The sequence below is a fragment of the Monodon monoceros genome, unplaced genomic scaffold (genome assembly GCF_005190385.1).
Source record: "Monodon monoceros isolate NGI ecotype Baffin Bay Population unplaced genomic scaffold, NGI_Narwhal_1 Super_Scaffold_6, whole genome shotgun sequence".
NCBI lineage: Eukaryota > Metazoa > Chordata > Mammalia > Artiodactyla > Monodontidae > Monodon > Monodon monoceros.
The window spans coordinates 75774527-75895963 of record NW_021703783.1 but is presented as its reverse complement, the minus strand read 5'-3'; the positions used below and the strand labels follow the sequence as shown (position 1 = coordinate 75895963).

General features: G+C 41.5%; 4 protein-coding genes across 4 annotated transcripts; 2 read left to right on the top strand and 2 right to left on the bottom strand.

The window, feature by feature from the left end:
• Nucleotides 1–2057: 2057 nt before the first annotated feature.
• Nucleotides 2058–26019, top strand: HAL (histidine ammonia-lyase). The gene is made up of 20 exons (XM_029205128.1): nt 2058–2365; nt 3261–3321; nt 3428–3455; nt 3797–3871; nt 3964–4036; nt 4129–4195; nt 4489–4526; nt 5365–5490; nt 7902–8041; nt 9952–9999; nt 10652–10799; nt 11564–11659; nt 11757–11815; nt 12687–12767; nt 15187–15252; nt 15329–15494; nt 17990–18124; nt 21861–21969; nt 22068–22137; nt 24345–26019. The coding sequence occupies exons 1-20, from the start codon at nt 2119–2121 to the stop codon at nt 24483–24485; spliced, it is 1974 nt and encodes a 657-aa protein (XP_029060961.1). The 5' UTR covers nt 2058–2118; the 3' UTR covers nt 24486–26019.
• A 4851-nt stretch (nt 26020–30870) lies between these two features.
• AMDHD1 (amidohydrolase domain containing 1) lies at nt 30871–48224 on the bottom strand. The gene is made up of 9 exons (XM_029205393.1): nt 47853–48224; nt 45997–46103; nt 44551–44615; nt 42294–42571; nt 40018–40243; nt 38910–39034; nt 33391–33484; nt 32624–32784; nt 30871–31298 (listed from the first exon to the last, which is right to left on the bottom strand). The coding sequence occupies exons 1-9, from the start codon at nt 47987–47989 to the stop codon at nt 31211–31213; spliced, it is 1281 nt and encodes a 426-aa protein (XP_029061226.1). The 5' UTR covers nt 47990–48224; the 3' UTR covers nt 30871–31210.
• On the top strand, nt 48188–89055 carry CCDC38 (coiled-coil domain containing 38). Its single transcript, XM_029206727.1, has 13 exons — nt 48188–48300; nt 55285–55450; nt 56919–56983; nt 59328–59491; nt 59603–59683; nt 70859–71016; nt 73149–73206; nt 76328–76397; nt 77932–78083; nt 79354–79489; nt 84052–84257; nt 86374–86467; nt 88561–89055. Exons 1-13 carry the CDS (start codon nt 48256–48258, stop codon nt 88672–88674), a joined length of 1509 nt encoding a protein of 502 aa, XP_029062560.1. The 5' UTR covers nt 48188–48255; the 3' UTR covers nt 88675–89055.
• Nucleotides 89056–89430: 375 nt separating this feature from the next.
• Nucleotides 89431–97868, bottom strand: SNRPF (small nuclear ribonucleoprotein polypeptide F). Its single transcript, XM_029205395.1, has 4 exons — nt 97712–97868; nt 95663–95788; nt 90486–90550; nt 89431–89877 (listed from the first exon to the last, which is right to left on the bottom strand). The coding sequence occupies exons 1-4, from the start codon at nt 97712–97714 to the stop codon at nt 89811–89813; spliced, it is 261 nt and encodes an 86-aa protein (XP_029061228.1). The 5' UTR covers nt 97715–97868; the 3' UTR covers nt 89431–89810.
• Between the last annotated feature and the right edge of the window lie 23569 nt (nt 97869–121437).

Below are 121437 nucleotides of genomic sequence, written 5' to 3'. Positions count from 1 at the left end.
CACAGGGGATAGCGGGACTTCTTACTAATCTTTATGCATCTGCATTCATCACCAGAGAGTAAGCACCATGAAGGTGGAAGATGTATCTTATTTGTTTCATTCCCGGCACCTAGCATAGTGCTTGGGACGTAACAGGCATTCAAGAATTATGTGTTGGATGAGGTAATGGAGGAGGACAGAAAGTTAAGGTGCTTCACATCTAAGGGCCTCAGTTTTCGGAGATGTAGTTGGTAAGGGCTTCCTCTGAGAATTAGAGGAGGTAGCTATTGAGAAGGTCCTTGAGGAGGGGTATGACTGTTTGGGGAACTCTCTAAGGGGGAGGGGCATTAGGAGGCAGGGCCACCATCTACCCATCACAAGACTTTCTGTAGCAGAGCCTGCCTCTCCGGGTGAACACGGAAGTTTGTTGTGATAACCCCGGGGGTGGGGGATGGGTGGCGGTTTATTCAGAGTGTAGGAATAGGGTTAGGGTTATAAAGGAATTTCAAAGTGCTGAAGAAAGTGGTCCAGGTGAGTAACTAGGGGACCAGCTTCCAAGGAAAGTAAGGGAGAAAGCCAGTGGCAAGTGCAGAGAAGAAGGCACTGACCGGAAGCCAGGTTCAAGGTTGGAGATGACTGATGTAAGAGGAGAACGGGAAGGCGAGGAGGCTGTGGTCAGAAGGTGGGGTACCGGAATTTAAGATTTCTTATGTGGATGAAATTCAGGTGATGACGAATTCCAGAGTACGGTCAGGGTGTAGGTGGCTGAAGTGCAAGTTTTAATGAAGCTCAAGGAGGGGCAGCTCTTTCTTTGTACACTTCCCCGGGAGGGTTTCAGAGAAGGATGTTCTGGGTGTGGGTGTTTTCTGTGATATCACAACTGTGTCTCTATTCCCAACAGAAGTCTGTTTTAGTGGAAACAGACTTTTCAGGATTTTTCCACTGGAATAATCCAATCTCTAGACACTGGCTTACTGCCAAAATGCTGCCTAGTTAAAACAGTGCCAACACTTCCTTGATTCCCTTTTCATGCTTTTCAGAGTTCCTTAATACTACTATAATGAATCGGGTGCAGGGAGCAGTAATCTGTGTTGAAGAAGCTTACTTGGATTAGGGATATCCATTCGGGATACCATGATGAAAGAACATTTATAAAGCAATATAGGTATATATTAAAGTGCAAACAACAGTCATCACAAACACTTCCATAGCATTTCCATTGCACCAGGTGCTGCTCTAAGGGCTTTACATATACGAACTCACTTAATCCTCCCAAAAGCCCTTTGAAATAGGTACTATTATCATCCCCATTTTGTAGGTGAAGAAACAGAGGCCCAGAGAAGTCAAGTAACTTGCCCAAATGTCACACAGCTGGGAAATGGCAGGACCAGGATCTGATCCCAGGTAGACACTGCAAACACTGCGGTGAGGAAATTAGCCCCTTTGCCTTTTGATGAGGAAACAGAGGCTAATCAATAACTTACTGCTCCAGGCTAATAAGCAGTGGAGCTGGAGTCCAAGCGTGGTGGCTGTCACCAAAATGGTGACCTTTAGTTGTGAAAATGATCTCTGGCCTTGCCCTCTCCCTTTGTGGAGGGACAGCTTCAGAAAACCTTCATAGTGGTAAGGGCGGAGTTGCTCAACACGTATTTGGGAATAAACAAATGCATGAAGATTGCCACACTCCCTGGTGTCACAGTTGGTCAGTGAAGAGCATTTTACAGAGTAATTCCAGATAAAGACAGGAACATGGTGTTTATAAGCTGCCCTTAATGGAGGAGAACGCAGACAGAAACCAGGGGAGGGAGGAATCAGGGCCCCTGCGGAGACAGGGCCAGCAGCAGGGTCGGCAAGCTCTAGGACCCAAGGGCGGGAGAACCCAGGCCTTGCCAGCAGCAGACCTGGATGGCAGGTGGAAAGGCAGCCTGCATCCCGCTCTCCTGCCCCTCGCTCAGCTGCAAAAAAATCAAAGGGACACCGTGGGGCGCTCAATAAATATTTGTCCAATGCGTGAATGAGTAAAGGCAAGGGAGGGGGCGTGTTTTGAAAGCCCATCCCACTTCTCCCTATCAACCACACCTCGGTAGTCATTCCCGGATAAAACTCTCCCCTCCCGGTGACTGTCGCCAGCGGACAACCATGCCCAGGTATACGGTGCACGTGCGCGGAGAGTGGCTGGCGGTGCCCTGCCAGGATGCGCAGCTCACGGTGGGCTGGCTGGGCCGGGAGGCCGTGCGGAGGTACATCAAGAACAAGCCAGACAATGGTGGCTTCGCCTCGGTGGACAATGTGAGCTTCCTCGTGCGCCGCTGCAAGGGCCTGGGCCTGCTGGACCACGAGGACCCGCTGGAGGTGGCCCTGGAGGACAACGAGTTCGTGGAAGTGGGTGAGTGGCCGGAGGGAAAGGGTGCGAATCACTCGGCCGGGAGGGACGGTCCCTTGTCTTCCCCAATTGCGGGTGGGGGGGGGGGGGCGGGGGGGGGGAAGCGGGGACGGGGACGGGATTCTCGCACACCCCTGCGAGGAAGGCAGGAGTCTTATCCACCTTTTACAACGAGGCAGCCGACTCGGAAAGGAGGAGACTTCTTACTAGTAGCAAAGACTAGATTTGAACTCAAGACTGCAGGGCTGAAGCCTTTTGCAGTTACCGAATCATTTTGAAAATCCCTTTGCCCTTCAAAAGAACCTCACCAGACTGGAGACCAGTAGCATAGATTTAAAACAAAATTAAATCTATTTTGTTTAATGAAACTATCAAACAAAAGTTCGATAGCTTCCATGGTGGCGCAGTGGTTGAGAGTCCGCCTACCGATGCAGGGGACACGGCTTCGTGCCCCGGTCCGGGAGGATCCCACATGCCGCGGAGCGGCTGGGCCCGTGAGCCATGGCTGCTGGGCCTGCGCGTCCGGAGCCTGTGCTCCGCAACGGGAGAGGCCACAACAGTGAGAGGCCCGCATACCGCAAAACAAAAACAGAAAAAACCCCATAGATTTAAATATTAAATATATTTTAAATATTAAAACAATAGATTTAAAACAAAATAAAGCCGGTGATGGGGATGGAGGTGGGGCTGGATCTTGAACTTTCATGCATGCCTGGCGCCTACATCTCTGCCTTTTGCTCTCCTTTGTAAATTTTAAAGCATGAGAAGTCGTTTTAAAGCAGCCATTTCTGTAGAATTCCGAAGGCAGTTGAAGAGCCCTTTGCTTGGTTTACCAGTAACGCCAAAAGTGGCTCTCCACTGTGATCCCTAAGGGGTCTCTCTTGCATCCTTGTTTCAGTTATAGAAGGGGATGCCATGTCTTCCGACTTCATTCCATCGCAACCAGAAGGAGTTTACCTGTATCCTTTCCTGCAGGCTTGTTGGTCTGCTCTGGGGGCTACTGTTACCAATGATGGGGCTGGGGCTTTTCCACACTACCCAGCATTTTCCTTTACCTGGCTACAGATACAGCAAATACCGGGAACCCGAAAAGGTAAGTTTCAAACCACTTCCTTTTTTTAAAGAAAATTAAGTCCCCCCACCCCTCATTTAAGGAGGGGGAGGGCTAGCAAAATTTATGACCAAGCACCATCAGTGAGGACAGGGCTTTATCCAGCTCTGCGTAATAGGGAAAGGCATTATGCTTTTCCACTTCTAATTTTCCTTCCTCAACCTCCTCTTCAGCAAGCTGTCTTTGTAACTAGCACATGAGTGTTTGATAGCAGTGATAAAATCTCTGACGGGTCAGAGCTTAATTCTGCTTCAGGATTCCCTACTCTTTTGTTTGAGCGACTAAGCTGTTTGCACTCATGGAGATTCCCTTCTTTTGTGCAGTACATTGCCTTAGATGGGGACAGCCTGACCACAGAGGATCTGGTCAACTTGGGCAAGGGACACTACAAAATCAAGGTATGCTGGAGGGAGGGGAAGGACATCCTCTGACCTTTTCCGCGGCACGTGTAAATCTTTGACGTGTTCAGCTCTGACCAATGTTTTCCTAGCTCACCCCCACTGCTGAAAAGAAGGTGCAAAACTCCAGGGAAGTCATAGAAAGCATCGTGAAAGAAAAAACTGGTATCCTTTTCTCTTTGTATTATGCAGTTCTTTTTATAGGCTTAAAAGATGCCACCTGTGTCTAACTGTATAACGTCTGGTTTTTATTCTAGTTGTTTACGGCATTACTACAGGTTTTGGGAAATTTGCCAGAACTGTAATTCCTGTCAGTAAACTAGAGTAAGTTTGATTCCTCCCCACCAAACACACACACAGTCACATGCCACTTATTCTCATTTTGGAGATTTCGTTCAACAACAGAAATAATTAACATTTGCCCCAATTTACAGATAAGGAGGGTGAGGCTCGGATTAACTCACACATGAGTTGATATAGAAAACACAGACTTGCTGGTTTCTTCCAGTGCCCCATCATGCCTATTCTGTCCCTCCAAAGACTTAACTATGTTCCCAGCTGAGGGAACATTTTCACGGTGAGGTATCTAAGAGGGTTTTTTTCTCTTTCTCTTCCAGGGAGCTCCAGGTCAACCTAGTACGTTCACATTCTTCAGGTAACTCACTCCAAACATTCAGTGCCTCCTAGGTCTTGTTTGATTTGAATGAAGTGCAGTCGGTCCTCGGTATCTCCGGGTTCTGCATTCCCAGGTTCAAGCAGCCTGGGATGTTGGCTGAACCCACAGATGAGGAACCCGGAGATCCTGAGGGCCGACTGTACTACATCACTTTATATAAGGGACTTGAACATCCGGGGATTTTGGTATCTGCAGGGGGGTTGGGTTGGGGGCCCTGGAACCAATACCCGGACGACCACGTAGCACAGTGTCAGGCATCCTTTAACAGCGTCCAGAAGCTAGCGGATTCCAAGGAGTAGGTGCCAATTCTGCTGCCGGGGTGGGGCAGAGAGGGGGGAAGCAGAAAGCATCACACAAGACCACCTTTCAACTGAATCTCAGAAAAAGGAATGGGCCAGGTGAAAGGATGGGGTTGGCATGGGAGCGTGAATACCGTCGTGCCAAGAGAGTGATGCAGTCAGGGGACGAAATTAAGGCTGGAACTGAGGGAGGAGTTGTTCGGGACGAGGTGAGACGGGAAAGTCTGTCAAGAATCCCATCAGACTGCAAGAGAGCTTGTGCTGTGGAGTCCAGACGCTATTCTAAGGGTATTGAGGAGGGCGGGGCGTTCACTGACGCTTCCAAGAAGGGCAAGTGAGAAGGCAAAACTGGATTCTCATATCTGTCTGGAAGATGAGACTTGAAGAAGCAAGAGAATCAGGAGAGAAAGTAGTGCAAGTATCTGAGCCAAGACGTGGCGAGAAATTTGAGATGGAGACGGCTGGGAGAAGGAAAAAATTTTGTTTTTCTTGGAGAAAACATCAATTCTGTTTTGTAGGTGTTGGGAAGCCACTAATCCCTGAGAGATGTCGGATGCTCTTGGCTTTAAGGATCAATGTCTTAGCCAAAGGATACAGTGGCATTTCCCTGGAGACTCTCAAACAAGTTATCGAAGTATTTAATGGTAATGCAACAGATACCCAACTGACCCTCCGATGAGGCTGTGTGTGTACCACAGGTAGACTTGATTGATGGGGTGGTGAGAAACTGGTGAGAAAAGAAGACATAAACTAATGGAAATGAGTGGAAAATGAGCTTGGCAAGAAGGAGGTTAGCTAGATGGGGGTGCAAGGTAGGAGTGAGGCAGAGACTCTTTCTCCCGTGGACTTTCACCCATTCTCTTATCAGCCTTCACTTAGCATTTGGCATCTTTAAGACTAGAATAAGCCCCTTAAGTCTGGCCTGAAGTTCAGGGCTGGAGACAACCTTGGATTCAGTGGTGTTTGAATGTGGTTAGAGAAGTTGCATCAAATCATCTGGGAAACATAACGATTCCTGGATGTCCACCCCAAAGACGGATTCAGTAGTTCTGGTTGGTGCCTGGGAATCTGAAATCTTCATGCTCCCCAGGGGGTGGGATAGCCAGACTTGAATGACTGAAATTCCGTCTCTTACTAAAGGTAGAACAGAGCTACGGAGATGAAAGACTTGCCTGTGATCAGGAAGCTGTCTAGTGCCAAGATAGGAGGCAGTTCAACTCTTTGGAGCTTGCTTCTTGGGATAATTCTAGTGTGGAGATGAGATCTGACATGCGTGGGAGGCCATTGTCCCTTCCCACAAATAAGGATAAACATTCTAGGTCAGTGGAAACTCGAGGACTCTTTGGGGTGAAGGAGAGGGAGGAAAAGCAGGGCTGGGCAGTCACATAGAGCAAAACACATGCTAGATTTTCTGTGCTATAGGCACAAGTGACCTATAAATGTGATATGCCGATCAGTGAATAGCAATTGAATGAACAATATATAGTATACAAGGCTGTGCTGAACCAACCAGCAGTGATTCAACACCTATTTCTACTCCCACCCAGTCTGCCCAACCATAAGCCTAAAATCCCAGACAGTGCACCTTTGCCGTGAACCCACCTGTGCTTTATGGGTGAGCCCAGGGTACCTCTGGGTCCTAGAGTTCCGAGAATCCCCCAGGGTGAACTATGACCTGGAAGCTGACCTGTGGGTGGCACTGCTTTATCTTACTGACATTACGTAGCAGTTGGAAAAAAAACTGCTATCAGTAGTCTGAGTTTACCTTGGAAATGTCGCCTCTTTTTTGAGTAACTTAATGGGAATTTCCTCCAAAACAGTACACGTCCATGTATAAGTGCTGGTGAGGTGGCAGACTGGGTGACCAGGAATTGGGCAGAAGAGAAGAGAGCAAATTGACTATGACTTTACCTCCCCAGAGAACCCCGGTTAAAAACCTGGTGCACCTTATCTTTCTAGAACAATTTGTATTACTTTTTTTTAATGTATTTTTTTTAAGTCTCTATTGAATTTGTTACAATATTGCTTCTGTTTTATGTTTTGGTTTTTTGGCCGCGAGGCATGGGGGATCTTAGTTCCCCGACCAGGGATCAAACCCGCACTCCCTGCATTGGAAGATGAAGTCTTAACCACTGGACCGCCGGGGAAGTCCCTGTATTACTTTCCTAATGTAAACATTTACATGTTTTCAAACATTCTCCAACAGTTTTTGGTTTTTTGTGGTTTTTTTGAGGTACATGGGCCTCTCACTGTTGTGGCCTCTCCTGTTGTGGAGCACAGGCTCCGGACGCGCAGGCTCAGCGGCCATGGCTCACGGGCCCAGCCGCTCCGCGGCATGTGGGATCTTCCTGGACCGGGGCACGAACCCGTGTCCCCTGCATCGGCAGGCGGACTCTCAACCACTGCGCCACCAGGGAAGCCCTCCAATAGTTTTTAATGGCTACATACACCAATCAGTCCTATGAAAGTCTCTTAATTCCTATTTGGATCATTTTAAACTTTATGTTCTTAGAAATAAGGCAGCAAAGAATAACAGCTAGCTCCTGATACATCTTTAAGGTACATTGCTAGAATTTCTAGAAATTTCTAGGTCAGATTAGAACATGCACAGTAACAGTAAACAAAGGGGCAGAGGACCAAGGAGAAGGAAGAAGTTAAGGGAAGAGGTAGTCATTATGGGGGTACGGGTTCCTTTCTTCCATGCAGTCTGATCTTAATTCTTTATGTACAGTGTTCTCCCAACCCCTTCACACAGCATATCCGAGCATGTCCTGGCTAAAACCTGTAACGCTTCCCGTTGTCCTTAGGATAAAGTCTAAACTTAAAGTGGCTTACAGAGAAAGCTTTGCTCCCGGGAGGGTCCTCCTTCCTTCCCTCCTTTCTTTCTCTCTTCCCTGCCTTTCTTTCTCTCTTTCTCCCCCTCTCCTTTTTCTTTCTATAGCAGTTCAGCCAGGTCCCTTAAGCATTAGTTGTGCTTGAGGAATTGTCTTTCCCTAAAGCGAGGATGGCCAGAATGAAGTACTCTTGAAGTAACTGGTGCCTCCTTCTCTCCCAGCCTCCTGCCTGCCCTATGTTCCAGAGAAAGGAACTGTTGGTGCCAGTGGAGACCTGGCCCCACTCTCTCATCTTGCTCTCGGGCTAATTGGGGAAGGGAAGATGTGGTCTCCGAAGAGTGGCTGGGCTGACGCTAAATACGTAAGATTTTAATAACAGCTTCCACCTGCAGTAATTTCCCGAGGCTGGACACCAGGTGTACTTGCATGCTTTCTAGCACTCCATCCTTACAGCAGCCCGACAAGGGAGCCGATGTTATCCCTATGCTATGGCTGTGACAACCGAAGCTTAGAAGTGTGGACAGAGTCAGGAGCTCAGCCTTAGCGCAGTACAAGTGTCAAACTAGGTAAGGCTCTTTGCTTCCATGTGCAACTGTCAACCTTCTGGACTTGGTGATCACCTTGGTAAAAAGGTACAGCAGCCAGTGTTAATTGCGGGAATTTATTCTGCATCTAAAACATTTCCAGTGCCTGTCCAGGAGCTCACATGTTGTTGCAGGTTTATTTACTTGCTGGTCTAATAGGTACAGAGCTGTGGATCATAGCACTGACTTATAACCTCTGGAAAGGAGGCTCCACTCCCCCCTCCCCCCCCCAAGCGCTCATCTGGTGGCCAATCAGAAAGGCTTGTTTTTGATAAAGCTTTAACGTTTTCTTCATTCATCTCCAAATTCATCAGAGCAGCCCAAAGAACTGTTTGAAGTGTCATCTCTGATCTCTTGCTGGGAGGTCCCCTAACAGTAACTGAAGGGGCAGAGGACCAAGGAGGAAGAAGTTAAGGGAACAGATAGTCCTTCGGGGGTTTGGGTTCTAGATCACCTTCCTTCTATGCAGACTGGTCTTCATTACTTCTCTATGTACAGTGTTCCCACAACCACCTTCACTCAGCAAATCCAAGCGTGTCCTGGCCAAAACGTGCAATGCTTCTCACTGCCCTCAGGGTGATGTCTAAAATTAAAGTGGCTTACAAGAGTCTTGCTTGTCATATCCACACGCCCCAGCCAAATCCTTCCCCAGCAACACTGTACATCACAGAAGCGAGAGGTGGCCTGCGGCTGGAGTGCCCTGTGTCCTAGGCAGAGGGACCAGCCATGTCCCTTCTTCTCTTCCTGCTTCTGATAAGTCCTCTGAGAAACTTCCCTCTCTGCTCTTCTGGTTCTTTTCACTATAGGCCCACCCCGTCAAGTCCGTTTTGCCCCTCCTTTGTGCCCTCCCAGCATCTTATGTGATTATTTTCCACGGAACCCTACCCACTTCCTACCTCCTGTTACACTTAACATACTATGACTGTGTTTGCCCTTGAGCTTGTCTGTCTCCATTTTTCCTACCCTCAACCCCACTCCTGGGACAGAGATAATCATGTGATAGATATTCTAATAAGCTTGTGAAACTGACGGAGTCAGTGGTCCTGCCTCTGTGTCTTCCTTCTCCCCTAGAGGGACCTTAACCTAGTGATTGCTTTCACTTCTTTTATTTCAGGGGAAGATCATTCTGCCCATTTCCCCTCAGGATTCTGTGTCCATCTCTTGGGCCCATAAGTCCCTCTTCACTGGTGCTCACACATTTGCCATACAAGTGAGAAGCCCTGCTCTGAGGCTCTGCTAGTGTTCAGACAAGTAGGACGAGGGTGGAGGACTTTTTAGGTCAAGCTCTGGAGGCCAGGGAATGTGGACAGAGTTTGGAGCTCAGCCTTAGCACACGTGCATCTGGATGTGCATCTGCTCAGGAAGCAGCAGTAAAAAAAAAAAAAAAGTGAATCACTAAAGTGGAAACAATGCAAAGGACCTAGAAACCAACATTCAGGGTTGATTTTGTAGACACTAGCCCCTGATGTAGGTACAAAAATTACTCGAAAGCTAAGTCTGCTTGCAGACTAAAGAACGGAACTAGAGGATAGACCAGCAAAGATAAACAGAACCAATTCACGTAGGTCTAATCTTTTATAAGACAGACCTTTGGGCTTAAAAAGCCTTTTATTGGATTCCACATGAAATTAGAAATATGCTGGTATTTCATTTGATACCCATTTTTACCTTTTAAATCATTCTACAGGTCCTGGCAGCTCATGGATTGAAACCAATTGTTTTGAAGCCAAAAGAGGTAAGGAGACTAAGGAAAATTTGTTCGCTTTAACAAATCTTTACTTAATAGCTATTTTCAGTCTTAATATCAGCCTCACTGGTTTCTTAAAATAAACATAGCTCCCATGTTTGCTTAAGTTGGGCACTGAAGAAAGGGCTCTGCCATAAGCACTGAAGAGACTCTTCAGGCCACAGATGCCTAGGGGTTCTTTTACAGAAGAACTTAAACTTCAAATCAGGATCTCTAAGGACCCCTAAGAGAGGCTGTAAGCCAACATCCCTTGGGATGCTCTAAGCCAAGAGTCTCGGACCAGAAATTTTTCAAGGTGTCTTGTCTATAATGATGAGAAGTTGAAGAAGAAATGCAGCATAATTAAGAGCTAAAGATTTGATATGCCATCTACATTGGAGCACCACTGCTGCCTTAATGACAGGGATACTTAACAGCGATTCCATTTGCTAGATTTATACTAATGATCTCACATGTGATGGCACTTCATCCTTGCATACTTAAATAAGCATTACTGCCCTGCCCTTTAGAAACCATGGATCAACGTCATTCAACTGACAGGCTAACTTTTCTCTTATGAAAGCAAAAGATATGAAATCAACTTGCACATACACTTGTTACAACAAACAGCGTTTGGAAGCTTCTCTCCCCTTCCACAAAGGGTCTGGCGCTCATCAACGGGACGCAGATGATCACCTCCCTGGGCTGTGAAGCTGTGGAGAGAGCCAGTGCCATTGCTCGGCAGGCTGACATAGTGGCGTCCTTGACCCTCGAGGTGTTGAAGGGCACCACCAAAGCCTTCGATACTGGTCAGCATGGCTCTTCCGTTGGTTTGCTATTCATTCAGGCAGAGCTCGGGTGCAGGGGGGGAGGGGAGGCTGGTCAAGGTGTTCAGACGCAGGAGTGGTGGGGGTAGATGGTAGGGAAGAAGAAAATCCAAGTGCCTGTGCCTTCGTAGGACTGCTGCAGCTTCATCTAAGTTACGCCACACTTGACCCTTGAAACGACCGTGTTTCACAGACAAATGCTGACCCAGAGGGTTAAGTGACCTGCCCCAGATCACCAGCTCTGACTCCCATCAAACATACATGTTGTCTTAAGAATCTATGGGCAGGATTTGAGAGCTAGAGTAGGATTAGCACTGATCCCCACTTGAGAATCGGGAGAGAAAAACTGTAGAAGTGGTAGCTTTTCTAGAAAATAATGACTTGGAAAGACTCCCTACTCTTATATGTAGTAGGACCAAAAAAACTATCTAAAAATGACTTAGTTAAATTAGGCCACTATTGAGCTCCCTTCCATTATGGGCCTAAATCTTTTTAGGGTAGGCCCAGTGTCTTGAGTTGAATTCCCAGAGATCTCAACACATAGTTTGCACTCAGATATTTAAAGTAGAAAGAATAAAGTCCATAAGGAAAATCTTGCTTTGGAGTTAAGTTTCTAATCCTGAGTTATGGTTAAGGACCCCTGGACTTTTGAGGGCTGTGTCAGCACAGTGGATGGTTCTGTTCCAGCGATGGTAGTTCATTCAATATAAGAATTGCTCAGACTTTTCCTCTTTCATCAATTCTAGACATTCACGCTGTTCGCCCTCATCGTGGGCAAGTTGAAGTCGCTTTTCGGTTTCGGTCCCTCTTGGACTCAGATCACCACCCATCTGAAATAGCAGGTCTGGGCGTGCCTATGTGAGTGAGCTTATTTGCCTTTGGAAATTATTGGAAAGAACTGCTAACATGCCCCCTGCCATCCCTGTATCTTTTCCACAGAAAGTCACAGGTTCTGTGATCGTGTTCAGGACGCTTACACCTTGCGCTGCTGTCCACAGGTAAACAAAAAAGCTAACAAGTTTCTATTCTTTCCCCCAGTTTGTCAGGGTGGGGAATAGAAAGAGAGGAAGGTGTTAGAAAATCATGTAATGGTCAATGGTAGTCCAGATTTCATTACTGCCTCTATTAAAAATGATATCTATGTAATAATTCCACTTTCCAATTATCGTAAAGTTTCTGTTCTATATGGTAAGCTGCTTGTTTCCCTTTGAATTACTTTGCTCAACCCCCGTGTAGAGAAGTCCAACGGACAGCTTGTTGTTTTGGTTTAGTGCCCTAACTTTAAAAAATTCTTAGTAACAGCATCATCCTAACCAGTTAATGGAGTTTTACTGGCTCTACCTGTTAGACAGAACTAGAACCAGTCTGCCAGGAACGTTCATGGGAAAATCTAACCACAATTCAAGGGCATATCCATGGTTAGATCTTATCTGCATTTAATAGGCAGACATAAACCATTATAAATGAATCTGTGAGTCATAACTTTAAATATAAAATGCAGATGACCTGGGTTGGCATGAGGCAACCTACACTGCAGACGTTCCAACTCACTTGCAAATGGCAGTTAAGTGACGGACTAACGTGCATCTCAAGAGTGAGACAATATTTCAGGTTGTACCAAGTTCCAATCTGTAGGGTACTAAAGAGTCCTCCCTAGCATAAATACCCTCTTTTCCTTGTTCTCAGCAAGTTCTGTTCTAGCTTAGCTAGACTGAAAATGTCTATGGGGAAGAATTGCCAAATTAGCTCCACAGTAAGAATAAATCCCAGTTTAAATGTTCTTGCTATTCTAATAAGAATATCAGACTATGTGACAGGGACCATTATCAGTGTCTTCCATGTATTAGCTCATTTGATCTTGTCTTTTAGATCCACGGTGTGGTGAACGACACAATAGCATTTGTGAAGAACATCATTACCACAGAAATTAACAGTGCAACAGATAATCCTGTATCTTTTGATAGTTTACTAAGCTGTGATTGTAGAATTCCAGCTGGTCATTTTAAGACCTTTTTAAGATCTAAGTGATCGTTTTGTGTAGCCTCTCTGTTGCTCCGTTTCATAGACTACGTACTTGGGCTCCGAGGTTAAATGCCTTGCTCTAGAGCCAAGCTGGTAAGTGTCAGAGGCAGATCTGTGAACCTAGTCTCAGGTTCGGAGTCTAACGTGCTGTGCTTCCAAAACTGACAGATGAAAGGTTAAAGGGGGTATTTCCAACATTGGCTGCAGAGTTTCACGAAGACCTCTTCCCTAAAACCCACTGCTGAGGTTGTTGGTAGAAGGATGAAGATCTACATCACAAGTGTGATTGTAGAGACCCTGGGTAGGATGGCATTTATGTGAGCCTTCCTAGGGCTAGTGATACCATGGTGCACTAAACAGAGGCAACCTTTTAACACTTACCTAAGAGTTGATCAAAGAGTTATGGCTTTCCTCATCCTGAGTTTATTTCTGACATGGAGTTTATTCAAATCAGTGTTCCCATATTTGTACAAAGAAGAGTAACAATGCTTCCGTCTCTCAAGGACGGAGCCCTTCTTTCCCTTCACGGTGTGGGTATCTCAGCGTCATCTTGTTTTTGCTATGGAAGGTTCTGTGATGGCTTAGTTCCCCCAGAAGTCAATGTGATCGGTCAGGAGGCACACAGGCAAAGTCTTCACAGAGACAATACTGCCTTTGAAGACCATCCAACCCCTTAGGAATCTATTTCTCCTACCCCACATCTGCCTCAGTTCTTAACACTGGAGGAAGTAAGCCCTAAAAGCCTTGCACAGCCTGGGCTAGCAGAGAGCAGCTGTATAAGGTTTCTCACTAGACCTTTTCAATGTGGCTTCTCTGACAAGCTTACTTCAGGATGTGCATTTTATGTCCTCTCAGGTTGTTTTACAGTTAAGTCAGACCCAAGCTAAATACCCCTCAACTCACTAGCCCTCCTCAACACCATCCACCCCCAAATGGAGAAGTAGTTTTCATGAACTCTGTGCATTCTTCTCTCATCTCTTATTTCTTGCACTGTAGAGCAGAGGTATCCATTCTACACTTACATAATTTAGACTTGAAAGGGTATCTTACAGAGTAATAAAAAGCAAAACAAATAAACAAAAATACCATTAAATTACTGGCCAAGGGAGGGAGGATCATTCCCTGCTAAATTCTTCCCCCACCACTTGCCTCAGCAAAAATTTCAGCCAAAAGTCCTTTACTTTCTCAGTGAAAGATTCTTAATTGTTGATGAATTTCCAGTGGGCTAATATTTGGGAGTTCTCCAGCAATACTGGTGTTACCCAAAAGAATATTTTTCTCAATCTTCTGTTGCATATGTAGACCATCTATTACATAGTTTATAGGAGTAAACTTCTAATTGCTATAACCTAGTAGCCAACAAACAAATTTGGAACAACTAGAGAACAACAGATGTTGCTTAAGTTGTAAATTGGTGCAGAGATCACTTGCTCTGAGGATTCAGAGAAAACCAAGGCCTGTCGTTGGGGGCGGGTCCATGGAAAAGGGCAGGAGCTAGGTCTAAGAGGCTCACAGTTATATGCACAGAAAAGGGTAATTCCAAACTTGTTAAGTAACACATGCACCTCTACCTCTTTGGAAGTCAGAACCTTTCCTACACAGAGTGAGTTCCTAGTTAATAGGTTGTGAATAGTCTTTAGTCCAGTAGGTGAAAATTAGCTCTTTGGAAAGTCTTTTGCTGCCTCTGTCAGGGTTCCTGTTGACTTAAGTAAAATACAGGATGGAGTGGAAAGATCCCTGAGAGTCTTAATGTTCGGTGAGTCCAAAGTTGCCACTGACTTAAGTGGGTTTGCAATGACCTCCTGGCCGCCATTTGCTGTGAACACTGCCACAGGATCAATGAGTAGAAGGTTTGAAAGTTTTCTCAGAACTGATTGTTCCAACAATTTGGTGGTTGCTCTTCAGCAAAATCTTCCATTCAGCAGGTTCTTCGATGGAGCACAAGCTCGCAGTGCCCATTGAAGAAACAGAATTTGCTTTTAAACTGGTGTCCTGATCTCTGTTCTTAGTTTCAGGTTATAAACTTTTTGAGGGCAAGTACAGACCACCAGATTAGTAATGTTATGGTGTTTGAGGATCTCTCATCCCAAGAGAAGACATCATTTCATGCTTCATGTTTCTTTGACCCCCGGTTGGGTGGACACAATCATCTTTAAGGTTTTTCTTTTGTTCTGTTTACCTTTGTACCCCTTCATGTCAACACCTGCCTGTGGAAAGACTCTCCTTCTCTCCACCCTACCTTTGTACAAGGGCTACCACCTCAATGTTAGAAATGAGCAACTGGGGAAAGAGTTATACTTGAAGTGATCACCAAGTGTTATGTGAAAGCCTTAACCTATTTTGAAAGATGGTCTTTGCCAGCAGGGGAGAGACTGTTTCTGGAGGAAACTTCCACGGTGAATATCCAGCCAAAGTAAGCTATTTAGAATTGCTCCTGACCCTGAAAGCATATTCTAATACAGGCCGATTGAATCGAGACACTCTTTCAGGCCCTGGACTATTTGGCCATTGGCGTCCATGAACTTGCTGCAATTAGTGAAAGAAGAATTGAAAGGCTCTGCAACCCCTCCCTCAGCGAGCTGCCTGCCTTCCTGGTGGCTGAAGGTGGTCTGAACTCTGGATTCATGATAGCCCACTGCACGGCTGCAGCCCTGGGTAAGGACACTGCACTTTGCCCAGAATGCAAGCCTATCCACCTAAAGGCCTTTCCATTTCACCTACAAGTGTCACATTTTGTCTTTGAGATCTAACGTTTTCACCACCTTCATCACATGCTTCCCAATACAAATGCAGCAGGTTTAGAGAAAAAAAATATAAAATAAAACCTAGGCAACATTATACTGAAACATAATAACACACTATTGAGGTTGTAAATAAGGAGGTTTCCGTGATTTCTCTGTAGGAAGCAATGTGACTTCACATGTGAACTTCATCTATGTAGTTTTTTCACTAATCTCAATTTGAAGATTATCAGAAGGAAAAAAGCAAAAGATGTTTATAGCTACTGGTGAAACTTGAACTGATCCAAATGATTAAAGTTTGGATACATTCCGTAAGACATACCAACCACTAAAAACGTAAGGATGTGATTACAACATGCAAAAATGCTTATAAGAAGCAAGATGCCCTCTATGAAAACTGAGCTTTAATGTAGCAGATTTCTGACTCGAGACTGTAAGGGACAGAGAAGTAACATCGGAATAGAGACTGGCACAAAGGAAGTGCAAAGGGCTTCACTTATATTTACTCAATCGTCAAACAATACCAAGAGGCAGGTACTATTATTTCCTCCATTTCAAAGATGAATACTTGAAGATCCAAGAATTTAAGTGACCTACTCAATACTGCACAGCTAGTAAGAAGCAAAATTCAGACCCAGGTATTTTGGCTTGCAAATCTGTGCTCTCACTTCAATTAATGAGGATCTCTTTTTAATCAATACGTAATCCTAAAATATGGTTGCCAAATTTAACAAATAGAAATGCAGGCTGCCCAGTTAAATTTGAATTATTCAGCATATTATCTGGTACTAAAAAATTATTTGTTTTTTTAATCTGAAATTCGAATTTAACTGGGCACCCGGTATTTTTTCTAGCAAACATACCCAAGAGGCCGGATAGCATAGTGGCTCATAAGAGCATAGACTCTGGGTCCGAATCCCAGCTCTGCCCATTTACCAGCAGCGTGATATGGAGCAAGTCTTTTAATCCTGTTGACCCTCAGTTTACTCCTGTGTAAAATGGGGGTGATAAGTTTACCCAACGGGGCTGTTTTGAGGATTAAATTAATGAATGTGTGGAATACCTTAGAACTGTGCCTAGAGTGTCATGAGCACTAAATTAATATTAGTTGTTGTTACTATTACTACTCACCCCTTCCTCAGTTAAGTCTCACACTAAGACTCAACGCAGCCAACAAAGAGCCACTGAGTTCATTTTCTGTCCAGTATTTTCTATTTACTCACTTACCTCCTTACTAAAATATCCCTCTAAGGGGCAGCAACTTCTCACATTAACATGGGGGGTGGTAATTGATTTTCAGAGAAGCGTTATGAATTTGGGAAGCCTCGTCTGGATGTGTTTAGCTGCCCTAGCTGTCATCTGAAGTTGCTCGGCTTGCTTTCATTGTGGTTTTCTTTTATTGGCCACTTGTAAGTTACGTTTCTGAACAAGCCCCACCAAACCAGGTGATCCACATAGCAGGTTCAGGGGCCCAGGACTTGCAGTGCTGAAACCTGAAAGTTCTGGGCAAACCAGGATGAGTGGATCACCATAGTTTATAGTATATTATCTCAGGATCCCCTATAGCATAGAAAAGAACTGCAGCTTCACTCAGAGCTGCTCTCAAAGTTCAAAAAAAGAGGGGAAAAGACTCTTTGCGTTTGACCTTTCCCAGCTTCCGAAGCTGGGGAGAAGGAACTCTGTGATCTAGGTTCTTGCTACTTAAGGTGTGGTCCTCTGGCCCAAAATACAGCCATCACCGGCAATCTGTTAGAACAGCAGAATATCAGCCCCCATCTAAAACTCAACATTTGCACTTTTAACAAGACCCAGTGATTCATTTGCACGATAAAGTTTGAGAGACGCAACCTAGGCCAACTCTAGACTTCTCCCCACCTCCCCAAGACATCCCTGCAGTCATCAAGCCCTTGCTTAAACCCCACTTATGTCATCATTGAACAGTCTCAACTGTAAATCTTCTCGCTCAAGATCTGTGGGTCCAGCCTCAATCCCCAAATGCCACGCCTGAATTCTGATCCCACCTCCTCTGGTGACATAATCAGATTGTCCTCCAATACCTGGAAATGACCATCACCTTTTTTATCCCGAGTCTCCCTGTCATGCTAAATGCTTCTAGTGTTTTCAACTTCGCTTTGTAATATGAGGGTTCCCATCCCGGTCTTATCTCAGAACTCACTAGAGTTTTAGAGTCCTTCCTACTTTGGGGAAAAAAAAACACAAAAAACCCAACCTTCTTCCTTTTCCCAAAGTAACTTTGGACCATCTGGTGCTTTGCTAACGACCAAGAGCTCCTGGAGAGGGTATCCCACGCAGAGGAGCACTTTGGGAAGCCATGTGTCATTTTGGCAATTTTTCTATTAGGAGCATACGTAAGTATGTCCCTAACTTAACTTCTCTGGCCTCTTGCAGTTTCTGAGAACAAGGCCCTATGCCACCCCTCGTCCGTGGACTCTCTCTCCACCAGTGCCGCCACGGAGGACCATGTCTCCATGGGAGGATGGGCAGCAAGGAAAGCCCTCAGGGTCATTGAGCACGTGGAGCAAGGTAACCCCAGCCAGGCCGGGACGCAGGCCTCCCTGATAAACTATACGCCAGTGGTCCTCAGAGTGGGATCCCCACCGGCAGGATCAGCATCACCTGGGAACTCAGGGCCTGTCCCAGACCTGCTGAATCGGAAACCCTAGGAAAGACAGCAGAACAAGCTGGGTTTAGCAAACCCTCCAGGTGGTTCTGATGCTCGGTGAAGATTAAGAACCACGCCTGCTGGCGAAGCCAGTTCATCAGCTGGCTTTTTTATTTAATATGAAAATTTTAAAACATATTCCGAAGTGGAGAGATTAGTACCAGGAACCTTCATATGCCTCACTCTAATTCAACAGTTAACACATTTGCTTCATTTTTTTTTCTTTTTTTTACTTTTCCCAAATTATTTTCAAGCAAATCCCTGTTGTCATGTTTTCTTCCTGCATACTTTCTCTCTCAAATACAAACTTCCTTATCCACCATGATGCCATTATCACATCCGACAAAAATCAACAATAAGTCTTGGTATCAAATTTTCCCAAATTACCTCAACGTCTTTACAGTTTGTTCAAATCAGGATTCAAGACCCACCTTTTAAATTTGGTGGCCAAGGTTTTAAGCTTCTTTTCATTTACAACAGTCCCCTCTCCCTTTTTTTAAATTCATGCCATTGACTAGTTAAAAAACCACGTCAGTTTTCTGACAGAGACTGACATTCTGGATTTACCTGTGAGCTTCCTCGTGGTGGTACTTTTGTTCTCTGTCCCATCATTTCTTGTGTGTTGCAGTTGGTCCTAAAGACCTGACGAGGGCTTCCCTGGTGGCGCAGTGGCTGAGAGTCCGCCTGCCGATGCAGGGGACACGGGTTTGTGCCCCGGTCCGGGAAGATCCCACGTGCCGCGGAGCGGCTGCGCCCGTGAGCCATGGCCGCTGAGCCTTCTCAGCAAAGAGAGTTCGTAGGTGGAGCCCTGTTAAGTCAGCCCCTTCCAGCCTTCTTAATCACTGCTTGTTTGGTTTCTTAAAGAGAAACTGCCTTCCTTTAGGCATTGTTCTCTAAATTCCTAAATTTTTGCAACTGTATTGGAAGCAATTGGCTAACAAAAGAATACCACTATTTTAAGATAAATGTGAAAGAGTTGAGTATTCTTTTTTTGGTAACAGCTCTGTTGACATATAATTCATATACCATACAATTCACCCATCTAAATTGTACAATTCAGTGGGTTTTAGTAGAGTTGTGAATATATCAGAGTTGTGAGTCAACACCACAATCAACTCTAGAACATGTTCATCAACCCAGAAAGAAACCTTGTACCCCTTACTATCACTCCCTTCTCCTCCCTGTCTGGCCTGGTTCGGGTGGAAAGGCATGTATCACTGAGCACAGTGGATTAAGTGGTGAATGAGGTATTCTCTGCCCTCTTGGGAATTAGAGTCTACCTAAAGAGGAAGACATTGAACAACAACTTGGCAACTCTTTGTAGCACTTAACAAAATTCTGACTAAAGAATTGAGTTATAGGAGGCTGTAACTGAACCTGACCTAGTTTGAAGGGATGAGAAAAGGCATTTCCAAAGGAGTATTTAAGATTAAGACCTGAAACGAATAGGGCCAGCAAACTGGGAAGAGGCGAGCAGTATTTAATAAGGAAAGGGGATGTGTGTGCACAAAATAAATTGTTCTGGGATGCATCACAATGATGTACAGATGCCCACACTCAGGAAAGAACTGGGATGGATGATGGAGGGCAGTTCTCTACGTGGAGGCAGCTGACGGCTGCAGGAGGTCAGGTGAGAAGAATACCAGGAACAGAGAGGCGGTTGCACCCAGGGGAAAAGAAGACCTGAAATGTTACCAGCCCACTGGAGGAAGGAGGGAAAACTTTTCAAAGGGAGGAGCTTAAAAAACCCAGTGTGGGGACTTCCCTGGCGGTCCAGGGGTTAAGACTGGGCGCTTCCACTGCAGGGGGCGTGGGTTCATCCCCCTGGCTGGGGAGCTAAGATCCGCACGCCCTGCGGCGGTCCAAAAAAGATCAGGAGTGAGAGAGAGTCTGAAGCCCAAGCACGGACATCAGTCAAGGCCAGGGGATGGTGGGGAGTTGGGAAGGAAGGGGATGTAAGGTCAGGAGAAGCAGTCTTTTCTTAGTGAAAGGGACACAGGTATAAATTAGCCTCAGATGTCGATAAAATGAATAGCGTCAGTTTTGAAAACTTTAAGAACGTCCTTGCAATATATCTAAGTAGAACTATTACTTATTTGCTCAGGATGGTTTTAGTTCATGTGACTCATACTCTGTTAAGGTGAAGAAAATATTCATGGGAAACTAGAAGGTATCTTCATGATTCTTAGGATATATTAAGTGTATTTAAATTTTTGGAAGGGAAGGGCGAAGGTGGTTATTAGGCCACTGAATATCAGCTTATTTCAAAATAAACAAGAATCGTATTTTTAAAAATCCAGGTAAATCAAGATACACTGAACCCTTTGCATCTGTATCAATGAAGTGTGTGGTTTTTAAATCCCATCTGATGGCATCAGGGAGAACTTATGGTTGTGAATAGCAACGAAGAGCAGTTAACAGAATGCTGAGAGATGGTTACTCAAGGTTCTCCTGACATGTATCACGTTTATCTTGCAAACCCATCTAAGAAGCTGTCTGTTACATGCACTAGCAAAATCTGCCATTTTCCTACTCACATGTCTCCAACCAAGAGGCCAGGTTTGTGTCATGTGGGTGAGGGTGAATCAGGAAGGTTAGCCAGTTCTGATCTTGAGCTCCAGCTCTATGAAATAAGCATAAGCACTTATTTAATAAGATGCTTTACTTCTCAAAGTTTCCAGTTCCTTACGTGTAAAGTGAGGGGACTGGACTAGAAGATGTGAAGTTTCTTCCAGGTCCTAATGGCTTCTGTAACTTCATCCTCTCCCATCGTGACCTGTCTGTACTCACCAGAGTTTGGAATGTGCTTTATAAATTTTAAGACAAGAAGTCAAATGTTTTTAACACTCCATTTTGGTTAACCACTTTAGTGGCCTCTAAGCTTCTAAATTAACTTCTTGGCAAATAACAGAACCCAAAGTGGTTTAATTTTGAATTATATTTCTATAAAAAATTCTTCATTAGACTCTATCAAATGTAGAGGGATTTAGATTTCAATATTCAGAGTGGATCTCAAGGTATGGTACATCCCACAAGTGTTCATAGCTAGGAAAAGACAGTGTAGAGATTGTTTTATCAAGAAACTTAAAGTTGGCAAGATGCCAATGGCTAGAATTTCAGTTTTAGTGGATTTGGGAGCCTTTAAGTTTGAAGGTTTGAAACAGACATTGGAGAATTAGTTCCAGGGCAACCAAAGACTCATCTGCTCATTCACTGGCTCCTTCAATCCTTTGATGAAAGTCTATCTGCCAGGTATTTCAGGCCGTAGGGAACAGTAAGACTGAAAACAAATTAAAATTTACACAAAGGTGGAAATAGGAAACAGGTCATCCATCTTGATTAGCTGAGGGGAGAAGGGGAAAGCTGATTTACCTGGATAGTCCTACCTTTCTCACCATTAAAGGTGCAGCCAAGGGGTTAGAAAAGCACATTTAAGATGGTAACCAAATACCAAGGGATCTTCATTCTACCCATAGACTGGGAGAACCAACCATCTGTTAGTTGGCTGGCGATGGCCGTCAGCTTGCATGGGATTTATATCCCTCAAGCATGAAGTCAGACTCTAATCAGCCATCCCCTCGTCCTTCCTTGTTTCAGTGCTGGCCATCGAGCTTCTTGCAGCCTGCCAAGGGATAGAGTTTCTACGCCCTCTGAAAACTACCACTCCACTGGAGAAGGTCTATGACCTGGTGCGCTCAGTTGTAAGGTAAAGTCAGAACAGATTCCTGGAAAGTGACAGTTTTAGAACTTTGAACCCTGGCAGCAGTTAACGTTGGCTCATGGTTTGATGTGCTGCCTCTGCAGGCCCTGGATAAAAGATCGCTTCATGGCCCCAGACATTGAGGCAGCGCACAGACTGCTCAGAGAGCAGAAGGTAAATTGGCTACTTGGCTTAGTTCTTAGTTTGGGGTCGTTATGGGAAAGCAAAGTGGGAGTGGAGAGTGGAAAAACATTCATATTCTTTTGCTTTCTGGCTGTTCCTTGGAAGTGAACCAAAAGGTACTCATGCAACTTTCAAGGTCACTAAGAAACTATTCGATACACTCTTAAGTGTCCCATGTTGCACCCAAACATGGACTATCTAAGGATTAGAAGCTGGAATGAATTTTAAATGGAATCTGGGGACAAGTATTTGTGGGGAGAAAATGAGATGGAAGGTTCATGGATTCCTCCCCATCAAGAAGGTTCTCTCTTGTTAAAAATACATTCTCTTTCTGTAATGCTATCGCCACCACCACCACCTGGTTCAGTGACTGCATAGACCTGAAGAGAAAACAAATTTCCCGAGTTTTTATTCAAGGGGATCTGGATGTGCCTAGTGCACTGGTGTGTCCTGCCCCATCACACTGGGTGAGATACAGGGTCTCTTTATTGCTTCTTCCCTCTGGCTACATTGACTGCAGACGCATCTGATAGGGACAGATGCCTAGAATGCGGACTCATTTTTAAAATGTAGTTTTAAAGTTCTTTAAGCCTTTCATTTGTAGGTATCATGTTCCCTAGAATTGCTTGATTTTCCCCTGGAACCATTGCGCTGCTCTTGGGGAACAACTGTTTTCCTTTGACCTTCACCCCTGTCATTTCAAAGTGTTCCCTGTACCCTTTGAGGGGAATTCCCTTGCTTGCTGCCAACTTTGGTGCTAGAAGAGAGGTGTGTGAGAGCTCAGCCTTTTTTTTAATTGAAATATCATTGACATGTATCATTATATTAGTTTGCAATATAATGATTTGACATTTGCATATATTGCAAAATGGTCACCACAGTACGTCTAGTTACCATGCACTACCACACATAGTTACCATTTTCTTCTCGTGGTAAGAACTTTTAAGACCTATTCTCTTAGCAACTTTCAAATATACAGTGCAGTATTATTAACTATAGTCACCAAGCTGTACATGACATCTCCAGGATTTGTTTACTTTATAAGTGGAATTTTGTACCTTTTGACCCCCTCCACCCACTCCCCCAAACCCCCGCTCTGGCAACCACCGATCTGTTCTCTGCATCTATGAGCTCTTTTTTTTTTTTTTTTAGATTCCACATATAAGTGAGATCGTACGATATTTGTCTTTCTCTGTCTGACTTATTTCACTTAACATGATGCCCTCAAGATGCATCCATGTTGTTGCAAATGGCAAGAGTTCCTTCTTTTTTTAGGGCTGAATAAAATTCCAGTGTGTGTGTGTGTGTGTGTGTGTGTGTCTCACAATTTCTGTATCATTCATCCATTGATGGACACTTAGGTTTCTTCCGTGCCTTGGCTATTGTAAATAGTGCAGTGAACCTGGGGGTGCAGATATCTTTTCAAGGAGGCTAGCTTTTGAAAGAATACATTTTCTAAGGTAATACAAAAGAATAGGAAATGCTCCTTCCCTGTCAGCGGCCAACCAGATAAAAAGCAGCTACAATATAAACGAAAAGCCGGACTTTAGTTTGAGAAGATGTTATGCTTGAAAGGAAATAGGTTCGTGGGTGGAGGTAAACACTAAACAAAGCTGTGAAACAGTGCTTTTCAAACTGTAAAGTGCACGTGAATTTCTAGGGGATCTTGTTAAAGTGCAGGTTCGGACTCAGTAGGTCTGCAGTGGGGCTGACATTCTGACTTGTCCCAAGCGATGTTGACGCTGCTGGTCCAGGGGCCACGTTCTGAGTAGCAAGGGTCCAAAGAACAGAGGGCGTGTGGCATGGAAAGAGAGCAAAGAGAAAATCCACTGCCTCTTATCATTTAAGGCTTGCCTTAGAAAACACACAGTCCCATCCTTGAGCGACTTAATTCCATCCACGCTGAATTCTCTAGGTTTCGTTTGTTTCCTGGCTTGTTTTGCTTTAGAAGAGTAAAGCAGCTGAAAACCTTCATGGTAACTTTAGAGACATTTTGGACTTTGTATTTTTAAAGCTGTTAAAGCAACCAAAGACTCGTTGGCAGATCACGTGTCAAATGGCTTATAATAAACGCAAGCAAGCAGCTGCTGTGTTATCTAGTCAGAGACAATGTTCTGACTTCACATCAAGTTGATGTTTAATGGCATGTGAAAACAATGTTGTCAACGCTTTGACTTTGTTTTGTCCTTGCATTTCAGGTTTGGGAAGTAGCTGCACCATACATCGAAAAATACAGAATGGAGCATATTCCGGAATCAAGACCTGTTTCTCCAACAGCATTTTCATTGGAATTTCTGCACAAGAAATCGACCAAAATCCCAGAGTCTGAGGATGTTTAATGCTCTTTGTCACGCATTAGCAGATCAGATGGTACTTAGTTTAACAGCAAACAGTATTATGCTGAAGGAGAGACCTGAGAACTTTCTCAGGTGGATCAATCAATTATCTAGTTCAGTTCTAATACCTGCTCTGGTTAGGCTGGTGACAGTATTACATTTACTAAATCTAGCACTGGTTACAGATGCAGCTGGTGTTTCCAGATTATAGGAGTTTTCTTGTTTCTTAATGAAATCTACAGGCCGCTCACTCTAAGGGTGAGAAGACTAACCACAACTGCATGGACCTTTGACTCAATATTAGATGAACTCAAATCTTGAGACAGATTGATGGCATTGTTTTCCAAAAACGTTAGACTTTTGTGAGTCTTTTTGTTTTGTTTTGGGTTTGTTTGGTTTTTTTTTTTTTTGCTTTGTCCAACTTTCCACTAGTTAACTTTGGCTGATTGTACTGTACCATGCTATGATGAATGTTCCTTAATATGTCTTTGTAAACAACACTTTTTAAGTCATAATTAGTTCTTAAGCTGCTTTTTCTTTTATTCATGGAATCATACTAAAGAATAGTCAATAGGTCAACAAGAGATTCTGTGTAAAGGAGTTAAGGAATGAATATAAAGATTGCTGTGGGAGTGGTTCTCAATGAATCGTGCGTTTCATATTTATCAGATGTCACCACACATATCAGAAAAAGGATTCAGATGCTTAAACTGGAGTAGGAGGTTAGTGTTATTGCTACTAAATTTACCATGTGTTAGTACTCTATTCACATTCTTGTAATAACCCAGCTTAAGACGCCTCCTCATTTCACAGCTAGGGAATCTGATGTTCAGAAGTTAACCAACCCCCTCTCTATAAGAGTAATCATTAAAACAAGGCCCCGTTGACAAAGGTCAGATGCGCCCTAGGATGTTACCCAATCTGTTCCCTCCCCTCCCCCCAAAGAAGATAAAGAACCTGCTGGAAAGGCTTAAGCGTGATTGTCCCGATGAAGGATGGGTCACATGACTTCTTGGCTTCCCGAAGCTGTGACTTTGCACCCTTCTGTGCAAACATAAGCAAGGCGCTTTCCAAGTGCAGGAATGTGACCCCCACGGCTCTAACAACAGCAGCTGGTCAAGGAAAGGACAGGCACACCTGCCAGCTTGCCTACCTGATTACAGCCTTTTCACGGTAGAGTCTCCTCTTAGGTTGCAGCCTGTCCACAGGGAAGGTAGAGACAGGAGTGCAAACCAAAATTCAGTGAAGCAAAATGTGCTGAGGAACCTGTTCGCCGAAAGGTGTTTCTTGATGCTGTTCTTTGCTGAAATGTAAACACACAAATGAAGTTTATTCATTCTTATCCACGAGCTGCAGTGGAGTCAGTAAACCCAGTGGTTTGATGGCTGTTCGTCACTGGTACGGGGCGGGTTGGTTTCCCACAGGCCCGCGCGGTCCTCCGGGGCCCTCTGTCATTGAGTTTTCTACACAGCTCTGTACTATGCCATCAAGGGAGTTTCAAGGTAAATGTGGAATAAACTAAGTCTCAATTGTCTTATGTCATTGCTGTATTCTTAGATTTTTTTATAACAAAGTTTAACACCTTGTCAGGGAAAGGTTATTCTAACTGCAGTTAATTACATTTCTGAAAGATTTCGTCAGTGAATGTTCACACGGTACAAAGTGTCTTTAGAAAATGTGATTGATTCGGTATACATTCTCTCTCTTCCCCATTGAGCAGCCCAGAAGAGCTGGAGGCATCACGATTTCTGCCCCAGTGAGCTCACCTGGGCTTCTTCACCTGTTCTCTCGGGGCAGCCACAGAGCAAACCCCAAAGCGCAAGGGATTTTCAAGCTTCTTTTGTGCCACATTTGCTAATGTCCTGTTGCCCAAAGCAAGTCACGCATCAAGCCCAAGTGAGTTTGGGAGAGTAACACACAAGGGCGTGGGCGTGTGGTTTGGGGGCTGTAGCTGTCACAGTCTGCCGCATACATGAAATTCCACACATAACCTGAAAACTTCCCAGGAAGCTACTTTTCATTACTACTTTAAACTTGTGTCTCCTTTCTGAATCTGGTCCCTGGATGATTAGCTTTTTTATTAAACCTTCTAATTAGCTCATGAATAGCATGATCATTTTGCATTTGGGGGTTTACTTTGAAGGTATTAACTTATTAAATGGAAACACTGAAATTATACCAAAAAACAAAACCACAAAAAGAGTTGGAGGAAATTCGTTTCAGCTCAGGGTACAGGCCTGGTTCGTCTCAAGGCGGTCCCATTCCCTTTACTGGGTGATTAGTTCAAGAGACAGCGGAGGTTGCAATTTGGGCCAATGAGACAGAAGAATTTTACTGCAGGCTTGAGAAAACGCTTTCTCTCCTGAGAGCCGTGACAGCCAGGCTTTCTCCCTCTTCTGCTTGACCCCAGTGAGAAAGCACAAAGCCCCTCTGGCTGCTGCGAGTCAGCCACACCTGGGGAAACCTGGCCTTGGGGCGCCACCAACACTGGAGGACAGAACAGAGGGAGGGAAGGGATCTGGGTCTTCAGGATTACTGAGCGGCTGGGTAAACCACTCCTGAAGCCTGTCCTTCCTGTGAAATTCCGAGGGGGAGCTAATGATCTTCCTTATTTTTTTTTTAACATCTTTATTGGAGTATAATTGCTTTACAATGGTGTGTTAGTATCTGCTGTATAACAAAGTGAATCAGCTATACATATACATATATCCTCATATCCCCTCCCTCTTGCGTCTCCCTCTCACCCTCCCTATCCCACCCCTCTAGGTGGTCACAAAGCACCAAAGCATCGAGCTGATCTCCCTGTGTTATGCGGCTGCTTCCCACTAGCCATCTAGTTTACATTTGGTAGTGTATATATGTCCATGCCTCTCTCTCACTTCGTCCCATCTTACCCTTCCCCCTCCCCATGTCCTCAAGTCCATTCTCTACGTCTGCATCTTTATTCCTGTCCTGCCCCTAGGTTCTTCAGAACCATCTTTTTTTTTAGATTCCATATATACGCATTAGCATATGTATTTCTTCTTCTCTTTCTGAGAATATTTACTTCATTCTGTATGACAGACTCTAGGTCCATCCACCTCACTACAAATAACTCAGTTTCGTTCTGTTTTATGGCTGAGTAATATTCCATTGTATATATGTGCCACATCTTCTTTATCCATTCATCTGTCGATGGACACTTAGGTTGCTTCCATGTCCTGGCTATTGTAAATAGAGCTGCAATGAACATTGTGGTACATGACTCTTTGAATTATGATTTTCTCAGGGTATAAGCCCAGTAGTGGGATTGCTGGGTCATATGGTAGTTTTATGTTTAGTTTCTTAAGGAACCTCCATACTGTTCTCCATAGTGGCTGTATCAATTTACATTCCCACCAACAGTGCAAGAGGGTTCCCTTTTCTCCACACCCTCTCCAGCATTTATTGTTTGTAGAATTTTTGATGATGGCCATTCTGACTGATGTGAGGTGATACCTCATTATAGTTCTGATTTGCATTTCTCTAATGATTAATGATGTTGAGCATTCTTTCATGTGTTTGTTGGCAATCTGTATATCTTCTTTGGAGAAATGTCTGTTTAGGTCTTCTGCCCATTTTTGGATTGGGTTGTTTGTTTTTTTGATATTGAGCTGCATGAGCTGCTTGTAAATTCTGGAGACTAATCCTTTGTCACTTGCTTCGTTTGCAAATATTTTCTTGGATTTTGAGGGCTGTCTTTTCATCTTGTTTATGTTTTCCTTTGCTGTGCAAAAGCTTTTAAGTTTCATTAGGTCCCATTTGTTTGTCTTTGTTTTTGTTTCCATTACTCTAGGAGGCGGGTCAAAAAGGGTCTTGCTGTGATGTATGCCATAGAGGAACTTCCTTATTTTTCAAACCAATTTTAGTCAGTGCGTTCACACCTCACTGTGCCATTTCCAGAGCTTTCCACCCAGATTTCTAGCACCTGATACCTCCTACTGTCTCCACCAGAGGACTTGGTTAAGGTGTCTTGCCAGAGTCCACTCACACAGCACATACCTGAGTGCCTACTCTGTTCACTAAAACCAGATTAATCTTTCTGCCACAACACTCTTGTACTGGGCCTAACCTGTTCAGAAACTTGCAGTGGCTTCCCCTGACTTTAAGAATGAAGTTCCAGGACTTCCCTGGTGGCACAGTGGTTAAGAATTCGCCTGCTAGTGCGGGGGACACGGGTTCGAGCCCTGGTCCGGGAAGATCCCACATGCCGCAGAGCAACTAAGCCCATGCGCCACAACTACTGAGCCTGTGCTCTGGAGCCCGCGAGCCACAACTACTGAAGCCCGCGTGCCTACAGCCCGTGCTCTGCAACAAAAGAAGCCACCGCAATGAGAAGCCCATGCACCACAACAAAGAGTAGTCCCCGCTCGCTGCAACTAGAGAAAGCCCGCGTGCAGCAACTAAGACCCAACCTGAGTCGATCTGACCTTCCCCACCCCCACTGAACCCTCCACTCTAGGAAGACTCAGGCACCCCCCCCTTCTGAACACCCCATGATGCTCCATCTCCGGAGCCTTTCCCTCACATCAAAATCTTTCCAATCTCTCAAGCTGAGGATGGCCATGCCCTTTTCCACCCAGCCATGGAATTGTTTCTCGCTGGGTTTCACTTTTCCACTTTACTACCCCGTAAGCATCATCCATTATATTCCGAATTCATATGCTTTTTCCAATATACATAACAAGCATTTTCCTTAACACTGCGTTCCTGGGTTGGCCTGCTGAGTGTGTTTTAATAAGCAGTTTTCCCTAGGACCGTCTGTATGCTTGTGCAGCCATTCATTAATTCATTCACTGATCGCCTACTATGAACCAGTCACTACACTAGATCCTGGGGACATGACCAGGCCACTGCCCTCTACTAACACACAATCTAAAGGGAAAGGCAGTTTGATTGCAATGCTATAGAGGCTATCATAGAGGAATGGGAGCTTGGTGTGGGGGGCAGTGGCTAGCTCTGACTTCCCACTTAGAGAAGAGAGGGCAAGCACTCCAGGCAGAGGGAACAGTGCTGCAAGGCCTGGAGCAGCAAAAACAAATGGCAATTTTGAGGCACAGTGTGAAAGTCCGTGTGGCTAGGGTCTAGACCACAGCCCTTCTCAGACTTGAACGGGCATACAAATACCTGTGGGCTTGTCAAGACCAGATTCTGTTTCAGCAGGTCTGGAGTAGAACTGAAGTTCTGCATTTCCAGCCAGCTCCTATGAGTTGCAAGAGCTTACAGGACACTAGCCTGGGAGGACTAAAGCAGTTCCAGGTGGGTATCTTCTGCTTTCATTCAAAAAAGACATGAACACTCCTTGTGTAGAGTGAATATCTCCTAGAAAGAAAATAGGAAGTGCTTCACCTTTTTATTCCGTAGTTATAAGGATATACTTCTACATGGCTTGGGTTCCAGGACAGACCTAATCTTTAGTTTGGGCCTTTATATGTATCTCCTGCATCCCAAACTCCCACCATCGACTAGGAAACTGGTCATAGGGGAGGCGTCTCCCACAGCAACTCATGCTTCCCACACCCCCTCACGGCTTCTTCGCCAAGCATGTGAGGGGCAGAGCTCCAGGTACCCCACGCTACTAGCCCGGAATAGCGATGTGCCCTGTTACCCTTAACCTTCTGACAAGGGGTATCTTGAGTTGATCTATGTTGAATACAGTAAAGCCTCATTGGTTCAGGCTCTATTAACTTGAAATAGGTGATAATTTGGGTACTTAATGTTTACTTCTCTCGTCATTTCTTCATAAATAGGACAAAGTTTTATCATGCAGTTGTGATTGTAAGAATGATCAAAGCGTTTAAAAACATTTCAAGTAAACACATGGCTTTAGAAACACTCGTTTATATAGTCATCCACTTTTTCTTTATGTAATCCACTTTCTTCTGTAATTTGTTCATTTCCTAAAAGGTTCTAATAGACACCACTGACTGGCTTCCAGGGCTGTAAACAACAACAATAATAGTGACAGCAAATATTTATTGAAAGCTATAGATTTTTTTATACATTTGTAATGTGAAGAATCAAAAACTTTAAAACTTTTAAAAAAATTACATTATTGGATTTGGTCAAAATGCATCTGTTACAAGAAGGTCCCTATACTTGTGTACAAAATGACAAGTCCTGAGCTCTGCTGTGAAGCTCTATTGCAAGGGTTGAGAAGAAAACAGAAGAACACCTTCCCTCAGAGGACCCTAATGCATTCGAAGAGCACCTAGAAAGACACACTGTGTGGGGAAAAGAAAAACTATTTGCTTATTACAGATGGCTACATTTTAGCTTAGTTTGTGGCATTTGACTTGGATTTCCCACTCCCCCCCCCGCAATTTTCAGTAAATATAGTCTAAGAATTGAAATTTGAAAAGTAGAAGCAAAATGGGAATTTTAAGCCATGTCTACCTATTTGCCAATCTGCATTTCCCCACAAAGGCATTTCTGTGATACTCCACCATATTAACCTGCAGAATATGTATAGAAAATCTTTGTGAAGTAATTTAATCCTTTGAGATTATCATCACCAATGGTTTACTTGCTTATACGTCCAGGTGCACATGTTAAAATAAGTGAATCCCCTGGGTTTTTCAAGTGGATAAACAAAATACAGAAACAGATTTAAGTGACATCATTCTGGTAACCTACTAAGGTATTTTAACTTTTAATATAACTGTATTGACTTAAACAGTAGAACAGTGTGCTCTTTCCTTACAGATCAATCATTTTTTATAGATGACTTTTCCTTTAGCTATAACATAATCAATTAATTCGTGATGGCCTCCAAACTGGTAAATCAAATGCTCCCATCTAGAAAGAAATCAAACATAAACGGATACAAGTCAAAATTATCACTCTGTCAATAAATGCTAATTTCAAAATACATTCTCTAAAATTTTTTTATACTTAGTAGTTAATATTTGGGCTTTTTAAAAAATGGTAGAGTACTATGATAATTAGTCTATGATAAATCCAATATTGTTTAATGATATTAAGTATTTGATCTTAAAATATTTGATTCACATTAGAACAATGACTCCAGATCAGTGCTTCTCAAACTTTAGCATGTATCTTTTTCACCTAGAAGACTTTTTAAGACAGAGATGCTAGGCCCACTCCTGGAGTTTCTGGTTTGGTAGACTGTCCAAGAGGCCTGAGAAGTTGCATTTCCAACAAATTCTCAGAGGATGCCCTTGCTGCTGGGACTGCACTTTGAGAACCACTGTTCTGGACTAGCAGTTGGCAAACTGTGGTCTGTGGGCCAAATCTGGCCTGCTGCTTACGTTTTATTGCTCTTGAGCTAAGATAGTCTTGTTTGGGGTTTTCTAAATTAGGACTTAAAATGGAAAACAAAGACAATAATATTCTGTGACATAAAAATTATATAAAATTCAAATTTCAATGTCCATAAATAAAGTGTTATTGGAACAGTAAAAAAAAAAAAAATTTGCTTCAGTTAAATGATGCATGAGTGGTAACACCAGCGTCACTCTCGATAGAGACAATGGCTTATGACCCTTGAGAGTAGAATTATGATGGAGCCACTCTCTTCTGTTGAACATGAGGTCCAAGGCCTGGCAGAGGCTTGCTAGGGTCCAGACACCATAGGATTCACAACTTTAAGATTTAGAACAATAAAGCTCAGCTTGTTACACTGGAGGCCCAGGAGGCAGCAGGCTGTGAGCGAGTAATACAAAACACGAGGCAGGAAAACTGAAGCAAGGCTTTTGGGATCCAGCAGGAATGAGAAGTCAGAGAGGTAATGAATCAGAACCAGGATGACAAGCCAGAGCTGGGACCTGCGTGGCCCAACACAAGCAGAAAAGGTCAGAACCCAAGAAGAAAAACAAACACAGGCCAGAGGGCACAAGTCCAAAGTCCAGGTAAACAGAACAGAAACCTGGAGATCCATGAAAGATATAAGATGGATGAAGAGACCAGAAAAGTTGGTCTACCCTGCAGTTTAGGACCTGGAGGGAGAGTTTTTGCTTAGAAAGGGGTGACACTAAGAAGACTGGGTAGCTGCTGAGCTTATACAGAGCCTGACACTAATAATCCGTGGAAAAGGGATTTAAACCAAGTCTCCATATTACAGTGGGCATACAATAAAATGGCTCGGCTGGGAGAACACTCACCTGGATGAATTGATGATAATGAGATCTCCCCGTTTGCCTACTTCCAAAGATCCATGAGTGTGAGATTTTCCCAGGGCGTAAGCGGCATTGATGGTGGCAGCGGCCAAGGCCTCGGGCATGGACATTCTCATGTTCACACAGGCCAGGTGCATGACCATCGGCTAAGACGGAAAAGAAAAGCATTGGAGAAAAGCAACAAAACGGCAGCTGCCACCTAGGACATTTCTCAACACCGCACAACAAATAATGATAGTTAAATGTATAAGTGGAGCTGGCTAAATTAGTATGAGAAAAGTTAAATTTACATTTACTCGTAAAGATCCTTATGCTTTGGGAAAGATTCGTTTATGATAGAGATTACTTACCCACCCACCCCCTATATGTATTTAATATTTATTTATTACTTTTCAAGGCCACTTACTGTGTAAGATGAAGCTCACCTCCATATTTACTTACTATAACTTACTAACCTTCCTTGAGCTTACGCAATTCTGAGAGGGGAAATAGGTTTTACTGTAAAACCACAATGCCCAGAGGCTGCGCCAAGGCATAGTATCAATAGAACCTTCTCTCTTCTCTCTCAGCCTGGAGGCATTCAAGTGGCACAGAAATATCCAATTACACTGCTGTCCACGCTCTTTCCTTGTTTCACAGGAAAATCTTTTCAGATCTTTGAAACATTTTAACAGTTAGTGAAATATTTTTAAATTATTTATATGCTTGGTAGAAGTTTCATAGACTATGAAAGGCACATTAAAAATAATTACCATTGAAAAACAATACGCATTAGGGTTGAAATCGCTGCCCAGAGCGACTATTACCCCTTCATCTAACATTTTCCTGGCTCGAGGTTGCTTCAGTCTAAGAAGAGGGAAAAAAAGGATGTCAGTCTCTAGAAGTGGAACTTTTGAAGAACAGATGTTCAGAGTTGAAGCAGACTTAAAGATATCCAACCCCTTCGTGTTCTGGAAGAAGAAACAGAAAACTCAAGCTTAAGTGATTAGTGGTGGCGTCCAGCAGAACCCCAGGACTCCTGATTTTTATCAGCCTGCTTTTGAAATCACTTGGCTATGGCTAACCTTTTAAATTTGGGATTATCATGACAATCTTTATATATATTCAGAGATTCTTGCAAAGGAAGAAAACTTAAAATTGTTTTCAAATGTAATAAACTTTTTTTGACTCCCAAATATAAACAATGAGGTTTAAATAATGCTTTTTAAATTAATATTTTACAATTTTTTGTTCATATCTCTCCCTCTCCTTTTTTTGGGAGGGAGAGGGGGTCTCAAACATTATTATAGGTCCTTTAAATTTTTGAAGGCCCAAGAAACTAATATGTAACATATTTGTGCTTCTTCCTGGATTGGGTATCTCCCTAACCTCCTTGCAAGCTTTTTTTTTCTTTTGTTTTTGCGGTACACGGGCCTCTCACTGTTGTGGCCTCTCCCGCTGCGGAGCACAGGCTCCGGACGCACAGGCTCAGCGGCCATGGCTCACAGGCCCAGCCGCTCCGCGGTATGTGGGATCTTCCCGGACCGGGGCACGAACCGTGTCCTCTGCAACGGTAGGCGGACTCTCAACCACTGCGCCACCAGGGAAGCCCTTGCAAGCTTTTTAAAGTAACTGCTCTAAGAGGAAGTTCAGAGGCCTATCTGCCTATCACCAGGTTTTACTGGAAAAAACAGTTAATTTTCCTGGCAGGTTGGGCTTTCTCAGACAGGTATTCTAAGGGGGCCTGGGCTCATTCTAGGGAGGCATCCTGGAGCTGTTAGAAACTATGCCAGTGTTTGTTCAAGTTTCATAATGTTGGGGAGGGTGGGTGAATAAAATCATTTGTGCTAAGAGCCTGTAGGTTTATAGGCAAGATTGAGGTTTAGTGGAGAGAGGGGCTCAGAGGAGCCTGAATGAAGTTTGGTCAAGGAGAGACCTCCGCTGGAAAGCCTTCCCAGTCACCTTGTTGGCCCTCATTTCCTCTGGCTTCCCCAGCACCCCACACGCCTCCATTTTAGAAACAATAGCTATTGTTTCATGACAATGATAGTGGGCTGGTACTCACCCATTATGAACCTGTACTGCCCAGGAGCTGTCTTTAAATAAAGCTGCTGAGGGTAACCCTGACCCCTCCTTTGAGACCCTACTCTAGCCTTAAGTTCAATTTGATTGATCGGTTGGTTGTAAAGTATTGAGACTATTACACCTGCCCCTCTGCTGGCAAGTCCAGCAGGGGCTAAGGATCACTGAAAGGATTATTTCTTTTTCTTATAATTTGTCCCAGCACCCAGTCCTGTCTCTGGCTAATGAATATTTTTGATTGAATGAATGAATGATACTGTTATATTCTAGGAGTGTACTAAATATGGCAAAGAATAGAATAACTTTATTATTAATAATTAATATATCAATTATTAATAACTAATAATAATTCTGTGCTCAGAATAGGTTCTATTTATGTTTTATACAAAGTCCACCTAAGTTTGGCATTCGAGGCTCCCCACAAACTGAGCCCACACTTCTTTCAGGGCCTCCTTTCTCATCCCTGTCCTACCCAATACTGCACTCGAACCACTGGGGTTTTCTATGTGTACATTTCTGAGTCTGCCGTCCTCCTTGCCTAGAATATCCACCCCTCCCTGAAATGCATTCATATTCCCAGGCCCAGCTCACCTCTCACCCACCCATGCTCACTTTCCCTGGTCACTCAGCCAGAAGTGATTATCCTTTTCATTACCTCTATAGGTATTACTGTCTATTCATTGATCATGTTTCATACGCTTAGACTGCAAATTCCGTGAAGGACCATGTGTGTCTTATTCACCGTTGTGTCTCTAGTACCAGTACAGTGCCTGGTATTAATAGCTGATTGATTATCTTTTGTTAAAGGAATTCTTTAATTTTTTATTACTGTGTTTTCATTGCACCTCAGTTTTATTTTCTCCCCAAAATACAGGGACTTCTTGGCAGCTTCAATGAAAAGCATATGGTATCTAACACATGGAGACCAATAAAACTTGCCTGGTCATTAACTCAGCCAGTCATTCTAAAACCATCCCATTAGTGAAAACTCTGTGCCAGGTACTAAAGCCTCAGAGTCATCCTTGAGTCATTTCTCACAGTCCACATCCAACCCATCAGAAAATCTTGTTGGCTCCCCCTTAAAACTACATCCAGAATCCAACTCATTTTTATATCCCTCTGCTACCACCTTGGATCCAAGTCACCATCACTGCTTGCTAGGATATTTGTTAAGACCATCCTAACTGGCTTTCCTGCTTCTACCCTCAAGCCCTTAAAATATATTCTCTTCCTAGCAGCCAGAGGGATTTTTTAGAAAAATAAGTTAGATCATGTCGCCGTGCTTTGAACCACTCTCAGTGGCTTCCCGTGGGCTTGCTGTCTGCACCATGAACTCAGCCCTTCAAGAACTGCCCCTCTTTCTGGCCTCGTCTCCTATCTCTCCCTGCCTGGCTTGTGCCTCTCTGGCCTCACTCTTGCCGTTCTTCAAATACTCTCAGTGCATTTCTACCGCTGCACTCACCATCCATCCACTCAGAACACTCTTCTAGTTATCCCGGCTCCTTCCCCCAGATATGGCTTGCTCCCTCACTTCCTGGAGGTCTCTGCCCAAATGTCCCCTCCTCCAAAAGCCTTCCCTGACCATCCTAAAAACACAGCACCCTCCCCTCAAACACTCTCTATCCTCTCGCCTCACCTGGATTGTTTTCACAGCACCAAGCATCACCTGACATTTTCTATGTTCGTTGGTCGGTTTGCACATTGTCTCTCCCCCATTAGAATGTAAGCTCCTTGAGGACAAGACTCTGTTTTACTTGTGGCTGGATCCACAGTGCCTAGAACAGTGCCTGACAAGTAATGGGCCCCCAACACGCGTGTTGAATACAGAAATTAATCAAGGATTGGGGGTACAAAGGTGACACTTGCCCTTGAAGCATTCCCAGTCTACGACAGGCAGTTTCCAGGACCACTTAAAATAGTGTTTCTCTGCTAGGACAATGCGTGAGAGAGGTGAGTGAAGCGGAGATACAGAGTGAGGAAAGGGTAGACGTTAAAATTTCCCTGCCGGTCACTCTGACGGCCTCCCCTCCCTTTCCCGAATTACTTAAGGAGGAAAAATATATGTATGTACAAGGCAGTACAATTATAAAGGGGGCTCCAGATAAGCTAAGGTGAATGTGTCCTGAATAAATTTAAATATTATATACAAAGATGCATAAAATAATGATTAAAAGAAGCCCTTGAGTGGCATAAGGCAATGGTTATTCCGGAAATGAGAGTCCAGAGAGTTCAGGGCGCAGCGGGGAAACCTGCAGGTTCCTCCTGGTGGAGAGATCAGAGAAATACAGAAACAGAGAAGCCAGAGAAGAGCGTGGCTTTCCCTTTGGTTGCCCCTGTCATCCAAACAGGGTGTTAAACCCATCTTGTGGTGATGGCACGTGGCAGCTGCCACTGGCATAGGGACAAAGTGCAGACTTTTAATGCTGAACTGCCCTCCAGCACCGCAGGTCTCAGATTTTTGCTCTGTCTTAAGAGATTCAAGGTGAGTTAAAGGAATCCTTTTCTTTTGTAAAAACTTATTCCTTGGGTGGTGGAAAATTAACCAGATTAAGTCTTGATTGACGGCTCCGATGACTACTGAGATTTGCAAGGAAAGCAGCTGGTCATACTGAGAATAGTTATTGATGGAGATTTCCTGACGGTAACCTACATTATGTCCACTCTTTAAGAGAATAGTAATAAGAGAAATGTATAATATTTTATATATATGTGTGTGTATAAAATCATAATAAATTTGAAAAAAGCACTGCAATATTCCTTTCTTCTCCCTTATAAAAGTTACTTGATGGGCTTCCCTGGTGGCGCAGTGGTTGAGAGTCCGCCTGCCGATGCAGGGGACACAGGTTCGTGCCCTGGTCTGGGAAGATCCCACATGCCGCGGAGCGGCTGGGCCCGTGAGCCATGGCCGCTGAGCCTGCGCGTCCGGAGCCTCTGCTCCGCAACGGAAGAGGCCACAACAGTGAGGCCACAACCATTAAAAAAAAAAAAAAAAAAAAAAGTTACTTGAACCTGTTTTTCCAATCCCTCAGGCAGAGTTTCTGAATCACAGCACAATTAATGTCTTGGACTGGATGATTCTTTGTTGTAGAAGGTTTTTCCGTGCACTGTAGGATGTTTAGCAACATCTCTGGCCTCTACCCACTAGATGCCAGTGACACCCCCTAGTTGTGACAACCAAAAATGTCTCCAGATACTGTCAAATATCCCCTGAGGAGCAAAATCACTCCAAGTTTGAGAACCACTGTCCTAAGGCCATAACTGCGGAATCACGCCCCTCCCCACAAAAAAAACATGTACCACAACCGCAGAGAAAGCACCCAGTCCTAAGAGGAAATCAACTGCCTCTTGAATGCTGGACCTTCTGACCACAAATTCGGTGGCTGTCATGGAAGTGGTTCAATGAGTCAGGAGACCTCAGGTCTCATATTTGAACTGGAGCAATGGCCATGATAAAAGATGGACTACATGGACTCAATCCATTGAGGGCACACAGCCAAATCCCCGGGGAGGTGCCACAAAATATACTTAGACATCTCCTCTTTCCTCCCATTCCCAGGATTTATGAGGATTATGGTCCCCACTTGTATCCTCTTAGAAAGCAGCTCATTCAGATTCAGAATACTGTGAAATATCCCTAATATCTTATGCATGTTTTTTTAAAGTATAAAGCCTATATCACTATTTTCTAATTATAAAAATAATGCATATTGATTTTTAATTGGAAAATTCCAAAAATGAGGAAGAAAAAAAAAGAAAGCGCCACTCTCCCCAGTAATCCCACCACTCAAACACAATTTGGGTCTAAGCTCCTTCCTCGGGGTAATTCATTACAAATATCATACCAGTATTAGCATCTTCCATGAGTTAAGTTTTCCTGATCTGCATTTTTTTTTTTTTTTTTTTGGCGGTACGCGGGCCTCTCACTGTTGTGGCCTCTCCCGTTGCGGAGCACAGGCTCCGGACGTGCAGGCTTAGCGGCCATGGCTCACAGGTCCAGCCGCTCTGCAGCATGTGGGATCTTCCCGGACCGGGGCACGAACCCATGTCCCCTGCATCGGCAGCAGACTCGCAACCACTGCGCCACCAGGGAAGCCCCTGATCTGCATTTTTAAGGGATTTGTAAGGGTGATGAATATTTGGGCATCTTGGAAGTCTGTGTGTCCACAGCTTATACTTGCAGCTCTCATGCTGGGGGGAGAAACAACCTCACCTCAGCATGTAGGCCGTAGTGGGCAGGAGGACAGCAGAGCACCTGGCCGCTGCCATGGCAGCAATGCCTTCATCACTCACTTCTTCCAGGTGACTGATTGCCTGGGCTCCCAGTTCCACCCCGAGCTAAACAGAATGGGCAGAGAGACAGAGAGAAGTTTCACCAACAGCAACAACAAATCAATAACGTGCCAGCAAATGGTTTTTCCTGCAAAAATAGACAGCACTCTATTATTAAGATTTCTTGCCAACTACCTCTCACGAGCACAAGCTCGGTGATCTGAAGTGGGCAGTGTGGTGAAGTGGATCCAGAGATATTTAGGAGGAGAATTGGGAGGACTTGCTGGTTGGCTGAAATGCAGTAGGTGAGGGGGAGGGAGGAGTCAAAATGATATCCAGGGTCTCGACTTAGGCAACAGATGGATAATGACGTCATTCACTGGGGCAGGAAACACGGGACAAGATTTGGACGTGATATTAAGAGATCATATTGAACGCGTGGTGGTCGAGACACATGTAGACTATCTACATCTGTATTTATGCCCCAAGGGCAGTTGTTTATGTAGCTCCAGGGCTTAGAGGAAAGAGCTAGACCCCCAACTGCAGGGATTTGGTGCGTCTTACTGCTGAATTCTCAGTGCCTAGAACAATGCCCGGCACACAGCAGATACTCAACTATTTGTAGAAAGCATGAATAAATTAATCTGGAAAAGACACATAGATGTGAAAATCATCCTGTGGCTATTAATGGTATGCTCCACTAAAAGCCCTCTGGATGCTGCCACAGAAAGGCCCTAGAAGCTACCTGTGAAATTAACAGACTGAGCTAGGGTGGCTTTGCGTGCCAATCAAAATAGGTTGTGAATTTAGTGAATGAGATCACAAAGGTACTTCTTTTTTCTACTAGTATCACCAGGAGGAAATAATAAAAGTAAATGATCAGCAAAAAAGTCTGGGATTCCAAGGCTCAACCACACCAACCTGCACATATTTCAAACAAATTTCCCCGTTCTCTATCTTTTCAGAGAGTTACTCCTTCCTTTGAACAAACTCATTAAGTTTTCCACAGCACGAGTGTCGACAAAGGAAAAGCAAAAGGTCACCCATACCTCAGCAGCCTTCATTGGGTGGAGTTCATCCCCATGGAAGTTAATCTGTAACCCTATATCTTTCCCACTTTGAAGAATCCTTCTGGTGGAATTGAGATCAAAGACGCCCTTCTCACAGAACACATCTATATTGTCAACGTGTATTTCCCCATTTCTGCCAAGTTCCTTCAGCTTTGGGAGGTGGTTATTGATGATGTCATCAGCGGCTTCAGTAGCAGTTTTTCCTCTGAGGGAAGAAGAAAGTGAGATTACCGTGGGCAAGTTTTTTTTTAATTGGAGAAAGGGTTTTTTTGGCACTTGGAGAACCTGAGAAATTGTAGGTAAATGACCCCAAGCCCCAGAAAGGTAAAGAGAAGATCAAAGCTATAACTCAGGACTCTTAGCAATCGGGATGAGCCTACATAGCAGAGGTATTGATAAGACTTCTGTATACACTGACCCTATAGGCAGAGACTCAGATGGTTCATCCATTCTGGCACATCTGGGTTGCCTTTGGGACACGTAGAGGACATCCTGGATGCTTCCCTGACAACCCAACCATGAGCCCCTTACCTGGGCCAAGCTGTTTCCCTGACTTTTTCTTCCTCCACACTGTTTCTAGGAGCATCTGCCTAAGGCTTTCTGTCTCATCAGACATAGGGGAAGAAGACAGTAGGAGGCCCTGAAATTCTTTCTAAGATTCTGGGGTAGTTATATATGAGAAAGGTCTGGGCTTTTGAAGTCAGACACAGAGCTGCGCCACTTGCTAGCTGTATAACTTTGGACACATGATGTAGACGTCATTTGGCATCCTCTGGGCCTCAGGCTTTATCTTCGGGGATCAAGATCAGACCTCAGAGGCTCACTGGCAGATGGAGAAATTTTCTGTAAAACTTTAGCCTTGTGTTTGGCACACAGAAGGCTCTCAGCAAAAACCATCTGGGTGGGTAGATAGAGGTGGGCTCTGAGGAGACACATACTTATATATGCTGTTTCTAATTCTCGAGACAACCATACAGGATAAGCGTGTTATTTAGCTGGTTTACAGATAAGCAATTCATGTTCAGAAAAGTTAAATGATCAAAACTTAACTCAAAATCACCCAGCTGGAAGTAGCTAAGCTAGACTCAAACCCAGGTCTGGTGTCCCTCCAAAGCCTGAGACTTTTCTGCCATGTCACATTGTCTTTCCTACTAAAAAAAAAAAAAAAAAAAAAACAGACTATAATAGACAGGATATCCCAAAAGTCTTAGTGCAGTTTCAAGCCATAATAATTTCAGAAGTATAAATGCTAAAAACATACAACAGACATCATTGGAAATATTAAGTATTTATATTTCTTTTCTACTTAGTTCTGTAAATTTTTCATAATAATTTCAATGTTAATTTTTTTAGTTCGTTTGATTAAAGATGGTAAATGAAATATTAACATTAAAATTTTCTTTGTCAAAGTTCACAGAACTAAAGAAATGTACACATTTTTTAATGATTAACCTTAAAAGATTTAATTAACTTATGAATATGACTTAATTAAATGGGCTATTTATGTGATTAAACCATTTTTGTAAGCCTGCAGCATTTATTATCTAAGTTAGTTATCACCACTTAAAACTGCACTAAGACTTTGGAGACGTCTGCGAATTTTCAAGTCCTGGATTTCTTTTGGATCGTTTGGTTCTAGGACTGCAGGCCTTCTGATCTAGTAATTCCGGGATGGATGAGATGTAGACGCAGAAGGGGAGAGAATTCTCTACAGCAAATCCATACAGGAGGAACTTTCTAGGTAAAGAGGAAAGCTGAAAAAAACATTTACAGCATTAAAACAAAAATGTTTGCTGCTAAACAAGCAAACAGGTGAACAAAAATAAAAACCTCCCTATGTCATCTTGACGTCAAGATTTGATCTACCTCCCACGGGGTGTTACTCAATTCCTGAAGTGCCTTTGGGCTCACTGTCATGGGAAACTATTTAAATTAATATCTGTCATTTTAAAGGACCTATCAGGGGAATTTCTTTTTGTTAACCAAGAGTTTTGAACACCTCCTCTTCCTTCACTATTAAGGGACTTGCAAACGAATGGGTCTGGTGGGGCCCGCCTTCCTAAACCCATGTGTGTGAGACGCCTGAAGGTTGGAATCAGAACACCTTTCCAAAGGTTCTACTCGTCCCTCTGCAAGAGCTAATGTGCTGGTGCACCTTCACTCCCTGGAGAACGCAGCCCTACTTAGGCACCACATGAGCCCTTCTGCGTTCTCAGTACCCTGAGTTAAACCCCGGTCCCTTCGGCTGAGGTTACTTTGGCACCGAGTGAGCCCCGCAGTAAGTGGCTGAGATGCTGATGTCCAGCTCCCGCCGGGCGCGCTCAATCACGCGTAGCATCTTGAGCTCCGTCTCCAGGCTGAGGCCGTATCCGCTCTTGCACTCCACCAGCGTTGTCCCCGCCCTCATCATGCACCCAAGCCGCTGCTGGAAGGAACTGAACAGCTCCTCCTCCGAGGCCTGGCGCGTGCGCTCCACCGTGAAGTTGATCCCTCCTCCAGCCTGGTGGATATCCATGTATGTGGCTCCTGCCAACTGAACACACGGTTCACCCTTAGGTCTGCAAAATGCAGGGAGGTTGCAGGCAGCTCTACAGAACCTACGTACAGGGGTGATATTCGACATGACTGACAATGGATATGGCACAGGCACCAACCGATCAGGAAGGATGGTGGGGCACCATCCTTCTGGAAGTGCCTACTCTGCCAGGGTGGTGGGGAGTTGCAGGGGTCAGAGGTGTTTCAGGAAGGGACTGGGATGGCAGAAATGGGAGATGTGGGGAGGACTTGGGGCCTCAGGCTAGCGACAGTTTACCAACAGGTACAAAAGTATTTCGGTATTTTAACAAGCCAGTCAGTCTCGGTGTGTACCAGCTAGTCTCGGTACCTATGAGAAAGCAAAGCTTAGGCGATTAGGGACCTCACTGTGGTTTATTCAAGTCCCCACTAAGAGACCCAGAGCATTTCCACCCCTCAGTATTTGGCCACCTAGAGTTTCGGGCCTGACCTCTGTCACTCAAGCAAATAAAGAGGCTCTTTCTGGGATCCCACTGGACCCCTGTTACTCTGGGCAGCAGGGAGTGTGGTGCAAACAAAGTGTCCCCGCCTGCGGGGCTCCCTTAGTCACACCCTTCCCTTCTGTTCTTAATTCTGTCACGTTCAAGTTATTGCAAACTCGAGCTTTTAAGGAAAGTTTCAATGGTTTTATAATAAATGATCTTCGTTCATTTCGTGTTAAAAAGAAAAACCAACACCTGATGGGTTTGGCCCTTTTTGCATCACTTTCTGCATCATCGAATGAGAGAATTGGACCGTAAATCTCTAAGGTTGATTTTCGGCTCTGAAATTCAATGATTTACGAAAGTCTTAAAAACAGTTCTAGATTGTTGAGAAAGGTAGACAATTTTTGAAGAAATTTTTTCTTTTTCTGAAATAATCCAATTTAGCTGTTAGGCTGCACAGGTTTTTAAAAAACAGTGTGAAGAAAAGACACGGAGGGAACAACCTGAAAAGGCTACGTACTGTAGGATTCCAAGTCTATGACATTCTGGAAAAGGCAAAACTATGGAGACAGTAGAAAGATCAGTGGTTGCCAGGGACTCGGGGGAGACAGGGATGAAGAGGCAGAGCAGAGAAGATTTTGGGGGCAGTAAAATTACTCTGTATGATACTACAATGGTGGGGGCATGTCATTACACATTTGCCCAAACCTAAAGGATGCACAACAAGAGTCAACAGTCATGAAAGCTATGAACTCTGGGTGATGATGATGTGTCAATGTAGGTTCATCCATGGTAACAAATGTACCACTCTGGTCAGGGATGTTGAAAATGGAAAAGGCTGTGCTTTGGGCAGGGGGCAGGGAGCAGTGGTATATGGGAAATCTCTGTACCTTTCATTCAATTGTTCTGTGAACCTAAAACTACTCTAAAAAATAAAGTCTACTAAAAACAAGGAAATAAACAATGTGAAAATGGCTCAAACCAGGGATTTGAGGGTTGACTGCAGCTAATTAATGACTGACAAAGACTACAATTTATGTTTCTTAATAAGTTTCATTTTTCTGGAAAAAAAGTGGGAACAATATAAGACATTTTATTTTTGTGATTAATAATATGTTTTTCCAAGTTTGACCCCAATGAATGGTGATTTTCAAACTGTTTCCTGGAGTCCCTTCAAAGGCTACCAAGGGATGGAATGAGGAAAAGAAAAGAGAGGAGAAATTAGTGAGCAAAGCAGGTCAGCTCTATTTTAAAAGGAGGATTCAGCAGCTAAAACAGCTTGAAAACTATTATACTTGAAATGACTGACAGCCCTGGGCACAGTATAAAGGTTTGGCACCAAGTTATAAATTGGTTAATTTTGTTGTAATTGATTTCCATAGTCCAAGCCAGTAAAAATATCAGTTAAAAAGACATGTAAACATTTGTTGTAAAGCCTAACAGCCTACAAACTCTAGAAAACCACGTCTATATTTGTGCTTTATTTTGATTTGCTATTGTTTATTGCAGTTACCTTCATCGCAAACTCATGAACTCTTTCACCAGCCCATACTGGATGTGTGTGTGCATCCACTAAACCTGTAATCAATAAATCAAATCACGTTTAAAGTTAAGAAACAGAAAGCACTTAGACAGCAGGCAGACTCTACTATACAGTTCTTAGGAAAGCAGGATCGTGGTCAGCCATCTTGGAGGAAGGTGGAGAAGGGAGAATTTGTCTGCATGGTTCCAAGAAGACTCCCTGCATGGTTGGTCTAGAAGGCTCTAATGGAGGAGGGTGACTCAACATGGTGAAAATATCTCCTAAAGAAATACAGCTCCTTTTGCCCAATAAATCCATGCTCACCAAGCAACCTTTTAAAACAGGATGTCAAATCTATTAGCTGAGCAAAACCAAGGACTATATGACCAAGGAAGAATCTGGGTGTGAAAAAGAATAATACTATCCCTACCCTCAACTTTGAGCAGGAAAAGTATAAAATCAGAAAGATGAATCTTTCTTTAAGAAAGAAAAATATTTTAATTAAAGAGAAACTATAAAATGGTCACTTGAAACTTTTGTTTATCCCAGTACAATTTGGTAAAGTCCGTCCTTCCAGAACATTCAAAGTGCCTTATAGATTAAATGGCTCATTAGTGGTTCCAATCGGAGTAAAACCAAAAGTCCCTACCATATATTCTCTACCATATTCTGCTCTTTCTCATGAGGTTTCACCCTGACTTTCTCTCCTGACCCCCAAGGGCCAGATAGTAGAAGCTCTGTCAGATGCGCACAGCACACAAGTATAAATCCTAGCCTCTGTGTTTGCGCAGAACTCAAAATTTGTGAAATTTGTTTCAGAGGATTACATAAAACATAGAAAATGTAGGAGATAATGGTTAATAAACTGATTCTGTTATCAATCACTGAAGATACAAATGAACTTCAATGAAATCTCTAGGGTTTCTTGGTTTATGTTTTTTCGCCTGGAGATGGGTCCTTTGTTTCATACTCTATACAAATTTAGAGTATATTCTGGAATTACAGAGAGCAATTTGCTGTCTTTGCCTCCCCTATGCCATGGATTAATAAAATTCTTCCAACAGCTTTTGAACCCAAGCCCAGCACAGCTGGTTCTCTTCAACATTTGAGTGGGAAGAAGTGGAGTGAATGAATGGGTGTGACTCCCAGCTTGCCCTTCACCTGTTTAGAGATCTTGGGTAAGATATTTCACCCCTAAACATCAGTGTTCTAACCTGCAATGTGTAGATAATGATACTTACCTTCCAGGGCAGTCCGGTTTCACTCCACATGAAAGTGTGTTTGTAAAGCAGCTAGACATTTACTAGTAGAAATTCAATAAATAGTAGCTATTATATTTTCATATTATTGTGAAACCTTGTTTAAAACAAGCTACTACTCTTCCTCTTTACACTACTAAAACTGCTTTCAGGGCTTTACTGAAAAAGAGGTTAATACCTGGCAAGATGCATTTCCCGGAACAGTCAATTCTTTCTTGAAATGTTTCTTCTGAAAACTGTTTTTGGATATCATCAGCAGGACCGATGGCTTTTATGAACCCATCTCTGAAAAACAAATCAAGAAATTATTACTAACTTTGGGGGAAATATTGTGAAAATTTTGACCAATGATCACATTATTGATGCCTTTCGGTGTCAGTCAATATTTATTGTATTTCCTTCTTGAGTGTGTGTCTTTGGAAATTGACTCTAGCCACATGCAAGGCAAAAAGTCAAATCAGGTGTAGCAGAGATTGCTAATTGTTCCCCAAGATCAATGTTCCCTTTTCCCACAGTGCTAGATTCCTAAATTTTAGCTGGAGGCATGACCACCCAGAATAAAGACCACCTTTCCGTGTCTCCCATCAGCCAGGTGTGGCCATGTGACTAAGTTCTAGCCAATAGGATCGTTTTCTCTGCCTACTTCCTACTGGCTGGAATGTAGACACCATAATGAGAGATGGCACAGCAATCCTGGATGTTGGAGTGCCTGTGAGCAAGAGGGCAGTGCTCAGCTGAGCAAGACAGTAGGGGTCGGGTCTGGATCCTCCGTGGAGTACGGCCATCAACTAGCCCTAGGTTCCTACATCCATGCAATTCTGTTAACTCATTTTAACAAGTTTTTGACAGTAACACTGGGAATGTTTTTCTTTGTTAATTAAAAACAAACACACACAGAGTCCCTAAAAGCTGGGCTCTTACACAACCCTAAGCAGATTCAGATAAGGGATGAGACTTGTGTAATCGCAGTGCCATGGGCTCTCCAATTCAGATGGGCACCCAACCCTCATTACCACTCCAAGTCCACCCTTCCAAAGTTTGGCTGTTCTTTTATTCTCAGAAGTGTAAATGAAAATAACTGAAAATGTCCTCTCTTTCTGGTGGCTGAATCTTAATTATCTATCACCCCAAACCATCGCCATCTGAACGTTTTCTGTGGTTCTCAAGCTTTGGGGTGCAGACGAAGTGGGTGGGAGACGTGCTTTGTAAAAATTCAGATCTCATAACTCCACCCATAGAGATCCTGATTCAAAAGACCTGGGGATAGGTGGGGACTGGGTGGAGGGGATTGGATGAAGGTAGTCAAAATGTACAAACTTCCAGTTATAAGATAAATAAGTACTAGGGATGTAATGTACAGCATGATAAATATAATGAACACTGCTGTATGTTACTTATGAAAGTTGTTCAAAGAATAAGTCCTAGGAGTTCTGGTCACAAGGAAAAAATTTTTTTCTACTTCTTTGAATTTGTATCTATATGAGAGGATGGATGTTCACTATACTTACTGGTAATCATTTCACGATGTATGTAAGTCAAATCGTGCTGTTCACCTTAAATCTATACAGTGCTGTATGCCAATTATATCTCAATAAAACTTGAAAAAAAGAAAAAAGATCTGGGGATGGGGGGGCGGCATCAGAAGTCTGTCTTTAAAAAAAAAATCTCAGGCCGTCTGAGTCAGGTGGTCCCCCCGTCCGCACTTCAAGAAGCATTGCAGAGACCCCCTACGCCTTCAGATTGCTGCAATTATATTTTATCAGCAGAAGCGGGATCTTGACGCTCCCCAGTGGGATGTGCAGCTTGAGAGAGGTTTCTTCAACTGAATGACAACCGGAGGCGGCCAAATACATTAGCAACAGGCGCCTAAAAGGCAGGCGTGCCAATGACTCCCTGGGTGCGAAAAGGCTGTTACCGCGTTCCCCTCCACAGCCCACAAGTTACAGAAAGAGCACCAAGCTGGGCCTTGGCTGACCGGTGCCCCCCAGCACACGACCCGGGGCGCCCGCAGCTCCAGAGCGCGCGGCCACTTACGTGCCCACCACCAGGCTGGCGCCCTCCAGCACCGCCAGGCTGCGCAGCGCGTCGCACGCCAGGAAGCGCTCGCCGCGGGCGCACACCAGCACCACTTGCCGCGCGTTCTCCAGCAGGAGGCGGTGGCCGTCCGCCATGTCGCTGCGCACCGCAGGTCTAGCAGAAGCTGTGCGGCTCCCGCCGCTGGCGGCCAGCGGTAGAAGGGACAGGTCCGCAGGCGGCGCCGCCCGGGGCCAGCACGGAGGGGCGGGGCGGGGGCGGGCGCTCGTAGCAGCTGCCAGTCCAGACCGCCGGGGATGCGCGCCTCCCCCCACTACGAACCGGCAATAAGAGTACCAGCAACGAGAATGATGATTAGTAATAAACGTTATAGTGGAATCTTCTCTTTCCTGTTCGCTTTGTCATGCTCTGGGTAAATGTGGTAGAGAGTCCTGTCCCTACTTTACAGGTAAGGAAACTGCGGCTCTGCAGAGGGGAGAGAGAAAGGCGGGCTGCGACGATCACGTGACCTGGCGGAAAGGAGTCACCGAGGGCGAGGGGGCCCGGAGTGGGCAGAATGGGGGAGGAGGGGGACCTGGGTAGGGGCAGGGGCCGGAACCTGAGACAGAGTCCCGGGAGGGGACAGAGTGGGGAGAAACCTCTGACCGGAAACTCGCGGCAGCTTGGGACTCGGGGGGCCGCCCGCAGAGGGAACCCGGGGATGGGGAGGAGAGGGAGTCGGTGGGGGGGTCGCTCCAGGGTCCGCGCGACCGCGAGTACCGCGGGTGCCGCGCACTTTGCGGTTGGCCCGCTCCGCTCCCGGATCCACTACCACACGGTCCCCGAGATGAAGGGGGAGCAGGGCAGGGGAGGATAGAGCCGAGACTAAAAAATCGATTGGCGCCTTCGCCCATCTTCCCCTATCCTTCCGCCTTCCTGAAGGATAGGTTGGAACGGCTCCTGAATGCAAACTCGTCGAGGTAAGATTGATTTCAGCTCAGTGTCGCCCACCGCAACTGTATCCGGTGGGGCCTGCCCTCACCGAGATTGGAGACCGAATTAAGTTTGTTTAAGGAAGATGGTCTGTAATTCTTAGCCACATCTCTTCCTGCCTGCCAGTTGCTGTGAATACACTGGCAGGCACTGGGTTTTGAGTTTCTCAAATATTTTATTTTGTTTATACACTTTTATTAGAAGCTCTTTGTTAGGCCTTGCAGGACATTCAAAGATAGGAAAGCAAAAACTTTACAATCAAAAGGAAGACACTTTATGGACGCAAATAACATACGATAAAAGAAAGCTGCGGCCAGCAAACCTACCACAAAATCTAAAAGTCCATTTTTTGTCACTATAAAGCCATTTAAAAACGAAGAACAGAAAGCAAAAACGCCTTTAAATGAACACAATAAATACGAATATACTTAAGCTTCATATTACGGCCATGAAAGAGATCAGACAGGTAGGAAAGAGAGAAAAAGAAGAGGGGGGGAGAATTAACTAGATAATGTGAATAAAAGAGACCCTAAAGGGGAAAAAAATTCATAGATTACTCACAGCTCAGACACACAATCAGAAACAGATGTGTGTCTTTCACAGTTTTAAAAAGAAAGGTATAATATATACAGAGAAATAATACTATAAGAAGTATAAAATCCAAACGGAATTTCTTGAACAACCATAGAAACAGTGGAAAATAGAAACACATAAAGTCACTAATTCATAGAGAAATATTAACATTTTGTTTATAAAATTTCTGCTAAAGACTTGAATCTGCTACATTTTGCAATTATAGGCATATTTGCAGATGTTGCAATTAGAGGTATAAACTAAGCACGGGGTGAAATTATAGGCACATAGAAGGCTGTGGGGTTCAGTAAACTTGTCGTAATCCCACTTCTGTAACTTATGAGCTATTTGACCTTGGGCAATTTACTTAATTTCCCTAAGCCTCATTTTCCTCATCCATATCATGGGAATAATTGATTCTACTTTATGGACTTGTTTGAGCTTTAAATAAGATGAAGTGTAAATCACTCGGCCCAGTGCCTAGCTCTAAAGAAGTATTATTATTACTGTTAGTTTATTTTAATCATGCTATTTGTCTTGCTGGTCAATTAAGTTAAAGATTTGATTTCAACCAACAGTCCTTCAAAGAATATACCATGTTCTTAAAGCTTACAAGCTCTTGGTAAGTCTAAAAGAAATCATACTTTTTCTTCATGGGAATTTATATCTGTGGGTGAACTGAGTGTATCCAATTACAGTCCAGATAGACAGCATTCCCCAAAAAGCTCCTGCAAACAAGAAGTTTGCAGAAGCACGAAGGTTAAGAGTGGACTTCTCTCCTCCGGTCATTGTTAAATAATTATAGAGGGGTGAGGATAACACATTTTTCCTCAGAAATAACCAGCATCCCTGTAGCACTTTTTGGTTCACAAAGTACTTTTCACATCATGGGACTCAAATTGGCTGATTTCTTTCCCCTACTCTTCCTTCCTCTTGAACTCCAGTAATATTTTCAGTTTGCAAAAGGTGCAGTCAGAAATGTCAACAGAAAAGCCCATACCAAATAGCTAGCTTGACGCCAGCAGGTCCTTAAAGGTCAAGCTGAAGGTAATTTCCTCACTATCACGCTCTTCTTCTGACCTAATGAAAAGAGGCGGGTCCCAGAGCAGGCCAAGGACCTAGTGGTTCCCGGCTTTCCTGTAAATAAAAAATTGCTAGTGCTGGTCTCCACACACTATCCCAGGACACAGTTCACAGCCCTTTCTCCTAGTACCTGTCCAACTGGGCCGGAATGAGGTGGGAAAAACTTGAAAGGCATTGAGTCTGAGAGAATCTGTCTAAATCTTCATTTGCACGTGGGGGACAAACAGAGCTTTCTCTCTCCTAATAAGAGAATCTGCAAATCCATTTTCATTGAATTGTAGAGAGAGTTGTCGAGAAAATCAAACACAAACTGCTTCAGATAACATGTGCTAGATATTTTTATTGTGAATTCATTTAGAATTGGTCTAGGACTTTAGGTTTGGACATTATAAAACCCCATTCCTAGGGCTTCCCTGGTGGCGCAGTGGTTGAGAGTCCGCCTGCCGATGCGGGGGACACGGGTTCGTGCCCCAGTCTGGGAAGATCCCACGTGCCCCGGAGCGGCTAGGCCCGTGAGCCATGGCCGCTGAGCCTGCGCGTCCGGAGCCTGTGCTCCGCAACAGGAGAGGCCACAGCAGTGAGAGGCCCGTGTACCGCAAAAAAAAAAAAAAAAAAAAATTCCTCTTTCTCCACTTCCACAAAGATTGGAATAATAAGAATCAGCCCTAAGGTGAGTCAGATTCCCCAAATTTGTATGGATACTGGTGGTCAATTCCTCTCAAATGACCGGGTTTCAATAACTTTAATTCAGGGTTCCTTAGGAAAGCTAGTTGTCACTTACCTCTCCTATTCTTTTCAAGTGCTGTGGTTATTCACAAGACAAAGTGGACCAGAAAGAGGGCAGATCTGGATATCTACTCTGAAGAAAGTATAAGCAATTATTTCCCTATCAGTCTATCATCAGTAGGCACTTCCCATACATTATCTGTGCTTGGAAATTGCAACAAGGCTGTAAGAAAGGTATGAGTATCCATACTTGATAGAAGCAGCAGCCAAGGTGCGCTGAGTTTACTTGGGTAGGCCTAAGAGAAAGAGCTGGGTGGAGTCAGAGGCAGGATTCAAACCTGCCTGTTCCCAAAGGCCAGGGTCTTTCCACAGTGCCATTCGTGCTGCCCCCACGATGACACACATCAAAGGACCTGACTCAGTCTTTTATATAATGTGGTGACCACGTGTGATTGCATAATGTTAGAATAATGCGAGAATTAAACCAACCAGCATGGTGTTCACTTGGAAGAACAGTATTTTTTTTTGAACAGTATATTTTATACCCACATCCCCTTAGATGTCTTAATATTGATAGATATCTCAAACTTACCATGTTCTAAACTGAAACTTTGCTCTTCCCACCCACCCCTTTCCCCAGAGACAGCCTTCTCTGTCTCTGTTGATGGCACCTCCATTCTTTATTTCCTGGGCTCTTTATCTCATACCCCACATCCAAACCATCAGCCAGTCATGTAGTCTTTACTTTCCAGATATATCTAGAATTTGAGCGCCTCTCACCACTTCCACTACTATCCCGAGACCCCATAAGCTCTTGCCTCTCAATGGCTGTAACCTCCCAACAGGTCTCCCGACTTGACCCTCAACCTCTTCTATAGTCTCTTCTCAGCTCAGCAGTCAGAGTGATTCATTTAATGATCTTTATTCCACTGAGTAAATGACCTACAGGGCCCTTGTTGTCTCTTTGACCTTGGCTGTCACTCCCCTCCGTTCACTGTGCTTAAGCTCCACTAGTTTCTTTGCTGTTTCTCAAACACACCAAGTATCTTCCCTCCTTAGAGCGCCTTCTCCATGAGCTTACACTTACATAACACTTACTGTGCTCCTGATGCTGTCCAAAGGGCGGGACATATGCTAACTAACTCCCCTAACAATCCCACAAGGTAGGTGCTATTCTTACCATCTCTTTTGAAAGATGGGGAAATTGAGGGGTGAGGATGAAGGAGGATAATGAGAGTCCATGCTCTTAATCACAAGCCTGTAAAACTGATGGCTTGCAATCACACACCCCCATTTTCAATCCCTGGTTTTCTGAGCTCTTTATCTTTTTCATCCATCAGAAGTTGGATTTGTACATGTATTTTAGACGTGAATCTGCACGCATTTGCTTTGCAATCCAACAACAGTTTCCCTCTCATTTGGGTACAGAGCCTTTGTTTAGTCATTCTGCTATTTTTATTTTGCACAACGAAGACATTCACCAGCTTCTACTTATTTTTCCTGGTTGGTACACCATATTGGTTTAGTTCGGGAACCTTATAATCCCTTCCTAAGCATAGCTGGTTCTCTTCTTCTCCTTTATGGTCATCACCAGCCCTTCATTAATCAATAGGGGGATTAATACATATGGAAATATAGAAGTATAACAACTTCTAGAGACCACTGATTCTCTTTACGTGTGCTATGAATTACCCAAGAGATGAAGTAAGAGCAGGCATCTGCTATTAGCAGTTGGCTTAGAGGAATGAGAACTTCCAGTTTTTCTATGAGTGAAAAAGTGCCAGAACCTATGGATAAAGGTGTTTATTGCAGATAGACTTTGAGGATAAAGGGAATGAGAGTAGGGATGCGGAAGGGAGTGAATTTAAATATAAGGATTGAAGAGGGGGAAATGTGACAAGAAAGAGGTGAGCAGAATCTTAAGGGTGGGGATGAGTGCTGAGCATAAATTTAAGAAAATCTCCTGCAAATCTTTAGTATTAGCCATCCAAATTCCAAATACATCAACCCAACAGATTGTTATCAATTTTTCACCAAGCTTGCTTTTCTACCTGTCAGAATGAACCTAATGCCTGTGAAAAAACTTCAGTAATCTGGAAAAGTATAGTATCAATGTTGTAGGTTTTTATTAATATTTTCTCTTTTATATGCTTTAACATATTTTTTTTTCTCCTGTTCATCTTTGTGTTTATAGTCACTAGAAGTAAAATCACAGGCTAATAAGTAATGATTAGCACCTGGTAGCTCCCATTTACTGAATTCATCCCGTATTCTAGGCATCCTGCTTGGTTGTTTATGTACAACCTCATTGAATCCTCATGAAAGCCTTAAGAGGTGGAACTGTTATTCCCATTTTATGGAAGGAAACTGAGGCTCAGAGATGCTAAGGGATTAAAATGTAGGCTCCATGAAAACAATGGTTTTTGCCTTTTTTTGTTGTTGTTCTTTTAAAAAAAAATTGCCCTCTCTCCAGCACCCAGAACCGTGCCTGACACACAGTAGGCAGAAATATATTTTGAATGTTAAATGAACTTGCTTACATATCTGTAAGTACCAAATCAAGATTCAAAATCAGATTTGTCCACTCCAAAGTCTGCATTCCTGGTCATCTGCTACAGTGCTGCTGGGACATTTGGGTCTTAAATGTGACTCATTGAGATTACGGAGGCTTATGTCAATATTTAAATGGGCAGGACTTCCCTGGTGGCACAGTGGTTAAGAATCCACCTGCCAATGCAGGGGACACGGGTTCAAGCCCTGGTCCAGGAAGATCCCACATGCCGCGGAGCAATTAAGCCCGTGTGCCACAACTACTGAGCCTGTGCTCTGGAGCCCCGGACCCACAACTACTGAGCCCATGTGCCACAACTACTTAAGCCCGCTCACCTAGAGCCCATGCCCCACAACAAGAGAAGCCACCGCAACGAGAAGCCCGCGCACCGAAGCGAAGAGTAGCCCCCACTCACTGCAATTAGAGAAAGCCCGCGTGCAGCAACGAAGACCCAACACAGCCAAAAATAAATTAATTAATTAAAACGAAAATATTTAAACGGGCAGCCTGAGATAGGATGTTTTGTCGCATTGTTCCTGTTGTGAGCACACCCTTTTATATAAACTCCTGAATACCATTTTTCCCTCAAATGAAAACATCATTGCTATTTTTTTCATTGTAAAAATTACATAAGCTCATTGAGAAATTTGAATGATACAAAAAATATATATAAAAATCTGGACAAGGATTAGCGTGAAGCAAGTGAGGTACTTGCCTTGGGTGCAAAATTTAAGGGGGAGGCAAAAACTCAGCAATCAGAATAAGCAACATTTTAATTCACTATTGTAAGAAATTAAAATTAATGCAAAAAAATCCATGATAAATAAAATATCAAAATTTTAAATAAAGACAAGATCAGTGGGCTGGGACGAAGGTGTGGCAAGTAAGGCACTCACTCTCAGGGTCATACAAGTACAGAAGCAGATCCATGGTTCGGATTTCATGAGGTTTGCTTTGCTTATCACTAGAAGTAAAGGTTGATTACAAAAAATTTTTTAAATCCTAATTAGAATGAGGGGAAAAAAATCTAGAAATGCTTACTAACCAATTCAGCTGTGAGGTCATGGTTTTCTGCATGTGTTCTATAGTTTGAAAGTATCCGATATTGAGAAAAGATTCAAGAAATGGGAAGCCTGATTTTTTTTAATGTCTACTGGGGAGGTCCATTTGCTCTCAAGTTTTCAGTTCCACAGAACCAATCCTTTCAAATTGGTGGAATCTCCAAGAGACCTGCATTTTGAGCAAGACGAGATCGTGAAAATAAAACCAGAACACTTTCCAGTCTCCTGTTTGTGAAGTTTATGTTTAATCAAGGTTGAACGTTCCTATCTTTGTGCTCATCTTCATATGAGAAGGAATTGAAAACTGGCACAATCCTTCAGACAAAAGAACTTGAAGTTGCTTGTTTAACGAATTAGTAATGAGAAAAGGGCTTGTTGCAGATGGTAATTTTATATACAATCACTATTTTAACACAACATTATTTTCGTATATTAGAAATTCTGTTAAACTTTTTCGCTTGGGCAGGAAAAATTTATGAACCGCAGCATGAAAGTCTACCAAAAGTCTACTTTTTCATCCCGAATGAAGAATCGTTCATACCTGGGCCAGATAGGAATCTTCGCTGACACAGGTGGTACCTCAACTGAAAAACTGGGGCTAGATCCTACTCTTATTCTCAGATTAACAGAAGGTAAGGCTAAATTACTGTTTGATTAAGAATATTGTTTTGAATATTTACTGTTAATGTTAGGTTTGGGGGCTTTTCTGGAGGTGAGAAAAACAAAGTATGCAGTCTCATAATATGGTAGGGGGTCTTTGTAAATGGGGGTTAAGAGTTGGGAGAAAATCTATTTTAAATAAGAAAACATACCTTTTCCAAGAAATAGACTTGGGCTTCCCTGGTGGTCCAGTGGTTAAGACTCCATGCTTCCACTGCAGGGGGCGCGGGTTCCATCCCTGGTCAGGGAAGTTCAGCAGCTGCAAAAATAGACAAAAAACAAACAAACAAAAAAAAAAACAAAAAAAATAGACTATGACTCATTTTCGTGGCTCTAAGGAGGAAGGTCACAGCCAAAATGATACAGTATTAGAGCTATTAGCTCTGCCTTTTACACTCAGTTCTACCTTTTACACTCATCTCATTTCAGATGTAGAAATACAGAAACTTTCTAAAGTGGAGCCTTGACTGTTCAGGCCATGAAACTCTTACGTCCAGAATCGGGAAGCTCATAGAATTAAGCAAGTTTGCCTGTTGTTGAAAAAACCATAACCTGTTTTAATGTTCTTTGAAGTCAACCTGTTAAAATAGTACAAGCTATGCATTATTGCTCTGTGAATGAGGGCAATCTGGTCATCAAAATATCATGGGCGTTTCTTACTCATCAGATCAAGAAGTGTCTATAAATGAGATTGATAGCAGTTTGAAGCTAATGAGGTTAAAGTGGTTAATGGTATGATGATGGAGTCATAAAATCTTCCCCCAAATGTGTCTTGTCCAAATTTTTAAATTGAAAATTAAAAGGAAGGAAGGATGAACACACATGGAGTGCCCAGCATTTGCTGTGGTAACTAAAAAAAAAAATTTCTTTGGCTCCCAAAATCCATGTACTTTCCCAAATTGTAGAAAACAAAAAAATCTTCGGAGAACAAGAAAATCACTTAGGAAAGGACTTTGAATTCAATAATTAATGTAGAAGAAGGAAGCCATGTTAACTTATTTAGAAGCTCTTGGAGGTGCATATTCTGCACTGTAATTGTATGAAAAACAGGCAAATGCTGGGCAACACGGTGATACCAGGGACTATACCTTTCTGCTACTTGTTAGCTGTGCAGTCTTGGGCAAGCATCTTGACATCTCTGAGCTTCAGGACCTCACACACAGAATGGGGATAGTAATAAGAACCTTACTGGGGTTATTAATAGAATTAAATTATATATTTTAAAAGTCTAGTGAAGTTCCTGGAATATGGGCATAAAATAAATGGTAGCTAATATTATTAAAGTAATTTTTCAGTGGTTAGGAAAAGGTTTCTCTGAAGGTATTTTTTTTAAGTCAGATACATACTGTATGCAATAATTTAATTACATACCTTTTATTTTATACAATATCTTTGAGGGATAATGAATCAAACCTAAGTCTATTTCAATTTTCTTTAAAGGTGCAGACACAAAAAGGACTGTCCATGAATTTATTAATGACCAGAGAGACAGATTTATGCTCGAGGTAGTTAAAATAATTTCTTTCTCCCATTAGCCAAATAGAAGACTTCCTGAATATACCTGCCAAATTTTCACCTGGACATTTTATTTTTCCATTTCATGCCCCAGATACATTGCCTTTCCTACCTTGAAGATCTAGCCTCTTCTAAACCCACTTCATCCGGGGCTTTTGTTCTCATCATTCCATCAACACCACTTCCATTGCCAAATTCAAATGGTCATTTCACAGTCTTCCCTCCACTCACTTCCAGCAGGTATTGGCCCAGGTGATCACCCTCCCTTGAAACACTTTCTTCAGCTGGTTTCTGGGCCTCTCTATGTCTTGGTTCTTCCACGGCACTGGCAGCTCACTCCTTCATAATTTTCTTGTTCCTCTTCACCCTGATCTCCAAATGCTGGAATGCCCAGGGCTCACACCTCACCCCACGCTCTATCTACCCTTCTCCAGGCTGGAGGCTTTAAATTCTACTGCCCTGTTAACAGCTTCCAAGTTTACTTCTCTAGCCTGATCTTCTTTCCTGAACTCCAGACTCACAAACGCAACTCCAGACTCAACAACTGTAATCGTAGTTCTTAACATCTCTACTTAGATGCTCCATAGGCATCTCAAACTTTGCATTGCCAAAGCTGCCCCTGCTATACCCTTCCTGCCCCTGCAGATTGGAATCTCAGGCAGTGCTCCCTATCTCTGTAAACAGCAATTCCATTTTTCCAGTTGTTTATGCCCAAAATATTGGAGTTATCCTCAACTCCTCCTTCTTACAGCCCACACCCAAATATCCTTTGGAATATATTTTTTTCCAACTATATCTGTAATCACACTACTTTTCACGACCTCCTCTGCTGCCACTGTGGTCCGTGTTGCCAGTAGCTCTCGCATGAATTACGTTAGACCTTCTGAACACAGGTCTCACACGTTTGCTCTCTGAACTCAGCCTGTCCTCCACACCTGCCCCTCCTTTGCTGAAAACCTCTGGTGACTTTTCTGGTCCCCAGCTCACTCGCTCTCTGACCTCATTCCTACCACTCTCTACTCTGTCACTCTGCTCCAGCCACACTGGCCTCCTTGCTGTTCCTGGGACACATCAGTCATGCTCTTGCCTCAGGACTTTTGCACAGGAGGCTTTTCCTTCTGGGAGGAACACTTCTCCCTCAGATATCTGCATGCTTTGCATCCTACTTCCTTCCAGTCTCTGTTTAACGTTCACCATATCAGTGAGGCTTTCCTGGGCTAACCCCCTGCCCTTGCCCACTGGACCACTTGTTCTCCTTTAATCAACACGCTTGCTCTACTAGAATGAATACTTCGTAAAAGCAATGCTGTTTATTTTGGTCACTGCTCTATCAGTACCACTTAAAACAGACCTGGGGGCTTCCCTGGTGGCGCAGTGGTTAAGAGTCCACCTGCCAATGCAGGGCACGCGGGTTCGTGCCCTGGTCTGGGAAGATCCCACATGCCGTGGAGCGGCTGCGCCCATGAGCCATGGCTGCTGAGCCTGTGCTCCACAACGGGAGAGGCCACAACAGTGAGAGGCCCGCGTACCGCAAAAAAAAAAAAAAAAAAAACAGACCTGCACACACTAGGCACTCAGTAACTACTTGGCAAACAAAGTAATAAATGAAATATTTTGGGGTTGTAAACTTGGAGTATCTAATTTTTGGTTGTTGTTTCTTTAAAGTTATCTCATTTCCATATTCTAATCCATTTATATTATAATATATGTGGCTTTGTTTATACTTTATTTTTCATGCATGGCATTAAAAACCCAAGTGGATTCTTATATTATGTACTAAAAAAAAAAAAGCAGCTAGCTATCAAAGTTGTATTTGGGGATCTAAACAGGATGCTCTGAGGCTGCTTAAACACCCCCCCACCCCCCTACCCCCTTGGAGGAATCACTGGAACCTGACTCTCCCATGGTACTTCCTACAGGAAAGCTTTTGTGGCTACAGACAGCCCAATTTCCCAAGGCCCAGAAAGTATTGGAGGGACACTGAATAATACTAAGTAGACTTGCTCTTTGGAGGGATATGGACCCCCCCCGGCCTTTTTTTAGGATAGAGCCTGAGGGGATACGTAGCTATTTTGATCTGCGGAACCATTTTGGAACAACATTGAACCTCTTTGTAAAAGTGAAAGAAAGGCATGAGTCTCCGTTCTAACTATCCTGAAAATAAAATCCCTACATGCAATGAAGGCTGTAGCCCCAAGATTGGGCATACTGTTATTTCTAATACAAGTGATCACAGACCAGGCCAGTTATTTTTCCCTTTGTTGTGAGACCATTGAAATGTGCTAGAAATGTGGAATCATGTTCTTGATGCACTTCTGTTTTCAATATTCCTAGTATGCTCTGTCAACCAAAAGAAACACAATTCAAGAGTTTGAAAAACACACAACAATGAAGGAAAGACAACTCATGAAAGCAGAAAAAAAGCTCGAAGAAGACGCAATGGCCTTTGAAGAGTTCCTTCGAGAAAACGACCAGAGATCTGTAGATGCTCTTAAAATGTTCGTTTTTTCACTCTGGCCAGATCGCCTTTTTCCCTCCTTCTTTCTTCCTTTTAGTTTCTCAGATCACAGCCCAATACAAAGCAAACTAACAAATCTGTTTCTTTTCAGTGCAGCGCAAGAAACTATAAACAAACTCCAAATGACAACAGAGCTGAAGAAGGCAAGTATGGAGATACAGTTGATGAAAAGGTGAGGCCAGGCACTGTCTTCTCCTCATCAAGTGTCCTTGCCCCACTGAAACCTACTTGTGCCTGGCAAGACCTCAGTGGGACTAATCCTGATCAGTTGATGACTTCATAAGTATTATCACATTTTAAAAATAAGTAATCTGTCGATCAAGGATTATCTCTACCTGGGTGCCAGGACACAGTGACCGCTGGCTGAAACATTTCTCTAACTTGTCGTTACAGAAACCTAGAAATTAGTTGGAAAGAAGTAAAGCAATGTTAGGGGTGAACAATAAATTATTTTCTAAGTGTCCTTTTTATCTTCATTCTAAGGCACTGTTCTTCCCCCATTTTAACATCTCTGAAATTGGGGTGCTTTTATATTTTTACAGTCATCTTACAATTATAATTGGGAGTATTTTTTATATTTATACTTACACTTGGTTGAAACTAACTTGGTTGATATTAAAAACTGGATTTATGTACCAATTTTTCTTAAGTCAATCTCCCAAGGCAGTAGAAATAAAAGCAAACAATAAACAAATTGGACATAGGCAAACTTACAAGCTTTTGTACAGCCAAAGGAAACAATAGACAAGACGAAAAGACAGCCTACAGACTGGGAGAAAATATTTGCAAATGATGCAACCGACAAGGGCTAAATTTCCAAAAAATACAAACAGCTCGAATAAGACAATAACCAAAAAACAACCCAATCGAAAAATGGGCTGAAGATCTAAAGAGACATTTCTCCAAAGAAGACATACAGATGGGGACTTCCCTGGCGGTCCAGTGGTTAAGACTCTGCGTTTCCCAATGCAGGGGGCACGGGTTCGATCCCTGGTTGGGGAGCTAAGATCCCACATGCTGCCCGGCGCAGCCTAAAAACAAAAAAAAACATACAGATGGCCAACAGGCATATGAAAAGATGCTCAACATCTCTAATTCTTAGAGAAATGCAAATCAAAACTACAGTGAGGTACCATCTCACAATGATCATAATGGCCATCATTAAAAAGTCTACAAGTAGGGCTTCCCTGGTGGCACAGTGGTTGAGAGTCCGCCTGCCGATGCAGGGGACACGAGTTCGTGCCCCGGTCCGGGAAGATCCCACATGCCGTGGAGTGGCTGGGCCCGTGAGCCATGGCTGCTGAGCCTGCGCGTCTGGAGCCTGTGCTCCGCAACGGGAGAGGCCACAACACTGAGAGGCCCGCGTACTGCGAAAAAAAAAAAAAAAAGCCTACAAATAACAAATGCTGAAGAGGATGAGGAGAAAAAGGAACCCTCCAACACAGTTGATAGGAAGGTAAATTGGTGTAGCCACAATGGAAAACAGTATGGAGGTTCCTCAAAAAACTAAAAATAGAGTTACCGTATGATACAGTAATCCTACTCCTGGCATAAATCCAGAGAAAACCATAATTCGAAAAGATACACACACCCAATGTTCATTGCAGCGCTATTGACAATAGCCAAGACATGGCAACAACCTAAATGTCCATTGACAGATGAGTGGATAAAGAAGCTGTGGTACATATACACAATGGAATACCACTCAGCCATAAAAAGGAATGAAATAATGCCATTTGCGGCAGCATGGATGGACCTAGAGATTATCATACTAAGTGGAGTAAGTCAGAAAGAGAAAGACAAATACCATATATCACTTATATGTGGAATCTAAAATATGACATGAATGAACTTATCTACAAAACAGAAACACACTAACAGACATAGAGAACAGGTTTGTGGTTGCCAAGGGGGAGGGGGGAGGAGGAGGGAAGGATTGGAAATTTGGGATTAGCAGATGCAAACTATTCTGTATAGAATGGATAAACAACAAGGTCCTACTGTATAGCACAGGGAACTATATTCAATATCCTGTGATAAAACATAATGGAAAAGAATATGAAAAAGAATGTATCTGTATATATATAATCAAATCACTTTGCTGTACAGTAGAAATTAACAAATTGTAAACTATACTTCAATAAAATAAAATTTTTCAAAAAAGAGTAAAAAACTGGGATTTATAATGACAAAAATTACAGGAGCAGGAGTTGGGATAAAATTATTCTAATACCAGCTACTCTTTTTAAAACCTGGATATTTTCTTCTATGGTCAAGTGGATGTCAACTTGATCTAATTTTAAATATCTCAAGAAGCTTCCTTCTGTCACATCCTTAAACAGAAATTTCACGATCCAGGAGACACTTGGTCTTGGTATCGAGTCATGCTAAAACTTGTTTTTTCTTTTTGAGGACTCAGTGTTTCTCTCTTTTCTAAAACTAAGTCCTAGACTTACATCCCAGACTTTTTTGGGAGGAAGACAATAGCTTGTCTGAAACACAGCAAATGAACTGGATGACAGTTTCTTGGAAACTATTGCTACTAACAAAATGTGTGTTTCAAACACATTCTGGCTTCAGCAGCCTCTTTCGTCAGGAGCCTAAGGTTGAAAGTGCTCCAAGTTGAAGAATCCTGTCCTACCTTCCTTCCCTCCATGATGTAATTAGAAGATTCTCTTTATAGAACTAGAGTACCAGCCTCTATGTTTGCATAAAGTACAGTAAACTATACACAATTGCCACCCAGTTAAACCTTCCAAACAGCCTGGCCATAGAGAACTTGCTTGTCGTTTATGTGTCTTGTCACCCTAAAAAGGTGCAAAAGGTCATGAAAAACAGGCTGCTGACAGAGCAAAGGGATGCAAGCATCTGCTATTTATTTCCTCTTCTCTTTTTGGGCTCAGGATGACCCACAGAGGTCCTCTGCTGAAGGGAGGGCTGGACATCTGTTTACACAGAGAAAGGGAGCTTATTCTGAAGCTTCTGCTTGGAAGCTGTGCAGTTCTAGCCATTTTAATCCTGTTCTTTGTAGCACATCAGAGAGGCTTTCAGTCTAAAAATACTGTGGTGGTAGAATGAGGGGTTCCCAACATCTTTTGACGGCTGATACATGAGCCCGCCATTTATTGACTCTTCAATATCACTCCCAGCAGGGCTTAAGGGAGGTTCTGAGCAAAAGAAGTACTGAGGCTGAAGATAGAGGAGTAATATTGATAAGGGTATTGACAAGGGTATGGATAAGGCGGGCTCTGAAGGATAAGAGTGGAGCTCCCTTTCACAAGGACCTTCATTGTTATTTTCAACATTCCTTCTGGGTCCATTTTGTAACATGATTTTATGGGAAAGCAATGCGAGGCTGGGGGAAGGCTTTCTGTCCAAGTCACCGGGTATTGTTGCGAGTGTGAGCATCTGAGTCAGACAGACCCAGGTTTGTGTGCTGACTTTGCTCATTTACCACACAAATGACTTTGCAAGTCATTTATTTCTTTTTCCAAAAGATAGGAATAACAATATGTATTATTATTATTATCATCAGTATTATCCTGTACTGAGGATGAAATCATACATGCAATGTGCCCTGCATATTACCTGACGCTCGCTGGGTGTTAGTTTCCCTTCTTCTTCTTACATAAGTGCCATCTTTTGCTGTCTTCTAATTTCTCCCTATGTCTGAAACTTAATACAATATTTCCCTCAGAAATAAGGAGAGTAAATCTATTGTTACCAAGCAAGGGCTCACTGCCTGATGCACATAGCACCCAATACTATGGCACGGGCTTTTGAGAAATGAAAGAGCTTTACTTCGAGGTTGACTGACAAGGAGGCAGGAGGCAGGGCTAAAATCTGTCTCCCTGATCCAGGGTTTGGGGAGAAATGTGAGGGGTTGGGGGAATAAGCTGATTGGCTAGTCTTAAGTCAGTCCACATAAGCTACTCGAGCTGCTAGAAGCCAGATTTTCCTCATTTAAGGACTCTTCTCTCTGTAAAGGGCTCTGGTGGCAACATTTCTATTCTTTAAGTTCGTAGACTGAAGATTCTTTGTTCTGGGGTCATCCTGGAGACATGGGTTCCTGTCTAGCACATGTGCGGTGCCGTCTTTAAAATAACTCAGAGTTTGATGAATCAACAACCTATTTGAGGCAAACCAGTTTAAGTTGGTCAATGTTGTTGTTGTTGTTTTTTTAATATTTATTTATTTATTTTTGGCTGCGTTGGGTCTTTGCTGCTTTCTCTAGTTGGGTTGAGCGGGGGCTACTCTTCATTGCGATGCGTGGGCTTCTCATTGCGGTGGCTTCTCTTGTGGCGGAGCATGGGCTCTAGGTGGGTGGGCTTCAGCAGTTGTGGCACGCGGGCTCAGTAGTTGTGGTGCACGGGCTTAGTTGCTCCGTGGCATGTGGGATCTTCCCGGACCAGGGCTCGAACCCGTGTCCCCTGCATTGGCAGGCAGGTTTTTAACCACTGCGTCACCAGGGAAGCGCCTGGTCAATGTTTTACATGCTGTTTCAGTTTCCTTTTTCTTTGTACATCTCCTCAGTCTTGAGGGAAAGAGGGCAAGACCGCCCAACCTGCTCCCTGCTGATTAAAGGGCTTGGATTTTTATAAGAGGAATGAAATTGTTTTGCACTTAAATGTAACTATTTATGAGTCCCACCTTGAACTCTTACGTCTTGGCAATCATCATGCGAGCTGGGGGGGCCTTTTTAAAATAAAATGCAGACAATAAGTACAAAATTTGATGAGTAAAAGGATTAACTCTAAGATACACAGAACTATATCTCCTAATTTTAACAGTCCTTCAAAAATGGACCTTATGTCTTTGGGAATGCAAGAAAATATGTTATTTTTAACATTTTTAGTGATTGAATTTGGATTTATATAGGCCCGATCTGGACTCAGATTGAAGATGTCTGCATTTCTTTTCCTGGCCAGGTGGAGCCTTAGCTCTCCTGTTTCTTTTGGAGAAGTAATTTAGGTCAGTTAAGGGTTCACAAGTGTAATGAGCATGGGAAAATCAGTAGTGGGTTTCCCTCCTGTGTTAGGACGGTTGGGTCCTCCTGTTTCCTCAGTCCATGGAGAGTGTGTGCCCTGTTTGGGAATTGTCCATTCCACTCAGGTTGCAGCTGATTCTCAGGGTGTTGATTTTTCCAAGTTTTAAGGAGGACCCAATCCCCTGAGATTATGCAGTGCAGGGGAATGTCTGTGGGAAACATTTATGGACTAGAAACATATTTAGATATAGCAGATAAAGTAACACCTAGAGACTGTACACATTCTATAGTATCTAATTCTTTTATAGTTGATCATTTTCAAGACTACAATAATACTTAGTCTTCAGGAAGTGTCTCCCATATAACATTTCATAAGGGCTCAACTGGAACTTACTTCTAGGGGCTACCCTTACCGTAAGCAGGGAAGCTGGTATAAGACCTTATCCCAAGTTAAGTGGATTTCCTTACATATTTCGGCAATTGTCTTTAAAGGTACGATTCATCTTTTCAGTCTTTCCCGTAGACTGAGGTCTCCATGAAGCATGTAACTTCCATGGTATTCCGAGGGTCGCAGACACCCCTTGAGTTACCTTGGCTATGAAAGCTCCTCTGTTGTCATTTAATTGAATGAAGCAACCCCAAACGAGGGATAATTTCTTTCAGTAAGGCCTCTGTTACCTTGGAAGCTTTGTCTGTCCAACGTGGAAAAGCTTCGACCCATCCTGTGAAGGTGTCCACAAATACCAGCATATATTAAAGTCTATTTGCCAGTCATTTCCTGGTTCTGTCTGTCGGGTTTGCACCCCTTTTATTACTGTGGGTGGCCCGGTTTTAGTATTTTTCTGGTGCAGATCCTGCAATTCTGTATTACCTTTTAAATGGTCCTTTGCATCTGTGGACCAACAATAAACTGTCGTAGACAATGATGGGTTGCCTCCCTCCCATGATGCATTCCTTGATGTAGATGAGTAGTAGTTCTTTCCATTAAATGAGCACTAGTCCCTGTTCAGTATAAATCCAGCCTTGTTTGGTTGTTTGGTACTGATCACCCTCTAAGTCTTGAGAATCAGCATGAAATCCCCCTTACTCTGTTCTCTCTGAATCCATTTCTAAATACTGAGCTTAAACAGGAGTAAGTGGAATGAGTGCTAGGGCCTTAGCACCTGGGTTTGGGGTTCTGGCTGCCCATTTTGTAGCCTGATCAGCCAGAATATTTCCTTTAGCTGTATTAATATCAGTCTTTTGGTGGCCCGGGCAACGTATGTGTGTTTAATTTCTTCCCTTCCTGATGTTAGTAGATGTCTCTCTTTCCACATGGCCTCATGGGCATGCATGACAGAGAAGCCATACTCAGTATAAATGGTTACCTTTTTCTTAGCTCTGAGGCACAGGGCTCTTACGAGGGCCATGAGCTCTGCCTTCTGGGCAGACGTACCTGGAGGGAGGGCTTCTGCTTCTAAGATTCCTGAGGAGTTACTACTGTGTACCCCGCCTTCTGGAGTCCCCAGTCCATGAAGCTGCTCCTGATCATAAACATATCCATATCTGCATTTTCTAAAGGCTGATCAGTTAGGTTAGGACTGCTAGAACAGACTTCTTCAGTCATTTGTATGGTATGAGATGCCTTATGGCATTCCACAGTGCACTTAATGGCTCATTGTCATTTCCTTTAAGAGCCTCATATAGGGGTTTGGCCATGAGTCCAAAGTTAGGAATCCAAATATTACAAAACCCAGCCATTCCTAAGAACCCTAGCAATCGCCTTCTGGTAGTGGGTACAGCTACCCTAGCTAACGCTTCCCTTCGATCCAGCAATAAGGGATCTTTTCCTTTTGATAACTCAAATCCTAGGTATTTTACAGTTGGTTGAGAAATTTGCGCTTTTCCCCTGGAGACTTTGTCCCCAGTCTGCCAGAAAGTTTAAAGTGAGGGTTGCATTTTGGTCTGAAGCTTCCTTAGTTTTACTAGAAGCAAAGTATAAGGATTTGGCATCACGGGATGTATACCTCCTACAGTTTGGTTAATGGCTTTCAAATTCTGTACAAAACGCTAATCTCTGGCCCCGGGTTTTTGTACCAGCAGGACTGGAGTGTTATATGGGGATTGACGAGGTCCGATTAATTGGCATTTAAGAAAGGTGGTTATCAGAGGGTTTACACCTTTCTTTGAATGCCTGTTTAAAGTGTATTGCTTTAAATTGGGAGCCTTGGTGCCTGGATGGAGTTTTACTACTATTGAGTCAGGCATCTTGACTCTCCCTGGCCTTCCTGCAGCCCAAACATCCACTCTTACCTTTTGTGGAATTTCCTCAAGGACGGGTCTCCCAGTTGTAATAGTGCAGCTCAGAGGGCGCAGGTTTGATCTGGGAGTACTTTAATGTCTGGTGAGAAAATCATTTAATTTTGTTAGTAGATCTTGCCCCAACAAGGGAACGGGGGCATCAGGCATGTACAGAAAGCTGGGCTTTAAATATGGTTTTTTTCCAGTTATATAGATCAGAGGTAGAAAAAGGGGGAGTGCACAGATACCAACCCCCTGGGTTGACCTTGGTCACCTAGATCGGCAGGAACTTGTCTTAAGGGATATTGCCCTGCCTGAGGCAGAGGACCACGTGGACTGAATTGAATACGCTGGCATGTACCGGGAGGGGAGTTGATCCCTTCTGACTCTCTGGTAAGGAGGGTATGAGGGTAGGGCTGGTTGTGGCTGTAGGAGGATTGCTGGTAGAAGTCTTGGCACGCCACGCAGGACTTCCCCCTTCGTATGGCGGGAGGGCCACAGGGCGCCCAAGGCGAAGCCAAATGGAGTAAGTCGAGATCATCATTAGGCTCTGACTGCAGGCAAGACAGGCTTTTCCTGAGGGTCTTGCCTCTGAACCATGATTTTACATCTATTCTGCAAACTCTTATTCTGATATAAAGACCTAATTTGGTTACGCTGCTGAAAAAATTGCAAAATAAGTTAGAAAAAACAGTCAAATGACTTGTACCTGCTTCCTCTTGATCTGAGGAAAGTTGATATTCACAGTGCAAAGCAGAGCTGATGGTAGGACAGCCAAGATTTCTCCATGTGGAAGTCCATCCTCTGGAGGAAAAAAAAGCCCCTTCGTGAAGCAGGAGCTCTGTTGTTGGCTGACCGGGCTGCCTCCATCGTTGTGCTCCAAGTACTTTACTTCTTGGCCAGCAAAAACACGGAAGAGCCTGGAACAACTGCCGTTAGCAAATGCCTGCTGCCTCTTCCCAGCCTCCATGGATTGGGCCCGACGTCAGTCTTATCAGAGACTCGACGTCTGTGGGATGCAATGCTGGCTGCACCTGGAAAACCCTTGCGTTCATGGGAGATGAAGGAAAGCACCAGGGTTTGCTAATCTGGGGCTCAGGGCATACTTTGTTCCTTTGTAGGAAGCACCTGGGCACACTCAGGGCTTGCCCCCTCAATGATTCCACCTTAGAGCTGATTCTGAGGGGTTAGCTGGCCCCCCTGAGAATGGACGTTTGGAGAGAGTGTGCAAACAAGCAACTCATAAGTCAACAGTTAGCCAGTGCCCCAGGTTTCAAACCCAAGAGCTGAGAACAGTCTACGGATTGCAAACCTCTAGAAAATGGCCTTCCCTCACTCCCGCCGACCCCACCCCTCCCAGAACAGCAGACAGCCTCAAGAGGTGTGAGGGAGAAAGCAAGAACCGTACAATTTGGGAACCAATTTCATCTCCTAGTTGGTTTCTGGAAAGAAGCAAGCAAATGAAGTAGTGACTGTTCACAACTTGGCTGTATGAATTCCCCCAAGAATCCAATGAGGAGTCAAAGATGGCCAGCATGGATGTGAGGGTTCACTTAGGGAACACTGGAAACTTTCCATTAGAGGTGATTGCCAAGAACTGTGGCTTGAAAGTCACGCATGCTACCAGCTGCTGAGGAAGCTGCCCGGCAGCTCCAAGACTGTAGTCAATTTGGCCAGAGGCTCCTAATAATTTTCCCGTGTGCTAAGGGCAGGCTTACCTATTGCAGAGGGGCCTGTGAAAGTCCAGACTGTCTCCCTCGCCAGCTCAGAAAACCTACCCGATAAGGAGGAGGGTGAAAGAGGTGACTGGACCACCTTGAAGAAAGTGAAGTGAGGAGGCTGTCTTAGACTCAGTTGGAGCTGAATTTGAGAGAGGAATTCAGGAAGATACAGGCTGAAATACCCAAGCCCTCACTTCCTTTCTGAGCATGTTGGTGTTTAATCTTCCTGGTAGACGACCAAAACATTTTACCTCCCCAGCAGAGATCACAGACGAGCTAATCTAGACGTCTGGGCTATTTCTAGGTGGAATGCATTCAGCCCAAGGCCTCCATGTATGTAGTCCATGGCCTTAAGCACCACCACCAATGTTTGTTCCTCCAAGCGAACTTTCCTTTTACATAGAGACTTAAAAGCACTTCAATGCTAACTCCCTGTTAGTTTGGCTCATGCAAAATAGGGTTAAAATTCTCAGTAAGGGAAAACCAAAATGTGTCCAATTATATAGAATTCCTTTAACCCAAGAACAGGGTATGTTCCTCTGGGATGGAGGATTTTCCTGCTTTACACACCCTCATTTCTCCTTTACCCTCTCACCCCAACAAGGTAATCAGGGCTGGTTCCATTAAGAATACACCCCTGTATCAATACCTTCGGGCAATCATATTAGGGACAAGTGAGAAAAAAAAACCCACACCTCCATAAGGCAAGGTTTCTAGTCAGGGAGCAATGTCTTTGGTCTCCTGAGTCAGAGGGCCCTTATTCATATCTGGTTTAATAAAGTTTTGGTACAGTCATACAAGAGCCAACTGCTATCAGCCAATCCTAACAAAACAGTCAGACATAGACAAACATAGATAAACAATGAAACCAAAGGCCTGGAACTGTAACCCAGGGTTTGGGACTCTAACCCCATCCTTTGAGTACCTCAGTGGCTAGAACCTTTTATATTGTCTCCCTTAGTATGGGACTCTAACCCATGATCTTAGCCTTGGGACTCTAACCCAAGGTTCGGGAATCTAACCCAACAAAAATCTCCCCAGGTTGGAGCTCTAAACTATAATCCCAACAAGGTTATTAGACAGGCACAGGTGCATTTTAATGAGCTTACTCACCCAAAAGACCTCTGATCCAGGAGTTGCTTCTTTTCTCAAAAGTGAAAGTAGCACCAAGGAAGCTGGAGTTCCAGGCTGGGGAAGCAGGAACCTGACAGGTGACCCTCTAGACAGATTCGGTCTAGGTAACCACTCTGGATTGGTGGCAAGGCACACACTCCACTAAGGGCCACAGTGCCTCTGGCAGGCGCTCAGAAGCCAAAATTGTTCCAGGCAAGGGCTCGCTGCCCGATGCGCATAGAAGTCAATACTATGGCACCGGCTTTTGAGAAAATAAAGAGCTTTATTGAGAGGTTGACAGGCAAGGAGACAGATTTGAGAGCCTTGCCTCCTGTCGTCTTGCCGCTCAACCTCTCAGTAAAGCTCTTTCTTTTCTCAAAAGCCGGTGCCATAGTATTGGCATCTATGCACACTGGGCAGTGAGCCCTTGTCCAGTAACACGATCATCAGTCTATTCTATGTGTGCATATCCTCGGGCATGTTTTATTCAAATAACATTCCTACAGGTTTCTTTTTATAAATTTATTTATTTATGGCTGCATTGGTTGCTTCTTAGGGGCTTTCTCTAGTTGTGGTGAGCGGGGGCTACTCTTCGTTGCAATATGCAGCCTTCTCATTGCAGTGGCTTCTCTTGTTGCGGAGCATGGGCTCTAGGCACGCGGGCTTCAATGGACGTGGCACATGGGCTCAGTAGTTGTGGCTCGCAGGCTCTAGAGTGCGGGCTCAGTAGTTGTGGCGCACGGGCTTAGTTGCTCCGCGGCACGTGGGATCTGCCTGGACCAGGGCTTGAACCCATGTCCCCTGCATTGGCAGGCGGATTCTTAACTACTGTGTCACGAGGGAAGCCGTCCTACAGGTTTCTTGCCTCTTGTCTCATATCTTATTGAAGCCCATATTTTTAAATTTTTTTTATTTTTATTTTTTTTGCGGTACGCGGGCCTCTCACTGTTGTGGCCTCTCCCGTTGTGGAGCACAGGCTCCGGACGCGCAGGCTCAGCGGCCATGGCTCACGGGCCCAGCCGCTCCGCGGCATGTGGGATCTTCCAGACCGGGGCACGGACGCTCAACCACTGCGCCACCAGGGAAGCCCGAAGCCCATATTTTTATGGCCATATTTACAATATTTGTTAAGCAAATTATTATTCAAATACATGACCAAGAAAATGACTTTTGTAAAACGTTTTTAAAAAAATGAACATGCTTTCACACAGGTATATCTAATCATATCTTTATTTCTTTTGAGTAGTGAAATAGCAAAAACAGAATTCCTCCTTAAAGAGTACATGAACTATGGATTTTTTCTGCTGAAATTGTCTCCAAAACAATGGCAAATCCAGCAAGCAATGAAAAGGGTGTCAAAGAATAAAGAAAATGTGAATGTCAAGCTTCCAAGTATAATGACAAGTAAGTCCCATATTCTTAAATTCAATTAAGTAAATATCCCTAATTCTAAAATATTCTGCCTCAATGTTTGTTTTTTATTAAATAGTCAGAATTTTTATTTTAAGCAGAACCTGAACAATCCCACTATCCCACTATCTCTGATATTATAAATTATTAATTTGGAAATTCAGGTTAATTTCAGATATGAAGCAATAAAAATATATACATGGAGGGCTTCCCGGGTGGCGCAGTGGTTGAGAGTCCGCCTGCTGATGCAGGGGACATGGGTTCGTGCCCAGGTCTGGGAAGATCCCACATGCCGCGGAGCGGCTGGGCCCGTGAGCCATGGCCGCTGAGCCTGTGCGTCCAGAGCCTATGCTCCGCAACGGGAGAGGCCACAACAGTGAGAGGCCCGTGTACCGCAAAAAAAAAAAAAAAAAAAAAGTATTTGTTTATCTTTCTAGATGAACCTCAGAATCATTATGTAAAGTTCTACCTAACCCAACATCCAACTCCCTGACCAATTTTTTTGTAACATTTTTATTATAATTCCATAAAACATGATTAATTTCAGAAAAATTGGCAGCTTTACAAAATCAACCTTCCTATCTAAAAACATGACACATTTCTCATTTGTCAAATCTCCTGGTCACACAATTAAGGTTAGAGGATCTGGAGTAGAGTGCCTGTTAGAGGATCTGGAGTAGAGTGTAGGGGAGGGGGGTGGAGGAAATAGGTGGTGGGGTCAATGTCTTCTTCTCTTTAAAATCTTGAATATAGAAGTCACTCAGTTTAAATAACATCCCTCAACAAGACGTTTTAGTAATATGTGTTCCAGTATCAGTTTAAAAGCTTAAGATGGTAATTTATGGCGGTGGTAGAACCCACTGGTTCTTCATCCATTTTCTTTTCTTCCCCCACTCACCATGTATATATTGGAGGCATACAATGTATCGGGTTCTTTTTAAGACTCTGAGTACACAAAGACCAATAGGACATAGTTCTGCACCCTGGACCTATACTATACAATACAATACAATAGGGCAAACGATACAGCAGTGATAGTGAGGGGTCTGGGAGCAAAAGCAAAAAATGTGATCTATGCCTGAGGCATTTAGAACAGTCTTTTTTTATATATATATAAATTTATTTATTTATTTTTGGCTGTGTTGGGTCTTCATTGCTGCACGTGGGCTTTCTCTAGTTGCAGTGAGCGGGGGCTTCTCTTGTTGCGGAGCTCGGGCTCTAGGCATGCGGCCTTCAGTAGTTGTGGCGTGCGGGCTCAGTAGTTGTGGTGCATGGGCTCAGTAGTTGTGGCGCATGGGCTTAGTTGCTCCATGGTGTGTGGGGTCTTCCCGGACCAGGGATCGAAACTTTGTCCCCTGCATTGGCAGGCGGATTCTTAACCACTGTGCCACCAGGGAAGTCCCAGAAGAGACTTTAAGAGGAGGTGATGTTTGAGCTGGATTTTGAAGAATAAGTAGGAACTTCCCAGGTAGAGGGTGGGAGACTGGGACCTGCTGTGGTTTCAAGACAGAATAGCAGAAAGGGTGATTGGAAGTCACGAGAGCACAGGCATGAGGAAGTGTGGCCTGGCTGTGGGGGGGATCTGGGGGTCAGTGGATGCAGAGACCCAAGACCAGTTTTGCCCACTTCTCAGTTTCAGACCAGGGTCAGGCCCAGACACTGGTGTCAGGGGAATGAGTGCATGGGCGACTTGTATGGGCCTGTGGTAGGTCTCTCCACAAGATGTAATAATTGAAGTCCATCATTTTTATTTTATATATTGATCTTTTAAAATCTGTGATTAGAAATATGTATGATTAGGTAAAGATAGAACCATGGTTTATATTTCACCATCTATGTCCCTGATTTGTGACCTTTAATAGTTGTGCCACGTTTTTGACAAAATGCACCCCCCACCCCAAACAGTGCCTTTGATTTTATGCTTGGAACCAAAAGTAGTAGAATAAAAGAGCTTTATTTCCTATATGATTATTATTCTAATAATAATTTTTAAAAAGTAATGGGCATATCGGTGCAGAAAAAATGAATATCTTGTACCAAATAACAAGGACTCACTTCTAATTATGTTATTTTTTTCACTTCCACCATCACCAATGGCATGGACTTTGCCTGGACATTTTGAACAGCAAAACCGCGCAAGACGACCACTCCCACCCTAGAGCAAAAGAAATCATCCTTATCAAAGTACAGTACATATTGATTAACTCTCTTGAAAACTGTGAATTTTTTTTTTAAGCAAATATTTCTTTTAGCCTTTCTTTAACATACGTACCATGTATCCACACCCACCGTTAACAGATGCCGGAGGTAGTGGCTCCATGTGCTCCTGAGGTGACCAAGCTCTCATAGGCCTCCCTGCATCCTTTGATGAGGGCCTACAACCGCTATCTGCAGAAACCGCCTGCGCCCTGCATCTTGGGTCTTTGCCTCTCAGAATTCACTGCCCAGTTGTTTGAATCCACTGCTGACTTGTGTGTTTGCAATTTTACCATGTCATTCAAAATTGCTGCAATGAGACTATAAAGCATTTTTTGTTTCTTCCCTTATTTGATTATTGACTCACGTATACTCATTATTTCATAAATTGGTAGTTCTCAACCCTAGCTACCCCAGGGGAGCTTTTAAGAAAATATATTGATGTCTAGGGTGGGTACACCAGCCCCAAAGGAAGGATCTGGGCCAGCACTGTATTATCCATGACAAAAGCCAACACAGACAGTGTGCTCTGAATTCCAGGGGCCCTGGGGTGACTGCACTTCTGTGGCATTTAGGAGTCACTGTTTTGCTGTGTTTTTAATTAAATTTTCATTTTGAGATAATTGTAGATTCACACGCAGTTGTAAGAAAAAAATACAGAGAGGTCCCACTATGGTTCACCCAGTTTCCCCCAATAGTAACATCTTACAAAATTGTAATATGATATCACAACCAGGATATTGACATCAACAGAGTCAAGATACAATCAAATACAGAATATCATAAGGATTCTTCATGTTGATGCACACAATAATACTCAAACGTCACATTCATTCTCTCAGAAAGCTCACCACTCTCCTAGTTTCTTTCATTTACTCAGCACATATTTATTGAGTGCCCTGCAGGGCCAGCAATAAATAAAAGACAGTCTCTGCCCTCCAAGGGCTTAACATCTAGTGAGGGAGACAGACAAGGAATTCGTCAGTTACACTATAATGTGATAAGGCCATTGGAAGGATAAGCTCAGGGTGCCACAGGCATGCAAAGGAAGGACTCTCAGCCCAGATGAGAGGTGAGAGACTCGGAAAGCAAGGGCGGAATCAGTGAACACCCTCCAGATCAGGTGGCATCTAAGCTGCTCCTGGTGAGGAGGAGGTGTCAGTGAGGACATGCTCTGGAAGAGGGAGGGACCTTCTGGGACAGGGGTGACGGTGTTTGGCTCTGTTCAGAATGGCTGGGCCGCAGGGTGCAAGTGGGCGAGGCTCGAGGGGTAAATAGGTATTGTATCATGAACAGGGAAGCAGTGGTGCCATCCAAAGGAGTCTATGTTTTGTTCCAAGTGCCCTGGGGAGCCACTGAGGGTTTTAGCAAGTGTGTGACAGAGACCCAATCAGATCTGCATTTTAGAAAATTGGATATGGTGGTATTTTAAAGAATAAAATGGACAGGGATGAAACTCCTAAATGGACAGGCCAGTTAGGAGCCTGTTGTCACAGTTCATCAGGTGGGAGATAATGGACTGCCTCAACCAGACAGTGGCAGTGGGAACGAAGAAGGAAAGGCTGTGGGACACATCAGGGAAGTGGTATTGACAGGCATCCCCTACACTTTGGGGGAAGTGTGAGGAAAAGAAAGTGGCCACAGATAACTCCCAAATTTCTAGTGTGGCAACCGCGTGTATGATGTTGTCATTCAATGATATTGGGAACACGGTAAGGGGAGCAAGCCTGGCAGGAGGATAAGGAGTGTGATTTTGGATGTGTCTGTCTGAGCTCCGCAGGGGACACCCAAGTGGATATTGGTGTCCAGTTAGAGGCTGGCCATTGAAGTCCAGAGCTCAAGAGAAGGAGAGAGAGATGTGAGAGTCAGTATATTAGCAGTGGTTGAATCTGTGAGAGAGGATGAGATCAGCCCAAAAGAATGGTTAGAATGAGAGGCAAGAAGGCTGAGGAACCACAGACCCAAAGAAAAGGAACCCCAAAAGGTAAAAGAGTATCAGAGAGGTGGGAGAAGATTGATTAGAAAATGCTATCACTGAGTCCAAGAAGAGTGGCATGGACAGCAGTACCAAATGCTTTCTCAGGGGATGTTTCCCAAATATTCATTTACTTCTATGGCCCTTTCTGAGTTTTCCTACAACTTATTTCCGATTGCCTAACGGGCAGCTCCACGTAGGTTATTTTGTCCCCTCAAACTCAACATGAACAAAGCAGATCTTAATCGTGTTCTTATCACATCCTTTAACCGTTTTCCTTCCCGTTAGTGCAACCTCCATTATTCCAGGCTCACAAACTACAAGCGTTGGAGTCATCTTTGTCTCTTCTGTTCTGGCCCCAGTAGCTCTTTCTATTCTTGGTTCCCATGAATTCTTTCTTTCATGCATCTCTAGATTCTCCTCCCAAGCCCCACCCATTTACTCACTTTTCCCATCTTCATTACCCTCTACTTGAAAGTGTTACTTACCTAGATCACACCAACAGCCGCCTTACTCTCTCCTTAGTCCCTGCCCCTTTTAATATTCCAATCATTTTCAATTTATCCTTCTTAAAGGATTTTTCCAGAGCCACCTTGCAAGCCATATAATTATTCTTTAAGGATGTACCTCATCACCCACCCACCCCCAACCAACATTTCCTCGGCCTGATCAGAGATATTTTAAAAGGTAAAATCTACTCTTAAAAAGACAAATATTGTGTTACTTGGAACACACGTTTGGTTTTGAGCACTAGAGCACATGTTTAGTTTCTCAAGAAGACTGCCTTAAAAAGGACAAAGCAGATGTAGCAATGTAGATTGTCATGTGTTTTTTTTTCTAAATTTTTTTAAAATTTGAAATTTTATAGATGCACCTCAAATAATTGGTATCATGTGGCATGGCCCTTCCTTGTGGTCTGTTTGCATATGTCACCCTTGTCTGGGACTGAATCTGATTTTCTTTTGCATACTCATGGAAACCATGGATTCCTGCAATCAGCAATTCCCTAAAAGGCTAAACAGGCTATTGAAAAGAACTATGTCACAGTTAGGTTCCAAAGACAATTTAGAAATGAAAGCAAATCTGTTGACAGAAAGTGGCTCAGAAATCAGGCATTTTCTTTTTCTTTTACAGCCGAGCTGAAAGTATCAGTTCAGAAGACAGTTTGGAATTCTTTTTAGATGATGATATGGACTATGATCTGGTAACCAGATTATCTTTCTTGATTTAAAAATTGTGTTTGGTGAAAAGTATAAATGCTCATTTCTTCTTTTGAAATTAAAATGTCCTATTCCAAATATTCCACAACTTTCCAGAAGAAAATATGATTTTGATACTGTTCTCCAGTTATATACAGTTCATCTTTGTCATCAGACATTTAATGAAAAATAAATGTCAGGACTTCCCTGGTGGTCCAGTGGTTAAGACTCCGTGCTTCCACTGCAGGGGGCATGGGTTCCATCCCTGGTCGGGGAACTAAGATCCCGCATGCTACACGGTGTGGCCAAAAGATAAAAAAAAAATTAAAAATAAATAAATAAAGGTCTGTAAGAAGGTAACAATTTAGGAGATATACATTATCTACAGTCTTCCTGTAAAAATAACCACCTTCTGACTGTTTATCATTTTATTGGGGCTTGAGGTATACTGGGTAGCTGGACTGTGAGATAAACTGACCTTCAACAAAACAGCCCTGTATGGCTACAACCCTGACTTTGAGCTAATCCCACCCTAAATACAACCACAGAAACTCAAAACGAATGAAAAACACTTGAAAACACCATCCATGTATTATGTATAACATACCTTATCCAAGTCTTTTTTTTTTAATTGTAGAGAAAACATAACTTACCATCTTAACCATTTTTAAGTGTATGGTACTGTAGCGTTAGCTATAAGCACACTGATGTGTAACAGACCTCTAGAACTTTTTCACCTTGCAAAACTGAAACTATACACCAATTGAACAACTCCCCTATGCCCACTCCCTCTAGCAACCACGTTCTACTTTACATTTCTAAGAGTTTGATTACTTTATATACCTCGTAAAAGTGGAATCATGCAGTATTTGTCTTTTCATGACTGGCTTATTTTGCTTAGTCTCATGTCCTCATGTCTTCCAGGTTTATCCATATTAGAGCAAATGACAGGATTTCCTTCTTTTTTAAGGCTGAGTGGATATACCACATTTTCTTTACCCATCCATCCGTCTATGGACATTTAGGTTACTTCCACCTCTTGGCTATAGTAAATATGATGAACATGGGTGTGCAAATATCCAAGTCATCTTGCTAATAATTAAATTTACTTAAAGTAATATAAACTTATACTTAAAATTTTGGAAAATAGAAAATCATTAAAATGTGGGGAGAAAATGACCTTCACTTAGCCTCCTGTCTTTCTCGTTCTTCTGTTCCTCTCCCCTTACCTTTCCGTAGACTTGCCTTTTCCCTTTTTCCTGCCCTTGCCTCCTCCTCTGCTCCATCCCTTCTTCCTTCTCTTTTCCTCACCCTCTTCCTTTTCCCCTTCTCTAATAACCTTCATCTCCCCGCAACACCCAAAGTGCTCTCTTCCTGAAGGCCAGCTCTCACGTGGAAATAGGTTCCTTTGTCACCCTCTGCCCATGTCTCCCTCATAATCAGAACAGTATTCCTTTACCCCACTGTTTTTTTCCTAGATGTCACATGTACACAGGTAGCATGTTTTTAAGCGAATTATATTCATTATTGATTGATTAGGAGCCAGAACTTTATTTCAAAGAACCCGAAGAGTTACTTCAGGTCCTCACAGAGCTGGAAGAGCAGAATCTTACTTTGGTACAATACTCCCAAGATGTAGATGAAAATCTTGAAGATGTAAATAAAAGAGAAAAACTTATACAGGATAAAATGTAAGTCATTAAAAACAAGTAGACTTATTCTATTAACCGATTTCTAACCAGAGATAAAGTCCAACTCATTTATGTATGGCCCTTCCTCGTGGTCTCTCTGGATTTAGGATGGGATTTTTGTTAATAATAGTTTACACTGAAGAGTGGAAAAGGTAGAAGTTATATTTACACAGAATAGACTGGCTTTAGTTTAATTTTAGTCCCTACTTTCACTTGTCAAAATATTTTCCTAGCTAGCAATAATAAAAGACAATTTAAAAGATTAAAAAGAATTGAAATATCACCTACTGCCTTAATTTTTGTTCAATACAGTTTTATGCTATCATCTGGCTAATCAATTCATGCTTTGGATAATGCTAATAAATGCATTTTACTTGGCTGTGACTCTCAGCAGAAGTTTTTTGTGTGTGTGACTTAAATATATCATTTTATAATGTACATATTGACATATAAGGGCTACTATAAAAAAGGATTTCTGTTGGGAAGGAGGCTGGATTTGATGACTCACAAAATTCCTTTCTACTCTAAAATTTTATATGATTACAATTTTGGAAAATAGCTTCAAGTTGCAGAGAATAGACCTTTATATCTACTCATTCTAAAAATGTGTAGAACCTTTTTTGGGAAGAGTCTTCTGGATCAGAAGACAGCAATCATTTTAAATAGTTAAGTCAAACTACATTGAACTTTGGAACATATTAACTTGTTCATAAGTCAAGAACCTAAAACCATAATCTCATAACCACCCAGTAGACTACTGTATCCTTTTAATCCTTGTCTCCTCTCTCCCAGTCCTCAGTGTATGGGGCCCCCGCCCTGACAATATGATTTGAGGGGATGGGGTGGGTATGGTTGGGCAGGAAAAGGGGATCTATATCAGAATCTCTAAGTGAGTAGTCAGGAGTCTGTACTTTACCCAGTGGCTCCTCAGATATTCTGATTATCAGCCAGGTTTGAGAACGCTTGGGCTCCCGATACCTCAGCTCTGCTGCTTTCTATTTGGGGGACTCGGGGGAACCACAGAAGTGGGGATGGGGTGAGAAAAATGCTTCCTGATGGAAGTTAAAAAGCATCTGTGCATTTATTTTTCTCACTTTAACCTGAAAAGTTGCATGTACTTTGTCAATGTCTTAAAATATAAACTTGTATTTGGCTTGCTAGACATAGGATGTTGACACATGATCTGGAGGGAGTGCTAAAGCTCCTGACTGATGGCTTATTCACTAAACCACAAATTACAGACAAGGGTCTCTTTCTTCTTTTGCAATAGAAATACCAACATAGAGTTTCTTTTGGAACACAAGGAAATGCTTAAGGCTAACTGTGTAAGAGAAGAGGAAAAAGCAGCAGAACTGGAATTAAGGTCCAGGCTATTTAGTTTTGGAGAATGTAATTCAGATGCTCAGGTAATCATTCTTTGCCTGTAGTAATTTTATTTTGGCTCATGATATTAATAATCTGCATTCCCTGTGTATTAAGCGTTGGAATAGGGGAATTAAAGCAAACCACTTTAAAAAGCAAAGTCCCAGGTTGATGATAGAGCCCACAAAGCAGCTTGGAAATAATTACCTTGTCAATATGTAATAGCTAATTTACACAGTAGATAGATAGAAAGCATTCAAATTGGCATTGGAGTTCTCTTAAAATATTACAAAGTATGATGCTGAGATTTCCCCGCCTATAAATACATTTCTTTTAGTCAGTATACATATTACCATACATATGCAGTAGTTCACTACCTTTGATCATTTTGGTATTAATTTGAGGGGCAAATAATTAACAGAGGAATCACTGAATCAGCACTGAAAGGAATTATCTTCCCAACAGTGAGCTTGTAATAGATTGTGGCCTCTTTCGGGTCTGCATAGATCCACGTGTGCTTATCTGTTTGCGTGCTGGTTTCTCCCAGCTCCATGCAAACCCCAGGGTAGGGATTGTCTTACCCTATCTAGTCAGCTAAGTTTAGTGTCCTCATAAAGTAAGTGCTCAATAAATGTTTGTTGAATGAATGATTAGGTTAGTTTTAAGACCCATAACAAACTCCAGCTAACACTGGTTTTCTTGTAAAAATCTCAAATGAATAAAATTCAAAACTCATATGTGAGACTAATATCACAATTATAGTTATGAACTTGATTTTCAAACAGAGGTAGATTTAAGGGGACTCTATCAGAAGATGACTATGCTCCCCTGCCCATAGGTGGGCAGGGTTATAAAAGACAAACCTGTTTATGGCTCCTTCACAGCCCACATTTCCTAGGGTGGCATAACACCCAGAGGTAGGAGGGGATAGGACTGTGCACTGCCAGAGCAGGAAGTGTGATGACAGCCACCTCTCAGTTCTTCAATGCTGGGGTTTTTTTTAAACCTTTTTTTAAATTGTGGTAAAATATACATAACATAAAATTTACAAGTTAACCATTTTAAGCGTACAATTCAGTGGCATTAAGTATATTTGCATAAGCATCACCATTATCTATTTACAGAATTTTTCATCATCCCAAACAGAAACTCTGTACCCATGAAATAATAATTCCCCATTCCCCCACCTTCCAGCTTCTGGTAACCTCTGTTCTACTTTCTGTCTCTATAAAGTTGCCTCATATATATGGAAGCATACAGTATCTGGACTTCTGTTTATGGCTTATTTCACTTAGCATGTTTGCAAGGTTCATCCATGTTGTAGCATGCGTCAGAATTTCATTCCTTTTTACAGCCAAATAATATTCCGCTGTATTTTTATACCACAGTTTGTCTATCCATTCATCTGTTGACAGACACTTGGGTTGTTTCCACCCTTCAATTCTGTTTTAAATAATTCTGAAACTGATTAACATGAAAAATGTCAGGTAAATATCAGTGGTATCTCCCCGTGCCCTCCACCAAGCCCCTTTCATCCAAATTTAGGGTGGCTATGAAAAAAAGTGGCATTTCAATACTCAAACTTTGAAGCAACCAGAGCCCTAAATGGAGAAGATAGAATTGATCTGAAAATTACTTTTTTAAAGACTATGACATTTGGGTCACAAGTGTAATTTTGGCATCCATGTATTATATACTCTGGGAAAATGGAGCTAATAATTCAGTGTCTCCCAAAAATGTGAAATGTTGGGGCAGAGAAGCAGAGGCAGAGCAGGACAATTGGCAGGGGAAAGTATTCTTTTCTAAGAATTTTCCAGCTTCCCCACTCCCATTCTTTTCATATGTTGAAATGTGCAAAACATAATCCTTTATGAGTGAATAAGCATAGCTGTGTCTAATTTTAATATTCATAAATTATCGTAGGTATTTTGGAGCTATGAGTATCTCATTCTTTCAAAATTTCCACACTCTTAACTGTACTTAATCCCCTAAAAACATTTTTCCTTGATTCAATATTTTACTTTTAAAATAAAATTTTAAACTCAACTATAATGTAATACTGAAAAATGCACAGATCCTAAGTTTATCTCTCAAGGAATTTCCTCAAGGTGAACACACCATTACCACCCCCAGAAGCCTCCCACATGCCCCATTCCAGTCTCTACCATACACCCAAGATGACCACTATCTTGACTTCTCTCACCATCGATTAGCTTTCATGTTTTTGAACTTTATATAAATGGAATCATGTAATATGTCTGGCTTGTCTGGTTTCTTCCTCTCAACATTATGTTTGTGAGATTCATACATGTTGTTTTGTGCAGTTGTTTGTTTATCGAACATGAAATGGAATGTAAGCTATTCCGTTGTTCAATTTGCAGAACGTCCTCATCTCTCATTTTATCGTTCTTGGGCACAGGGAGCTAATCAAGTTCAATTGCAAAAGTTGTTTATAGTCAGCACTCAGCAGAACATAACATGGATTAGAATTACAGAATCCTTGAGTTGGAAAGGACTTTAAAGGTCATCTAGACATCTACCCCCTCGCCTATCCAGTCTTGATACAACTATTTCTCCTAATCATTGCTCTGGTCAGATCACTTCCCATTCACTGCTGAAGGCATCCAGAGTTCGTATCCAGTATTCTGAGCCTTTCACGGTCCTGTCCCGATCCTGTCCCGCTACACAGCAGGAAGCAGCATCTCCTCCCACTTCTTGCAGCCTCTCTTGGCTGCCCCTCCTCCGAGGTGCTCTGGGCTGGGACCGCCATCTGGTGGCAGCTCCAGGGATGGGACTGATGCTTCTCTGTCATCTGTAGGCCTGTGCCTTGAGCTCCCTTTTTCCTTGTCCTTCTGCTCTGTTGGGCCAGGCCCTCAATCTTTTTCATACATGAGTATTTTCTTTAACCTCATTCCCCAATCCTACTTCTTACACTGTTCTTAACTTGTTATCTTAATAAAATCTCTCTCCTTGTCTTTTCCTCTCCTGTTTGACAGGCAGAACTTAAAAAGAAAACAAGACATGCTGAAAGGTCGCTGCCCATCCATCTCTAAAGCTCTTTCTAAGTGTTCAAGAGGTTTCCCCACAAAACTTCCATCAACTTACTAATCATTCTCATATTAAAGATGTTTTCTCAGAATATATTTTTTTTTCCATATCCAAGTACAATATTTTAGCCCCTTGATGAGTTATACTTTTTTCCTTTTATATTTTTCTATATATCTAAAGTTTCTAAAAGGAATGTGTTAATATAAATAGGAATACAATAAATGTTATTTAGAAAGGGAAAGAAAAAAGAAGCTTTATGGCAAATAGGACTTTTGCTTTTTTTTACTTTTTCCTGTTACATTATTTTGTATTTCTCCAAATTTCCTAGAAGCAGCATGTTTTAAATATAAATAGGGAATACAGTAAGTGTTACTTTAGAAGAAAAACGGGGGACTTTATGGCAAACAGGACCATCAGAAAGCTTGTTAAACTAGGTGGGACAGACAAGCTGTTTGAAGTAAACTATTGGTAACAGATCTTGACTTGTAATTAAGTGTTGGTGGCTCTGTAATGAGTCTGTGGTTTCAGGAGGGGTCTCCCATGGCTCCTGGAGCCACATCTGTCTTGAGGATTATTTGTTCTTGGCTTTATGGTGATTCTCATCTTCCTGAGCAGAAGCAGGAATGGGGGCAGGATGCTACCTGGAGAACGATTTACTTTGCCCAGTTTATTGAGATTCTTTTATCTGCGAATGCCGGGTACACAGTGGAGAGACAAAAAGTTTCCTTACGGTCCCGAAACATGTTACCTACAAGCTCGAGCATCTCTACCAACAGTTAAAACGGCACAGTGGCCAGGTACAGGGATCAGCAAGGTTTGGCCTAAGCCTCTGCTTAGACTGGAGTACTAGAATGGCTTCCCAGTGGAGAGAATGAAAAAACTCCTCAAAAGATTTTATAGGCCAGCTTAGGAATCTGTTTGCTTGTAACTTTTTTTTTCCTTAGAGAATGCATTCATTTATTCAGCAAACATTTATTAAGTGCACAGTTATGTGCAAGGTGCTGCTTTAGATATAAGTGTAAAAATAAGAAATAGCTCCTGCCTTCCAGGTGCTTACAGTCTAGGAGGGGAGATAAGGCATGTATGCAAATAACTATCATACAGGATTACAGTTTTAGCAAATTAGAATAGTAAGGGCAAAAAAGGGAGCTCACACACTGTGCTGCTAGGAAATGCGTTAGAGTGGGGAAAAAAAGGATTTAAAATGTTTATGTAGTGTCTACTTGAATGGGAATGATACAGAAAACATTCAAGCAAAAAGACAATCTGTCCTATTAAGTTACTTTTTATACCTAGACTGAAATATTTTTAAAGAAAATAATCCAAGGTGTTACTATAGTAATGATCTGACTATAAATTATAACATAAATTCAATGCTGCATTTTCTTACTGTTCTATGTTGTATTAAAGTTTTTCTTTTAAAAAAGGAAATACTCAGAAGAACATAAAAGCCTTTTTCATTATAATATAGTAAAAGGGAATTTTATGTTTATTGAATGAACAATAAAATAGTAATGAAATTTTATGTTTTCTGCTCTCCTTTTCTTCTCAACCTCAGGAAAAACTGATAGACTCTCTTAGTAAAAAAATTAATCAAGTATACAAAGTCTGCATTGGAGATGCTGAGGTTGGCAGCCTCAACCCAGTTCAAAAGCTGGTAAAAGTAGAGTCTCGCCTGGTAGAACTGAGTGATCTCATTGAATCCATTCCCAAAGAAAATGTGGAGGCAATTGAGAGGATGAAACAGAAAGAACGACGGCAAAAGTACAGTCACTGTCTTATGATATAAATGTAGTGAAAGACTTAATGAGAAGCTGTTGTTGCTTGGATTCCACACACATTAAGGAAGTCTATGATACGGCAAGTCTCTATTATACGCCATATAGAGACCCAGTGGAATCAAACCCTGCCCTGCCCTCCTCATGGAGCTATTATTTAGTGTGGAGACACATAACATCCATATTCTTACGAAATAAATATCTCGTTATCAATTGTAAAATGAGCACTGTGAAGGAAAGAGTTCATCAGGGGCAAATGACATAGTTTTGGATGGGCAAGGGGTCCTTCTAGCCTGAAAAAGTGAATTTTCAGAGTGAATATTCACCACTTACATGAAAATTTTCAAAGGGCCATAATGTAGAAGGAGAACTATACTTGTGGTGAAGGGCCCAAGACTAGAATTAGGAGCCTTTCATTGGAAAACTACAGGGAGACTTAATCTATGAAGGAATTGTTTGAAAGTTAGAGCCATGTAATGAGGGTTTTCCTCAGTTCCTAACTGCCAACACTTACATACATCACATTTACTCATTAACTCATTTATTCCTCAAGATAATCTCATGAAGATTGTCATCCCTGGAACACATACCACCACCCTCACCTCCACCCCTGCCCAGCCCCCATGTCCCCACATCTTTGCCTAGCTTGGGGCCTTTCCCGGAGAATCCACTGATTTAGAAATTTCCATACCAAGTTAAATAAGGATTTTATGTACATACTACCTTTGAGGCAATGATTATTATAAATATAATATGATCCCTAGTATAATGTAGCATATAGAGAATGCTTATAGGTGGAATAATGTTCATGTTATAGCAAAAAAACATGTTGGCAGGCATACTAGAACTATGGCTATGAGCATGGGCATTAGAGCTGACCTGCCTGGGTTCAATCCAGGTTCTGCCATTTACAACTTTTGTGACCTTAGGCAGGCCACACAACCTCTCTTAAGTTTCAGTTTCCTTATCTGTAAAATGGCAGTAATAATGGAACTTATCTCACAGGGTTGTTGTGAGGATTAAATTAAATAATCTATGTAAAAGCGCTAAAGCATGCTTGGCATATAGTAAGTACTCAAAGAGCAGCCATTAATATTAGATACTTTGTTACTGCTTACATTACTGGGGTGGGGGGGATATGGTTTCCTCCATATAAAAACAAAGTCCAGAATATATTAAGGTGATCCTGATGGGATTTTATTGAATATGAAGCAATTTTTTTAAGAAATCATAAATGAAAATCACTCCTTCCAGAAGATGACCTTTGACTAATTATACTAAGAGCATTTGCATCTTGTAATTACTACTATTTCCAGTAGTGATACATGAACCTAATTCCAATTACTTATCATTCTTATCAAAAGGAGAATTTTACTGGATTTTTCCCATGGTTTGGAGGCACCTAACATAACACCTAATTTTGCATAAAAAATGTTCAGTGAATGTTACATTGATAATTATATATACATCCATACAAAAGCTATCACTTGTCCAGTGGTTATTCTGTACCAGGCATTGGACTAGACAGTTTGCATAAGTCAGCTCATTTAATTTTATCCTCATAACAACCCTAAAGAGAACAAAGACAAATACTATTTCTTGGCCTTAATTTGGGGATAACATTCAAAAAGATTTACTGGAAAGTATGTTTTTGTGGTTATCCACTGAACTATATACACTTGTGATCTGTGTACTTTTCTCCACATTATACTTCAGTAAAAAGGTTTAAAAAGAGGGGGAAATAGCTGGAAATTAATTCAAGTGGCTGCCATACGGATTAACTGCGAAGTACCGAACTGTAAATGGAGTGATGAGAAAGCTTTGCTGAGGTGCTTGTTTTAGACCAAGATTTGGATAGATTTTACTTCTTCCAAAATGGTGACATGCATTTTCTTCCTATTTCAACACAAACAGGATTTGTTGTTGAAATTTCACCTGAATATTCAAAACCCATAGATTTGGGTGAAGATGAAGTATTATTTTCATTTAACCTTAAAGGAAATTTTATAATATTTAGATAATTCTTTACCAAATAGTAATGATGTAGGTCTTTTTTACTTTCTGTGATTTATAGTTAGAACAATGTCTTCCCCTCTTGACAGGTTGCGTGAAGAGAAAGTGAAAGAAAAACAAAAACACCAGAAGGAAAGGCTAAAAACTGCTCTGGAAAGAGCAGGAGCACAACCAAAGAAAAAGGTTTGTGTTTTGTTATTAATAGGTTCCACTACATCAATGTGTGAGGGCTTCTGTGGTGCAAAAACAAAATACCTAACTCATCTAATTTATCCAGGTTAAACTTCAGTAAGATTGCTAACAGCTTAAATTGATCTCTCTCTGGTTCCTTGCTACTTTTAGAATGATTCAAATTACTGGTTCTACAGTTCTCCATTAGACTAACTTTTTCGTAAAAGAAACCTCTCCCCTCTCCTCTTTTTCTTTAGCTCCAGGTGCCATGAAACTAGAGAATAAAAAAAATAATAGTAAGTGAATTACATATTACTGCAAGGGTCTTTTAATCCTCACACTGTAAAAATAATGAGACTTATAGTTGAAGTTAAAATAATTTACCCAGAGTCACTTCAGATTTAGCAGCAGAATCTGACCAGAAGCCAAGGTTCTTCATATTTCAAGATTACCTGTTCAATAAGTTTAGAATTGGGCAGTCACAGAGTGCATGTGGTCTATGACTCCCCCTAGGTGTGAAGGGCCTTTTGTTTCTATATGCCACTCTCCCTCCTCTGAGCTAGAGTCTGAAGTATATTCCAGGAAGGCAATCTCATAGTTAACTGCAAAGCTAATATGGACATTGATTCTCACCATAGTCACAGCTAACCTATAGTGAATGCTTCTGTGCCTCACAACCAGCCTTTGAGGTAAGTACTTAAAGTTCTGAAGTATGGTAACTGTTAATATGTACTACGTCAAAAAGTGATAATTAATTTTATTTAAATAAGCATTTCATCTTTACAAGGGTCTGTACTTATCTAGTTCAACTGTGCTTCTCTTGAGAAGTTCAACTCTAACTTCTCTTCTTCTAAGAGAGAATTAATCATTCATCACCCTGCTACATGTATATACTATTATTTACTAAACTCACCAAATTAAAGTGATTATTTTTAATATATCCATCTTTCCTTTTAGACCATGAATGAGTTTTATGACCTTTGTATCCCCAATGCCTGGCACATAGTGGACACTCAATAAATGCTTACTGAATTAACAGACTAAAAATGAGAATGAAAACTAAATCTGGAAGAAAATTGGAGAAAGAATGTTGATAAGTCAACAATGTATGAAGACCTCTGAAAGAAGATTTTACTCTTTCAGAGGACATTTCATCACTGGCAATTTTCTCAGACAGAAATTAATAACAAAGGTTATCAAAGGAGATCATCACCAGTGAGAGAAAAAATATGACATTAGGAAAGGAATTCAAGGATTCCAGTCCTCTAAGGATATTTTTGTTGTTATAATGAGGGGAGGACTGCTAGTGCTATTTAGTTCTCTGGAGTCAGGAATGTCAAACATTCTACAATGCAGGGGACAGTCACACACAGGGTTGGTGCCCCTTCTGAGGCACAATGGAAATGTCCCATCAAATTTCATGTCTAACAGAACAGTTTTCTTATCCATTTAATTTATACAAATTCAGATATAAAGGCAAAACAAAAAATAAATAAATGAATAAGGAGAAGGGGGAGAAAAGACTCAAAGAGAAAGATTAGTATGATATACTTGAGTATATGCTCCAGAGAGAATAAATAGGTATGAACTGGGGTATCCCTAAGCCTCTCCTGGTGGGACCAAGAGCCAACAGGATTTCTAGTGCCTAAGAAAATAGTACATGGTTTTCTCAAGGTTTTGTTTAACAGGATTTTTAAATGCCAGTCAGCTGTTGCTTAGCAGAGGAAAGTGGTCTCTTCGAACCAATGGAGTAGAAATTAGCTATGGCAGTTACTGAGAAATGAAGTGTTGGCCTCAAACGTGGAGTTTCTCTAAGCTTAGCATACCTGAAACACAAGCTATCTGATGACTTTATCTAAATCCTCCCACTTGCCCATAAAACCTAACTGCCCTGTCTTCTGCATACCATGGTGCTCCATTCGTTACTTAACTTTGCCTGCATTTGGACATCCATTAGGTTATCAATCCCTTTGTAATTGGGATTATCATTTACTATTTTAAACTGTATTATTCTTCAGAAAAATCAAGTTAATATTAGTATTTTAGTTACACTTCAATAGAAAATGGTTATATGAAAATATTAAGTACTTTTTCTTTTGTTTCAGCTGGGAAGACAACTTATCTACCGCTCAAAACCTCCATCTGGTAACAAACGTGAACTACTTTTAGTCAAGGATACAAGAACAAAATCACTGGAGGAAGAATATTTTTTCACTTGAATAGGAGCAGTAAGACATTTATAACCAGAATGCTTTAGGCATATTTTGTAGATTTTTGCTTTTCAGTAATGGCAATATTCTGCCCCACACACAGGCCTAACCAATTTCAGGAAGACAGGTCCTTACTCTAAAAGGCTCTTAGGATTGGAAATGGGAGTTATTTTCTTTTGTTGAAGACCTTTATTATCCACATCCTAACCATTATTCCATATAGCTAAACATTTATACTTTCTGTTGTCCCAGGTGGGGATACACATCCAAAGTGACCTTACTGATGTAACTGTATGGTGAATGACCATTTCAGTGCAATAATGGCATTCTGACAACCTAAGACTTTAAATAATCTTTTTTTTTTCAACCAGTCCACAGGAAAGTTCATAGTGTAAATTTTATCACTGTGGAGTATACATTTTAACAATGTGCAACTCTAAAATACTGATTTGAGGAGTTTAAAACTTAAATGAAAACTACTAGATTATGTTCTCATGAGAACATAATGAGACATAACCAACCATGAGACTGATTTTTAATTCACATTAAGGGGTTCTGTTCAGAAAACTTAATTCTCTTAAGTGAACAAACCATATGTCTTCAGCCTACATGTCAGTTCACAATTTCTGTTGTGTTCTATACTCAAAACCATCTTAATTTTCAGGTGACGTTTCAATTTTAGCTGTAATGTGCATATCATTTAGCTCACATTGATATAGAATTAACATGTAATTTATTGACTACTAAGTAAAATAATACAGTCTATATTAACTCTAAGAAAATATTTAACTTTATATGTGTCAAAAGTGGCTCAAAAATAACTCTAAAAGAAACAGTTGCTTTTAAAAGGTCTCAGTTAATATACAATTACAAGGGCTAAAATTGACTTTCATAAACATTTATAGAGCATATAAATAAATTTCCCTTATAGAAAAAAAAATACAGCATTGGGCTTACATGAAAACCAACTTGAATAAAGTTGGGTGGCTTTTAAAGCATTAGTTCTGTGAATAATTTTTCAACTGTTTCAACATTTGAGCTCTGCATGTAAATATCTGAATATGAATAGCTCACAGTCAAGTTGAAAAACAAACAAATCTTTATTGTCTACAAATATATATAAAAAAAATTCCCCCCAAAAGATGCTATTCTCTCATTTCCCCATCTTCTTCTTCTTCTTCAACACCCCTGATATAAAGGACATTATTACACCTGTAAACAGAAAAACAGTCCATTTTGTTGTTCCAACAAGAAACCATATAAGATCTGAATTACTACATTTATTAGATTTTTTTCATTACAAAAATATTAATGCTAAAATTACATCATTTCTTTCTCTTTTTTAAAAAAATTTACCTTTGGTTTGTTAAAGAGCACATCACACTCATTTTTATACCATGCGGTTGTTAAAAAATGGTATCTTTATGATCTCCCAAAGGGAATAATGACTAGAATTTGGAGATGTGAAGCTAGTTCTAGAAAATAAGTGTAATACGAATCCCTAATAGCAGCCAGACCCACCTAAAATTCAAAACCAAGCTCTTGCAACTAAAACCACTGAAAAAGGTACAGTTAAGAGCTAGAAAGTTTAATATCAACACTAGAAAAACCTTAGGAATGAACAATTCCCAAATATTTAAATCTGCTTTGACAAGTTTAACAATTTCAAGAATCTTGAAGTCTAGTTGTAGAATGTTATGTTAAAATTAATAGTGATTTAAAAAAAGTAATTCTGAGATTGGGGCACTAATAGTTTATTTAAACAGGTATTTTTACTGCTCACCAGTAACTCCTAATATAAACTACTGATGTTTTGTTACCTTATTAAAACTTCACCCAGATGTCCAGATAATGCTCCATCTATGTATTCTTCTGTGTTTGCAAGCTTTAAATAAAAAGAAAATATATTAGTATAATCACACAAGAGGAAAATAATATTATACACCTAATATTGGTGAGAGAACTTATTAACAGAGACCTTTCGGTACCAATGACTCACATTTACCTACAATAATTAGAAGATTAGCTTTCTATTACTACTGTAGTACTTTTTGGTTTCATATAAACATTCAGTAAAGTTAACATTGATGGATGTAGAACTGATATATAATAAAGCTCGTTTCAACACAATTTTTTAAATATCTCAATAATGTAATATTTCTTTCTATTAAACATTAAAACAACATGTCAAGGAAGACAGTCTCCAATTTATGAACAAGCTGTGAATAATTCAGGTCTAAAGAAACAGACGTTAACTTTTCTCAGAGTAATAGCATTATATCATATTGAGGAACCCAATGGGTACAAAAGCTATGGCTAAAATACCAAGTACTCTTATATTAGTCAACAACCAAACTAAAGAACTGAATAAGAATTTTTAAAAATTATGTGCTAATAAACAGGAAAAAAATAAGTTCTTAAGAGGAGGTTTAATTAAGAGTGACCTTTATAGTTACTTTAGAGAACTCTATTATTTCTAATTTTACATCAAAATGTTTAGCTTTCCTTTTACATAAAGATAATAAACTTTACTTATAATTTAAAAAAATTACAATCAGTGCTACTGGGACTCACAAAAGAAATGAACAAGATAGAAAGGAAACAGGGACGTTTCCTTCATTAACTAGGCAAGTGGGCAAAGGGAAAGAAAAATAGGTCTTAGAGAGGATATAAGGTAAGGCATTTAAAACATGTTAATGAATTAATAATGCTACTGGATATTATTCCTTCTCCTATAGAGAACAAAAAATAACCTCTTATACTCAGGGGATATGGTTTTGTCTGAAATTGTTGCCAACAATTAGTTTTGTATGCAATAGCTCTCAGAAATAATGTATTAACATCAACTAATTTTTTTTTAAAGTGATTATTTCCGGCAGATGTTCACCAACATTTAAACTGGTTTCTAAATTATAATAATGCTCCAAAGGCCTTCTACCACACTTTAAAAAAACTGAACTATAGCTGATTTACAATACTGTGTTAGTTTCAGGTGCACAGCAAAGTAATTCAGTTACCCCATTTTTCAGATTCTTTTCCATTATAGGTTATTATAAGATATTGAATATATAGTTCCCTGTTTTATACAGTGGGTCCTTGTTGTTTATCTATTTTATACACAGCAGTGTGTATCTGTTAATCCCAAGCTCCTAATTTATCTCTCCCCCACTCCTTCCCCTTTGGTAACCACAGGTTTGTTTTCTGTCTCCGAGTCTGTTTCTGTTTTATAAATAAGTTCATTTGTATCATTTTTTAGATTTCACATTTAAGTGATATCATATGATATTTGCCATTTTCTGTCTGACTTCCTTCACTTAGTATGATCATCTTTAGGTCCATCCATGTTGCTGCAAATGGCATTGCTGCATTCTTTTTATGGCTGAGTAATATTCCATTGTGTGTGTGTGATACATATGTACCACATCTTCTTTATTCACTCATCTGCCGATGGACATTTAGGTTACTTCCATCCATGTCTTTGGCTATTATAAACAGTACTGCTGTGAACACTGGGGTGCATGTATCTTTTTGAATCAGTGTTTTCTCCAGATATATGCCCAGGAGTGGGATTGCTGGGTCATATGGTAACTCTATTTTTTGTTTGTTTGTTTGTTTTTGCGGTACGCAGGCCTCTCACTGTTGTGGCCTCTCGCGTTGCGGAGCACAGGCTCTGGACGCGCAGGCTCCGGACGCGCAGGCTCAGCGGCCATGGCTCACGGGCCCAGCCGCTCCGCGGCATGTGGGATCTTCCCAGACCGGGGAACGAACCCGTGTCCCCTGCATCAGCAGGCGGACTCTCAACCACTGCGCCACCAGGGAAGCCCTATTTTTTAGTTTTTTAAGGAACTCCCCCCATACTGTTCTCCATAGTGGCTCCACCAATTTACATTCCCACCAACAGTGTAGGAGGGTTCCCTTTTCTCCACACCCTCTCCAGCATTTATTGTGTGTAGATTTTTTGATGATGGCCATTCTGACCAGTGTGAGGTGATACCTCATGGTAGTTTTGATTTGCATTTTTCTAATAATTAGTGATGTTGAGCATCTTTTCATGTGACTTTTGGCCATCTGTATGTCTTCTTTGGAGAAATGTCTATTTAGGTCTTCTGCCCATTTTTTGATTGGGTTGTTTGGTTTTGTTTTGTTTTTTTGATATTGAGTTGTATGAGCTGTTTGTATATTATCAGATTTTAAATAAAATCCAAAATTCTTACAATCCCTTAAAAGGTCTTCCATGACTACCATTCCAATCTTTCTATCATACTTCCTGTAATTCACTCTGCCCTCACCTTCTTGTTGTGCCTTGAAAAGAAAAAGCATGTTTCTGCCGCAAAGCCTTTGCAACTTGCTGTTCCCTCAGATTGGGATGCTCCTTCCCCAAACACTCTCTTCAGTTGCTCACTCAATTCTGGTCTCTGTCTAAATTTACTTCCTCAGAGAGGCTTTCCCTGGCTATCCTATCTAATACTGTACACTCTTGTCACCCTCTTCCATCTCTGCTTTCTTTTTCTCCATAGCATCTATCATTACCTGATACCATATCACATTATATTACCATCTCCCATCACTAAAACACAAACTTCTTGAGGATAGGGACTTTGTTTTTGTTCACTGGTGTATTCACAGTGCCAGGCACATAGGGGCTCTCAGTAAATATTCACTGAGTGAACAAACTCAAAAGCATCACCAATGCAGTTAGTTACTCAGAGATAACATTTCATAACTCTGACAGGTTCACTAGGAAGCCATATTACTTCTAAAACCAAATATTTGGTGGGTATTCTTTATTCCTTTCTTTTAATGAGATATAGTTCTTTATAAAATTCTCTTTTAAAGTATACAAGTCAGTGGTTTTTAGTATATTCATAAAGTTATGTAATTATCACCACTATCTAAGTCTGGAACATTTTCAGCACAATGGATATAGTCTTCAAATTTCTCTATGGCCTTGGTAAATGATTCCTGCTTAGGGAATTTTCCAGGCCAAAACCATGCTCTATAAGAACTTTGGGGACCTGAGCATTGTCTGTTCAGGTGGTAAACTCTTAAATTAAGGAAAATGTCAGCTTTGGGCCTACAAGTGCTCCTATTAGTACTGTGCCTACTGCACTATCAGTTTGGAATACTTGGAGTCATGATTGGTTTGACCACCTGTCTAGGTACCCTTTAAAGTTCACTCATCAGCCATTAATCAGTCACATAAATACCTGCGCTTCAGGAAAATATAACCTCAAACTCTTTCTTCAAAAACCCGTCTGAAAACTATTGAATTAAACAACAAAAAAACCAAACACCCCAATTTAAAAATGGACAAAGGACATGAACAGGCATTTCTCCAAAGATATGTAAATGACCAATAAGCACATAAAAAGATCTTAACATCACTAATCATTAAGTAAATGCAAATCAAAACAATGAGATACCACTTCACACTCATTAGGATGACTATTAAAAAAAAAAAACCAGAAAATAACAAGTGTTGGTGAGGATGTCAAGAAACTGGATCCCTTGTACATTGTTGGTGGAATGTAAAATGGTGCAGCTGCTGTGGAAAACAGTCTGGCACTTCCTCAAAAAATTAAACAAAGAATTACTGTATGATACAGCAATTCCACTTCTGAATACAGACTCAAAAGAACTGAAAGTAGAGACTCTAACTGATATTTGTACACCTATGTTCACTGAACTATTCACAACAGTCAAAAGGTGGAAACAATTCAAATATTCACCAACAGAAGAACGATTAAAATGAGGTAGAGTTGACCCTTGAACAACACAGGTTTGAGACCGCATGAACAAGCTGATGCAGAACCACGGATACGGAGGGCCAAGTATGGACTCAAGCATCTGTGGATTTCAGTATACCAGGCAGGTCCTGGAACCAATCCCCCAAGGATACTGAGGGACCGCTACACACAATGGAATATTTCAACCATAAAAAGGAATGAAATTCTGATACATGCTACAACATGGATGAACCCTGAAAACACCATGCTGAATGAAATAAGCCAGACACACAAGGACAAATATTGTAGGATTCCACTTATATGAGGTTCCTAGAATAAAGACAAAAAGAACAGTGTTTACCAGGAGGCAAAGGGAATGGGGAGTTATTGTTTAATGGGTAGTTTCCCTTCGGGATGATGAAAAAGTTCTTGAAATGGATAATGGTGATGGATGCACAACCATGTGAATGCAGTTAATGCCACTGAGTTGCACACTTGAAAATGGTTAAAGTGGTAAATTTTGTGCTATATATATTTTACCTCAATTAAAAACAAAACGTGGCTGAAACATTTACAGAAGCTAGTTTAATAGACAAGTAGCCAGTTCATTAATTCTTTTGGTCAGTCTGTTTTCTCCCTCAAGAATTGCTTTTATCGGGCTTCCCTAGTGGTGCAGTGGTTGAGAGTCCGCCTGCTGATGCAGGGGACATGGGTTCGTGCCCCGGTCCGGGAAGATCCCACATGCCGCGGAGCGGCTGGGCCCGTGAGCCATGGCCACTAAGCCTGCGTGTCCGGAGCCTGTGCTCCGCAATGGGAGAGGCCACAACAGTGAGAGGCCCGCATACCGCAAAAAAAAAAAAAAAAAAAAAGAATTGCTTTTATCAAATTACTTTGATGTTGTACATTTAGCATTCATCAAAAGACTTAAGAATTTCACTGGAAAAGTTTCTCTCAGAGCTAAGTGCTGGGAAAAGTTTTGCTTCTTCTGCGAACTCTAGTGTATTTGTCTTATGGCATTGTGAATCAAATGTCTGAGCTCTTCTTACTTTTAACCGCTAGGAGTCAAATCCGTGCTTGAATTTTGGTTTAATATGTCTCATACATAGTTATCACAGTTACAACACCCTCCTTGGCCTTGACTTTATTCCTGAATTTTGCTCTGTGTTTGTCAATTAAATTAATTACATCTTTGTAAGTCACACTAAACCTTTAAGGAGTCAGGTGAAGAAAAATAAATACAATTTAATGACCTTTGTAACTCTTCAGCTTACCTGCATGTTCATATAGCCATCTACAGACACCAGGTAGCCTTTGTACTCCATTCCCCACTTAAGCTTCACCATTACTGGCTTTCCTGTTAATCCATTGAGGAAAGGTTTGGGATTGAGGGGCAAACTCTGCACAAAGAACAAAAAAAGAACCCAATTGATTATTTTTCCTTAGTTTGGCTTCCATTACCTACTCTCTTCTCTATCAAATCACCAATATTTTATAGTATCCAAATAAAGCAAAACTCTTGTTTCCCTCTCACATTATTACATAATTTTCACTTTTGTTGAAGAACATCAGAGAAACTTAAATACCCAGTTAGCCAATTTCACCTTCAATCCATCAAGACTTGTAGAAGTATTCATTGTTCACTTAAGAAACACTGAACACCTAATATGCATCACTCACTGTTCCAAGGTCATAAAGAAACAAAGGTAAAGGCAGAAAAAAGAAAAAAAAAAAGCAGATAACGGTCCCTGTCCTCAGGCCCACAGTGGGAGGGGGGAGGGCCAAAACACATGCAAATAGACAATTATTTTGCAATGTAGTAAGAGGAGATATGCTATGTACAAGGGTACCAAACAATCAAACAATCCAGGTTAAAAGAAAAGGAAGAGTTGCCTGAAATAAGTAATGCCTCTGTTTTAAAGGATGAGAGGTATTTCCAGAGGGAAAAGGGCTGATCTGGTGGGGTGGGGTGGGGTGGGGTGGGGGTGGGGGTGGGGGTGGGGGTGGGGGTACCTATGTAAAAGGAGGGAAGAGTGAATGAACAAGGGATCTCAGGGACACACAAATTAGTTTTGTATGAGGCTACAGAAGGAGGCAGGGACAGATCATGCTCCACGATCTTCAACTGAATTCCAGGAGCTAGGACCGGGTCTTCTTTGACTTTGCAGTGCCTCCTACATATGGGCAGTCACTTAATGTTTGTTTATTCAGCTAACCGGTAGTACCCCCAGTGAATTCAGACTTTTCTTCCTTTCCTCATCTGCTCACTCATCGGCCAAAGAAAGAAAACCAAGAAACTTGGCTACTAAACCCTCTAGAATAAGCACATTCACAGTGATCTCAAATGGGTCTCCAGTTTTCACTCATCTTTCTCCAACTTGTTAGCCACATGGCAAGTATTATTTTTATCATACCATGTCTCTGCTTAAAATGCTTCGATGGCTTCCAACTGCACTTGGAGTGGAACCCAGACCTCCTAAAACGGCCTAAGAGGTCTTGCCCGACCCTATCTCATGACCACTATCCTTGCAGGCGGCTGTGGCTTTCTCTCAATTCCTCCAGCTAGTCAGGTGTTCCTTCCGGCCTCACAGCCTGTGCTCCTGTTCCCTGAGCTTGAGGTACACACGCTTCCTCCTGCTCTTCACGGGGCTGCATTCCATATCTCTTAGATTTCAGGTTCAATCCCTCCTCCAAGGGATGCCGCCTGTAACCACTCTTCTAACGTACCACGGCGCCCCCTCACAGCACCGTTTGCTCCCTTCTTAGCAGTTAACGTTATTCGAAATTATGTATTTATCGTTGTTTGATTAATGTCTGAGTTAACCTAGAGCAGGGTCCGCGTCAGTACTTTTTATCCTATATTCCTAGCACCTAGAACGTTACCTGGCCCTGGCAGGTGGCAGGCGCTCAGTAAAGCTTTGCTAAACGAACAGGAAAATGCTCAATGCCTGGGCTCTGTATTCCAAAGGGCTGCAGGGCCCCCCAACATCACGGGACGAAAGCGGATTGTGGAGTGTGATAAGTGGGACGTGAAAAACCGCTGCATTTTTACCCCAGCCCTGTGGCCCCAGGCAGCAAGGACACCTCAGGCTCGGATACAAAACGAAGACGGGGAAGAGGGCAGGGGCACTCCTGGGGAGGGGAGCGCTTCGGAAGGAGGGCGCGCCTCAGACACCCAGAGCAGGGAGAAAGGGGCTGGCCACCCGGCGCGCCGCGCCTCACGCGGATGAATGGGAAACGCGCGAACCAACCACCAGGCCCGGCAAGGCTGGTCACCCGCCCTCTCTCTCTCACGGGACACTGGCCGCTCTCTTTCTCCTTACCATCGCGACTACTGCTGCAGTAGTGGGCAAATGCTGCAGGCTACTCGCCGCCGACCCAGCTGTCGTCCGACCCTCGTGATTGGAGTAGCCACAGCAGGGTCCCCAACCGCGTAGCTTCAGAGAAATGGCCGCCAAATAGCAGCGTGACCTTTCACCTCCAACTACCTCTCTCCTGGCTTCTGTGATTGGACGCAAAGAGGTGCGTGCTGATTGGAGGAGGTGGCTGGGCATGTCTCCTAGCAACCAGCTGCGCCGAATGGGCGCGCGCCTCCATGGCAGTGCGCGGGCCTCTGGGAAACCGGCTGCTCTAAGCCAACGGGAGGATGCCTGCGAGGCTGCAAATGCCGTGAGGCGGCTCTGGTTTCTCGTTTGCTCACCTACCTCGAGGGTGCACTGTGTACCCTGTAGAGTGGACGTCATGTCTTGCCAACTTGGCTAGTGGGGGGTTCCTTTGTCCTCGTACACCTGGGAGAACGAATTTGGGGCTCTCGGGTTTCCTCCTCACTTTCCCACAGAATCTGTGCTGGGAGGTCTCCTCTGACACGGTCCCCTTCTCTCTGTTCTGTAATGCTCAATGCTCATGTCAACCCACTTCAGGGGAAGTGGGAGAAGCAAGACTAGATAGGCTAAGGGACGTGAAACGCACCGAAGTAAGTCAAGTACAGAATATATTTCAGATGAGGTTACATGGAGTCTAGAACATGGTGTGGTGGGCTCCCGCTCCATCTGTTTCTTTTGCGTTGTGAGCAGAGGCCCGCTACAGTCTTTATACTGCACTTATAGCAGAAGGTGGAGGATGTTTACGCTATCACGGATTGATCCTTCTAATATAAGAGTGGAATTGTTAGGTCATACAGTAATTCTGTACTTGACTTTTTGAGGAGCTACCAAACTGCTTTCCACAATGCCTGCACCATTTTACATTCCCACTAGCAATGTATGAGATTTCTAATTTCCCCACATTCTCACCAACACTTATTTACCATTAAAAAATATTATCATAGTCATCCTAGTAATCCTAATAATAATAAGCCGTCTCATTGTGGGTTTGATTTGTATTTCCCTAATGACTAATGATGTGGAGCAACTTTTCATGTGCGTATTGGCCACTTGTATATCTTTGGAGAAATGTCTGTTCAAGTCCTGTATGCCTTTTTATATGTTCTATTTATGGAACCCTTGAATGTATTGCCTAATTTGAAAAGTCATGTGACCATTCTGGGTCTCAGTTTCTTCGCTGACAACAATAAAGGGATTGGACTCGATCGGGGTTTTCAACCTCAATACTAGTGACATTTGGGGCCAGACAATTCTTGTTGTGGGGACTGCCCTTTGTATTGTAGAATGGATGTATTGTAGCAGTATCCCCAGCCTCTACCAAGTAGATGCCAGTTGCAATGCTCTCCCTCCAAGTTGTGATAACCAAAATGTCTCCAGACATTGCCCAGTGTCTTCTGGAGGGCACAGTCATCCCCTGTTGAAAACCACTGGATTAGATCCATGATTTGTAAACACAGGCCACAGACTTGGATCACTTTGCAGGTAGTATTGAGGCTTTGCAAACTATTTGTATTATTAAAAAATAAACAAAACAACTAACAAATCGTACATTTATTTAACAGGGACTGTATAAGAATGATGAAAACCTGATGCTTCTCTGCTTTTGATTAGAATGAAATCAACTCAAAATACAAATACTAGTTGATAATCATGGATCAGAAGCTCTGATTGACATTTATATATGTATCTGATTTATAAAAATGGGAAAGCAAATTGTCAATAAATGATTTTTTTAGTTTCATAAATCATAGATTCAGTTTGGGGGGAGGGTAGATAATAAAACCCTTTGCGGGTAAAAAGCTGGGAACCCCTCAGCTAGCTGACCAGTGTTAAAAACTGACTTTAAACACAGTTCGGTTCTTTGCCGTACTTCCACAAGGTGGCAGTGGTGAGTTTTGAGTAAAATTTCTAATCATACAGGCACTTGGAAGTTAATCTGTTCAAAAGGGGACTTCACTGTTCTCAAAACACAAACGACCCACTACTGGGCATATACCCTGAGAAAACCATAATTCGAAAAGAGTCATGTACCAAAATGTTCATTGCAGCTCTATTTACAATAGCCCAGAGATGGAAACAACCTAAGTGTCCATCATTGGATGAATGGATAAAGAAGATGTGTGGCACATGTATACAATGGAATATTACTCAGCCATAAAAAGAAACGAAATTGAGCTATTTGTAATGTGGTGGATAGACCTAGAGTCTGTCATACAGAGTGAAGTAAGTCAGAAAGAGAGAGACAAATACCATATGCTAACACATATATATGGAATTTAAGAAAAAAAAATGTCATGAAGAACATAGGGGTAAGACAGGAATAAAGACACAGACCTACTAGAGAATGGACTTGAGGATATGGGGAGGGGGAAGGGTAAGCAGGGACAAAGTGAGAGAGTGACACGGACATATATACACTACCAAACGTAAAATAGATAGCTAGTGGGAAGCAGCCACATTGCACAGGGAGATCAGCTTGGTGCTTTGTGGCCACCTAGAGGGGTGGGATAGGGAGGGTGGGCGGGAGGGAGACGCAAGAGGGAAGAGATATGGGAACATATGTATATGTATAACTGATTCACTTTGTTATAAAGCAGAAACTAACACACCATTGTAAAGCAATTATACTCCAATAAAGATGTAAAAAAAAAAAAACACAAACGAAACAGAACAAAACCACATAGAACTTCTCCCACAGTCTCCTGTGCTGTACAGTCCCCATCCCCCTCATCCCTCAAATGTTTCCAGTGAATCAAATTTTTAAAAATAAGCTTGTTATTCTACTTTTCATCTGTTACCCACCTTGTTGCTAGAAGTATCTCTAACCTCCCCTCCTCCAAAATAAAATGAAAATCTGGACATACTACTCTGCTACCTTTTTTTGGTTCCCATGTACCAGCGGCCTAAAACAAGTTCCTTCCCAAAGTTTCTTTCCAGCTTTATGTCTTTCCTTTCTGTCCCACAAACCACAAAGCTGGCCTTTGAATCACAGGCCATGTTTTTTTGTGTGTGTGTTTTTTTTTTTACAACTCCATGTACTTACACATGATACTCTCTCCATCTAGAAATCCTTTCTCCTGTTTGCTTTGCCTGGAAAATTCTTATCTCCATGATCCAATTCAAATGGGCACTTTAGGTCTGAAGACTTCTCTTAAACTTCCCCAGGCCATTAGTTATTCTGTCACATGGTTCTACACCATCTATCCTGTTTTAACACCAGCTACCCTCTGTTTTAGAGAAAAAAAGATTTTGTTCATTAACTCATTTGTTGCTGTTACATTTTGTCCCCTAATGCAATGCACATCATTTTCCACATTCTGTTGGCTAGAACACAGTCACATGACCTCACCTAAGTCCAATGGAGGCTGGGAAGTGTGCTTTGTCAGTGCACAGGAGGAAAAAGGCAACGTGAACAGAGTGGTCTCTGTCACCCTCAGAAATTCTACTCTAACAATTAGGTTACTTTTTACAATTTTACCTAACCTCTTATATGCCATCTGTTTACACTCATTCTATTTTAGGCTGTATATCAATATGTTATCCAGCTTCATTATCACCTTTCATTGTCCCGGGGTATTTATCAACTATAATTCCAATGCTGAAATAACTACTGTTAAATTTTGTTATCATCTCTTTTCTCTATGTATAAGTGTATGTATTTTGATATAGTTGGAATAATATATAAATTTTTATCCTGTTTTACTTAACATTATAGTAAAAATAATTTCTCTTTCTTAGGAATGTTTCAGTGTCAATATTTTTAATGGCTGCATAATATTTATCATATATATAGATATACCCTAATTGTTGGGATTTAAGTTGTTTCTTGATTTGTTACTATATTAAATATCAATCTAGGAATATTCTATTTATGTATGTATATTTCTTTCCTTTATGTCCATGTATCTCTGTACAAGTCTTTCTGTAACATGGGTGCCTCTGTGCTACCAGAGGTAGTTTAGCGCAAAGTGTGTGGACTCTGGAATAGGCACTGCTCGAGTTCAAGTTCCTTCATGGGCCTTCTGACTTTGAGTTCTTCATTTGTATAGTGGGGCCAACGGTAGTCTCTACCTCCTGAGGTTTGGGATGACTAAATTAGTTAATAATTAAAAGAGATCCTTTCCTTCTTGAAACTTTCATTCATTTATTCAGCAAATATATATTGTGTCACAACGTGCTGATCATTATTCTAGGGGCTGTGGATGCAACTGTTCCAAAAGGAACAATCTGTGGGAGAAACTCAACCAGAAAGCAAAGAAATAATTACAACTATTATGTGCTGAAAGGAAGTGAACTGGGCGGGGAGATAGAGAAACGGTATGGTGGAAAGTGAAACCAACTCAGATAAGGAAGTTCTATTTTGCCTAAATTTGTCTAAAGACCAGTCTGCCAAATGACGAATATACCAAAAATTGCTAAATATCTAAAACAGGTTGTTCAGAATGTTCCCTGCAATGGTTTCACTGTCAGTGAGTGGCCAGGGTAGAGGCAAAGCTCCAGTTTACAAAAATAGAGAAGACAGCAAAAGCTTTCTGATGGAAAGTTTACCCTCAAACAGTGCTAGGCATCCTCAGATGAAATGCACGCAAAATTGATAATCAACTGAGCTGAACCCATAAATCCTTGGAGGAAAACAGCTGTGGCAAAATGACTGCAGTGAATCTTGCATGTAATGAAAATTTCAAAAGCAATCAGTAATTCAGCAAGTGTGCGTTTAGTGAATTGACTTCCTTCTGGAAGTCAGAGAAGGCTTTTCTGAGGAGGTGATATTTAACCTGAGGCCAAAAATATGAGAAGGCATAAAAACTCCTCTATTCGTAATAATTGGACTACTCACACAGTACATATTATAGATCGTTCTGTATTGTGGTATTCGTGTACATGTATTTGACATCCTACTATAAGTTCCTTAAGTGCAAGGTAAACAAAAATTCAGTGTTTGGTTACTGCTAAATGAGGACTGAGTGTGGTGAGACAAACAAAAGTGTCTGCTGGGCCATCCCTGTGGCTGCCTCTGGGTTGCCTGGTAGTAAGCCTGCTGGGCTTGGTGGCTCCTTGCCCTCTCTCTGCAAGGGTTCCAGGTGCTAGCACTGCTAGGCCACTAGTGTTCCCAGCACTGGTATGGAACAACCCTGAGCAGCTGGCAACCAAGCTCGAAGACCAGTTTTCCTCTACATGCAAGGCTGTTCTCACAAGGAGGGGGCAGGCAAGTTTGCTTTTCTGGAGCACAACCCTTGAAGTATCTAGCCATGCCAAGCCCACACATATCTGTCCATGGGATGCCAAACAGGCTGCTGACCCTTCTGCCTGCAGATCCCTGCCTGCAGTGTTTGGCCCTAGCCCGTCACTCAATTGGATAACACCCAAGGCAGTGTTTCACTTTGCCTATATTGAGTGAATGAATGAACACATGGAAGAAAATGATGACCAGACTCAGCTCTGATCTAGATGATGCCACAGGCATACTACAGTATAAGTATAGGTGAGGAAAGCAATAAAGCCTTGAAACTGCAGTCTTAATGCTTGTTTCTCTTCTCCCAAACAGGGAGCTCCGCTGAAGATGCTACATTTGTTAAGCATAAGGTATCGCTGCTCTTTCTAGTCTTAATTTAGGTTGATGCTTTCAGAGAAGGAAAACCTTGCCAATGGTATGTGGCTTTTTTTTTCTTTTTTCTTTTGCTTCCACCTATAATAAATTAATTGTGTATGGAACATAAAATAAATATTAAAGAATACATTGATAATCTGTTATGGTCAGTTATTTCCTCTTTTATTCCCATCTTTTCTCTTCCCTTTTCTTCTCTCCCCTTTCGTTCCTTTCCTTCAGTAAGCATCTATTTATCACTGACTCTATTACAGGCTCTGGGGATACAAAGATTAACAAATAGAGGCTTGGTTCCTGCCCATGTGGAACTAACTGGACCCAGTTAACAAAAGGAAGAAGAAAAAACACTTTCAAGGCAAGGAAAGGAAGGCAGAGTAGAAAAATAGTGAACTACAAGGGACTAAGCAACATCTTTTATTTTTTCCTACCTCGGTCCTACTCAAATCCTTATAGTTTTTCCTTGGTGTGTGCTGTCTTCTCCCAGCTTCTCATAAATCCCAGTTGCAATAATCATCAAAGGGTTCTACTGATATTACAGCAAGTTAACCATTTATTTTATCATATTTTCCAAGATGATCCTCAAAAACTTCTAGGAAAAGAGAAAATAGTACCTTTACAGCAGAGAAACTGGGCAAACACTGCCTTAACTAAGTAATGAAGGTCAAGATGACCAGTGATGTCTGTGGATCTCATTTAATCTGCCAAATGTGTATGCTCTCCTTTGCCGGTTAACAATGAATGAACCATCTTTGAAACCAAAGGAAGTTCTGTGCGCGAAGGGACTTCTGAAAGTTTTGGGGTCCTTGAGTTATTTGCTTTCTCCTTCAACCCTCTCCTCATCCATCCCTACTCTCTGCTGAGACTGTCTTTTCTACTTGGAGCTTGATTAAATGCATTTGGGCTACCAGTCAGGGCCACTTCCATTGCCATCATGCTTAACAGAAGTTGCTTTAAAATTGTTTTTATTAAAGTTTCAGACTATGTCAAACATACAAAGTGCAGAAAATAACGTGGCAACATGAAACACACTCCATCTCTGATTTAGCACATTCTAACATTTTGCCATATTTGTCTCCCACGCCACCCCACACTCTTTAACGTAGAGAAGTTCCACCCCTTCATCTCATTTTACAGCTCCCGACCACAATGCCAGTACTGCCCCTTTGAGAGGGACTGCAGGCTGCGTACCTAGATCTGAAATTGACCACGCCCATCTTTAGCTTTTCTAGAACTTGTTCAACTTCAGCTTTTCCAGAAATTGCCAAACTGTTCTTCAAAGTGAATTTGTATTATTTAGGGTTCTTCAGAGAAACAGGATCAGGAGGTTCTGTGTATACACGCACGGACACAAGACACACAAAAACACAGACACACACACACACAGATTATATCATATACGTATAACATGGAGAGAGAGACAGACAGAGACAGAGAGATTTTACTGAATTGGCTCACAAGATTGTGAGGGCAGACAAGTCCAAAATTTGTGGGGCAGGCCAGCAGGCTAGAGATTCAGGTAAGAGTTGATGTTACAGGCTTGAGCCTGAAATCTGCAGGGCAGCTCAGCAACTGAAAATTTAGGCAGGGCGGTCTTGGGGCAGAATTGCTTTTTTCAAGAAACCTCAGTCTTTGCTCTTAAGTCCTTCAACTGATTGGGTGAAGCCCACCCACATCATGGAGGGCAATCTGCTTTACTCAAGCTCTACTGATTTAAAGGTTAATCACATCTAAAAATATACCTTCATAGCAACATCTGGACTGCTGTCTGACCAAGCAACCAGACACCATAACCTAGCCAAGATGACACATCAAATTAACGATCACAGGGTCGTACCCATTTACACTCCTACCAGCACTGTTTGAGAGTTCTCGTTGCTTCCCAGCATTACAAACCCTTGTAATTTTGCCAGCCTGCTTAGTGTGAACAGGCATCTCGTACCAATTTGGATTTCCCCGACTACTAGAAAACTGAGCGTCTTTTGTACGTTTACTGATCTGAGTTTTCTCTTTCATTATTTGCCTGTTTAAATCCCTTGTCCAATTTTACATTGGTTCTTTGACTTTTTCTCATTGACGTATAAGATTCTTTTATAATTCTGGTTAAAAATACCTTATAGGTTATATGCATTGCAACTTTCTTCATCTTGGCTGTAGATTTTAGTCACTTGGGGAGCTTTTAAAGCTCTAGGCACCTCAGCTGTATCTTCATCCACATAAAATCAGAATCTCTGGGAATGGGACCTATGAATCAGTACTTTTAAAAGCTCCCCAGGTGGTGACTATGTGCTTCTGAGAAACACTGTCCCAGACTGTCGCCTGAACTTTGATTTTGCCTATGGTATCTTCTGCCACACAGAAAATTTTGATTTTAATGTTTTCAGTTCACTAATCATTTTCTTTATAGTTTCTGTTTTTCATTTGGTTTACTTTTTTTCTTTACACAAAGTCACTAAAATATTTCCCTATATTTTCTTCTCCCCATCTCTTTCGTCAATTAAAATTTTGTGACAAGAATTTCTCTACATATATGACTAAAATTCTTATTTTGACAGATTATCAGCATCTTTTTTCTAATGTGCTGTTATGGAACTAAGAGTAATTTTAGTAAAAGTTGCATAAGATATTTATTTTTATGATCTGGCTATGTTATAGGTGAGAAAACTTTTGATTCTAATTGTTGTGTTTCAGTTTTAGAGCTTCATTTTCATTTGTGTTAATATCAAAACTTTTGAAGGGCTATGGCTTTGCTGATATACTCTAATCCAGCTTCAGCAAGAGCTATTAATAATATGTATTGTCCCAATAAGAAATGTTTTAATTACCATTGACTAAATTGGGGAAGAGGGAATACTGATAAAATATTTGCAGAGCTGAAATAGTATAAAGTGAAATGACTAATTACTACCGGGTTCAACTCTGAACACAGGGAAGATAGTTAAAGTAGTGGGAAGGTAGATTTGAAGAAGCATAGGTTGAGGCTGGAGCCTACACTTGATAAACTTGCTTAATGGGACACTATTGAGTGGACGCCTGCATTTAGCTGCCTTTGTGACTAACACCAGAAAAAGAAAATAAATCTTCACTTCTATCTTTAGTGTTTTTTGGAGCATGTTGCTTCATATTGTTTTGTTCTTTCTTCTCCATACAGCCCATGTGTCAAATTTTCTTATTTTCTGTGTTTCTGTGTCCAAGTTTCTTTGCTGCCCATTATATTTGTCAAGACTTTTGGTTGCATGTAACTGAAACCTAAGTCAAACTAGCCTAAGGAAAAACAAACAAACAAAAACCCTAATTATAGTTTCTGTTTTCATTTTTGTTGCAGCGGTATGCATGTTGGTGAGGAAACTAATTGTTTGGAATCATTCACTAGTGGATGAAAGAAACTTGGAAGCAAGTCAAGAGAGAACAAAATACGATTTAATAGAAGAAAGTAAAGTTGTTTGCTTTATTCATGTCACTTTATCAGATGCAGAGTCTTTTAGCCTTCCTAGAAGTACTGAAATACATTCCTTACAAAAGGACTCTCAGTGATTCAAAGCTCTCAGTCTCAGCACTACTGATTTCTTTTTATTGTGGTAAAATATACATAACATAAAATTTACCACGTTAACTATTTTTAAGTGTATAGTTTATTGGCACTAAGTACAGTCACATTGTTGTACAACCATCACCACCATCAATCTCCAGAACTTTTTCACTACTGACATTCTGGATCAAATAAGTCTTTGTTGGGGTTGAAGGGGGGTGTCTGTCCTATATATTGCAGGATGTTTAGTAGCATCCCTGGCCTCTACCCATTAGATGCCAGTAGCATCCCTCCTCCCCCTGAGTCTTGACAATCAAAAATGTCCCTAGACATTGCCAAATGTCCCCAGGAGGCAAAGTTGCCCCTAGTTGAGAACCACTGATTTAAAGAGGAAAAATTTTCATTGTAAATTGTGTCATTTTAACTGTGAAGAAATAACTTTGGAAAAATGCATTATGGGCATTCATTAATATCAGACACAGAACTATTTGTAACTTGACTATGTATCAGATCAGTCATGCTTTCAGTAGTAAACAAATAGAGCATTTAATTGCCACAAGAGTGATAACATAATCACTCTGATTGGCATTGCTTCAGAATAGCTAAGACTAATCAGAAATAGTCTAGATTGGAAATGACAGCTTTACATGCATGACTGAACATGCATGAGTGAAAAATTGTTGAAGTGTAAGGTTAAGAAGTCTATTTTAGTTTTTTATCATAATTACTGCCTATTTTATAGAGTGACATCAACTGGCTTACAGGAAAATAGCCATTCTGTGTTATTCTCAAACACAAAGAATATCCTTTGTTAAAAAATTATTTTATTTGATCTTGTTAGCCAATATATAGTAGAGTTACAGTGAACAAGACAATATAGACAAATATTTGAGTGATATATTAATATATCCCAAGAACTGTGAAATTTCCCAAAGCCAAATATGATTCTATATCCTTTTCTATCCAATGTCTAAAATGATGGACTTTGAGTAGCACTTTAACTTCTTCTTTGTTTTGTTTTGTTTTTTGCGGTACGCAGGTCTCTCACTGCTGTGGCCTCTCCCGTTGCGGAGCACAGGCTCCGGACGCGCAGACTCAACGGCCACGGCTCATGGGCCCAGCCGCTCCGCGGCATGTGGGATCTTCCTGGACCGGGGCACGAACCCGTGTCCTCGAACGCGTGTCCTCTGGATCGGCAGGCAGACGCTCAACCACTGCGCCACCAGGGAAGCCCTAGCACTTTAGCTTCTAAGGCACTGAAGAACATGTCCATGTGTTGTAGAAATGTAGTGGGCTGTTACTCAAGGAGCTGTAGAAATGAAGCACCTAATGTTATTCGCAGTGTCCCAAATAGCTGATATTTAACCCCAGGTGTGAGAACCAGTTAAGATTTCAAAAGTCAGATTTATTCCATACCAAGTTAGTTCTATTATTTACTTCTAGCAATTATCAGGTTATATTATTTATAGCTGCTGCAATTCTGAAAACAAAAAAATTTTTAATATTACCCTTGGTCCCATTGATATTTCGTGAAGTCCCTTGACTTCTGTAGGCCTTAGTTTTGCATTAGTCAAATTAAGGGATTGAAATAGATCATCTTAAGGACTTTTCCACCTTTAATATACTATTATTCTCTGATAGTTTAAATTAATAGCTGGAATGAACTGAAGAGTAAAATAAAGAATATCCCTTGAGTTGTAACTATGGCTTCACTTACAGGAGATTAACCCTTCATCCTCCCAAAGACAGAATAGCTTTTCAGTAAGTGTCTCATAGCTTAAATCTTTCAGTTTTCCATGTATGTTGAGAATGTTAGGCAGTAAAATATAATTCTTTTAAAGCCATACACTGTAAAGTGAGATTTTGCAGTGATGCTGTTAACATCTGTATCTTGATTCTCAACGTATAATAGAGCAATCAGAAATGTAATAATTTAAGAAAGGGAACTGAAACTGATTCTGTTTCTATCCAATCATAGATAACAAATTAGATTTTATTACTGACAAAATATTAAATTTATCAGCAGAAAATATTTTTATTCATAATATAATTTACTTATCCATAATTATTTAGACAATAAAAATTTTCTTCTCCTTACAGGAACTTATTATGCTTGGAGGAAATCCTAGACTGTTCTTGGATCTGTATAATAATAATATTTAAGCCAGCAGCAGCATCATTATGACTGCCATTTATTGAGCACTTATGTGCCTACACTTTACATACATTATCTCATTTAATCCTTACAGCAATTCTGTTAAGCAGTTATTATTAGCTAGAGTTGCTAAATAATTTGCACAAAGTCCCACAAGGAATGAGCCTCAGAGCCAGGATCTTTCTCCTAACTTTGCTCCTTAGCACTTCTAATCCAAAGTGTAAGAAACTCAGGGAAAACAAACACACACAATCAATCTTAATCCTTAATTCCGCACGTAATCAATAGCCTAAGTAAGAGCGAAATTTCTATACTGCAGACTGAGTGTGAATTATTTTGACATATGTGATTGTCCACTTAATTACCCATACACATGACCTTCTGTATAGTATCAGATTCATCTGTCAGTCTCCAAATTAGGTTTTGGTGAGTGGTCAAAATTAAGATCACTCTTATATCCGAATGTCTGTTATTCTTTATTTCATTCTCTGTCCATAAGCAGATAGAGTGCCCACAGAAAGCTCCTGGGAGTTTAAATTAGAGGAAGACTTTCTTAGCTTCTTACAAACCTACCCTCTCTTTTGAACGGTAGTCCTTCATAGGCTTGCTTAAAGAACAGACATTTTCCCACAGCCCCCTGCTGATTCTGACTGAACAGATTCTCAGCCCCCTGCTGACTGGTGAATATATTGCTTATCCTCATCTTTACTCTTTACTGACAGCCTTCATAATAACTTGTTTAGAAGACAAATGGCATGGCAGAATCTCTGACAACTCATTAAGGAAGAATACAGTAGATTTCTGCCAAATATCACTACCATTTTAATGTGAACTAACAGCAGTTTTTGTCATGATGGAAGAAGGAAAAGATGCTGCTGACAACTGCTGCCTTCTGTCAAAAGCAGCATAATGTCTCTTTGCACTGTTTTTAAAGAGAGATTTAATGACACATCAATGTATCGATTATCTATAGCGTTTTGCCTCAGCACATCCCTCTTCATGGAATGCCTTTCTCTCCCTTCTCTGCTGACCTTTCCAGAGCCAGCCCAAATGGTACATTCAGTATGATCCCTTCCCTGTCCCCCACGGCATCACTCCTTCCTCTGGGATCTGGCAATGCTTCTTTTTTCTACCTCCGTTATAGCAATGAACATGTTGCAATATAGTCTGTATAATTCTTTGTCTGTCTTGAGTCAACCAGAAGCTTCTTGAACACAGGGACCATGGCATACTTATTCATATTTGCATCCCTGGCACCCAGAACAATGCACAGAGAAGGTGCTGGGTTACTGATTGTTAAATAACTTGCCTACCATAGGATGAGTCTTTTCTCATTGGGGTCCAGACCTACTTAGAGTATGGTGATTGCGATCATGGAAACCACTGACAAGTCCCAGCTCTGCTAGTTCTTTGACATGTAGCCCCTTCATTCTATAAAATGGGGGTTGTAATGGTACCTACCTCGTGGAAGTATGGTTCTGCAAGTGTTTTCAGTTTTCTTCATAGTTATAGATCTATTCAGGTTTTCTACTATTCTTGAGTCAATTAATGTAATTTATATTTTCCTGAGATTCATTCATATCTTGTTTTTATTTACTTTCATAAAGTAATAAGTAGTCTGTTGATTTCACCTATGCATTTGGTCATATCCCATTCCTAATTTGTATATATATGTGCTCACCTGTCTTTTCCTCTTTCTAGAGAGAAATATGTCAAAATGTTAATATTTGGCTCTCTCTGGGTGATATTATAGGTTGTTTTTATATTTTTCTGTTTTTTCCAAATATTCAGAAATCAGTATATATGTTACTTACATATTTGCAAAAAATACTTAAAGAAAAAAACTCTTTCAATTCCTGTATTTCCAAATAAGAAAACTGAGACCAGGAATATCACTTAAGTGGAACATGGTCTTAGATTGCTGCTGGCTCAGCTACTTTTTCCTGAGCCATGAGATAAGAGTCATGAAACCACCATGGTTTCTCTAGTTCTCATCTGATATAAAGAAAATGAGCCACGAAACCATCTCACTTCCTCTTGTTCTCATCTTATATAAATGTGAAGTTTGTTAGAGGTGGGTAAAATATCACGAAGAATTATCACTGGGGCCTAACTCACCTTATGCGGTGGATTGAATTTTTTGGTGACTCAGCACATCGTTATCATAGAAGATCATTACTGTAGTGATAAAGGACAACTTAGTTAATATGTGAGGATAATACATGTGGCAATGAGTGAAACATCTGAATGTGTAATTGCAAGGTGAATGCTATTTATTTAATGTTTTTAAATTTCCTGTGATTCTATAGTAAGAGTTTTAAAGGAAAACTGGTTTTTAAAAAACTGTCTGGGAGAAGGCCCCATTTGGTTTCCCAACTCACAGAGAACTAGAAAGAAGAGATATGCATCCCAATCCGATTCGACAAATATTTTTGGATTATCTAGTTTGAATCTCTTACTAGACCTCAAATAGAAATGTCTTAATTACCTTGTTAGGGACATAACTACTTTCAAAGAGGCTTTCTACAATTAGATTTTAAATATTAGTTAACTAGGTTACTACACTGTAAATCACTCAAGGAGAGGCAAGTCATCTTAACTCACCTTTTAACTCAAAGTGATTTGCCTGGTGCTGGTCACATAGTAAATACAATAATAATTGTGTCCTTTTCTCCTAGGATATATATAAGCGTTATGAGAGCAAAATCTTTTCCTTATTTCATTGTTTTAAGGTCATTACCAAACCTTAGACCTCTGTGTGACACAATGGAGGCATGTAACAGACTTTTTTAAACCAATAGTGATAATAGTGGATAATATTTATCAAATGTGCCAAACATTGTGCTGGTCCCTTCAATGAATTATTACATTGAATCCTCATGATAACTCTGTGAGTTACTGTTAACATCTTCATTTGACTGAGGTTTAGAGAGATTAGGTTACCTTATTCAAGGTCACATAACTTGGAAATAGTTTGGGCAGAATTTGACACAGGTCCATCTGATTCCAGAGTTTTTGCTACTTTGATCACCAAACTCAAGAAATTAGTTAAAAGAGTGAATGAACTTTCATTCACAGAAATTTGTATTTATTTCATCACTTTTCTTAAAAAAGAAAAGGATTTCTGATTTTACGAACACCTTCCTATGGGCAGGAACAACTGCAAGTGCCTCTGAGATTTATTTTACTATACTTCAAAGACATACCATTGTTTTATGTACCAGTTATGTTTCAGTTATAATTATAGGTATCATTTATGTATCAATATAGGTGTCAATTATAATTGTAGACCCTATTGAGGGTTGGTAATATCCCAATTTTAGAGATGTTGAAAGATGTGCCTTAGAACAGGTAATTTGTGTGATGCGTACATACATGTGTTTATTGCAAGGTGAAGTTTTTTCTGTAAGTTCTGAGGCAATACAGTGTAGTAGTCAAGCATGAAGACTTTGAAGCCAGTCAGCTTCTTATTTGCTTGCAGGCCTGGGAAAGTTATTTAATTTCTCTGATTTTAGATACTTCATCGATAAAATAGGGATAATAATATTTCCCCTGGATCATTCAAAGCACACTTCATTAGACCTAGCTAAGCATTTTTAGTTTGATTTCTAAAGCCTTTTGCAAAAGATGGATCTGGTTCTTTGCTTAAAATATCTATCAGCTCTCAGAAGAACTGCACCCATTATTTCTGCCTGTATTTTATTTTCAAATACTATCTTTTAGTTCAAAGACTTGTCATTGTCTTCAGGAGGTCTCCAGTTCTATGATGCCCTAAAAACAGCCGTCCTATCAGGTTATTGACACTAACTGAGCTCATGGTAAATGCATGATTTTGGGACTTCCCTGGCGGTCCAGTGGATAAGGTTCCGCGTTCCCAATGCAGGGGGCCCGGGTTCGATCCCTGGTCGGGGAACTAGATCCTGCATACATGCCACAACTAAGAGTCCGCATGCCGCAACCAAAATAAAAATCCCACATGCCCCGCAATGAAGATCCCGCGTGTCACAACTAAAACCCGGCACAGCCAAAATAAAATAAAATTAATTAATTTTAAAAAAGAATGTGATGTTAACGAGACATGTTTCCATGCATTCACTTCCCACTGTAAACCAGTTAATTTTGCATAAAGAAAACTTCCAATCCATAATTACAGCCTACACTTCTCATTCCAGCCATCCAGGCAGGTTCTTGTTCCATATCTCTTTGCAACTGAAAGATATATAGTCATTCATATTTTCTTAATCTCTTGCTCTCTCCTCCTCTGTCTCACCAGTTAGTTTTTGTACAAATAAACCTCTTAGCTCTATTCAAGTAGCAACTGAATAGAATTTATTTTTGTCAGATGAGGCCCTCATGGGTCCAGTGGATCTACTTGGAATGTGCCAGGCTATTTGTTAACTAAGGTGAGCTATAATGAAATTTTGGAGGCAAAAACATGATGTCTTTTGCTGTAAGACTAGGAAATGTTTTCTGAATTTAAGTTTAGGAACTCTAAGATGTGGGGTTTTTGTTTGATTCTGTTGTATGCAATCCTGATGGCTAAGAAAGAATAAAGATGTTGACACATGTTAACTTTGGACAGAGGATGTAAGAATGACTATTTTCTTTTTGTTTCTTCCACATTTAAAACACTTCCTCTAGGATAAGAAGCCTAACTTTCTGCTCCTCTTTGAAAAGGTCAGAAACTACTTCCCTAAAACATTATTTGATCATTATAAAACAGTGGTCCTCAACCCTGGCTGCTCATCAGGTCATCTGAAAATATTTATTTTAATGACATGCCTGAGACCAAACACAGGGATTCAAATTTAATTGTTCTGAGGTGGGACCTGGGCATTGTTATTGTTTAAAAGTGCCTCTAGGTGATTCAAAATTACAGGCAGGTGTGACAGTCACTGAGGTAACGTGTTGCTTTATCTAAACATCTCCCCAATCTTTTAGTAGCTCCTTGGGAAAGGAACTGTTTGTAATACTTCATTTTATTCCTTATAGAACATTTGGTTAATATTTGTAGTTTGATTGAAGATAAAAAGGAAGAAGGAAAAGATATGATCTGTTATCTGAACTTTATAATACAATGATGTAATTGTGATCAATCAGAGACTCAGTTGATTTTTGAGTATTTATCTTAGTGCCACACACTTATTTTATTAACAGGCTTAAGCTAAATTTCAATGCCTATTCCTGCTATAGGAACTAGAAATTTTACATCCATGAACTGAATAATAATAGAACATGTTCCAGGACCCTTGTCAACCTGTTCAATGAACAGGTGATTGGCCATATGCCAAGGGAATCTGCTGCCCTCTAGAGGGTATTCTGCTGTGACAGATGAAAACAGAATTTCCCTATGTATATTCCAAAGAATGGGAAAAGTTATGAAAAAAGAAAACAAAAAGGTTTCATGGTCAAATCATTTGGAAGATACTATACTATCTCTGTATGGGGAAATAACAATGCAAACTAACAAAATAAAGACTGAGAAGTACTATACTATCTCTGTATGGGGAAATAACAATGCAAACTAACAAAATAAAGACTGAGAAGTTCTATAATAAAGAAATTTGTTTCCCACACTAATTGGATTATTTTTTCCCCTACCTAACTCCTGTCGATATTTGGGGAACTAATATTTACACAAACAATATTTTGTATTAATAATCTACAAATAAAAGTTGGGATTTGGAGAAAGTAAAGGAGAAAACTTAATGAAAGATTTCTTAAATAAGCTATAAAAAGGGAACAATTGATAAAGTAGATGCAATAAAATGAAAAGATCCCACATCCATGCAGTGATGTTTTGACTGGAGGGATACAATCTGATGTGGCAGTGTGATGTGCCATGCTATAATATTCATGTTTCTCTTTATTCTTAGTTTTTATCCTAATGAAACATTTGAGATGTTTGTACTGTTGCAAAACAAATGGAATTGTGACTTTTGCTTTATAATATATGAAGTTGACTTCATACACTGTCAAATGTACCAGGAATAACATTCAACCAAAAAGGTATGAACAGCGAGAGGCTAGGCGTAATGAGGTTCCACCCAGAAGTTCAGTTAGTACAGAGGTGGACCCCATGCATGCAACCACAACTGTGTTTTCCTCAGGCTAGAATGATAGCAAGTTTAGTAGAAATAAAATACTTTTAGTCAAGAGACTTGGGTTTCAATCTTTTGTGTCACTAATTTTGTGATCCTTGCCAATTATATGCAACTCTCCTCGTGTATAAAAGGAAGGCATACAGAGCTGTTGTAAGTGTTCAGTGAGATACTGTATGTGAAAATGCTTCATACAGCCTCTGATATAGTAGGTGCTCAACAAATATAAGTTCAACGTAAAGATGATTGGTGAGCACAGAGATAACACCAAATTAAAGAGTCAAGGGGTCAATATAGGAGGAAGATGAAACTGGAGGTAAAAACAAAAGTGACCTACTGTCGCATTCCAGTTTGCCAAGAACTGTCCCAGTTCTTGCACTTAAAGTCCTGTTTTGGGAAAACTCTTCAGTCCTGGGCAAACTGGCATGGTTGGTCACCCTAACTCAGAATCCAGAAAAGGAGTGCAAACGGCAAGGGTATGGACTGCAAGAAAAGAAACAGTGGTGAGAACACAGACACAGTCTGGGAACATTAGGAAGAATGGTGCTGAGATTGACCAATATTTCTCAGGCAGATGGCAAATCAGGCTCAGCATGTGAGTAGGGAAAAGCCCACAGGTGGAATGTGTCAGTAGATACACTTGACTCAATTGACGGAAACTCAAGGTCCTATTCAAGTAGCGCCATACAAGAGAAATTTGACACAACTAATTTCTACAGTGAACAATAAAGAAGAGATAGTCTCTTCGATGAATAATGCTGGAACAATTATTATCTATAAGAAAAAAGAAAACAAATTCGCAACCTCACACAATACACAAAAGTTAGCAACATGGAAGCCTAAATATGTAAATCAAAACTTTAAACATTCGAGAAGAAAATAAAGGAGAAAAGCTTGCGAAAGGATTTCTTAAGCTATAAAAAGGGAAAGATAGATAAAGTTGATTACATTAAAAAGAAAGGTCCTATGAACATAGTGAAGAGCCGAGCCATAAACTGGGGAACAATATTTGCAGTGCATTAAACCTACAAAGTACTCATATCAAGAGTATGTAAAGAACCCCAAGAATTCGGTAAGGAAAATGCTAGCAATCCAATAGACACATGTGAGGTATAGGCAATTCACAGTAGAAACTTGGGTGGTAAAAACATATTTTTTAAGAAGCTCAGTTTTACTACTAATCAGGGAGATGCAAATTGAATATAAAAGTATATACGTGAGGGCTTCCCTGGTGGCGCAGTGGTTGAGAGTCCGCCTGCCGATGCAGGGGACACGGGTTCGTGCCCCGGTCCGGGAGGATCCCACATGCCGTGGAGCGGCTGGGCCCGTGAGCCATGGCCACTGAGCCTGCGCGTCCGGAGCCTGTGCTCCACAATGGGAGAGGCCACAACAGTGAGAGGCCCGCGTACTGCAAAAAAAAAAAAAATATATATATATATATATATATATCTATATCTGAGCACTACTTCCTTGGCATTCAGACTACAGAAACTCTCAAACGTGTGCACAAGGGTGTTGTGAGTGAATATGAGTGTTCACTGTAGCATGGTTTAAAAGAGCAAGACACTGGAAACAACCCAAATGTCCATCAATTGTAACATAAATTGTGCTATAATTTAATCAATGGATTACTGCCACACAGCAGTTAAAATAAATGACTAGAGCTAATGATCCATATGAATAAATCTGAAAAGCATAATATTGAAACAGAAAGAGCAAGCTGCAAGGACTTATACAGTATGGTGTTATTTATATCAAGCATAAAAAGTGCAATATTATAAATTTTACAGGTACATAAATATGTAATAAAAAATATAAAAAAAGTCACAGAAATCGTAAACCAGATAGTGGTTACTTCTGAGGAGAAAAAGATGAAAATGAACCAGGAGAGAGTTCACAGGGCATCAAATGTGTCTATTATGTCTTACTTTTAAGCTATCTGAAGCAAATACAGCAAAATGCCAAAACTGGGTGATAGATCCATGAGTGTTATTTTATTCTCTATGCAATACTTCTCTCTGTCCTTTGAGATTTTTTTTATGAAAGTAAAAACAAGGTTATCGACATTTAAATTCAGATTATTTCAAAATTACTCTAAAATGTAAAAAAGAATGAAAACAAACTATGCTTTTAAGGGTTGGTCAAGCCAAGTTTAACATTATTTCCAAAGAATAAGTTAAAGCTACAGTGTCTTTATACATATTTCACTGCCGCTTAACCAACACTAGATGTCACTTTACTTCATTCATTTAGTTTCATGTGAGCGCTTTTAGCTGAAATTAGATGAACTTGAGTATGTCTTATACATTTTTTTCCTCCCGTTGATATAGAGAACAAGGAAAACTGAGAGTGTCTTCTGCTATATATCCATCCTGGAAGGTGAGGGATGTGTCTGCTTTGGTTCATCGTTTTTATCCTCAACATCTGCACATAATACATTTGCAAAAATATTGTTAACTGAACAAAGGATATGAGGCTTTAACAGAAGAAATGTTTAATGTTACCAAAATCTGTAACATTACATTTAGAACAGTTTTTCTTGCAAATGGTAGCTAGGTGTTTGAAGGGTTTTCCAGGGAAAGTTTGTGGTCAGCAGGGATGGGACATCATTTCAAATCTTTCTCTTTTTTTTTTAGCCATGTCCTGAGGCTTGCAGGATCATAGTTCCCTGACCAGGGATTGAACCTGGGCCCTGGCAGTGAAAGCGCCGAGCCCTAACCACTGGACCATCAGGGAATTCTCATTTCAGATCTTTTAATACGAAGTTGTATTGCATTTTTGTTTTGTTTTTTTTGTTGTTGTTGTTGTTTGTTTTTTTTAAATTAATTTTTATTGGAGTATACTGGCTTTACAATGTTGTGTTACTTTCTGCTGTACAGCAAAGTGAATCAGTTATACATATACATATATCCCTCTTTTTTAGATTTCCTTCCCATTTAGGTCACCACAGAGCACTGAGTAGAGTTCCCTGTGCTATACAGTAGGTTCTCATTAGTTACCTATTTATACATAGTAATGATTATATGTCAATCCCAATCTTGTATTGCATTTTATTGGAGCACTGGATCTTCCATGAACAAAGACTCCCTAAATCAATAATTGTTACCTTTTTAGGGGGATAATGACCTTTGATAATCACGAAAAACATGGAGGGGCTTCCCTGGTGGCGCAGTGGTTGAGACCCGCCTGCCGATGCAGGGGACACGGGTTCGTTCCCTGGTCCTGGAAGATCCCACATGCCGCAGAGCGGCTGGGCCCGTGAGCCATGGCCGCTGAGCCTGTGCGTCCGGAGCCTGTGCTCTGCAATGGGCGAGGCCACAACAGTGAGAGGCCCGCGTACCGCAAACAAAACAAAACAAAACAAAAAAGGCACTCTCTGAAAAATTTCATATAAACACATAAAAATTTTTCATGCAGTTTCTGCAGATTTGAAGACCTCGGCTCATTAAAGCTCATGCAGGGGCCCCAGATTGAGATCCCCTGCTTGAGATAGGCAAAAGCACTTGCCTAGGTGCTTTTCCCGAGCCTCTTAAACGCTGCTTTCATGCTGGCAATAACCAGAATGTGCGTCTGAGGCCTGCACACATGATGGGGGCTTAACGATTTGATCGTGTGAATGAAAGGTATAGAAACAAACCCCGTAAATTCAGGTATTAACCAATCATGGACAATATCTACTTTGGAAATATCTGGCTTATAGATACGAATCAAAGTATTTACATATATATATGTTTTTTCCTATCAAAATATTTAAGAAAAGAAAAAAATGTAATAATATATTTATTTGCTAAGATATTTATTGAAAGATTATTCTTCCCTGCGGAGCAAACTAAATCCCAGGAATTGCTCCACAAATTAAAAATATTTCCTGTGCCCCCTTGTCCAACTCTTTTCATTTTATGCATTCTAAATGGAATGAACTATTTTAATTTTTTATTATTGATTTTCTTGCATAATAAATAGTTCAAAAGTAATCTTTAGCACCAAACTAGGTGATAGTAGTTGATTTTATGAATTCAAGTTAATGAAATTTCACTATATAGTGTAAAGATACTCAAATAAGTCTGAAACCTCTTTATCTTCTTTGTTTCAAATTCTTCCCTTATTCAAAAGGCCTCCCCTCTTTCTAGAAACTCTCAGTTCTGTTAGTCATTCTCAATCTACCAATAGCAGGTGTTGAAAGACAAACAGGATTCTTCTTTAACATGACAATTCTTTTTATTTAAACAACTTAGGCCATAGTTAACAGTAGATATATTGGGCCAGTTTTTTTAAATTGTAGTTTTACTCAATAGAGATTATGTTAATGCTGTGAGAATTGCACCAGACTTTATTTTTCTCCTATTATGCAACCCTACTACATGTGTAAGGCCATGGTAAAATAAACTAAGAGTATTTTAGAGTCCTGATTTGGTGCAATGGCTCTGTATAGAACTATCCAGTTGTAGCACCCACTGTGAAATTACATGTAGAAAATGGAACCTGCTATAAGAGAACAGAATCTGTCTTGGGTTCTCATTATTTGTCTACCAAAAACTTTCACAATCCTAATAGATAGAAAAGAACATATGGCCTTTATCAGAGGTATAAAAGGCTGCATTGCAGCTGTTTTATTTGGGCAATTAAAAATTAAGAGCTCTGTTTCCTTAAAGCAAAGACCTGTATTCTGATCCTTATTTATAATTGACAATGCCCCTAGGATGTTTTCTTAAAGAAAATGATCAATATAAACTTTTTAACTCTATGGAGAAAAACATATTTTCACAGCTAAATATTTAATCATTTACCCAATAAAATCTCTAAATTTTCAGTTATTGATTTAACTATTTCTCTCTGGCCTTAGAATTTAGAAACATTTGATCTTCATAAAAACTATTAGCATAAGTGCTTAATTGAAAGACCAACCTTTTCCTTGGAGGAAATCATCTATATGAGCCATGGCTTAATCAATAGACTCGTATTTCCAGTTCTATAGCCAAAATCTTGGAATAACATTTGATAATTCTGTCAATTTCTGGTTCTGTGATAAAATATTTTGCTTTTATATGATAATACCATGTGCTAAATTTAAGTGTTTACCATCATTATTGACACTTTAAAAATTATTAGCATGTTTTAAGGTTTAGAATTTCTCAGTTTGGGGAGTTCAGTGAGGACTGTTGGGAGATAGCATCAGACCCAGGCGTTCCTAAAAGCTGGCTCCACCTCCTTCCTCATGCTGCTCCTTGGAAAAATAGACTTTCTTTCTGTTTCAAGTTATGTCTCCTTTTCCTTGCATTGTAAGTGTATCTCAAGGTCTTACAGTCTTTTCTCCTTCTTATTAACATAACAGAAGTAATTGGGGGCAGATGGGAATCCAATAAAGTATAATTCTGGCCAAACAGAAAATATGTTACACTCCTGATTAAATCCCACCTGTATCCCTCACCCCCAAAGAATGTTAAACGTCACAAGAGCAGAAACCTGGTCTGTGTTATTTCCCACATAATCCCCAGTGCCTGAAAGAATGCCCGGCACATCAAGAGAACTCAGTCAGTATTGACTGAATGAATGAGTGAGCGAATCCAGTGTTCAGGATTGTGTGACTCTGGCTTTGGGAGAAGAACCCTGTCTCAGTTCTCACAGTCTCCACTCGCCAAGTACCATCATGATTTTTAAAGATTACCAAGAAGAATTCTTAATTTTAAACATTCTTTAAATTCACAGAGAAAGGGCTTCCCTGGTGGCGCAGTGGTTGGGAGTCCGCCTGCCGCTGCAGGGGACACGGGTTCGTGTCCCGGTCCGGGAAGATCCCACATGCCGCAGAGCGGCTGGGCCTGTGAACCATGGCCGCTGAGCCTGCGTGTCCGGAGCCTGTGCTCCGCAACGGGAGAGGCCACAACAGTGAGAGGCCCACGTTCTGAAAAAAAAAAAAAAACAAAAAAACACCCATTCACAGAGAAAGTTCTACCTCTGAAGTGATCATGATAAAATGGTCTTTATATATTTTCTGGTATCCTGAGTCACTAGGTTGTTTAAAGACTTTCACAAGTTAATAAATCAACTACAGTTATTTTTGCATACAGAATCACTAGATTTTGTCAAATTAGATTCATTTTATATATTTCAAGAGAATTTTTTTAAAATCATAGACACCATTGGTTTTGGTATCAAACAAATACTAGGTAACTTTTGTGACCACTTTAACTCACTTATATGGAAGGTCCCCGATTTATGATGGCTGGACCTACGATTTTTTGACATTACAACAGTGCAAAAGCGATTCACATACAGTAGAAA

Coding starts and splice junctions, on each gene's coding strand:
- CCDC38 (XM_029206727.1), top strand. CDS start 48,256: ATGCTCTGGGTAAATGTGGTAGAGAGTCCTGTCCCTACTTTACAG. Junction 59,492..59,602: donor TCTGTAGATGCTCTTAAAAT/GTTCGTTTTTTC, acceptor GTTTCTTTTCAG/TGCAGCGCAAGAAACTATAA. Junction 71,017..73,148: donor GCTTCCAAGTATAATGACAA/GTAAGTCCCATA, acceptor CATTTTGAACAG/CAAAACCGCGCAAGACGACC.
- SNRPF (XM_029205395.1), bottom strand. Junction 90,551..95,662: donor ATGGCTATATGAACATGCAG/GTAAGCTGAAGA, acceptor TTTTATTTAAAG/CTTGCAAACACAGAAGAATA. Junction 89,878..90,485: donor CTGGGTGAAGTTTTAATAAG/GTAACAAAACAT, acceptor TTCTGTTTACAG/GTGTAATAATGTCCTTTATA.
- HAL (XM_029205128.1), top strand. CDS start 2,119: ATGCCCAGGTATACGGTGCACGTGCGCGGAGAGTGGCTGGCGGTGCCC. Junction 4,527..5,364: donor AGTACGTTCACATTCTTCAG/GTAACTCACTCC, acceptor TCTGTTTTGTAG/GTGTTGGGAAGCCACTAATC. Junction 22,138..24,344: donor GACTGCTCAGAGAGCAGAAG/GTAAATTGGCTA, acceptor CTTGCATTTCAG/GTTTGGGAAGTAGCTGCACC.
- AMDHD1 (XM_029205393.1), bottom strand. CDS start 47,989: ATGGCGGACGGCCACCGCCTCCTGCTGGAGAACGCGCGGCAAGTGGTG. Junction 32,785..33,390: donor ATGCGTATTGTTTTTCAATG/GTAATTATTTTT, acceptor TTTCCGTCTTAG/CCGATGGTCATGCACCTGGC. Junction 31,299..32,623: donor ATTATCATCAATTCATCCAG/GTGAGTGTTCTC, acceptor ATTTCTTTCTAG/ATGGGAGCATTTGATTTACC.